The sequence below is a fragment of the Pan troglodytes genome, chromosome 19, assembly GCF_028858775.2.
Source record: "Pan troglodytes isolate AG18354 chromosome 19, NHGRI_mPanTro3-v2.0_pri, whole genome shotgun sequence".
In the NCBI taxonomy this organism is placed as follows: domain Eukaryota; kingdom Metazoa; phylum Chordata; class Mammalia; order Primates; family Hominidae; genus Pan; species Pan troglodytes.
In genome coordinates this window covers 21035102-21176603 of record NC_072417.2, presented here as the reverse complement: position 1 = coordinate 21176603, position 141502 = coordinate 21035102, and the positions used below count along the sequence as shown (strand labels likewise).

Here is a 141502-nt window from a genome sequence, read left to right as displayed (position 1 = left end):
CTGTAAATTCTAAGCAGCAGGAAGTAGGTGTGAGTAGAAGTGGAGGCAGAAAGCAGCCGGTTCTGTTTCCAACTGCATTCTCCTTTCCTGTGCCCCTGTGTCATCACCATGGAACGCCTTTCCCGATGCTACTTCCAACAGGAGGCAGAGGGTGGGAGAATTCAGGTTGGAAGGCTTATCCCTAGGAAAGAGGGTGCCGACAGACAAGGCTCCTTGGAAGCCTGACAAATCAAATTTACCATTTATTGAGCACCTACTACGTGACAGGAACATGACACGCATGGTTTCATTTAATCTTCACAACCAGCCCAAAGAGCAGCTTTCTCCCTATTTACAGTCGGAGAAACGGAGGCTCTGAGAGATTGTAAGGGACTTGCCCACGGTCACCCAGCTAGGAAGGAAAGCCAGAAGGCCAGCCTAGGTATCCTGGCGGTCCAGGATCAGAGACACTGCTGTGAGGCTTCCCGGTGGGAAGAAGGAAAGTCATGCATCAATATTCATCACCGAGTGAGAGTGAGAGTTCAGCCCTGTCCCAGGCACCTCTGGGCGGGAGGGTGGAGAATCCGAAAGAAAGAGGCCCGTCCCTGGTCCTCAAGGTCGTGCGAACAGGCCAACTAAGCCATGTCCCAAATTGAGAGCGGGTTAAGGTGGGGGCGTGGGGACGCCCTGAGGCAACAGGGCTTCGGAGAAGGGAGCGCTGGGGGCTGCAATGCCAGAGGATTCCTTGAGGAGACGGGGCTGGTGGGGCGGGTAGGGGCTGGCCGGGAGCAGGACCGGGAGGAACGGACCCTCTGGACTGGGGAGTGCGGAGTAGGTGAAGGCAGAGGAGATGGAGGTTCTGCAGTGTGAGGCAGGCGGACAGGGAAGCCTGCATCCAGCTGAGAGACGTTGAGCAACCACGTCCTCCTCTGAGCTCCGCGTTTGCCGTGTGCAAAGTGAAGGGGTAGGCCAACCCCGCAGGGCCCTTCTTGCGCTCCTCTGCGGTGTGTGGGGGGTTCTCTGGTCCGCGAGAGGACAGCCCCTGCCGCGCCGAGCGTCCTCCAGCGTCCGCGGCCGCCGCGAGCAGCGCTGACCGGCAGGGGGCGCTCCTGCAGAAGGCTGGCCGCGGTGGCGCCCTCGGCGGGGCCTGGGCTGGCCTGGGGACCCGGGAGGCCTCCCCCTCCATCCCTCCAGGTCCTCTCCCACCACTTGCCTTCTCACACCGCCCCTTCCCACTCTATGCTCTGGGATTAAAGGCTTGGGAAGTTGCTGGTATTTAGGTCCTTGGGCAGGCCACTTCTCCTCTCTGTGCCTCAGTTTCTTCAGGCACAAACTGGGTTGTGTGAGGAAGAGATGAGTTATTGGTCAGGAGAGCCTTCCAGCCACAGGTGAGGTAGATATGCCGCTGCTGCACACCCCAATATCATTCCTAGGGCAGGGGCTGCTGCTCTACAACCTCAGGGTTACAGTTAGCTTTAAATCTTTATTTATTTGTTTGTTTTTTCAGACAGGGTCTCCCTCTGTCGCCCAGGCTGGAGTGCAGTGGCGCGATCACGGCTCACTGCAGCCTCAAACTCCTGGGTTCAAACCATCCTCCTGCCTCAGCCTCCCGAGTAGCTCGAACCACAGGTGCATACCACCATGCCCAGCTATTAATTTTTTTTGTAGAGATGGGATCTTGCTTTGGTGCCCGGAGCTGGTCTCGAACTCCTGGGCTCAAGTGATCCTCCCATCTCAGTCTCCCAAAGTGCTGGGATTACAGGCATGAGCCACCGTACCCTGCTTTAAACTTTTATTCAAAGTCCTTTTGTGCAAAGATAGAAATAATTCCTGGATCCTACAGAGTGCCTGGCATGATGAGTGATGCTCAAAACGTAGCTGTGGAATGATTAGTTTTTTGAAACCATCCAGACAGAAGCTATGAGAAAATCAGACAGTGCACCTCTTCTGAATCACACTGGAAGATGTCCACATTCATCTTCACATTTCTCACCACTGTTCTGTGAGGAAGGTGGACAGGGAGTGTTGTATCCATTTTATGGATGAAGAAACCGAGGTCGCAGAGGAAGCCAGAGACAAGATTTTAAGTTAGGACCCAGGGTTCTCTCCATGCAACCTCAGGTAAATTATCCTGTTGTTGCTAGTGACTCCTATTGGAGACATGTGGTATTGCAACCAGGCCACATTAGACACTGAAGGCACCTCATGAGGAAGAAGGTGGGCACATCCTGGGTGCCAAGCCCAGAGAGGGAGAAACTAGGGTAGATATTAATATCGGAGCTGGGGGAATGAAAATGATATTTCAGAATCAACAACAGATTGGAAAGGCTTAACTATTTAAAAAACATTCCCTATTCTTAAGTCCCCAACACTTTTTCAACCTCCTCTCACTCCAAAGTAGAACTTAATGTAGCAAAGGTATGCTTTGTAGGGTGAACCCTTATAATTATAATGACAACCAGTGGGAAAACTTGGTTTCCTTTCAAACGTTTGTGTGACTAATTAGGAGGGACTATTCCATTCGTTAAAGTGAAGAAAGAAGGACTGAAAAAAAAAATCACTCTGCAAAATCCAGCTCAAACATTGCTGCATCTCAGTTGCCATTGTCTTAGCTACCTCTTCCCTGGAACAATGAATTGATTGTCTTCTTTTCTGGGTTCCTGCCTTATTTGGTACTTTCTTCTCTTTACTGCTGCATAGTCGTTAAATATGTGTCTTTGGTGCCAGCTCCCTGGGTTCTAATCCCGGTCCTAAGCTTACTAGCTGGCCAGTTACTTGACTTCTCTGTGCCCATTTCCTCATTTGTAAAATGTTGTGAGCATTAAATGGGTTAACAGTTTTATAGGACTTAGAACAATACCTGGTGTAATGTAAGTGCTCAATAACTAGTTTACACTTATATAGATATGTCAGAATGCTCTCTGTATTTATTTATGTGTCTTTCCCAACAAACTGTGTGCTCCTCAAGGACAAGAACTGACTTCATCATCTCCTATTCCAGGGTTTAGCACCAGATGCTTATTCAAAGTATGTTAAACTGAATATTATGTATTTATACTTTATTATTATTTTTTCTAAGACAAGGTTCTTGCTCTGTTGCACAGGCTGGAGTGCAGTGGTGGCATCATGGCTCATTGCAATTGCAACTTCCCATGCTCAAGAAATCCTCCCATCTCAGCCTCCAGGGTAGCTGGGACTACAGGCATGTGCCACAATGCCTGGCTAATTTTTTTTTTCTTTTTTGTATTAGCAGGGTCTCACTGTGTTGCTGAGGCTGGTCTTGAACTCCTGGCCTCAAGCAATCCTCCTGCCTCAGTCTCCCAGAATGCTAGGATTATAGGCATGAGCCACTGCATCCAGCCTATACTTTATATAAAATAGAAAATATGCAGTGAGGTGGAGTTAGCCACCTTTTTTTTTTTTTTTTTTTTTTTGACAAGTTAAGCCTCAGCTTACTGCTTCCCAGAGATAAACTAAGGTTCGAGTCTCTCCTTTGTTTAAAGAAAAACATCTGGCTGGGCCACTGCAGTCCTACCATGAGTTCAGGAAAACATGCTGTGGTCCAACTGTCTACCAGTCAGGACACAGTTAATGAGCACTTCCTGTAAACTTATTTGTACCTGCAGTTCTGATAATATGACCTGGAGGAAATGGTGTGGTGGTGGCCGATTCCTAAAACTAACTGCAAAGGATTGCATTCCTCTAGGCACCTATGAACTTCAAGATGGGACCCCTTTCCTCTCGTCCTTCTTTTTAGAGAGTTTAGAGAGCAAGAACTTACTCAGATGAAAACAAACTAAAAGATGTTGAGAATGCCACTGTGCAGACCCAAATCTATAGGATGTTATTTATAGTAAATTATGGCATATTTTTAAACTTCTAGTCCCTAAAAAAGTTGTTTTCTTGCCTCCCTCCTTCCCTTCCTTCCTTCCTTCCTCTTTCTTCTTTCTTTCTTTTTTTTTTTTTTTTTTTGGAGATGGAGTTTTGCTCTTGTTGCCCCAGGGCTGGAGTGCAATGGTGGGATCTCTGCTCACTGCAACCTCTGCCTCCCAGGTGCAAGCAACTCTCCTGCCTCAGCCTTCTAAGTAGCTGGGACTACCGGCATGCACCACCACACCTGGCTAATTTTTTGTATTTTCAGTAGAGAGGGGGTTTCACCATGTTGACCAGTCTGGTCTGGAACTCCTGACCTCAGGTGATCCACTCGCCTCGGCCTCCCAAAGTGCTTGGATTACAGGCGTAAGCCACAGTGCCTGGTCTCCTTCCTCCTTCTTTTGAGCAGTATCCATAGCTATGTCCTGTGTGGAATGCCTTTCTGTTGTAAAACACCCCAACGTAGAGTCTTTCACTAGTGCTTTGCCCATAGGGGACTTCACGGTGGTTGAAGACAGAATGCCCTGCTGCTCCGTGCCACCTGCCCAGCCATCTCCTAGTCTCCAGGTCAGCTCACTGTATTCTATGCTCCTGGAAGTGGCAACCAGGGCTGGGGTGGGGGTTATATTCACGGTGAGCCCAGTGCCCAAACAGAGCTTGGACATATATGTCACCTGACATACATGAGTCGACTTACAGGGACAATGGAGTGAGTTATCTGAATTTTTTTTTTTTTTTTTTTTTTGAGACAGTCTTGCTCTGTCACCCTGGCTAGAGTGCAGTGGCACAATCTCGGCTCACTGCAACCTCTGCCTCCTGGGTTCAAACGATTTTCCTGCCTTAGCCTCCCGAGTAGCTGGGGACTACAGGTGCCCGCCACCACACCCGGCTAACTTTTGTATTTTTAGTAGAGATGGGTTTCACCATCTTGGCCAGGCTGCTCTCAAACTCCTGACCTCGTGATCCAACCACTTCAGCCTCCCAAAATGCAGGGATTACATGCATGAGCCACTGTGCTGGCTTTTTTTTTTTTTTAAGATCAAATCTCGCTCTGTCCTCCAGGCTAGAGTGCAGTGGTGTGGTCTCCTTTCACTGCAAACTCCGCCTCCTGAGTTCAGGCGATTCTCCTGCTTCAGCCCTCTGAGTAGCTGGGATTACAGGCACCTGCCACCAGGCCCAGCTAATTTTTGTATTTTCAGCAGAGATGGGGTTTTGCCATGTTGGCCAGGGTGGTCTTGAACTCCTGATCTCAGGTGCTCCACCCACTTCAGCCTCCCAAAGTTCTGGGATTATAGGCATGAACCACCGCGCCCGGCCATGTTATCTGAAATTGAGAGTTCTCCTCCAGGTCACTACTTACTTACTTACCTATAACTACTAGACAGAACTGGACTGCTCAAAGCACTCCTGCTAGTTTCAACCGTTTCAGTACAGATGGCTCATCCTGTCTCTCATGAACATTATAAAATCAGAGGCAGGGTTTGTAGCCATCAATAAGTCAGGTCTGACCTTCCACAGTCCAATGTTTATTCATTCAGTTATTCATTCATTAATTCAGTTATTTAACAATGTTTTTACTGTGGGCTGAAACTCAGTACCACTATGGGAGGAAGTGTGGGATAGAAAAGAAACAGGGGACAGGGTCTGAGATCTTGAGGTGTCTGCAGTCTACACATAGCAGGGATGCCTAATCTCCCAAACTCAAGGACAGTGTATATCAACATAGGCACTGGCACAAAGTACAGTTGTGCCAATAAAGGTTGTAGAACCAATGTGGTGAGTGAGCAGAGGCAGGAATTGTCAGTCAAGGTGGGGTTCCAGCTGCCCTTGGCCACAGAAGCATGGCTGGGTGGGGGGCCACCAAAGGGCTGCTTCTCTGCATTCAGCCTGCCTTGGCTGAACTCAAAGATGCTGCTGGATAAAGGGCTGGAGAATGGCCTTGAATAGGCAAGGGGCAAGAGAAGGTGGGTCCCACACCGTCCTCACAACACAATTCAAAGTGTTCTGTGAGGAAGAAGAGGGAGGGAGGGAGGAACAGAAGTGAGAAGGCCTCGAACTGGAAGTGCCATGGGGAGTGGTGAGCTCTGCCAGCTCTGGAGTGAGCTTCCCAAGATAGGACAGGGGCCCTTCCCGCAGAAGGACAGATGAGTGAAGGTCACAGAGGACTCCAGTCCAGAAATACTGCCCTGCCCCTCCCAAATACCTTTCCTGCAAATGCTTAAAGTTCCACCATTGGAGATGTATTGTTAAGTATTTTTCTCCTCCCCACTTTCAGTAATTTTTTTCATTATAAATGTCAAACATTCTTGTCATAGAAAACTAGGAAAATGCAAGGAAGATAAAAACATTTCTTACCCCACACTCCCAACCTCCAAGGCAGCCCCTATTAACATTTTGGTGTCCTTCTCTGCCCCCTTTTTTGTCATTTTCAGGCATGGCTGTGAGTTCCCTGGAGGGGATTCTGAAGCCCACTTTCCCCACTTAGCTTCAGTCCTATTTCAGTCTGGTGTTCCAGAAAAATCAAGTCTTCCATCCCCGAGAGCCAGTGAGTTCTATGACCTTGAGGAAGTCATTCATCTTTCTGGACTTTAGTGCCCTCATCTGTATAATGGGGACAATCATGGCCCACATGCTACCTCACAGTGCTCCAGAGTCAATGCTAGTGCAATGTTGCAAGGGCATTGCCAATACAGTTCAAGTATGTGGGGCTAGGACTGATGGGAGTGGTCAGGACTCAGCCAGTCATCATAAGGCTATGACAAGAAGGCCAGGTCACCTGGAGGATGGGGAAGGACAGGGAGAGGGACAGGTGAGCCCACACCCACACCAGTCCTGTCCAGGCTCCCCAGGACCAGCCCTCCTGGGCAGCTGTGTGTCAGGTCAGCATGGGCACCTTCCCTCGGAGCTGCTGGGGCATCATCTGTTCCACTTCCTGTTGGGTCCAGAGTTCATTTCCAGTGCAGTTTGAGGGAGATTAGAGGAGAGAGCCAGCCTGGGAAGCCGCATTTCCACTTGGGAGGCACAGGAGATATGGAGCCAACCAAAGGCGGATGGTTCCTGAGGGTTTGCTTCAGGCAGGGTGGGCTGGCCTGGGGGCAGGTGCCGGGAAGAGGAAGGAGAGGTCTGCAGACATCCTGGAGCAAGATTTGATGTGGCCATAGCAAAGCTTTCAGCCTCATCATGTTTGTGATTTCCAAAGTGTGTGTGTGTGTGTGTGTGTGCATGTGCGTGTGTGCACAAGAGGAGGAGAGGACTCCAGCCCTGAGCGCTGGCTGCCTTGGGCTGGTTAATGGAGACAGGTAGCTGCATGTGGATATCTAAGAATGCTTCTCTTGCATACCTGTGTGAATGTGTGGACCCAGGACCAGCTGTGGGGCTGCCCAGGAATGTAGACACCCATGGGGGAGCAGTGGGGGTCTGTGTGTCACCAAATGCCTGGACTTGGGCTGTAGTGTGTGTGCCCCATGGAGCCCGTGTCCGAGCCCAGGAAGGAGTGCTTCCGTCACCACACATGTGTTTGTATGATACTTTACATGTTTACTGCCATAAAAAGGCCACAAACCAGGGTTATAAGCTGAAAACAACACTTGTTTCCTGAGTACCTACTATGTGCTGGGACCTGTGCCAGGCTCTGGAGACACAGAGAGAAGTGAAACTCAGGCCGGCCCTTCAGGAGCCCACAGGGCAGAGGGAAGGTGGCAGAGCAACAAATCATTTATGGCACAGGCTGTAGGTCCCAAGGGCTGCTCTTCATGTCCTTCCTCAGGGATCCTATAATATCACAATTGCAGGGATGATCTGTTTTCACTGCCGTCTCCCCCTCCAGGCTATAAGCCCCTTGGGGATGGACACTTAGGAGGTACACGATGCTCTGTAAGGATGTATAATGCAAAGGTGTCTGTGAGTCAGGCTGTGCCTGGGCAGTTCTGAGCCAGCCACGGCCAATCATGAGCCACAGCCAGTACTGACAGTACCGCTGGGCTAGGGCTGGGCTCAATTCCTGCCTCCACTACAGCTGGCCCACCTACACCTGCTACGTCAGCTCTCCCAGCCTCTGTTTTTTCATCTGTGCAATGGAGTTATGATTGTCCCAGCCTCCCAGAGGGCTTGAGGCTTTAGTGAGATTGTGAGCCAGGCCCGGCACATGTGTGCACGTGCACACACACAGACACACAGAGCTTGGTACACAGGAGCTGCTGTGGAATTATTATTATTAGCAAGAAGGAGCTATTATCTGGGCAGTTCTATGTAGCCTTATTGGCCAAAAAGACAGAAGCAGAACTCTGAAGCCTCCATGGGCAAGCTGGAAGGCACCCCAGCAGACAGAAACCTGGTACAGTTCTAACATCAGGAGGAGGGAACCCAAGGGTGGGGCCACGCCATTGGCTGGCAAGGATTCAAGAGCATCCATCTAAATATTTTCCTCGTGTTTCTCACTCTCCAGCCACTGATGTCTCCATCGAGTCTTGGGTGCTTCTTCCAGTCTTTGATTCATAGGCTTACCCATCAGACATCAACATGTAACTTTCATGAAATTTTGAAAAGGTGTCACTTTGGGAGAATGTGCCCTGCCTTCTCCATGCACAAGCATGCTTATGTGTGCTTAGGGGCATGAGAACAGGAGGAGCAGCTGGGCAGCCTGAGCTGAACCCACTCCATCCTCACCTGCCTAGGGGGTGTGGCTGGGGCCTGTTGGGGTCTGTCTGCCACCCCAGTCCATGGCTCTTCCTTCTGACTCACACTGGTCCAGCTCAGGCCCCTCATCCTCTAGATTCTGTGATCGTGGTTCAAAATCTTACCAGTGATATGCTGGAGCTGGGTCCAGCTGGCCTGCAGGGCTAGCTGTGCACATCTCTTCCTAACTCCAGTGATCAGAAACGATGCCACATTGGTGGCATGAAGTCAGCCATGATGGGAATATTTAAGGCACAGAGATCAACAGATGATACAAATCAGACCACCACCAACCCTCCTTGAGAACCAGTTGTAAACACCATCACACCCCAGTCCTGCCTGCAGGTATAACGATCACTGATATTAGGTGCCGGCACCTGCTAGGCATTTAACATCTTTTTTTTTTTTTTTTTTTTTTTGAGATGGAGTCCCGTTCTATTGCCCAGGCCAGAGTGCAATGGCGTGATTTCGGCTCACTGCAACCTCCACCTCCCAGGTTCAAGCGATTCTCTTGTCTCAGCCTCCTGAGTAGCTGGGATTACAGGCATGCACTGCCACACCCGGCTAATGTCTTTGTATTTTTAGGAGAGACAGGGTTTTGCCATGTTGGCCAGGCTGGTCTCGAATTCCTGACCTCAGGTGATCCTCTCACCTCAGCCTCCCAAAGTGCTGGGATTACAGGCATGAGCCAACGTGCCTGGCCAGCATTTAACATCTTACCTGCACAAAAATCCTGTTAGATATTTCTCATCATCCATATTTCATATGGGGCTCATAACTTACATGATTTGACTCCAGGTCTCTGCACATTACATTGGGCCATGTGGCCTCAATAAGTAGAACCATGGGATTTGATAGGGCTGGCAGAGCTGTTAGGAATCATCAGATCATCTAATCACTGCGCTCATTTGACAGAGAAACTGAGCTCAAAGAGGCTCAAAGAGGTGGGGGCTTCCTCTGTTAATGCCACCTAACACGGTAGCCACCATCTTCCCAACACCTCTCTCAACACCTCTCTCAGCCCCCTACCATGCTGGTGTCCACTGAAAAGCCAAGGTCGCGGTCACTTGATGTTCCCTATGCATGGCTGATTTTTTGGAAACTTTACATGCAGATCTTGACATTCATTGCAAGTTATATTTTGTTTTGCTTGATTTGACCCAGTGTTCGAGACTCTCAAAAACATTTTAAATCTCACTTGGGTCATTGGTTGTATGTCTCCTTTCTAGACAGGTACCACCCGCCGCTTTGATCTCTGCACCTTCGCAGCAGAAATTGGGGTTAAACTTTACAAAATAATAAGCAAAACAGAACTTTGGGGCCCAACACTTGAAGTTCCCACCCTATCTACCAGAGATTCTGGCATCTACACACCTTGGAAAGTGGGTCCCTCCTCCCGCAGGGCTCTGTCTGCCCCACTGTCCGCTTTGGATTTCTGCGCTGGGGAACATCAGCAGCATTTTGTCAAAAGCCCACGGAGGCCCACGCTGCGCGCCTCGCCGGTGACAGTCACTCTCCCGTTTAAAAACAGGGCGCCCTTTCCTCTCTCCCCTCTGCCCAAGACTCTTTGCCTGGCAACAGGGTCCCCTGAGCCATTGGACATGCATTTCCCCCGCTTCCAGAGAGCGGTTCTGCACCAGGACCCGGCCCTGCCCTGAGTCTGCGGGCTGCGGCGAAGAGACCGCACTTGCCCGGCAGGAGGGCGGACAATGACCCGGGTTTTCCACCGACTCCAGATGCGTCCCTCCTCCTACCCCTCCACCTTCTCTACCTCGGAGAAGCCATTGCGCTTGCCTCCGCCCCATCCCGGAGAGGCAGAATCTCCTCCGTCCCCGCCTCGTACCCTCCTCCCCGCCTCTCCAGGCCCGGGGGGCTTCACGTTCAGCCACCGCGACCTCGGGCGGGCGCGGCGCCAGGTGAGCGCTCACCTGGGGCCGGAGGGCGGGGCAATGGGGGCGGGGCGGGGGCGGGCCAGGGGCGGCTGCCCCACCCGCGACGGGGCGGGGCGAGAGCGGCGGGGCCAATGGGGCGGGGGGCTCGCCGCCCGGGGCTGGGGAGCCTCCCAATCTCCTCCTTTCCCAGCACCGCCTGCCCCGCCCCACCCGGGTTTAAAGTCCCGCGGGCGGGTGGTGGCGGAGCTGCGAGCTTGAGCGGCGCGAGGAAATGCTAGAGGGCGCCGCGCCGCCAGCACCATGCGCCCCCCGCCCGCGCTGGCCCTGGCCGGGCTCTGCCTGCTGGCGCTGCCCGCCGCCGCCGCCTCCTACTTCGGGTCAGTGCCCGCCGCGCCCCCCGCCCGCTCCCCGGCCTGCCTGCCTCTCCCTCCTTCGCTACAGCTGGGCCAATTTTTCCCTCCCGCTGTTCTTGGCCCCGCCGAGGTCTCGAACTCAGACCCTAGCCCGGCGCGACCCAACCCACTTCGCAGTCGGAGTTCGCGCCCTGAGTTCGGTCTCCAGCTTCCCCGGCTCCGAATCCATTGCCCTGTTCAGTGTCCGAATCTCTGGTCCCCCCAGCCGCCGCTCTCCTCATCCCGCCGGGTCTCGGACTCTGCGCACGCCTCGGACCCTGGCCCCGTCCGCCCCGGCCCCGCCCGTTCAGGCGTCAGTCCCGCTCTCTGATGCCCTCTCGGGATCCTCACGCCGGTGCCCTGTCTGCCGCCATCCTGGCCTCCGGCGAGCCGTCCTTGCCTCGGACTCCTTCCCCACCCTCCGCCTTCGCCCTGCGGAGCGGAGACCGAGAGGGCTGGGTGGATGGGTGGGACGGGCTGTTCCCGGTCTCGGGGCAGAGGATCGTGCGCGTCCAGGGAGAATGGGGGAAACCTCGGACGGTGAGAGCGCCAGCTGGAGACGCAGGAAGGAACCGTGCGCTGGGGAAATGCGACCACATCTCAGACCTGGCATGGGGTGATTTCTCAGGAGAACACTGGAAAGAGTGAGAGGGCCCTGTGTGTGTGTGTGTGTGTGTGTGTGTGTGTGTGTGTGTACATGGTTGGAAAAGGAGGATCACAGTGGGGGGTGACACCTGGGGGACAGTGGGGTAGGTGACACTGGGGAGAGAGCCGGACAGGAACTATGTGGGGAATGTTTGGAGCAAAAGTTATAGGGCAATTGTTTCCAAGTCCCTTCTTCTCTGACCCTGAATTGCAGGGATTTGGTGAGGGATGGGGGCGGGTATCATGGGTAGGAAGGCACCTTCCCACCATCCACCCAAAGCCAACTCCAATATGTACAGCCTGTTACTTTAAGCCTTGCCTCCTTTTAAAATCTTCACCCCAAATCAATAGGAGGCTTACAGTCTGAGTATATACAGCAAAGGCAAGAAAACACCAAGCAAGTGACCTGCTAGAGGCTGCTTTGAAGAAGTAGCCAGGGAGAGGTATGTAAAGGTCTGAGAAGTTCTGCACAGGTTGGAGTAAGGGCTGTGGGCTAATTTCCAGGTCATGACCCCTGGTGAAAACATGTCTGGGCTGTGGAGGAGGGTATCATCCCAGACCCTAGCTCTGGGCTTAGCTTGCTAATGACATGGGAAGACCACTCAGTCTCTGGGCCTCGTTTTCTCCTTTTGTACAAAGAAGGGGTTGAACTTGATATGACTGATCCTTTTGCGATCCACCCCAACAGCAGTGCACAACTTGTTTGTTTCCGAAGATTTTAGGCTTGAAGGAATGGTTGTTCCCTTGGCAGGCAGGATGTCATCATCACTAGGGCACAGACTCTGGGGTCAGTCTTGCCACTTGCTATGTGTGCTCTTGGCCAAGTCACTTAACCTCTCTGTCTCTCAGTCTCTCAATCTGTAAAATGAAGATTATACTGCCTATTTTATAAGAAGATTGAGCTAGTACATGTAAAGCACTTAGGACAGTGTCTAGCATGCAGTAAGTGCTCAACTAATGCTAGTGACTTTTTTTTTTTTTTTTTTTTAAGACGGAGTCTCCCTCTGTCACCCAGGCTGGAGTGCAGTGATGTGATCTTGGGTCACTGCAACCTCCATCTCCTGGGTTCAAGCGATTCTCCTGCCTCAGCCTCCTGAATAGCTGGGACTATAGGCGCGTGCCACCATGCCCAGCTAATTTTTGTATTTTTAGTAGAGACAGTGTTTCACCATGTTGGCCAGGCTGGTCTCGAACTCCTGATCTCAATCTGCCCAACTCAGCCTCCCAAAGTGCTGGGATTACAGGCATGAGCCACCAGGCCTGGCTAGTTTTTTTCATTAAGGAAACCAGTTATAGAATCTTGATGTCCTGGCCCTAACAGTTTTCTGAGCTGGAATGGAAAGGGATGGGACAAATGGTACCTATATCCTCTTACACACTGGCTCATTTCCACGATTCATTTGTTTGCTTGGTTTTTATGGTTAGAGATGGGGCAAGAGTCAGGTGAGATGAGAGGAGAGGGGTTCCAGGAGGACCACCCTAGCTGCTGTATTGGAAGGGAAAGGTGTTCGCAGCAGTGCATGGGGTTAGAATTTTGAGGGAACTGAGCATGGAGCAGCCTTGAAAATGACATGTGAGATGGTCAAATAGGCCTGGGTTAGGGCTGAGAGGGATGAGTATCGGAGCCACCTCTTCCAGGTCAGGAGCCCAGCTGGAAAGAGCTGACAAAAGACACAAAAGCCACCACCACCCCAATCTGGGGAGCAGGACAGATGCTCAGAGAATCAGCTAAAACTGGGGCCTCGTGATGTTAAGTGTTTGGTCTCAGGGAACAGACAGGATTCAGCCTGAGCTCTCAGTTAAGAAACCCTCTGGTGACTCAGACCAGGTTTCCCAGCTTCCCATCTGCATTCGCTGTCTGGGAGGAATCTGGTATCAGTCATCTACACTGTAGTGGGAAAGTGAGGCAAAGCGCTTCTTCCTCCGCAGTCATTTGCATTTGATTATAACACAAAGTGCTTTGGCATCCTGATAAGAGAATATGCAAACATCAGGAGGGCAGGTGAGGCCGATCTTCTTGGGCTCTTTGAAATCATAGAATCGTAGACTTCAGAGTTGGAAGTGACCCCAGAAGGATCTCTGATCCAAAACTCACTGCTTCAAGCAGCATGTATTATTATCCCAATTTTTCAGATGAGGCAACCCCCAACCCCAAACCACAGTGAGCCAGCTGTTGGTTCTGCTGCTTTTGAGTGAGCCTAGAGCCTAATTCTGTTAATGGTGATAAAAAAACATAACTAGTATTGCAGTTTACAAATCACTTTTTTTCTTTTTTTGAGATGGAGTCTTGCTGTGTCACCCAGGCTGGGTGCAGTGTCATGATCTCGGCTCACTGCAACTGCCACCTCCTGGGCTCAAGCAATTTTCCTGCCTCAGCTTTCCGAGAGCTAGGATTACTGGTGCCCCCCATCACACCCCACTAATTTTTGTATTTTTAATAGAGATGGGGTTTCACCATGTTGGGCAGGCTGGTCTTGAACTCCTGACCTCAGGTGATCCACTTGCCTGGGCCTCCTAAAGTGCTGGGATTACAGGCATGAGCTACCATGCCCAGCCCATCACTTTCTCATACAGCCGTCTCTCTCATCTGATCCTCAGAGCCATTTCTCCAGAGCCATGTAGGATGGGTGTAAATAGTTCCCACAAGGAATCTGAAGGTCAGAAAGGTTCAGTCAGTCACCCAGTGTCACACAGTGAATCGGTGGGGGAGGTTGAATAGAAACCCTGCTTCCAGTCTGGGCCCTTCAACCTACAGGAACAGCCTCCAGTGCTAAGACAGTATGATTCCCCCAGGGCAGCAGTGGCTGCAGAGAGGCCGAAGGGGGTGAGGGTGGAGGGAGCCTCCCTTCCCTGCTTAATTGACTCTTTTAGACTCTCTTGGCTGTAGTGAGATGGATAAGGCCGCACATTCTTTTCTGTCCTCAGTAGTGAGACGGGATGCACTGACCCCTGCTAGACTGTCAGTTTGGCTCACAGAACAGCATGATGGCAGTGGGACAGGAGGCGGACCAGAGGTGAGGGTCCAAGCTAGTCCTAGCTCTGGGACACTCTCTGTGTTGTCCCTGATCAAGTCACTCATCTCCAAGGTCAGTAGCACCTGGAGGTGCTAAGGTTCCCTAATGCTAACAGGGCTGGTCCTGGCTCTGGAAGTCTAGGATTGCTGAAGAGTTTTTATTTTGGCTTTGAATGCCTAGGAATTCCACAAATGTTAACTTCTGTGATGTTGTATAAATGAAAATGCACTGCATTATGTGATGAGCTGGGCACAAGACAGGCCCAGTTACCCAATCCAGTCTATTTATTTATTTATTTATTTATTTATTTATTTAGAGACGGAGTCTCGCTCTGTCACCCAGGCTGGAGAGCAATGGTGTGATCTCAGCTCATTGCAACCTCCACCTCCCAAGTTCAACAGATTCTCCTGCCTCAGCTTCCCCAGTAGCTGAGATTGCAGGCATGTGCCACCATGCCTGGCTAATTTTTGTATTTTTAGTAGAGACCATGTTGGTCAGGCTGGTCTGGAACTCCTGACCTCAAATGATCCACCCACCTCGGCCTCCCAAAGTGCTGGGCTTATAGGTGTGAGCCACCATGCCCGGCCCCCAGTCCAGTCTGTAAGTTATCCGAATGGCTTTGTAACTAGAAATAGTTTCTGTGGATGCAAGTTTTTAAATCATAATTAACTTTGGTGATGTTTCTTCAGTGTGTGACCTCTGCACTGGTTGAGTTTCTTTCCTCTCTAGGGATAGTACAGAGAAGTTTATGAAAGCCCAAGACAGTGAATCCCAGCTTTGTCTGTTGCTAACTGTGTGACTTCAGACAAATGTCTTAACTTTGCTGAGCTTTGGGTTATGAGAATACCCATCTGAGAGGTGAGGGTGAGGCTTAATTGAAACAATGAATGAAAGGGCTGGATAGGGTGTCTGGCACATACGTGCTAAGTGCTCAGTCCAGGCTCACTCTCAGTGGATGCTAGGGTTCTAAACATCATCCCAGGTGGTGGAAGTGTCATTACTATAATTCCATTGGAGAAACAAAACATAATCTTTATTTTCCCCCCAAATCGTTGTTATATACAATGAAATGCATGCTTTTTCTTTTTTTTTGAGACGGAGTCTCACTATGTCGCCCAGGCTGGAATGCAGTGGTGCAATCTCGGCTCACTGCAGCCTCCGCCTCCCGGTTCAAGTGATTCTCCTGCCTCAGCCTCTCAAGTAGATGGGATGACAAGTGTGCACCACCATGCCCAGCTAATTTTTGTATTTTTGGTGAAGACACGGTTTCACCATGTTGGCCAAGCAGGTCTCAAACTCCTGACCTCAGGTGATCCACCCACCTCAGCCTCCCAAAGTGCTAGAATTATGGGCGTGCACCACCACGGCCAGCCAATGCATGCATTTTAAATTGCACAGTTTGGGTTTTAACAAATTATACACCTGTGTAACACATTTGTGGTGACTCCAATGACTACATAGAACATTTCTACCATCCTAAAGGATCCTTTGTTCCTCTTTGCAATCAACCCTCTCCTACCAGCCCACGGCTACTCTACTTCTCCGCTTTCAGTCACTATGTGTTAGTTTTGCCTATTCTGGAAGTTTATATCATGAAATCATGAGTATATAGCCTCTTTTGCTTGGATTATTTTGCTCAGCATAAAGCTTTTGAGATTCATCCATGTCATTGAATATAGCAATAGCGAATTCCTTTTTATGGCTGAGTATTCCTTTGTATGGCTATACCACAAATTATTTATCCATTCCCCACTTGATAGATATTTGGGTTATTTTGGCTGGGCGTGGTGGCTCATGCCTGTAATCCCAGCACTTTGGGAGGCCGAGACGGGCAGATCACTTGAGGTCTGGAGTTCGAGACCAGCCTGGCCAACGTGGTGAAAACCCATCTCTACTAAAATTACAAGAATCAGCTGAGTGTGATGGTGGTGGTGCATGCCTCTAATCCCAGCTACTCAGGAGGCTGAGGCAGGAATATCACTTGAACCCAGGAGGCAGAGGTTGCAGTGAGCCAAGACTGTGCCACTGCTCTCCGGCCTGGGCAACAGAGCAAGACTCTGTCTCAAAAAAAAAAAAAAAAGATATTTGGGTTATTTGCAGTTTTGGACTATTCCAAATAAAGCTGGTATAAACATCCGTGTACATCTCTTTTTGTGGGTGTATGTTTTCATTTCTCTTGGATAACTGTCTAGGAGTGGATTGTTGGATCAGATGGTTGATATATGCATAACTTATAGAATTGGCATTTTTCAGAGTGGTTTTACCATTTTACACAGTAATGTATGAGAGTTCCAGTTGCTCCATATTCTATGGTCAGCTATCATCAGTTTTAACTTGTGGCTATTTTCATAAGTATGTAGTAGTATCTCATTGTGGTTTTAATTTGTATTTCCCCATTGATGAATGGTGTGTTGAACATTTTCCCGTGTGTATACTGGTCATTTGAATATCATTTCATTGGGTTATTTGTCTTCTTATTGAATTGTAACAGTTCTTTATGTATTTTGTTGTTGTTGTTGTTGTTGCTGTTGTTTGAGATGGAGTCTCACTCTGTATCCCAGGCTGGAGTACAATGGCATGATCTTGGCTAACTGCAACCTCCACCTCCTGGATTCAAGCAATTCTTGTGGCTCAGCCTCCCAAGTAGCTGGGACTACAGGCATGCGCCACCATGCTCGGCTAATTTTTGTATTTGTAGTAGAGATAAGGTTTCATCATGTTGGCCTGGCTGGTCTTGAACTCCTGACCTCAGGTGATCCGCCCACCTCGGCCTCCCAAAGTGCTGGGATTACAGGCGTGAGCCACTTGGCCTAAGAGTTCTTTATATATTTTGGATACAAGTCTTTGTCACAAGTACTGGTAATATTTTATTCCTGCCCGTGACTTGCCGTTTCATTTTCTTATTGGTGTCTTATGAAGAACAGATGTTTTTAATTTTGATGAAGTCCAGTGTATCAACCTTTTCTTGTATGGTTTGTGCTTTGTTGGTGTTCTACCCAAGAAATCTCTGCCTACCCAAAAGTTGCAAAGATTTCTTCCTAAGTTTTCTCCTTTTTATTTTATTTTATTTTATTTTTTTTGGAGAAATGATATCTTTCAGTCCTCCAGGCTAGAGTTGCTTCTGCTGCTTTTGAGTAAGCCTGGAGCCTAATTCTGTTGGTGGTGATAAAAACATAATAACTAGTATTGCAGTTTCCAAATCACTTTCTCATACAGCCCCTTCTCTCACCTGATCCTCAGGGCCATTCCTCCAGAGCCATGTAGGATGGGTGTAAATAGTTCTCACAAGGAAACTAAATGTGTTACACAATCACAGCTCACTACAGCCTCGACCTTCTGGACTCCAGTGATCCTCCTGCCTCAGCCTCCTGAGTAGCTGGGGCCACAGGCATGCGTCATCACGCCCAGCTAATTTTTTATTTTTTTGTAGAGATGGGGTTTTGCTATGTTGCTCAGGCTGGTCTCAAACTCCTGGGCTCAAGTAATTCTCCTGCCTCGGCCTCTCAAACTGCTGGGATTATTGGCATGAGCCACAGCTAGAAACTTATAATTTTAGCTTTTTTTTTTTTTTTTTGACAGAATTTCACTCTTGTTACCCAGGCTGGAGTGCAGTGGCATGATCTCGGCTCACTGCAACCTCCACCTCCTGGGTTCAAGTGATTCTCCTGACTCAGCCTCCTGAGTAGCTGGAAGTACAGATGCCCACCACTGTGCCTAGCTAATTTTGTATTTTTAGTGGAGATGGGGTTTCACCATGTTGCCCAGGCTGGTCTTGAACTCCTGACCTCAGGTGATCCACCTGCCTCGGCCTCCCAAAGTGCTGGGATTACAGGCGTGAGCCACCACACTCAGCCAATCTTAGCTTTTACCCTTAAGTCTATGGTTCATTTTGAGTTAACTAGTGTGTACAGCATGGAGTAAGGGGCAAGCTTATTATTTTGCATATGAATGTCCACGTGTTTCAGTGCCATTTGTTGAAATGATGATGTTTTCTCCACTGTCATCTTTGTTGCTCATCAATTGATTCAATATGTGTGGGCCTATTTCTGGACACTCTACTCTGTTTCATTTATCTATATGCCTATCCTTATGCCAATACTATACAGCCTTGATTACAGTAGCTTTAAAAAAATTTTTTCCCCAATAAGCCTTTTATATTCCTAGATTACTATAGCTTTATGTTAAGTCTTGAAACTAAGTACTATAAGTTCTCTAACTGTGCACTATTTTTTCGAAATTGCATGGGCTATTCAGGGTCACTGTATTTCGGCATAGATTTTAGTAGTATCTCGTCAATATCCACATGAAAGCCTCCTAGGATTTTGACTGGGATTGCATTGAATCTATACATCAGTTCATGGAAGATTGACGTTCTAACAATATTGAGTCTGCTGATTTGCACACAGGCCATATCTTTCTATTTAGAGCTTTTGTAATTTTTCTCAGCAGTGTTTTCTAGTTTTCAGTGTGCAGGCATTGAAAATTTAAAAAAAGAAATTCTTCCAATGTGCTCTATGTATTTAGATAGTATTGTTTTTATTTTTAATAAAAACACATTTTTAGAAATTGAATTGGGGCCTGAGAAAAATATAGTTGGAGGGAAGAAAAGGTAAAAGAAATTTTACTGCTTTGGGGGTGGTAGACTGAAAGCCAAACATCGCTGATAAGAATCATTGTGTTTTGGGAAGGAATTTAGGCCAGCTTGTCTCTGGCTGAGCTGTGACCCCTGAGGAGCTGGGCTCCAGAGTTGGGCTGAGAGTCATCCTAGCCTCTTCAGTGGATGATGGTGGACTTTCTGTGGCTGAGGACGGGAAGGAGGAGAGGAGGGAAGCGGGGCCGGCAGACTCCCGGGCTGGAATCTCCTAAGGAAGAGAGGTCCTGGTGCCTTTGGGATTATGTGCTCAGGTGGAAGTTGGGCTCAGGAGGAGGTGGGCCAGGTGCTGTGAGGGTGACTCCCATCCTGGCATCAGCATGAGTAGGATGGGACATGGCCCAAGGCCCTGTTATAGTGTAAGGGGCACTGGGCTTGGGGTCACACAGATCAGAGTTCAAATCTCCATCTACCACTTACTGACTGACCCAGGGCAAGTCAGATAACCATTCTGACCCCAGTTTTCTCATCTGTAAAATGGGCTAATCTTGATCTCTTAGGCTTGTTGTAAGAGTTAAATGAATGTATATATAAGTATTCAAATGCTATCTCTATATAAGGATTCCAAGAAATCTAGTGATCTGCCTTACAGCGTCCCAAGTTAAGAAGAGTCTTTGGTGGTGACATCTGTTCCTTCTTCTCTGTGCCTGTATCCCAGCCACTGTACAATTCAGAACAAACCCAGCCTTTTCTGTGCTCAGCACTTTATGTGCATTACTTCACCTCACATTGTGGCAACCCAGGAGGTAGGTGCTGATATAATTCTCATTTATTTTAAAATTTCACTTATTTTTTTTATTTTTAGAGAGATAGGTTCCTGCTCTGTCACCCAGACTGGAGTGCAATGGCTTGATCATAGCTCATGGCAGCCTTGAACTCCTGACCTCAAGCAGTCCTCCTGCCTCTGCCTTCTGAGTAGCTGGGATTACAGGCCCAAGGCATCATACCTGGCCAGTTATCCTCATTTATAGGTGTGCGTGTTGGGGGGAAACTGTCAGAATCCAAGCCAACCTCTTCATCTCTGCCATATGCTGGCAGTGGAACCCCAACTGGAGGCCTGTCCCCTTAGGGCAGCTCTGTCCCTCTGAACCCCGACCCTGTGGCCCAGGCCCTGCACTTGGCGCATATCCTGGGCATCTGTTGTCCTGTGTGTCTCAAACTCTTGGCTCATTAGCTAATTTTTCAGGTGCTCAGGTCTTCAATTCACTTGTAGTTTCCTTTAGTAGAGACCTCGGGGCCCTGCTGTTGGCTGAGTCCCACAGTCTCTAGCATTGCTCCCTGGTCTGCAGTGAATATCTTGGTGGGCAGTGCCCTCTCCCTTTCACTGGCCCTTCCTTTCCCCTGGAATCTCCCTCTGTGCCCTGTCCCATTCACTCCTTCATCTTCTGCCTCCATGGGCTCTCTGGGGCACATACTACCTCACCTAGACCTGGCCAACTGGGAGCCATGGCCTGGCTTCTGTCAGGATAGGAACTGGACACAAAGCAGAGAGCAGAGACTTATCCCCATCGGACTCCAGAAATCAGCCACACCCACCACCTCATGGCATGCTGGTAGCAGCAGACATGAGCTGGGGGCATAGGGTGGCCTCTTCTACACCCAAGCCCCTCATTGGAGAGATGAAGGCTGAAGAGGAGGGTGAAGAGTCTTAGAGCCAGAAAGACCAACTACCAAGCTCTGGTCAGTCCTGGAAACTTCCAAGAGGCTGGTTTTAGGGCAAGACCAAAGGGTTTGTTTTTCCTGGTGTTACAATCCCTTTGAGGCCAGATGCTGTCAGAATTCAACATTTCTCTTTGAATTTTAGAAAAGTAGGCCGGGTGCAGTGGCTCACGCCTGTAATCCCAGCACTTTGGGAGGCTGAGGCAGGTGGATCACCTGAGGTCAGGAGTTTGAGAACAGCCTGGCCAACATGGTGAAACCCCATCTCTACTAAAAATACAAAAATAGCTGGGCGTGGTGACAGCCGCTTGTAATCCCAGCTACTTGGGAGGCTGAGGCAAGAGAATTGCTTGAACCTGGGAGGCGGAGTTTGCAGTGAGCCGAGATCGTGCCATTGCACTGAAGCCTGGGCAACAAGAGTGAAACTCCGTCTCAAAAAAAAAAAAAAGAAAAAGAAAAAGAAAAGGGAAAGAAAATTAATATAGGAGGTAGGGGAGGCAAAAAAATAAACTTAAAGAATAAAAATTAAAAAATTAAAAGTACAGAAAGGTAACGTATCGTATATTCCATGGCTAACAGCACCTCTAGCAAGATCTGGGGCAGCACCTGTAATCAGACTCTATTAATTTTGCAGGTAGACATCTACAGGTTGGGATAAACAAAGCCCATAATATTCTCCCTGGTTTGGGTCAGGGCTTGCTACCGTATGAGTTCACCACAATTGTTAAAAAAAACTTGTAGTTTTCTGAGTTTCCTGGAATTTGGAATTGTGGATAAGGGTTTGTGAATCTGTGGCAAACTCTGAGCCCAAGTCACTGCGAGAGGTTGTGCAAGCTGAGTTTTTTTTGTTTGTTTTGTTTTGTTTTTTTGAGACGGAGTCTTGCTCTGTCGCCCAGGCTGGAGTGCAGTGGCAGGATCTTAGCTCACTACAACCTCTGCCTCCCAGGTTCAAGGGATTCTCCTGCCTCAGCCTCCTGAGTAGCTAGGACAACAGGCGTCTACCACCACACCTGGCTAATTTTTTGTGTTTTTAGTAGAGATGGGGTTTTACCATGTTGGCCAGGCTGGTCTCAAACTCCTGATCTCAAGTGATCCGCCCGCCTCGGCCTCCCAGAGTGCTGGGATTACAAGCGTGAGCCACTGTGTACCAGGCCTAAGCTGAGTTTTAAACAAAGACTCAGGCCAGTTGCTTGGCTGGTCCTCGCTGGGTGTCACCAGGCTACCCAAGCACAGATCTTCCCCAGGAACTGAGGTTCAGAGGGAACGGGCCTGGCTCTCAGACCCCAAGGTACAGGGCCCCACAGGGGCTGAGGACCATGGCGGGATGGCCCCGAGATCTGGCACTGGGGAGAGCATACGCCAGCAATCAGTCGTGGGCTAGGGAGGGCGTGGCCACAGGCAGCCTCCTCCAGAGCCACGCCCTCCCAAAGCCCGCCCAGCCCCAGCTTGGGAAGGTTTGGCGGTGGGGTGTTAGGTGGTAGGTAGCCTCTGCAGCCAGAGAGCAAGACCACAGTGAAGCCAGCAGGGTGGGACTGCAGGGAGGCTGAGGGACAGCCCCGAACTGCACTCCTTGCGTGGGGTTAGACACCTAAGGGGCATAATATGCAGCCAGCAGGTGTCCGTAGAGCATCTGCTTGGGAGGAGCAGACATCTGGACTGGGAAAGAATGGATCTCAGGGTATGAAAAACCATGGCCTCTGCCAAGAAGCTTACAGGATACAGCTTTGAAGAGGAAGAAAGGAGTGTCTGCCATGCGGAACTGATGGTACTATATATACAAAAGTGGGAGAAGACAAAGAAAGAGGATGGTTAGAGGGGGATGGGGCTGGCAAGTAAGGAGGGCTTCCTGGAGGAGGCAAACAAACATCACAGCATACTAGAGCTGTCTGGGACCTCAGGGTGATCAAATGTTAAAAAAGGACATGGCTATAAAAGATTCCAGGGGATCCATGAGGGCTTTTGGACTGGGAGAAGGTTACAGCATGGGGGTCAGACCGAGTTAGACATGGCAGAGGACAAGGGAGAGACTAGCCTGGCTGAGGGGAGGGTCCCCTTTCTCCAGCCCTGGCTGGCTCTGGATTTAGGACAGTCCTAGTGGTTCTATTCCCAAGGGAGCCGCTCACAACTACATCCATCCCAGGGGGTGTCCTGGACTACTCTGGGGGTGGATCCTTGATCAGGCAGGGAGGTTCCTGCTGTCCCTACAGCTGGGCGGAGGGTGTGGGCCATCCGTGGGGCCTGCAGGAGAACAAGTGGAATCTGCAGCATGGGACATCTCTGCCTAGAGCCTGTGCAAACAATGGCACTGTCCTCATCACTGAGGGGGTCACGCACAAGGCATTCCCCAGAGGCCTGGCCCTTCCAGGGCCCAAGCCCAGCCTGAGCCTGCCTGTGCGTGTGAAGAGGGTGATCGGAGCCCAGGGTGCATTCAAGAACCTGTCAAGGTAGTTAGCTGGTCAATGCGTCATGGTTAAATAACTTGGCTGCAGTCACCCAGCCAGAGTCACCCAGTACCCTGGTTGGGTAGGAACTTGCCACCAGGAGTGCGGTTTCAGCCATGATTTGCCTTTCCCTGAACTTCCCACCCACTGCCTCCACATCCCCACACCAAGCTCCCCCAACTCCTTCTCTTCACATACCAGGCCCTCTCCTTTGAACTTCCCTCTATCTAGCCAAGTATGTTCTCAAGCACTGGTATTGTATCAGACTCTCACACTTTAGTATGAAGAGGTAGGCCACTTCTGTAAGCCTGATTCCTGACTTTTTGCTGAAGAGACTGAGTTTCAGACCAGGGAAAGTAGCCTTTAAACAGAGGGTCTTTCTCTCCCTTCCTGAGGGAGAGAACCATCAGTTCCACCCTTGGGCCACCCAGGGGGTCAGAGGAGTCCTGACCAGGTTTCCTTCCCTCAAAACCTAGCTGTCTTGCATTTCCACCACCTTAGATGCTTGCTGTGGTGATGGCTGATTTGGCTTCCCTGATGTGCTGGGTCTGCAAGCAGAAACTGCCAGGCTTGGTGGAAGCAATCAAGAGACCTGGGCCACAGACCCAGCCCTGCTACCAAGCCAGTGGGTCGCCTTGGACGACCAATCTTGCATGAATTTGTGGGCCACCGGAGACCTGCACACTTGGCACGCCCTTGCCCTCCTGCTTCCCCACACAGCCTCCAGGACACCTTCCAGGAGCCAGCAGAGCAGAACTTCTGGGCTGGGTGACCTTAAAGGGTTTCTCCAGCTCTAACGTATAATGATTTGAATGGTGTACATTTGGACTCAGCCTAGGAACTGGGGTAGATGTTTATAGTCACAGACTCATAGAGGTGATGGATCCTTCTTTGCAGGAATGACTTTGGGGACCCTCCGCAGCCACTGTGACACTTGATGCATACGTGCCAGGGACAAAGGCTTCCTCTCCTTGGCTTCAGCCCGAGCCTGAGTGGAGAGGGAGAGAGACAGGAGGAAGAAGAAAAAGCATTTCCTTCACAGATGTTGAACTAGCCACACTCTAAATGCCGGGGATTGTTGAGATGCAAAGCATGCTTGCTGTGCGAGCTGCTCACTACCCACTTAGCCCCTGAGCACGTCTCCCTGATGCCATCCCCTGCAGGCAGCCCGGTCTGCGGCTGTGAGACAGGAAGTGGGGCTGTGCTTGGAGAGACAAAGCCTACAGCTGGACCCGGCTCTTTCCTCTCTGAGTCAGGGATGGGTGGGGGACGAGGCTGTGGGGTGGGCTCCAGCGGGGAAGTGTGGCCAGATTCAGTCCTCAGGGTGGGTTCATGGGGATGGAGGGTGAGAGCTGGGGAGGGAAGGAAGGCTGGATCCAGGAGTAGGGGTGGGGGAGCCAGACAGGAGGAACGAGTGTTTTTGAGGTCTGTGGGTGGACTGGGCAAAAAGCTGATGCTTAGAAAAGTCCTTTTTGGTGTGTGTGACAGGGTCTCACTCTGTCACCCAGGCTGGAGTGCGGTGGCGTGATCATGGCCCACTGCAGCCTTGACCTCCTGGGCTCAAGCGATCCTCCTAGCCTGTAGCTGGAACCACAGGCACGTGCCACCATGCCCAGCTAATTTTTTAATTTTTAATTTTGTAGAGACAACGTCTCACTTACGTTGCCCAGGCTGGTTTTGAACTCCTAGGCTCAAGTGATTCACCTGCCTTGACTTCCCAAAGTGCTGGTACTACAGGTGCGTGCCACAACCCCTGACCAAAAAAATCCTTTATAGTTGTACTTTTGTTTATTGATACTCAGTTAATAGAGGTATAAATGAATGAGCGAGTAAGTGAAAAGAGGGGGTGGAGAGAGTTGGGCATAAAGGTAGGAAGGTGGGAAATAGTAGCTTCCGAATTTGCCTGGCTGCAGGACGTCATGGAGGAGGTGCAAGGTGGCATTGGGTGCTGCAGAAGAGAAAGGCACCTGGAAGGTAGAGGGGAGGGCGTGCTCACAGTAGGGGAAATCTGGGGCCTCCCAGTGTAACAGCAGGAGGGGAGAGAAGCCTGGAGTTGGTGTTGAGCAGCCACCCTCAAAAAAGGGCTGCCCAGAGCCATGGTGCCCTCTCTTACTGGGCCAGGCACTGCCCCTCACTGAACTCCCCGCTACTGGGAAGAGGTTGGGAGCGGAGAGCACAGGAGGGGCTAGGGGTGTGTGAGAGTGTGTGTGTGAGTGTGTATGTACGTGAGAATGTGTGTATGTGTGAGAGTGTGCATGAGTGTATGTGCGAGTATAGGTGTGTATGAATGTGGATGTGTGTGTGAGGGAGTGTGAGTGTGTGTGTGTATTTGTGTGTGTAGGGGGATCAGTGAGGGCCAGGAGAGGTAGACTGAGACGTTTGAGATGAAAGCACAAAGGGCGCACTCACCATGCAAATGGCCTTGCAGCGGAAGCCTGTTATCAGGAGCATCTGATGGGGTTTTTCAGGGTGGAAGCCAGCACCCCGGGCAGCACAAGGCCTTCCCGGTTCCCAGGCAGCTGCCTGTAGTTGGCATGGCCCTGGCGTAATGCACTACTCCTGGACCCTCCAGCTAAGAGTCCAGACACACTGGCATTACCTGGCGCCCTAGAAACCACCTGCCTTGTCCTGTGCCACCCACCCACCACATCCTGGGGATAGCCTCTGCTGAAAGCATCAGACCCTCTCAAGCAGAAACTAGGATGGGAGTAGGTGGAAGAACAGGGCTTGGGGTCCTCTTAGGTGATGAGAAAAGCTCTCCACCAACCTGGTCTTCCCCAGCCTGGAGTGCTCCCTGAGAGCTTCCTCTTGCCTCCTCCTCACCCCCAGGCCTCCTACAGGCAGGATGGGACTGGTCAAGATCAAGTTCTCACCTGCATGGTACCAGGAGTTCTGATCTGGGTCCCTAAGCAGCTACTGGTGTTTCCTCAAGGAGGCAGGCCAGTGCAAAGCTTTCTCTTCCTTCCCCTTCTTGGGGCCTTGAGAGAGTCTGGAGGACTCCTGAGTCCAACCAACTTCCTTCCAGACTGTGAGCTTCTTGAGGGCAGGACCGTGTCCCGGCTCAGTACCTGGCACATGGTAGGTGCTCACTAATGACAAATACTTATCTGGAGCTTACTGTGTGCTCACTGCTCTCAGAGCATAGAGAGGTAAAGCACCTTGCCTAAGGTAGCACAACTAGGAAGAGGTGGAGGTGGGATTTGAACCCAGGCAGTCTGGCTCCAGCCATCCCCTCTCATGAGTTAAGGTGTATTTGTTTGATGGAATGAGCTCAGTTGGTGAGGGGACAACCCTGAGGTCACCTCTGAGTGAGTCAGACCTAGGACCAGACTACCTAGGCCAGAACAGCCTTGGGGCATGAGATCCTTGGGCCCCACTCTCCAGGCAGGGGGTGGGTGATTACTGAAGGGTGAGGTCCCTGGGGTCCTGCTGATGGTGGACAGAGCAGTCTCCTGGGAGGCTTTTGCCAAAACCTGGGAGAACCATCTTCTGCTTCCTTCAAGGTCACCCCAGCGGGGCAGCTTTAGCCACAATTGTGGGTGGGGTGTGTGTTGGAGAGTGTGAAAGGAGGTGGGGAAGGAGGTTCCAGGAGGATCAGAAGAGATCTGAGGGTGAGAGTGTGTGAGATGAAGCCCTGAGGGGCACCCTTGACTTCTCCCACTCTAGAGAAAGACAGGCTGGTCTGTCAAGTGGTTGGGGGTGCCCTGGGGTCCAAGCCAGAGGTCATCGCATGTGTGGAGGTGGGGGCTCTGGTTTTATGATGAACCTGACCACCAAGGACCATGGGGTGAAGGTGCAGAGAACAGAAGGGCACAGACTGGGGGCAGCAAGGGGAGGAGGCGGCCGCTGTTCACCTGGGGTCATTGCTTTCTTAATGGGAAAAGAGAGGCTGGAAGTTAGCCTGGGGAGCCTGAGACAGACAGGAATAGTGGAGGTAGCTGGGCCAAAGCAGGTGCAGCCTGATAGAGTGGTGGCCCCAGGAGGCTCAGGAGCACCTGAGTCAGGCAGTAGCCCCCAGCCCAGAAGAGCAATTAGCAAGTTGGCAAACAACCCTTCCTCTGCCCTTTAGTTCAGAACCCTGGTTACTTGTTTAACTGATCTGATAGCATCTGATTGGCCATAAGGCAGCATCTTCATTAAGACCCCCATATTTGGCTGGGCGTGGTGGCTCATGCCTGTAATCCCAGCACTTTGGGAGGCCAAGGTGGGCGGATCACATGAGGTCAGGAGTTCAAGACCAGCCTAGCCAACATGGCGAAACCCCCATCTCTACTAAAAATACGCAAAAAAACTAGCTGGGCGTGGTGGCACATGCCCATAATCCCAGCTACTCGGGAGGCTGAGGTAGGAGAATTGCTTGAACCCGGGAGGCAGAGGTTGCAGTGAGCCGAAATCTCACCACTGCACTCCAGCCTGGGTGATGGAGTGAGACTCGATTAAAAAACAAAACAAAACAAAAACACCAAAATAAACACATTTTTCTGGGTTCATAAGACTAAGGAAGCCCACTTGAATTTCTCCAGTTGTCCATCTTACCCCCTTGGCACTCAGCTAACTGTGGGTAATTGAGATTTCACAGAGGGACCCAGTGAGTGGTGTCTGCAGGGCTGGGATGCCAAACAGTATGACTTCTTCCAGGGGATGACGTTGTTCCTGCTGACCTCTGAGCAGGCTGAAGCCTGCCACACCCAGAATTATTCTGGGGTCTAGGAAGATACCTTCCCAGCAGAAGCCATGGGCTGAGCATGTGTCGGATAATTCACTGTTTAGGAAAATAGATGGTCATTTTCTAAATATGATGTCATGGTACTATTTCTTCAAAGGAAATATGATCCCAAACTGCAACACAGAAAAAAAACAGAGGGAAACTGGGTCTTCGAGGCCTCCCAGGCTGTCTTCATGGGCCCTGTGGGGTTCCCGAGGCAGTGCCAGGGAGCCTTCTTTGAGAGCAGCCCTGGGCAGACCAGGGCCCAGTGTGGCCTGAGGCCTCTGTGCGGTTGGCTGCCTTTCCTGGTCATTAATCGCTACTAAGTGTCATTACCACTAATAAAATTAACCGACTTGATACTGGACTCTCTGAGCCATCAATCTCAGGGTCCATTAGATGAAATTTAAAAAACAGATGCCTCTGGGGTGGGGCCTGAGGATTTGCATTCCACAGAGCTCCAAGGCAACGCTGGCCATGCAGAGCTGGGCACCGTTTGAGACCCATTGCTCCCTCCAGGGTCTCTTCCCCTGGGCATCGCGGACATTGTGGTTGGAGTGGAGCCGTTCTGGGCACTGCAGGGTGCTGGGCAGCGTCCCTGGTCTCCACCCACTCCATGCCAGAAGCACCAAAAACGAAAACAAAAATGAACAAACCAACAAAAACCAGATGCCTGTTGAATGAGTGGAGGGGTTTGCTGGGTCTGGCTCCCAAGTGCAGCCTAGGGAATTCTGGCACTCTTCACATGTCAGAGGTCATAATCAAGGATGATGCATTTAGTTAGACAAACCAACTTTGAGCCTTCGCTCCACAATACATGGGAGTCCCAGACAAGAACACAGCTTGGGCAGGGTGCAGTGGCTCACGTCTGTAATTCCAGCACTCTGGGAGGCTGAGGCGGGCAGGTCACTTGAAGTCAGGAGTTCGAAACCAGCCTGGCTAACATGGTGAAACCCCATCTCTACTAAAAATATGAAAATTAGCCAGGGATGGTGGCGCATACCTGTAGTCCCAGCTACTCGGGAGGCTGAGGCAGGAGAATTGCTTGAACCCGGGAAGTGGAGGTTACAGTGAGCTGAGATCACGCCACTGCACTCCAGCCTGGACCACATAGCAAGACTGTCTCAAAAAAAAAATATGTTATATATCATGTCATATCATATGACATATACTGTAGCTATAATGATATAATAATCATAGCTATTATTCTTAAAATGGCATTTGAGGCAGGTCTTGAAGGATATGCAGCTTCATTGGCCAAAATTTCCATCACTTCCTGCTTGCTCTCCCCTCTGTCAATCAGTTGCTATCAGGGAGGTCCAGTTTCTGAAACACAGGAATTGTGTGAGCAGAAGTCGCCACTCACACCAGCCCTCGGTGTGAGAAGGAGGACATTTGAGGGCAAGGTAGCTGCAGCCCCAAGCTGCCCTCCACACTGGAAGCCAGTCAAGGCGTGGCCTCCTCAGCTGGAGTTGACATCCAGTTCTGCTCTGGACCTGCCAAGGGTCAAACTCTGAGGATTTCCTGCCAGGCTACAGGGAGGGGTTTGGGTGTAGACCTGGTGGACTGGAAAATTACCCATTTGCCCCAGATTAATGATTAACAGGTCCCTGCCCTCACCCTGTCTGGGAGAGGAGCCCAGGGCCAGGCTAGGCCAACAGGAGCCCGATAGCATCTGTCTCTGCTCGGAGGTTTCGGAGATATGCTCCATGATGGGTTGACTGCACCTGAAGGGTGTGGAATCTACAGGTGATTTCTGAGGGCACCTGGGGCCTGGCCAGGCCGCATACCCTCTGGTGAGGCTTCCAACTTCTGGGGCATACAGAGAGGGCATGGCCTCCAGCCAGATGTCCTGGCTAATGCAGGTGGCTCCAAAGAGGAGAGCTGTGCCCTTGGCTCAGAGGAACATGGGCTTCTCTGACCACTCCTGGCTTGACCACAGGACTTACCTTGGCCAGTGGCACATGAGCAACAGTGGCAAGTGCCACATCCAAGCAGGAGCTCTAAGAGCCATTGCCTGCTTCCACCTTTGCTTTTTTTTTTTTTTTTTTGAGATAGGGTCTTGCTCTGTTTCCCAGGCTGGAGTGCAGTGATGCGATCTCAGCTCACTGCAGCCTCCACCTCCCGAGCTCAAGCTATCCTTCCACCTCAGCCTCCCAAGTAGCTGGGACTACAGGTGTGTGCCACCATGCCCACATAATTTTTCTATTTTTAGTAGAGACAGGGTTTTGCTGTCACACAGGCTGCTCTCAAACTCCTGGACTCAAGCGATCCACCTGCTCAGCCTCCCAAAGTGTGGAATTACAGGTGTGAGCCACTTAGCCCAGCCCACCTTTGATCTTTTACCCTGGCTATGAGGCCAGGATATCCCAGAACAGGGTTACTTCTCTTGGGCTGGGTCCTGGAATGATGTATATTCCACCCACACTGGGGGCACCAGGGTATAGGACAGCAAACATTTTGAACCAGCAGAGCCATCTCACAGAGAGCTTCTGGGAAGAGGGAAGACGAACTCTAATTCCAGTTCCCACCCTGCTGCTGATCTGTTGTATGACCAGTCCAGTCACTGCCTCCTTGTAAATCCTTTGTTTCCTCATCTGGACAAAGGGGAGACTCTGCTTAGCTGGAGAGTAAAGCATCTTGCAAAACGAGGGAAGTTTGGGAAGCTCCAGCTAGCAGGAAGGTAGGCCTGCATGTCCCAGGCACTGTGGTTAGTCCATTTCATATAATCCTCCCACCAACCCTAGGAGGTAGAGAAGATCACTCTGCCCAGTTTCCAGAAGGGAAAAAACCAAGGTGTCAAGATTGCATAGCTAGAACATCAGCCTTAGAATTTGGTAGCTTGGCTCCAGAATCGATGAACTTTCAATCTAGGAGAACAAGAAGTCTCGGATTGATGGCCTGATGGGAATTCAGCTCCTTCACCTTCATCTAACCATCCATCAGTCCTTCCTTCCTTCCCTTCTCTTTCCTTCCATCCCCTTCTCTCCCCAGGCATCTATTTGTACCAGGCACCAGGTGGTCAGATGGTTGAAGGTCTATCTGGGAATTATGGAAACATGTTAGATTGGTACAGGATTACTTGGGCAGCAGCATAATGTAAGGGAGAGAGGGATGTCAGGGGACCTTGGCTGGGTGTCCGCTCAATGTCCACATCCCCTCTGCCTGCCCCCTCTCAGGAATGTGGCTCTCTTGGCCAGGCAGCCACCAATACTCTGTGCATTATTTCCCAAACTTCCCGGATCACAAAAGCTGCCTAGGGACTGTGGTAAATGTACAGATTCCCAGGCCCAATTCCAAACCAATAGACCCAGAATTGCCCAGCATGGATCCTGGGAAAGCATATTTTTAATAAGCACCCCAGATGATTTTTCTAACTGGGCCAATAGGGAAATAGGAAAATAGGGTGGATAAGAAGAGCAGAGACCGGAATCTGGAAAACAGGTTTAAGGTCCTGCAGCAACCTTTGTTACATGAACCTTGGTTTCCTAATCTGTAAAATGGGGACGGGACCTCCAGGGGGTCAGCCTACCGCCCAGAAGGGCAGTAAATGAAGCCCCTGAGGAGGCCCCTTCCCTTCATTTGCCCCTCACTACCATCCCCAAGGCTCACCCGTCTCCCTCCTCTCGCTCTCTCTAGCCTGACCGGGCGGGAAGTCCTGACGCCCTTCCCAGGATTGGGCACTGCGGCGGCCCCGGCACAGGGCGGGGCCCACCTGAAGCAGTGTGACCTGCTGAAGCTGTCCCGGCGGCAGAAGCAGCTCTGCCGGAGGGAGCCCGGCCTGGCTGAGACCCTGAGGGATGCTGCGCACCTTGGCCTGCTTGAGTGCCAGTTTCAGTTCCGGCATGAGCGCTGGAACTGTAGCCTGGAGGGCAGGACAGGCCTGCTCAAGAGAGGTGGGGAGGAGGGCTAGGGGAGGAGGAGGGCTGGGGGAAGAAGCCTTCAGGGAGGAGGAGGCTGGGAGAGGCTGCCCTTTCCTTTTTCCTGGCTCCCGTGCCCAGGCCACACTGCCCTTCCTGCCCTAGCACGGTCCCAAATGAGAAGAGTCCCAAGAGTTAATGAGGGGCAGTTGAAGGCCAGCTGTGGCCCAGCCCCAGGTTTGGGGGAGCAGAGGAGCAAGGAAGATCCAAGAGAGGAGGAGACACAAGCCTATTCCTAGAGGAGCTCACAGATAAGATGGGGTCCCCCAGTTGTCTCCCTCTGCCTCTTCACACACACACACACACACACACACACACACGAAACAAGGCACATGAAGATGTGAGGATGGGCGGCAGCTGGTTCCAGGCCCGATGACATGAGCCAGGCGATGCATTTGTTCACTCCTTTATCTGTCCCTTTGTTTGTCACATCCATCGATCCATCAGTCCCTCCTTCCCTTCCACTCCCATTCTACCTCCCTCCCCGCTCCACCCACCCAGTAAGCATCCATGGAGGCCCATAGTGAGCCAGGCAGTGTGCCAGATCCTGGAGGTTCAGAGCTGAACAAGACCCAGCTACCCTCGGGAAGCATGCAGTCTGGAAGGGAGAACACAGGTCACCATGTGACTCCCTTGCCAAGGGGAAAGGGCTTTTGACAGGGAAGGATGAGGGTCTGTGGCTTGAGGACACAGCTCCAGGTGGATCTCCCTGTCAATTGCCCCTTAAACTCTGACTCAAGTTGCCATTTAAATGGAACTTCTAGCCTGGGCGCAGATGACTTGTGCCTCTAATCCCAGCACTTTGGGAGGCCAAGGTCAGGAGTTTGTAACCAGCCTGGTCAAAATGGTGAAACCCCATCTCTACTGAAAATACAAAAATTAGCTGGCATGGTGGCAGGAGCCTGTAATCCCAGCTACTTGGGAGGCTGAGGCAGGAGAATTGCTTGAACCCGGGAGGTGGAGGTTGCAGTGAGCCAAGATTGTGTCACTGCACTCCAGCCTGGGAGACAGAACGAGACTCTGTCTCAAAAAAAAAAAAAAAAAATGCAGTGATGCTGTACAGGGCAGCCAGGCCCCTCCTAGGCCAGCTGCTCTCCACGGTCTGCAGCCAAGCTAATGGCCTCTCTCTGTGTCTCTCTCGGGACATCACCAGCACCCAGATGCACTGGAGGGCAGGCAGGAAGTAGTGAGCTGGTGGGAGGCCAGGTTTGGGCCACACCCAGCGGAGAGGAGTATCGGTGGTTCTGGAGTGGGTGGGATGGTCCGTCTGAGGCAAGTCAGCCAGGAGACTCAAGGTCACTGTATCATTGGGTCTATTCCACAGTGGGTAGCAGAGAATGACATTTGAGAACCATCATGTGTCATAGGAAGCCCATGGGGCTTATCTCAGGGGCCTCAGAAATGGGCCCATCCAAATGGTCATACACCGACCTGGAGTCAAAATGGCAGGTTTAGCCCCAACTGTGCCTACGCCAGGTGTCTGAGTAGCTTCTCTTTGCATCTCAGTGTTCTTCTGTGAGAGGTGAAGGCCGTAGCCCCTGGCCTGCTGCCCTCTGGGAATCTGGGAACATACTCCATAGTGAATTTGTAAATTCCATTTATTTATTTATTTATAAATTTAAAAAATTCTTTTGAAACAGGGTCTCCCTCTGTCACCCAGGCTGGAGTGAAATGGCGCAATCTCAGCTCACTGCAGCCTCCACCTTCCGGGTTCAAGTGATTCTCCTGCCTCAGCCTCCTGAGTAGCTGGGAATATTGGCATGTACAACCATGCCCGGCTAATTTTTGTATTTTTAGTAGAGACAGGGTTTCACCATATTGGCCAGACTGGTCTTGAACTCCTGACCTCAAATGATCCACCCGCCTTGGCCTCCTAAAGTGCTGGGATTAGAGGCACGAGCCACTGTGCCCAGCCTGGAAGTTCCATTTAAATGGTAACTTGCAGTCAGAATTTAAGGGGCAGTTGACAGGGAGACCCACCCGGAGCTGTGTCCTCAAGCCACATTCCCTTGTCCTGCCCATCACAGCGCTGCCACCACCGCCTCTGGCCCTCAGAGGGCGGCAGGCAACCTCTAAGCTTCCTCCTTTCCTCTCTTCCCCCTTTCCTCCCTCCCTATGCCCCTGGGTGCCCGATCCAGGCTTCAAAGAGACAGCTTTCCTGTACGCGGTGTCCTCTGCTGCCCTCACCCACACCCTGGCCCGGGCCTGCAGCGCTGGGCGCATGGAGCGCTGCACCTGTGATGACTCTCCGGGGCTGGAGAGCCGGCAGGCCTGGCAGTGGGGCGTGTGCGGTGACAACCTCAAGTACAGCACCAAGTTTCTGAGCAACTTCCTGGGGTCCAAGAGAGGAAACAAGGACCTGCGGGCACGGGCAGACGCCCACAATACCCACGTGGGCATCAAGGTGAGCATGTCCCTGGCTGCCCGCAGCGCCTTCCCACCAGGGTACACAGCTGGGGAGCATGGCTTGAAGGAGGCCAGCACCCCACTCCCCAAAATACATGAAGAGCCGTGAACTTCATAAAGGCAGGATGAACTTCACGTCTTCAACCAGCATTCCCTTGGCATCTACTCTGGGCCGTGACTGGGTGCCAGGAACACAGCGGAAGCATGGAAGGGTCATGAGTGTCATTGGTGGAAGCAGTGGTCACCAGTGGGAGCCAGGCTTAGGACTAGGTCTGGTGAAGCAGGGACATGTTTGGAGAGGGGTCTCCATTCCAAGGACCAGGCCTTCCTGGAGGTCCTGGAAGCCAACATTGTTTGAAAACCTCCATCTAGAGCAACTGCCCACTTCTCCATTTTATGGGTGGGAAGATGGAAGTGGCCCAGAGAAGGGAAGGGGCTGAGGTTACACAGTAGTGGGAGGTTTGGAGGGTGAAAAGTATCTTGGTCTATTGAGGGGAGGAGGCTGGGAGACGCCAGTGCTCTAGCTGTTTATGAGATTAAGTTCTGAGTTGTCATCACTGAGTTGTGAACCGGGGCTGCTGTGTTCAATCATTGAGTTGGTGTGAACCGGGGCTGCTGTGTTCAGTCACTCAGTTGGTGTGAACTGGGACTGCTGTGTTCAGTCGCGTAAGTTGTCTATTCCACAAGAACTCCAGGCCAAGGGGAGGAGCTGGGGCTGAGACCCTGGGTCTCTTTCCCATTCTCCTGCCTCTGCCCTGCTGGGGTTGGTGCTCTGGGGGCAGGCTCTGGCTGCTGGGCCCAGGCCTCTGACCACACCTCTGTTCTGCCTCCCCCACAGGCTGTGAAGAGTGGCCTCAGGACCACGTGTAAGTGCCATGGCGTATCAGGCTCCTGTGCCGTGCGCACCTGCTGGAAGCAGCTCTCCCCGTTCCGTGAGACGGGCCAGGTGCTGAAACTGCGCTATGACTCGGCTGTCAAGGTGTCCAGTGCCACCAATGAGGCCTTGGGCCGCCTAGAGCTGTGGGCCCCTGCCAGGCAGGGCAGCCTCACCAAAGGCCTGGCCCCAAGGTCTGGGGACCTGGTCTACATGGAGGACTCACCCAGCTTCTGCCGGCCCAGCAAGTACTCACCTGGCACAGCAGGTAGGGTGTGCTCCCGGGAGGCCAGCTGCAGCAGCCTGTGCTGCGGGCGGGGCTATGACACCCAGAGCCGCCTGGTGGCCTTCTCCTGCCACTGCCAGGTGCAGTGGTGCTGCTACGTGGAGTGCCAGCAATGTGTGCAGGAGGAGCTTGTGTACACCTGCAAGCACTAGGCCTACTGCCCAGCAAGCCAGTCTGGTACTGCCAGGACTTCCTGTGGCACCCTTCAAGCTGCCGAGCCGGCCCTCTGGGCAGACAGTCATCACATGCATGCATAAACCAGCATGTGTGCCAATGCACACGAGTGTGCCACTCACCACCATTCCTTGGCCAGCCTTTTGCCTCCCTCGATACTCAACAAAGAGAAGCAAAGCCTCCTCCCTTAACCCAAGCATCCCCAACCTTGTTGAGGACTTGGAGAGGAGGGCAGAGTGAGAAAGACATGGAGGGAAATAAGGGAGACCAAGAGCACAGCAGGACTGAAATTTTGGACGGGAGAGAGGGGCTATTCCATCTTGCTTCCTGGGATGAATGGCTTGGAGCCAGCATGTTCTTGGGAGGTGAACTGCTGGGCTAGGAATGCCAAGGCAGGCAGTGCCAGCTGGAAGTGAAGGCGGGAGCCTGGCTGAGATGGGTCAGTTGGGTCCTGTGGCCCTGCTCAGGTGCAGTGGGCTCCAGGTGTCACACACCTCCACCACTCCCCTGGTTTTGCTGTGCCAGAGATGGGGAGAAAGCCGAGGTGGTAGAAGCCATCCGTTCAGAGAAAGGAGAACTTTCTGTGCTTGAGTGGACCCGAGTGAGATCTCTGCCCTGGAGCCCTGTGTCCTTGATTTGGCTTTTCAAATATGCCTCCGCTGAGGCCTCATTCTTGTCTCGAGAGCTGGGTTATGCACACTCACCCAGCCGTGCTCAAAACTACCACCAGTGCAGGTAAGACAGGTGGGAGAACTAGCCACCAAGGCGGGACTCAGTGCACCTGAGGTTGAACAGGGAGACAATGGCCCCTCCCTGTGTTCCCTGCTGGCCAAAGGAATCTTCACTCCCAGCCCAGAGGAGGAGGGCAACAGCTTCCTGGTGCCTGGCAGTGACGTGGCGAGCTCAGTTTCTCAGCTGGCTCTTGAGTGAGCTTTGGTGACTTCCTGTGGCTGGGGCCTGCCTGGTCTGTGACACCCCCATACCAGCTGAGTTCACAATACTGAAGAACAGCTGGCTCACGAGCTATGACTTGAAGTTACATTTCTATTCTTGTGGCTGCTCATCTAGTTAAGGCTTTTGCCCTGGCTGGGGTTATAGGTGCTTGAGTCCTTCTAAGCCTGGCTCCTGGGTAGCCTCCTTCAGTTCCTAATGGCCTCTCACTTGGCCCTCACTTTGGCTCTTACTTGAGGAGGAGACGTGACTTTGATAATTTCCTCAGATCCTGTGGACATTTTCAGCAGCACCTGCCAAGGCCCTCTGTGAAAGGAGGAGAGACTGGCACCTCCACACAGGCACACATGGATGCACAGCCCCTGGACCAGGCTGGGGGTTCCTGTTGCACATGCCTCTCTTGTTCAGGATGAAGACCTTGCAGGGTCCCCTTGCTGGAGGCATTGTACTTCCCCAGAGTGGGGCCCGATGCCACCCAGGAGGAAGTGACTTCTTTCGGGAAGCCCTTGGCCACTTTGCTGGCCCTGCCACGCCCATCTGTCAGCTTCCTTTCTCCCTAAACGTAGAGTTGCTGACCCTTCACCAACACAGGAAATTTCAGAATCAGCTGAATGCTCAGAAACCTCGCCTGTGCCAGCTCCAGGACAAAGGCCCGCTGACTGTGCCCTGGCCAACTCCCTGAGACCTCCAAGAGCGAGGAGTAGCTGCCCAGTCTCCAGTGGATCAGGGCAGTCTGCTGGATGCTGGAAGGATTTTTGACTGCAGAGGCTCGGCTGAGAAGCCAAACTGACCTGAGCCCCTCTCGTTAAAATGACATTGCTGACCCAAGCACCTGGCCCGCACCTTGGCAGCAGGAGAAAAATGGGGAGAGGGCTGGTTTTCTCCTTTCTTCCACTTCCCCACAGCATGGAGACTTTCTCTGCCTTCCCAATCCATCTTGCTCCTCCGAGACCCCAACTCTGCCTCCACCCAGGCTCAGTGCTGGGCGTAAGGCAGCAGGGACCTCACTGGCAGAGCAGGGGGCCTGGGAGCAACTTGGAGGCCAGAGCACCCTGATCCACCAACATGCCACCTGCATTCTGACTTCATGGCTGGCAGTGCCAGGGTCGTGGGAGGGCAAAGGGCAGGCTCTAAGGCATCTAGGCAGTGGCTGGCTGCTAACATGGACACCCCAAGTCAATGGCACAGTGTAGGTTCTGAGGGCTCCTTGGCTTGTGGGGTCTTCTCTGTCTGTCTCTCTCCCTCTCTTCTCCTTCCTTGCTCTCATCCCTTTCTTTTCCAGTTACCCCTGAAGACCCACCTCGGCCCTCTTGGGGCCCCTGGGGACTAGAGTGACCACTGACCCCTCATTCTACAGCTTTAAGGGAAATGCTCACAGGGTATTTTTGTCTACCTCAAATATATAGTTTTTAGAGCAAAGGAGAATAATTTATATAGCTAAGATATATGAGAAAGTATTTATATTATTTATATAGTTGCTATATTTCACAGACAGCACGGGTGGGGTTTGTGTATTTTCCCGGAAACCCTCTGTTTGGGGAGATACAGCCTGACCTGACCGGGTCCCCCACTGAGCAGGAGGCCGGGTCACTGGGAAGGAGGACAAACCTGTATTCCATGACTGGGTCTGTCTCGGAGCTGGTAAGCACATGTCCCTTCTGTGATGAGCCCTGGTGGGCTCCATCCAGACCCTCCTTGTGATGTTTTTGTAGATTTTCTGCCCTTCTGGGTCCAGGCCCCTTCTTCTGCTCTGGCAAAAGTGTCTTGCTCGTAATAATAATGACAACGAGAATTCCCACACCTGGCATTTGTAAAGCACTTTGCTATTTAGAAACAAAAACTTTTACCCCTTTCATCTCACTTGATTTCTCCGTTATCTCTGTGAGGTAGGTGGGGCCACATTACTGTGGCCATTTTATAGATGAGGCCCAGAGATGGAGAGCTGTGCTCAAAGTCACACCTAAGAGACTTGCTCAATGAATATTTACTGAACATCTCCATAGACCAGGCACTACGGGCTGACCTGCTCTGAGCCCAGGAGCCCCAAAGCCTGGATACCACTGTGAGCCCAAGAACTCAGGGAAGCAGTTCCTTCCCAGGCTGTGATCCCAGCCTTTTGGATCTGGATGGCATGTTGGCACTTCCCCCAAGTGGAGTCCCATGTCTCAGGGGCTGAGGCTACCTGAGAAGGCTGGAGAGACCAGGAACCCACGGAGGCCACTCCAAGGGGTCCTTCTGCCCACATTGCCCAAGAAGCTTGGGCTACACCACCGGGCCCCTCCCAACCTACAGATGAATTTTGATTGCTCTCATTTGTGTTTTGCTTGTAAAAATAAATTGTTTTCCACTGGATTTCTGGCTGCTTTTGCAAAAGTCAGCTGTGCTGGCAGACTGGGCCTGCATGTCCTCCTGCAGGCAGCTAGAGTGAGGGAGTCTAATGGACAGGATGCCCCAAGTGCCCCCGTTGCTCATGGATGCTCCTGCCTGCCTCTCATGAGCACATAGTCCTGTCCCCCGGTCTAGATAAGCCCAGCTTTCCTGGTACCCTTCATCACCTGGCAGACAGACAGCCCCATGCCAACCCTGGACATTACTTGCTTTTGAACCTTTCCTTTCTCAACAACCATGAACTTCAAATGCTTTCTGTCTCAGGACACTTTAGAATAACAATGGAAGCCATCACTTATTGAGCGCCCCTTATGTCCATTTATTCAACCAATGATTATTCAGGGATCTCTTATTGAGCACCAGGCAGCATCCTGGGTGCTTGGTACAGCAAGGAACAGGACCAAGTCTCTGCCTCATGGGGCTGACATCCTAGTGGGTGAGAAAGACAATAAACCAATAAATGACATGCCAGTTATTTGCATTTACTTTGTCTCAATTTATTGCAATAACTTTGCACATTGGACATGGTCCCCGTAATGGATAAGGAAATGGAGGTTGTGAGATGAGAAGCCTCCTCATTGCAACTGGCAGGCAGTGGGGCCAGGATTGGAACACAGATCTCCTGGCCTCCGAAGTATGGGATTTTTTTCCTCTGTACACTAGTATAGGTCGGGCAGGGATGGATCACCCCATTTTATGGATTCTGGGTAAACTAAGGCCTAGAGGAAGGAAGTAATCCATCCTGGATTACACACCAATTCAGACAGGCCAGAGCCTGCATCCTTCCTGGAGGTGATAAGCATTTCTGGAGCCCTCATGCTATGGCAAGCAGCATGGCTCAGGGTGGGGCGGGATGAAGCCAACCAGGGGCCTTCAGGGACCTACAGTCTAATAGGAGAAATGAGAAGCACAGCCATGCAGTGGTTTGGGTCATTTACACACGAACCCTGTGTCCCTTTTCTGGCCACAGTTCCTTCCCAACATGCTTTGGGAGGCCTCGCCCACCAGGATCCTCCTGGGGGTCTGATGGGAGAGGAGGCCTCTTTCTGAGCCAAGCACAGCAGAGAGTGCCTGTCTCCTGGCTCAGGCCTGCCCTGCCCCAGTTCTTCAGCCCTGCTGGGGTCCACATTGCCTTAACTGGGCTCCCCAGGGTGGGAGGCAGAGGTGGGCCCACAGTCCAGCCCTGCAGGGGCCTACATTTCCACCAGCATCCCTGTCGTAACATGCTCCTTCTACCCAGTGTTCCTGGGCCCGGAGACCAGCTGGCTCTGAGTAATGACAGACACGTCCACATGCAGCAGCAGGCTCCAGTTTATCAAGGGATTTCTCATCTATTTTCTCTCTTGAACCTCACAAGGTGGACACCCTTCTTCTTTTTTTTTACAGATAGGGGAATTGAGACACGAAATGGTTAAGTGACTTACCAAAGGCTATATCGCTAGCAAGCGGATCCAGGCCTTTTGCCTCCAAACCCCATATTCTCTCTACCATACACCATCCTCACCTCCTCCTGCCCTCATCTGAGCCTTACCTTGTTCCTGCTCATAATCTAGTTCCCAAACAGGCCCGCAGACCCCTCCACCTCCAGCTGCTCAATGCCACCATCTTCCAGGAGGACCGGGGCTTGTTGAGATAGTCACTAGGTGGGTACCCTACCCGCAATATCCCTCCTCCTTTAAAAACAACCACATGTGCTTTCTGTCTTTGCATTTGCAATATCTATCTTGTTGAATCATTTGTGAGACCTTTGCAGACACCAAGACACTTACATACTTTATCATGTATCTCCTAAGGACAAGAACATTCTCCAACAGAACCACAAGGCCATCACCACATCTAAGAGATGTAACATTGACAAAAATTATCTACTACATAGTCCATATTCAGACTTCCCCAATTGTCCCTCAAAATGTCCTTTATAACATTATTTTCTGGCCAGGCACAGGTTCACACCCATAATCCCAGCGATTGGAGAGGCCGAGGCAGGAAGATCGCTTGAGCCCAGGAGTTCAAGGATATAGTGAGCTGTGATTGCACCACTGCCTTCCAGCCTGAGCGACAGAGTGAGACCCTGTCTCTAAAAAATTAAAATTAAAAAATTTTTAAAACATGTTTTCCTGGCCCAGGATCCACTCAAGAATTAGGCATTGCACGTTGTTTTCATGTCTCTCCAGCTCCCTGTAATCTAGAACAGTCCCCCTCTTTCTTTGCTTTCATAACAGTGATAGTTTGAAGAGTCCAGGCTGCATGTCTCGTGGAATACCTCTCAACTGAGATTTGCCAGATCGTTTCCTTGTACTTGGATTCAGGTTAAACATTTTGGCAATAAGCTGCTTGGGTGATGTGTATCCTATTCTGTGCATGCTGTAAGGAGCCACAGGATGTTTTGCTCTTGTTGCCCAGGCTGGAGTGCAGTGGTGCGATCTCGGCTCACAGCAACCTCCACCTCCTAGGTTCAAGCGATTCTCCTGCCTCAGCCTCTACAGTAGCTGGGATTACAGGCTCACCCATGATGGGGATGGGGACATTCTGGAGGGAGAGGCACTGGCGGGAAGCATCCTATGCCTGCCCCCACCCTTCCCATTTCTTTCCCATTCTTGACTTCGCCCCATCTCTCACCTGGAGTTCCTTCTTGCAACCGATCATGCAGCAAACACGGATTGGTGGCCTATGGTGCACGAGGCACGTGACAGGGTCCTAGATGCCATGGTAATGAGACTAGGTCCAGCCTTCAGGGAGGTCCCAGACAAGGGGAGAGACAAGCAAAGAGATGGCTGGCATGCACGGTGTCCAGCACTCCAATAGGTGGCTCTGTGCAGGCTCCACCCCACACAGGCACTCCTGTGCAGGCCATTTCCTTAAACTCCCCTCTGGGCAACCCCAGGGGTCCATACAACCATGATCCCCATTTTTTTTTTTTTTTTTGAGACAGAGTCTCCCTCTGTCTCCCAGGCTGGAGTGCAGTGGCATGATCTCTGCTCACTGCAAGCTCCGCCTCCCAGGTTCATGCCATTCTCCTGCCTCAGCCTCCCGAGTAGCTGGGACTACAGGTGCCCGCCACCACGCCCGGCTAATTTTGTTTTTGTATTTTTAGTAGAGACGGGGTTTCACCATGTTAGCCAGGATGGTCTTGATCTCCTGACCTCGTGATCCGCCCGCCTCAGCCTCCCAAAGTGCTGGGATTACAGATGTGAGCCACTGCGCCCTGCCTTTTTTTTTTTTTTCTTTGTGAGATGGAGTCTCACTTTTGTCACCCAGGCTGGAGTGCAATGGCGCAATCTTGGCTCACTACAACCTCCGCCTCCCGGGTTCAAGTGAGTCTCCTGCCTCAGCCTATAGAGTAGCTGGGATTACAGGCGCCTACCCCACGCCCAGCCTTATTTTTGTATTTTTAGTAGAGACGGGGTTTCACCATGTTGGCCAGGCTGGTCTTGAACTCCTGACCTCAGGTGATCCACCCATCTTGGCCTTCCAAAGTGCTGGGATTACAGGCGTGAGCCACTGTGCCTGGCCTATGATCCCCATTTTGTAGATGAGGAAACTAAAGCTCAGAGAGGTTCCCTTGCTACACAATAAGTAGCAGGGCTGGAAATGAAACAGCTTCTTCACTGCCTCTGCCCGGGGAGTGCTGGGCACGGCCTGGGGACAGAGAGACGGGGTATGAGGGAGTTGCAAGGATTCAGGGCGACTGGTGGCATCTTCCAATCCTGCCACTTGGTCCTCCTTGTCTTCTCCTCTCTCTCTTTCTCCCCACCCTGCATACCGCAAAGAGGAGGCTAATGCCTCTTGCGCGTCTTATCCCCCCACTCCCATCCCTCCTCAAGTCCCCAGGGGCTGTGGGGCCCATATTCCTCCCTGGCTCTCTTGGGCCCATTAGTGTGTTTACTCTGGAGCCGTCTCAGGGGAGCTGAGCCCCTACCCCTGCCCCACCGTCCTCCCGCCATGGAGAGTGGGCAGTGGAGTGGTGGAGGCCGGGCAGAGGCACGGGAGAACCTGACCCAGCGTCCGAATTCCTGCCCCCACGTCTCAACAAGTCCAGGGTGGCCAGAAGCCTGGAGAGCAACGGTAGCCCCCCGGGACCCCCACCTCTTCCCACACAGCCCCACCAGAGCCTGACAGGCTCTAATCTCAGCTGTCTTCATGCAGCCAGCCCTCCGAGCCTGGGGTCACCTGACGCCGACACATTTTAATTCAGAAGCTGATTTCTGCTTGTTGGCAACATGTCATTTCTGAAATTGCTTTCTCTGCCCAGAGGCGGGAGATGTCAGAGCTGCGCAGGTGTTGCAGTGGTGCCGCCCCCGCCCCACACCCAGCCCCCTCCCCAAGTTCAGGAAGGATTAAGGGGCGTGAGGGGGCACACAGGAGATCCTCAAGCTCTGCTTCTCATGTTTCCCCAAGTGCTGGGGGCCAGGGATGGGGGACTCCTGGAATGGCCTCTGCTTTCCTTTCCAGCCTGATGACAGAGGCCCAGGGTTTGGTAAATGAAGTTGCTGCTCTGCCAGTGCTGACAACAGCCACAGTAGTTGTTTTGCACAGGCTTCATACAGGTACCAAGTGCTCTGCAGAGTGCCTCTCGCGTGCATTGTTGTATTTGAATCTTATGACAACCCTCCAAGTTGGTGTCATCCCTCCTTTGCAGCTGAGAAAACCGGGGCTCAGAGAGGTTAGACCACTTGCCTGAGGTCACACAGCAATTATGAGGCAGGGCCAGCTTTCAGACCCAGTGAGGGCAACAGCTGGACTGGGATTGGGAGGTCTGGGAAGGGAGAGGCCGTGGAGCTGGGGAGGACTATGACCTGGCTTCTCCTATATTTGCTTCCTGACTTGGTTCAAATATCTCCAGTGAAATTTGTGAACTCCCCCAACTTCCCCACTCCTGCAACCCATCAAATAGTTATTTGCTCCCTCTTTTATATTTCCTTAGCTTTTTTTTTAGACGAAGTCTTGTTCTTGTGCAGGCTGGAGTGCAGTGGCAAGATCTCGGCTCATCACAACCTCCACCTCCCGGATTCAAGCGATTCTCCCATCTCAGCTGCCTGAGTAACTGGGATTACAGGCATGCACCACCACGCCTGGCTAATTTTGTATTTTTGGCTAATTTTGTATTTTTAGTAGAGATGGGGTTTCTCCATGTTGGTCAGGCTGGTCTCGAACTCCCGACCTCAGGTGATCCACCCGCCTCGGCCTCCCAAAGTGCTGGGATTACCGGTGTGAGCCACTGCGCCTGGCCAGCATTTTTTTTTTTTTTTTTTGAGACAGAGTCTCGCTCTGTCACCCAGGCTGGAGTGCACTGGCATGATCTCTGCTCACTGCAACCTCCACCTCCCAGGTTCAAGTGACTCTCTTGGCTCAGCCTCCCAAGTAGCTGGGACTACAGGCGTGCACCACCACGCTAAGCTAATTTTTGTATTTTCAGTAGAGATGGACTTTTATCATGTTGGCCAGGCTGGTCTCGAACTCCTGGTCTCAAGTGATCTGCCAGCCTCAGTCTCCCAGGGTGCTGGGATTACAGGTATGAGCCACTATGCCCGGCCGCCTTAGCATTTTGTGTATGTTTTGAGTGACAGCCATCTGTCAATATTGGCATCCTTTGTTTTATTGGATGAATGAATGAACAAATGAATTTATAAATCTTGTTCTCCATACTGTTTACCCATCCTCATTTCCCTCACTGGCAGTGTCTTGCCATAGCAGGCTTCCTGGTGTAGCTGGCACCACATCCCTCCCTGACACACAGCCTCCTTATTGCCCCTGCTACTTGCCTTTTTCTCTCCTCCCTTTCCTTCCCTTCATTCCCCCTGGCTTCCCCTTCCCAACTCTCAGAATCCCTGGCTGCCTCAACCACAAGAACAAAGCTGTGCAGAAGGCTGAACCTGGAGCTTCTGCAAGATGAGTTGGGGAATGAGCTAACCCAGCTGGAAAGCAGCCTGCTGATCCCTGGGAGAGACGGCGCTTGGGCCAACCCACCCTCCCCAAGGTGGTCCCCCCGCCTCAGCTCCACCCGCTTCCCCAGATGAACTTCTTTCTCTCCCTCCAGCGCTTGAGGATGCACAGCTGTGTGTACTTGACCCTGAGCCTGGGCTAGTGCTGGGGACATAGCCAGTCTGGCTGATACCCATATCAGTACAGAAAGCTGTCCTCACCCACTTCATGCACTAGTTGCATTGGTATCAAGCATTAGCTTTATAACTATCCCATTTACTGCAGGCATAAACCTATATCAATTGGTGGGGATGGAGGTTAAACGAGAGAAGACATCAAAGATGCATAGAACTATTGGGCCCCTTTCAATTAATAAATAAAATTTGTAGGAGGCCATTAGTTTGTACTGTGCTCCTGTAATGGACCCAACAGACCAAACAAATATGGAGTCACTCATGCTAAATGCAATTAACTTGGGAGTATACTCCTAAGTTGCAAAAAGTGGTAACAAATAGCTGAGTTTTGGGGCAGTTACAGCAGCTGAGCATCTGTCAATGTAGGTGGCCAGGTGATTCAATTAAGGATGCTATAACCACTTAAGCTGTATCTACACCTCACTTCTGTTTTCTATCTACAAATACTGCGTGATCATGTTGCTGGTTGGAGTTCTTTGAATATGCTGTGGTTCGGAGGGATGCCCAATTCTAGAATCATGAATAAAAGCCTATTAAGATCTTTAAACAAAATTTATTGTCATTTTGTCTTTTGACATTTTACAGATGGGCAAAGTGAGGCCAGGTGAGCAACAGCATCTGTTTTGTTTGTTTGTTTGTTTGTTTTTTGAGACTAAGTCTCACTCTGTCACCCAGGCTGGAGTGCAGTCGTGCGATATCAGCTCACTGCAAACTCCACCTCCTAGGTTCAAGCAATTCTCCTGCCTCAGCCTCCCGAGTAGCTGGGATTACAGGCGTGCACCACTATACCTGGCTAATTTTTGTGTTTTTAGTAGAGACGGGGTTTCACCATGTTGCCCAAGCTGGTCTCGAACTCCTGGGCTCAAGCAATCCACCTGCCTTGGCCTCCCAAAGTGCCGGGATTACAGGCATGAGCCACTGTGCCCGGCCAGCAAGAACATCCTTAACACAAAGTTGGAGTCATGGTAAAATGAGGTCAGGATTGGGCAGGCACCAACAGGACTTTGGAAGTATAGCATTGCTCTATCTCCTGATAATTAATGAGGGATACTGTTTATGTTCCCATTTAAAAATTAAGCCTAAAAAATTGAAATTGGGATCCATTTCACAGAGGATGGTCAAATGTCCAAGAAGAAGGGACAGGTGGTCATTAAAATTCAGATAAACAGAGTTCCCAGTGAGCACTGTCTTGGGAGTAGAACTAAGCAAGCAAAGTCACCTTTCTTCTCTGAGCCTCATTCATTAAAAAAAAATCTCTATATAGATATCTTTCTATAGAAATCTCTCAGAGAGGGCCAGGCGTGGTGGCTCAAGCCTGTAATCCCAGCATTTTGGAAGGCTGAGGTGGGTGGATCATCTGAGGTCAGGAGTTTGAGACCAGCTTGGCCAATATGGTGAAACCCCATCTCTACTAAATACAAGAAATTAGCCGGGCATGGTAGCATATGCCCGTAACACCAGACACTTGGGAGGCTGAGGCAGGAGAATCGCTTGAACCCAGGAGGTGAAGGTTTCAGTGAGCCAAGATCACTCCACTGCACTCCAGCCTGGGCGACATAGCGAGACTCCCTGTCCAAAAAGAAAGAAAGAAAGAAAGAAATCTCTGAGAGAGATAGATAACACATGTAGCACTCCTACTATGTGCCAGCCACTGTGCTGGACCCCAGGGATGAAGCAATTAGTGAGACAGGCGGAGTCCCTGCTCTTAAAACACAGAAGACAGACAAACAAGTCATCACCATTCAATGTGATGAAACTGACAACCCTACTCACCCTGGGCAGCCAAACTCAGTGGCTGGGAGCTAGAGATAGGGAGAGCAGGGAGACTTTTTACTCCATTTCTTGTTGCTTTTGAATTCTGAACCATGTGAATGTATTCCTGATCCAAAATAAATAAAAATAAAATGTGATGAGTTTTCACAAGCGGGAGTGTGCTTATGGGAACATCAGCAGGGAGAAGGGATACCGACCTGGCCTAGAGGATGTCAGAGAAAGCTTCCCAGAGAAGTGAGAGCCCAGCTACAGCCTGAAGCTTAGGGAGGTGTGGGTCAGGTGGGGAGTTGGAGGGAGAGGGATGCAGGTGTCAATGGAAGTTTATGGTGCTGGGTGATAAACACCAACCTTGCAGGGTCACTGGGAGGATTAAAAGTGTCCCCAGAAAGTGCCTGGCACACAGGATGTGCTTACTGTATGGTAGCTATTATTATTCCTCAATTATGGTTGCTGTCATTGGCAGAGGCTAGGGAGAGGGGACCCTAAGGCTGCCACTGACTCTACTGATATATTCCTGGGCCTCTGAAAGGCCTTGGTGACAGGAACTCATAACACTGCTGCGGCATTTTACAGTTTACACTAATCCAATCCTGGGTACAGGAGGGCAGAAAGAAGTTTGAAGCTCAGGGTGGCCCACTAAGGGGGGTTCTTGGCTCTTCTAGAATCAGCTGTCTGTCAAGCACAGGACCAAAACAACCCCACACTGTCTGGTTGCTCATCTTATGTCACAGACCAAGAAATTTCCCTATGCTAGGAAGGGACAGAACTCTCTCCCTGCCCCAGACCCAAGGCAGCAGCATACCGTTCATAGCAGTGAAAACCAGTGTTTCTGAGCACCACCAATGCACCTGGTGCTGTGCAAGATGCTTTACTTGGATTTGATTAAATCCTTGACCTCACAACCACCCTACCAGGAGCAAGCTACTGTAATCACTACCCCCATTTTACAGATGAAGAAACTGAGGCATGCAAAGGTTAAGTAACCTGCATGAGTTCACATTGTCAAGCTTTGACTCCAGGTGCCTCTTAGCCCTTTACTGACCCTAAAGCAGAGCTCTCATGTCTAAAATTTCCTCTGCTTGCCTGCTCAGCTCTTCCCTGCAGCAGGAAGAGAACCATTTCTTCTGACTCTGCAGAGCCTACTAAGTGCAACTCAACCTTTATTCGTATCCTAGACTTAGAACCCATGGTGGCATGAATAAGATTTCGAAAATCTGATTTCCAGGGGGGCCAGATGGTCAGGAGTTGACTATATCTAGATGCAGGATGGGGAGGCAATGAACCACTCACTCAGAGATGTCCCCTTCAGAATCAGGACCTCTGGGTATGACTGCCTTAGCCAGGCAGGAAGTGCCTCCCTGGGCATGGCGGGGGTGGCTCAGCATGTCTGACCCCCGGAGAGCTGTGGGGCCAGCTAGCCACAGGGAAGCAGAGCTGGAGACCAAGTCCCCTCTGTCCTTTCTTGGAAGGACATGGAAGTCACGTCTTAACCCATAGCTTCATCATGGCCTTAGTGGAGACCAGCCAACTGTCAGGGGTCATGGCCATCAGCCCCCAGTTGGCTAAATGGACCTCTGAGTCCTAAAAGGCTAATTAAGACCTCTGACTTCTGTGTTCTTGGTCCCCTGTCATCCATACCTGTGCTGTGATTATTAGAGCATGCCTTTTCTTCCCTCCCAACCCTGGATGGAGGGGGTCCACATAGCCCTCCCTCACCCTCCTTGCCACAGACACCAAGCCCTTGTTTATTCTGAAAGTGTCAGTTGCATTTCATGAACTCCTATGCGGGACCTTGGACTTCTGACTCCTAGAAAACAGAAGGCAGCTTCTACTAGCAACCAGACCCCAGCTTTGCACTCAGGGCTGACATTCTTTATCGATGGACCTCTCTGTGACTTTATTTCTACATCATCTGTAAAATGAGGATCCAGATACTAACACACCTACATCGCAAGGATCATGTTCGTTAAAACAAATGCTTAGAATAATGCCTGGCATATTGTCAGCTCTAAACAAGCATTCTCTGCAATTGCTATTATTACCGTAAGTATCATCCTGAGCAGCTCCTCCCATGCCACCATTTCAGCCCGGCCTGCATCTCCACCCCTGAGGCCCTGCCTCATTCTTGGGTCTGCTCTATGTCTTTTTGTCCCTCGTCCCTCCTCCTCCTCGCTCCTCTTCCCTCCCTGTCAGTCCCCCGCTGCTCCTGCAGTCTTGTGCCGACTAATCATGCTGCTGTCAGTTCAGATTAGAGCCCATTACGTTCCTTCATCTCAGCTTAAAATTTTTGTGGTTTCCCAACTCTGCCTAAAGTGCTCCACGAGGGACAAGGGCCATCCAGCTGGAGGGTGCTTCAGGAGGAAGAATTCGGGTCTGTGAGTCCCCTGGTGGGCTTTCCTCCTTCCTGCCAATTCGATAAGAGGCTGGATGGTGGGGAGTGGGCAAAGGAGAGCAGTCCCTCCTGGACTGCCATCAGGAGCTCAGGCCCCGAGACCAGGGAGTGGGAGGTCTTGGCATCCCAGCATCACTGCCTCGAGGTAGACTCATACTGGTGTCGTGTGACAGCACTGCTCTGGGACCACATTTGGTCACTCCATTTGAGAATTCCCAGGGCTGTGAAATTTTGCAACTGAGAGACTCCTGGAAAAACCACTGTGCTCAGCCCCTGAACTGGGGTCTATCTCCTTCAGCCACAGGCATGGCCTGTCTTTGTGATGGCGTTGTCCATAGTAACCCTTGGACCTTGTCACAAGCCTGCCTTCCAACAGCCCAAGCTCCAAGGATCTCACCAGCCATGGGGTCCCTCAGGAGCCCTGGGCAAAGCTCTCAGGAAGAGACAAAAGCAGAAGCAAGAGGCACGGGCGGGGGTTGGATGCAAGGAAGGAAGGAAGCCAAGAACCACCCGTTTTAATGCTCTTGTTCAGTGGCCCTGGTATTGAGCCAGGACTTTGCCTGCCTCATCCTATTTAATTTCCATTAACAGCCCCTGAGGTAGGTGCTATCACCACTTGACAGTTGAGGAAACTGAGGCACAGAGAAATGAAAAGCCCTTGCCTGAGGCTGGAGAGGGGAAGAGCAGGATTTTGAATTTAGGTTGCAAAGCACCTGATGGGGAGAGACAGGAGGGCGACCCCTGGCAGCCTCAGGGCTGTCTGGCTAGTCTCAGCCTCTAGAAAAGTTGGGTCCAGACCCTGAAATTCTGTGTCTGGGTCTTCCTTGTCCTGTGACTTGGGTATTACGTGTTAATAATCATATTTAACCTTTGTGTAGCGCATTCCTGTTTACAAAGTGTCTTCCATGGCCTTTCTTTTTGAGCCTCGCCATAGCCCACAGGGCAGGCAGGGGTGCCTTATCATCCCTTTTTGCAGATAAGGAAACTGAGGCTCAGAGAGATGAAGCCTCTTGCCAAGGTCACAGATGGAAGATGACCCAACCAGAACCCAAAGCAAGGTCGCCAGGGCCCAGCTGTGCAGTGAGGACACCGCACTCTGACCTCTTTGATGGATGGTCGGCATTCACCCCACCATCTGCAACGTCCTCAGTTGGGCCAAGAGCTGAGAGGCTTCCAAGGGGTACCCAGCCAGGGGCTCTCATCTGGGCCCCTCAAACCTTCTCCCTCCCAAAGCTATCAGTTCAGTTGGGAGGATGTCAGTTTGTCTGTACGGAACACCAGGGAGAAAATTGTCACCGCCATGAAATGCTTCCCGTTCCACACGACCTGACAGCCTTCCAGCCAGAAATGTCCTTGCATGTGGCCCAGTCTCATCCTCTCACTAGGCCTGGTCCTTCTTTATCCCTTGACCAGAGGACTCCCCTCTGCAGGGGCTTCAGGAACCCCAGAGCTTTCTTGGCTCCAAACTAAATGGTCTCTGTTTCTAGTGAAGGTTAATGGCAGTCCTTAGAGTTTCCAAGTTCCTCCTTTTACTCTTTTTTTCTTTTCTTTCCTTTTTCTTTTTTTTTTTGAGATGGAGTCTTGCTCTGTCACCCAGCCTGGAGTGCAGTGGTGTGATCTCAGCTCAGTGCAACCTCCACCTCATGGGTTCAAGTGATTCTCCTGCCTCAGCTCTGGAGTAGCTGGGATTACAGGTGTCCACCACCATGTCCAGCTAATTTTTGTATTTTTAGTAGAGATGGGGTTTCACCACGTTGGCCAGACTGGTCTCGAACTCCTGATCTCAAGTGATCCACCTGCCTCGGCCTCCCAAAGTGCTGGGATTACAGGTGTGAGCCACTGCACAGGCCCCCTCCCTTTATGCTTGGTGGCTGGAAATGTCACACCCCTGCCTAAAAACCCCAGGTAAGTCCCTCAGCTCTTCCCCACCATCCAGCTCACCTTCCCAGACCCATACCTCCAATGCCCCTCAAGGTACACCACAGCCCCATCCCCTGAGCCAAATCACCTGTCTCTGAATGCTGACCACGTGTTCCCAGCTCTGTGCCTTTGTATGTGCCAGTCCTACTGACAATGACTTTCCTGCCTTTGTCCATCCAACTCACTCCGCTCAGCCTTAAAGACTCAGCCGTAGAAAGCACTTCCTCTTCTGAGCTTCCATCAGACTGTTTTTCCCTTTATGCCTGCACTAGCATTGTAGGTGTCTGTCCATCTGTCCATCTCTCTCCCCACACTGGACTGTGAGCTTCTATGAGCAAGAACTGGCTCTCAAGCCACCTCGATTCCTGAAAAAATTCTTCACCTTCTTTCTTTCCTCCCTCCTCTCCTCTCTCCTTCAATAAATATTTAAACAGTCCTGTGATGTGCCAGGCCAGGTACTAGGGGCTCAGGGATGGACAAAAAAAGACATGTTCCTAGTTTTCATGGTTGTTCAATCTAGTGGCTGATGTAGATCATCAAATATACATACAATTGATCACAAGATTCATCACCACTGTGTAAGTGTCTGTTGAAGAACTGCAGAGTGCTGGCTTATGCAGTCCGGGACCACCTGACCTTTCTTTTTCTTTTCTTTTTTTTTGAGATGGAGTCTTGCTCTGTTGCCCAGGCTGGAGTGCAGTGGCGCGATCTTGGCACACTGCAACCTCTGCCTCCTGGTTCAAGAATTCTCATGGCTCAGCCTCCTGGGTAGCCGGGATTACAGAAGCATACCACCATGCCTGGCTAATTTTTGTATTGTTAGTAGAGTTGGGTTTTCACCATGTTGGCGGGACTGGCCTCAAACTTCTGACATCAAGTGATCCACCTGCCTCGGCCTCCCAAAGTGCTAGGATTACAGGCATGAGCCACCGCGCTTGGCTACCTGAACTTTCTTAAGAAGTACCTGGTGCTGAGGAGTAGGTTCCTGTATTCAAATATTTCATAGCAATCCAGCATCATGTTGGCTGCCTTCTTGGACAGTGGCCACTGTAGTTTCAGCTTGGGGTCCTTTATGGACCTCAGACCCTTTTTATCTGTCTTTGCCCAGACTCTTTCATTCTCCTCACCAGGCATTTATGGGTCTCTCCTAGGGTAGTCTAGCCCATATCATCTTGGGTGGAGGGTATCTGCCTGTGGGACAGTGTATATGAGCAGAGTAGGGGAGGGCAGGACCCCCTTGACTTGGGTAGCTACATGTCACCTGTAGAATCTCCTCACTATGGGGAGATGTAAGAACAGCCATCGAGTTCCAAGCTGAGGTTGGAATCCTGAAAAAAACAAACTGGAAGGCTCTGGCTTCTAGAGGAGTCTAGAAAGATTGCTGTAACTGTCGGCAAAAGAAAGAAGCAAAGAGCCCAATTCATTCTCCTGAGCTAGGGCAGAGCCTGGAAAAAGCCAAGGTGACCAGGGGCTGAGGGTCCCTGGCGGGGCCAGAGCGTGGATGTCATGCTTCAAGTGGGCGTGGAGGTGTCTTGGTGGACATTTTCATCAAGACACAAACAATGATGCTGAGCACGGCAGGGTTAGCACAGCTGGCTCACCCATGGCTTGGTTTGTAACTCCAGACCAGGATACTCATCCTCTATTTACAGCCAGTGAATTCGCCCCCAAGATTTGGAGAATGCTTACTGTGACCACTTAGGTGCCGCCCCTGATTGCAGCCAACAAACACCTGTGAAACACCTCGAACATACAAAACACTGTTGGGTTGCGATGGTATAACAAATTCACCCTGGCTTTGTTCTGAGCTAGTCGCCCTGTTCCTTTAATCTCAATACCTTAGGTATAAAGTGCTGAAGATGCAGCCACGTCCTCAATGGACTTGCAACCTCATGGGACTAACTTCACAGCGGGCAATGTGATTGACTGAGTCCCTTTCCTTCTCTGGGCCTTGGGCTCTTGCTCTGTAATAACAAGGGGGGTCAGCCTACCCGACCTTGGGTTTTGCCAGGCCTCATAAGATTCCAATGTAGGTTTACACAGAAGGTCACTGGCTGATGTGCAGGGGTCATTAAGCCCCCCTAAGACAGGTGCCAGGAAACCTACCAATTGGATAATTAGGCTTGCCCCAACCCTACAGCCCTTGAGGGAGCAGACCTGGACTTCAGCTGCCCTCCCCATGGGGCGGAAGTGCCGGCACTGCGGGGGTCCCCTGGTGGAATGTGGCTGTGGTGGGTGCTGGGACAGAGGGTTTGGCCGACAGATCTAAGGCTGCCGCCTGCCACCAGGTCTCCGTGGGGCCGCCTGCCGGCCCCCCTCCTGTGGAATGACGAGCTCACTCCCCCCACCTGGCGTTTAATCTTTAATGCAGTCCCAGCTGCCCTCGGGCAGGACCCATCAACCCACCCGCTCTGATAAAAGCGATAATTAGCTCTTTTTCAACTTTTCACTTCTCCCCCCCTCCACTCTGATGTGTGAGCATTGGGAGGATTCCAGCTAATGGGCCTGCCCACAGCCAATTCCCGGGCCATGCAGGCCGGAATGCATGGGGTCATTAGCGGGGCCTCCCGGGCAGGGGCCTGTGCTGGGGACGGGACGTGCTCGCCTGCCCGCTCTGGGGCATCCCAGCCACTGGAGAGCCGGCCGGATCTCGGCAGAGCAGACCTGCCCAGACAGGCCGGATCCCACCTTCCTTGGTGGTGGCCCCTGCCCGCACCACAGCAGAGACCACAGGAAGGTGGCCTTAGGCCCTCCCAGCGCCCGGCTGAGAGGACACGGGGCCATCAGTCCCCAGGCATCGCCCTGCTCCCAGGGCAGACAGCCCAGCCTGGGTTCAGCCACCGGTCAGTGCGGAGGCTGCTAGCTGGGATCCCCCACCCTAGCCCCACAAGTGACTTATAATAACTAACTTGTACACGGAGCCTTATGAAGTGCTTCCAGTTCTGAGGTAGCCGCAGCCCAAGGCTTAACCATGCAGGCTCAGGAGCTGGGCTGTACGAGTCAAATCCTAACTTCCCCATTTGTGTTATGAGGATGGAACCTCTCTGTGCCACAGCTCTCACCCGTGAGGTGGGGTCAGTGGCCGTGGTGCCTACCATGGAGGCTGATGTGAAGATTGAGATGATGCAGTGAAGTGCTTGACATGGTGCCTGGCCTGTCTGAGCATTCTGTCCCCGCCATTGTCACTATTTGGTTCTCTCAATAGGTCTCTAGATAATTGCTGTTACCTTGCCATGCAGAGGTTCAGAAAGGTTGTGCCTGGGAATTTCCCAAGTTTTATTTTCTTAATGATAATTGATTTAACCAGTCCTCACAGCAACGTTGCATGGCAGGTCCTGTTACTCCCATTTTGCAGAGAAGCAGCTTCCCCACGGCTCTGTGCTGGTACATGGTGGGTGCAGAAATATTTTCTGCTACTCCAAGAATCTTGCCTTGTTTGGAATCATCTGCTGCTGGGCAAGCCCCTGGTCCTACTGCAGGTGTCTGAGGATCCAGGAGATAAGTGGGAGCAGGGCCTGATCTGAGCTTGAGGGGTGGGAGCCTGGTGCTGGGCAGGGTCTTGAAGGGGAAGCTGGTGGGGGCAGAGGGGGTTCCATCTGGGGATTAAGAAAGACCAAGGCCAGGCTGGGCGCGGTGGCTCACGCCTGTAATCCCAGCACTTTGGGAGGCCAAGGCGGGCAGATCATGAGGTCAGGAGATCGAGACCATCCTGGCTAACATGGTGAAACCCCGTGTCTACTAAAAAAACCAAAAAGAAAAAACAAAAAAAATTAGCTGGGCCTGGTGGCAGATGCCTGTAATCCCAGCTACTCGGGAGGCTGAGGCAGCAGAATCACTTGAACCCGGGAGACGGAGGTTGCGGTGAGCCAAGATCACACCATTGCACCGCAGCCTGGGCAAGAGAGTGAGACTCTCTCTCAAAAAAAGAAAAAGAAAGAAAGAAAGAAAGAGAGAGAGACAGAAAGAAAGAAAAAGAAAGAGAGAGAGAGAAAGGAAAGAAAGAAAGAAAGAAAGAAAGAAAGAAAGAAAGAAAGAAAGAAAGAAAGAAAGAAAGAAAGACAGACCAAGGCCAGGTACTGTGTCAGCTCATGCCTGTAATCCCAGAACTTTGGGAGGCTGAGACAGGATGATTGCTTGAGCCCAGGAGTTTGAGATCAGCCTAGGTGACAGAGTGAGACCCTGTTTCAAACAAACACATTAAAAAAAGACCAAGGTTAGCGCACAGGTCATGAACTGGTCAAGCTCCATCATGGTCACTCTCAAGGCAAAGCGACAGCTTGGCCCTGCCTATTTCCCTCCATCTGCAGACTATGTGCTGCTTTCTATGATGTCCGTCCCACCACAAGGCAGTCCTTTCCACTCACTGTCCCCTATTCCTCCTGGATTCCAGCGCCCAAGCAGGAGGGGAGTGTGTGGGGAGAAAGTCACACAGCATGGGCCTGGGACCCTGAGGGCATCTAGGGCTGGACACCCCCCACCAGAGTCCAGGCCAAAAGAAGTCCCCAAATCAACACTATTGGGCCTTACTAGGGCTTTCCAGCTTCAAGTCAAATGCTACAGACCGTGACTCTCCCACGTTCCTGAGGGGACTACAGAAGACCCACAAGCTAATGGGTGTGCCCCTGGAGGAGGTCGCTAGATAAACAGAAAGAGAAGAACTTCAGAAGAGAAAGAATCTGCTGCGACCGCTCGAGTACCAAGAACGCTGGAGCAGCAGCTCAGCAGCACCAGGCAGACTCTGGCTTGGCTCCTCTTCCTTTGTTTCTGACCAGCTGCGGCCAATGCCTACAGGCTTGAGACCTAGTTCCAGAAGGCGGCCAGCACCTGGAACTGTGGAGCCGCCATCAGTAATGCCCAGGATCACCAGCACCCAGATTTCCCAGGGCTACCAAAGTCTAGGGCCACTGTCTCCAATAGTCATTAGCAGGACCACTGATGCCTAGAATCCGAGGCTACCATTAGCCAAGGTCACCTTCCCCTGGGGTTGTTGACATCTGGAACCACTTGGACCACAGGACATAGGACCTAGAACCCTGGAGGAGTCCACCCAGAGCTGCCATAAACTAGAACTCTAGGTTACCATGAGCCAGTATTGGGGGCCATAGAGTCACTGATGTGGAGTCCATCCTTGGACTCACACTGGATTGAGAAGCTTCCTGGGGTGATGGTGCTTGGTGAATGGCTTTTCTTGTGCAGGCTCTGGGTGTACCTTTTTTTATTTCATTTTTTGTTTTTTATTTTTTATTTTTGTAGAGATGGGGTCTCACCGTCATGTTGCCTAGGCTGGTCTCGAATTCCAGGGCTCAAGCAATCCTCCTACGCCAGCTTCCCCAAGTGCTGGGATTGCAGGTGTGAGCCACCACACTGGCTACCTTTCTTTATTGACTCTGCTCCATAGCAAAATATCATGGAGACTCCTGAACCCCTTGCTTCTCTCCTACCTGGGTCCTGGGTTCTGGCTGTGAACTTTCCAAAGAGGAAACAAGAGGTGTCATGTGGGTGGGTCCTGCACACCCAGGACCCAGGTGAGGATTGCTCAAGGAGGGAGGGGGTACATGGCCTCTAATGTGATCTCCTCTTTTTCCAGAAAATACACTGGGAAGTAGGCCAAAGGGTGTCCTGGAGGAGGTTGTATGAATGTTCCGGAGACAGAGCAGAGCATTACTGGCGATGGATCACGGGGCCTGGGCCATCCTAATTGCATCCCCTCCATCCCATTCACCCAAGGGCCAACCTTTCTCCACATGTTTCAGCGTTAGGCACTACCGTGACCTTGCTGAGATACCCCAAGGAAAATGTGGGAAAGAACTTTTCTCTTTCCACCTCCCACCCTCCCCCAGCCAACAAATAGATGGCCTCAGAGCCTCAAAAACATGCACAGAAAAAGTTCCAAACTGTTAACAACTGAAATCTTAGTAGTATCAACAAATAAATGTTGTACATGTAAAATGATTCCCATGGGATGCCTTGGCCTGCTACCCCAAGGGTTTCCATTGCCAAGTTCAAGGTTGCCCCAGGAAGGGGGCTGCTCAGCTGTTCTCTGCCCACCCTGGCCATGGCCTCTTCTTATGAGACCTGGCCTCATCTCTGGACTGACACTGTATGTGAGGAGGGCACAGGTAAGACCTGGAGAAGGAAACTCAACTTGGGAATGAAGGAGCGTTAGAGACTAGGGCCAGGACGAAAGATAGGAAGCAGAGGATGAGGAACGACACCTGAACAGAAAATGGTGATTCTTGCCTTGGGAATCCTTGAGTTTCCAGTGGAATCCTTGCCTAATGGAGCCAGATTCAACAGAGAGTCAGACAATTGCATATTTCAATAGTAATAATAACCAGTCATAATAACAGCACCTAGCCTCCCTCATACATTGAAACATTCGTCCATTGCTGGTGGGAATGTAAATTGGTGTAACTTCTCTGGAAAACGGTCTGGCAGTTCCTCAAAATGTTAAACATAGTGTTACCATATGACCCAGCAATTGCATTCCTAGGTATTTACTCAAGGGAATTGAAACAAATGTCCATGCAAGGACTTCCATGTGAATGTTCATAGCAGCATTATTCATAATAAGGAAAAGGTGGAAACAACCCAAATGTCCATCCACTGGTGAATGGATAAACAAATTGTGGTATATCCATACAATGGAATATTATTTGACCATAAAAAGGAATGAAGTACTGACACACGGCTGGGTGCAGTGGCTCACACTCATAATCGCAGCACTATGGGAGGCTGAGGCTGGCGGATCACTTGAGCTTAGGAGTTGGAGACCAGCCTGGCCAGTGTGGCGAAAACCCTGCCTCTACTAAAAATACAAAATAATAATAATAATAATAATAATAATAGCCAGGTATGGTGTCATGTGCCTGTGGTCCCAGATACTTAGGAGGCTGAGGTGGGAGGATGGCTTGAGCCCAGGGGGGCAGAGGTTGCAGTGAGCCAATATGATGCCACTGCACTCCAGCCTGGGTGACAGAGCGAGACCCTGTCTCAAAACAAACAAACAAACCAACAAACAAAAACAAAGTACTGACATTGACACACAGACAACGTAAATGAGCCTCGAGAACATAATGCTAAGTGAAAGAAGCCAGACACAAAACACTACATATTGTATGATTCCATTTATATGAAATGTCCAGAATAGAAAAATCCATAGACACAGAAAACAGATTAGTGGTTGACTAGGACTAAGGGGAGGAGGGAATGGGAGTGATTGCTAGTAGGTATGGGTTTTGGGAGGAGGTAATGAAAAATGCTCTGGAATTACTGGTGATGGTTGCACAACTCTGTGAATATACATCGAGTATATACAACCCACTGAATTGTATATTTTAATAGGGTGAACTTTATGTGAATTGTATCCCCATAGAACTGTTATTTAGAATATGCTAGGAGATTGTGTTAGGCAGGTTGATTGCTGCTGCATTTCATTCTTACAGTGACCCCACCTGGAATTAAGGAGCTATATAGTGGGGGTAGTTAAGGGCACAGACTCTTCAGTCAAACTATAGGGGTACAACCTCAGCTCATTCCCCTCTAGTTCAGGGACCTTGGACAAGTCACTCAACCCCCGTGAGTCTCAGAGTCCTCATCTGTAGAATGGGCACAAGGATCTGTATCTTATCCACACAGCACAGTGCCTGGGGTACAGGGAGTGCACAGGCATCGGTACTGTTAGATGTAGTAGGAATTCAGCAGTAGTACAATTTCACCACCTCCTCCCATCCTTTTCTATATATATATATATATATATATATATATATACATATATATATACATATATATATATACACACACACACACACACATATATATATATATATACACACACACATATATATATGTATATATATATATTTTTTGAGATGGAATCTCGCTCTGTTGCCCAGGCTGGAGTGCAGTCGCATGATCTTGGCTCACTGCAGCCTTTGCCTCCCGGGTTCAAGAGATTCTCCTGTCTCAGCCTCCCTAGTAGCTGGGAGTAGAGGTGTGTGTCACCACACCCAGCTAATTTTGTATTTTTAGTAGAGATGAGATTTCACCATGTTGGCCAGGCTGGTTTCCAACTCTTGACCTCAGGTGATCCACCCGCCTTGGCCTCCCAAAGTGCTGGGATTGCAGGCGTAAGCCACGGTGCCTGGCCCTTTCTATTTCTTGAGCCCCCTGGAAGTACAATCACCCTTAAAGGATGAGGATGGTGAAGAGTTTGCAGAAGGAGCAGCATTTAGGAAAGAGTGTATACCCGCTTCTCGCATTCAACTCACTGCACTGTGTTCAGCAGTACAGTACAAGGTAGGGTGGGGAGACTATAATACTAGCTAATCTTTATTAGGCACTTTGGCAGCAGTTGTATGTGTTTTTTTTCTTTCCATGTCATCCCAGAAAGGTGGTTTGGCCTGGAGATACCATTAACTTATTCATTACTGAACACCATCTACAAGCCAAGCTCTGTGCTCTGGGCCATAAAACAAAGTGGGGATCAAGACAGCCAGGGTCTGGTGCTCAGAGGCTTACATTCTAGTGGGGAGGGGAGGTGGATAAGAAATAAATAAACGAAAAGCAATGTCTTTCCCAATCAGCTGTAATGCAATGGAAATTAATCAAATAAAGGGGGAAGGACTGCCCTACATAGGCGTTAAAAGAAGATTTATCTGAAAAACTGGTTTCTGAGCTAAGATAGGAGGAAGATGTTTGAGGTAGAGGGAACTGAAGTGAAAATAAGCCCAGCACATTTATTTATTTATTTATTTATTTATTTATATTTTATTATTATTATTTTTTTAGATGGAGTCTCACTCTGTCTCCCAGACTGAAGTGCAGTGGTGCGATCTCAGTTCACTGCAACCTCTGCCTCCTGGGTTCAAGTGATTCTCCTGTCTCAGCCTCCCAAGTAGCTGGGATTACAGACTTGCACCATCACGCCCGGCTAATTTTTCTATTTTTGATAGAGACGGTGTTTCACCATGTTGGCCAGGCCGGTCTTTAACTCCCGACCTCAGGTGATCCGCCTGCCTCAGCCTCCCAAAGTGCTGGGATTACGGCATGAGCCACCACGCCCAGCCCAGCACGTTTAAAGAACAGCAAGAGAGCCAAAGCAGCTGGAGCTGGGGCAGCCAGGGAGAGTGACACAAGCTAAGACACATGAGGGAGCCAGGGCCCTGTTACATAGAGCAAGCAGGTCTGCGTGAGGGACTTGATTTTTGTATTCAGTGTAGTAGGTGGCATAGGAAAGTTCTCCAGCCTTCTAATGGGAAATAAGCTGAAGAGAACATCAGAATCCCAAGCAATAGGTCTAGTCTGATATCTCTTCATGCTTAAGGCAATTGAGTCACCTGCAACAAATCCTTTGGTTTCCCCCACAATGTCAGCTGCCTTGTACTGTCTCTGGGCTAAATGGAGCAAGAATTTTTTTTTTTTTTTTTTTTTTGAGACAGAGTCTCACTCTGTCACCCAGGCTGGAGTGCAATGGCGCAATCTCGGCTCACTGCAACCTCCATCTCCCAGGTTTCAGTGATTCTGCCTGCCTCAGCCTACCGAGTAGCTGGGATTACAGGCGCCCGCCACTATGCCCAGCTAATTTTTGTATTTTTAGTAGAGACAGGGTTTTGCCATGTTGGCCAGGCTGGTCTTAAACTCCTGACCTCAGGTGATCCACCCACCTCGGCCTCCCAAAGTGCTGGGATTACAGGTATGAGCCACGGCACCAGGCTGCAAGATCTTTACCACTGGGATTCCTTCTGGTGCCTGGTGTTGACCCAATGAGGTGAGCAGCCTCCTTCCTCCTCCCTAGATGCTGCCCTCCTGAAGCATCTTCCTTCTGGGAAGTCCGGGTAGTGCACATGAGTTTAGGTGTTATTTTTCCCGTGCTTTAGATCAAGCCCAGTCTTCAGCTGTAAATTGATTGTGAAGAAATGGAGGCTCATAGATCCCTACTTGTGCTAACCTTGTCAGAAATAGATGAGGAATGTCTGTGATGCAGAGGGTGCAATGTGCTGAAACTTACTTTCCCCATAAGATGAGATATTCAGAGTAATTCATTTGAAATCTCGATAAGGGAACAGTGCATGTGTGTGTGTGTGTGTGTGTGTGTGTGTAAGATAGAGACAGAGAGAGAGACAAAATGCTATGGCAGGAAGTTTTCACTCGGCCAAGTTTTAACAACAAACAAGGAGCAGTTTGTGGCCAAGCAGTCAGTCCAGGGGGAAAAACAAACAGGCAGAGTGGGGGCTTGGGTGGGGGTTGCTGAGAAAGCCAGGAATGAGTTTATCATGCTGCTTCTGGGGTGAGGAAGAAACACAAAACATTTAGATCTTTCACCTGGTTGCCCACAGATACCGTGAGTAGCCAACCCTGTGGTCAGTTTCCCCTTCTTCCTGATAGAGAGAGCCCTGGTTTTGATCAGATACCCGTTCTCCCCTGGGGAAGGGATCGCCATCTCCAGCTAAGGGATAAATCATGACTCACCTAAGCCAGGTGTGGTTATTCCTTTTTCCTTTTCAGAGACTAATTTGCACATAGATGCAGTGCTAGCCAATGACAGTTGAAGGGAAGTTCTGCCTGGGACTGTAGAAAGGTCTCCTTTCTCGATAAAGGATTCAAGAAGGGGCCAGGTGTGGTGGCTCATGCCTGTAACCCCAGCACTTTGGGAGGCCAAGGCAGGCGGATCACTTGAGGCCAGGAGTTCAAGACCAGACTGGCCACCATGGTGAAACCCCATCTCTACTAAAAATACAAAATTATCCAGGTATGGTGGTGCATGCCTGTAATCCCAGCTACTTGGGAGGCTAAGGCAGGGGAATCGCTTGAACCCGGGAGGTGGAGGTTGCAGTGAGCCAAGATTGCACTATTGCACTCCAGCCTGGGCAACAAGAGTGAGACTCTGTCTCAAAAAAAAAAAAAATGCAAGAAGAAACTGTTCCTCTTATACTTCAGTTATTACAGGAATGGTCTGCAGTCCCCAGATATGTGGTAGCCCCTTGGCACCATGAGCTGAACTGGCAGGCACTTGGAGGGAGGGTCAAGCAGAAAAACAGAAAAAATCTGAATTTTCAATGATGCCTTTGGGCCCCTGAATTGACCAATCCAGAGGTTCCCTACCTCTGGCCTTCTTATGTGAAATAAATTTTCCTTCTTATTTCAGGTAGGGCTTCCAGGTACTTATATCCTGATTGATGCTGTCACTCTCACTGGAAAACAATTGGAAGGTAAGAACCATGGCTTCCACTTCTCTGGATTCCAGTACCCTACACCAAATCTGGCTTATGATGGGTGCTCAACAGGTGGGCGGATGTATGGGTGGGTGGCTTAATGGATGTATGGGTGGCTTGGGGAGTAGATGGATGGATGAATGGGTGGGTGAGTGGATGGATGGGTGGGGTGGTTGGATGGGTGGGTGGATGGATGGATGGGTGGGGTGGATAGATGGGTGGGTGGGTAGATGAGTGGATGATGGATAGGTGGGTGGATGTAGGGATGAGTGGGTGGGTAGATGGATGAATGGGTGGCTGTATGAATGTATGAATGGGTGGTCGGGTAGATAGGTGGGTAGATGGATGAAAGGGTTGGATGTGTGTGTGGGTCGATGGTGGCTGGCTGGCTAGGTGGATGAGTGGCTGGATAAATGTATGGGTGGGTGGGTGGATGGGGGTTAGATAGATGAGTTGGTGGATGGGTGAGTGACTGGGTAGATGAATGTATGGGTGGCTAGATGGCTGGATGGATGGCTGGGTAGGTGGATGTGTAGGGTGGCTGGGTGGCTGGGCAGATGAATTAGTGGGTAGATGGGTGGATGGGTGGCTGGTTAGCTGGATATATGGGTGGGTGGGAAGGTGGGTAGATGGATGTATGGGTGACTGGATGGGTAGGTGGGTGGATGGATGGGTGGATGAATGGGTGGGTGGGTAAACGAGTGGGTGGATGGATAGGTAGATGGGTGGATGGATGGGGTGGATGGGTGGATGGATGTGGTTGGTGAATGGGTGGGTGGCTGACTGGCTGGCTGGATAAATGGATGGATGGGTTGGTGGGTGCGTGGGTGGCTGGGTGGCTGGCTGACTGGATGGATGGATGGATGGATGGATGGATGGGTGGATGGGTGGCTGGACGGATGATGGATGGATGGATGGATGGATGAACGGGTAGCTGGCTGGCTGGTTGGATGGATAGGTGATGGGAAGATGTGCAGGTGAGTGGGTGGATAGATGGATGAAGGAATGTGTGGATGGAGCTCACCATCTCTCATGGCAACCTTATCACAGCATCTGCTCTTCTAGTTCTCATTGTATTCTCAATTCAGGTTAGAGTGGACTGAAGAGGCATAAAGTTTCAAACTCAGGAGACTTGCATGAAGCCTTCACATGAACACAGGCCTGTTCTCTACTTGGAGATGACAGGAAACTTTCCCAACAAAGGCCTCAGAAACAGTCTCCTTGCCTGGGGTTTCCTGCAGAACTCTGCTTCTCCCTTGAAGATGGGGCACTCCCATCTCTTTGGGGCCCCTCCCGGGTCTCTGCCTCCCAACACACAAAGCAGGAGTTGTCCATCCCCACTGTAAAGAAACCAGCTGTGGGATCTTTGAGCAGGTCTCCACGTGTTCCAAAGCCTCAGTTTCTACATTGGATAAAGGGGAATGGCAGTGGCCCTAGAGAAAAGACCTTTTTTTTCTTTTTTTTTTTTTGAGATGGGGTTTCGCTCTGTTGCCCAGGCTGGAGTGCAATGGCTCCATCTCGGCTCACTGCAACCTCTGCCTCCCGGGTTCAAGTGATTCTCCCTGCCTCAGCCTCTCAAGTAGCTGGGATTAAAGGTGCCTACCACCACACCTGGCTAATTTTTGTATTTTTTAAAGTAGAGACAGGGTTTCATCATGTTGGCCAGGCTGGTCTCGAACTCCTGACCTCAGGTAATCCACCTGCCTCGGCCTCCCAAAGTGCTGGGATTACAGATGTGAGCCACCGTATCCAGCTGGGATGACCTTCTTAGACAGCCTGTGTCACAGAATTTGTAGTTCCCTTTAAAGATGATGCTTGGAATAACCCACTTCCAGCAAGAGTGGACAGCAGCAAGAAGACTTTGTTTCATCCTTCAGCTGAGTCGTAAGTTGTTTCCTTTTGTACATGTCACACATGAAGAAGAGAGCAAGCCCTGGTGCAGGATGGCACCTGTGGCTATGAAACAGAAGAAAATCTATGGCCCTACTAGGGATTGACCCATGACCTTGACCTTTTGGGCAAGGAGCACCGACAGCTAAGCCATCATCCCCAACAGCCCAGTGTGCATCAGATGGTATGGACGTGCAGCCTGGAACAGCCCCCTGGAAGACAAACAGCCAAGTCATTAATCAGTTGCTTTACCCCTGTACTCTGTGTGTGTGTGTGTGTGTGTGTGTGTGTGTGTGTGTGTGTTCGTGTGTGTGTGTGTTTGTTCGGGGATGGGGTAAGGGTATTGTGTGCCTGTGAGTATGTGCCCAGCCCTCCAGACCAGGGTCCTCAAAGGGACCTGCCCCACTGTGAAGGAAAGACCCCGCCCAGCAATGAGGGAGTGGCCAGGACATCTTTCCACAGCATCTGGGAGGAACGGGCAGGGCCGGATATGGGCTGCCGACCTTCTCGCTTCCTCCTGAAGAGGAAGCTCCTCCTGCGCCACCTTTGTGCTGACCGCTGGGTGGTTACGAATGTGTTCCCTGCCTGTCGTTCTCTTCCTGAGCAGTGAGGAGCAGCTCACTCAGCCCAGCCCAGCCCCCACTCCTGAGATCCAGCCCATGAAGGAGCTCTGTGTCCTGGCTTCTGACCAGGCTGATGGGTGGGGTGGGAGGCAAGGACCAGAGGCTGAGTCAAGGCCTTCACCCAGCCTCTTCTGGAGCATGGCTCCCTCACCTCTCCCATAAAAAATAGACATAAGGTCGGAAAGGACTTCCCTGAACTAACAGGACAGGGCCTGCAAAAGGCCTGAACCCTGGCCAGCAGACAGGTAATGAGCATGTCTACACCAGGAAGGTGGGGAATAAACTTTATTTTAAAAATTAAATTAAATTTATTTAAGAGACATGATCTTGCTCTATCACCCAGGCTGGACTGCAGTGGTGAGATCATAGCTCACTGCAGCCTTCAACACCTGGAGTCAAGCCATCATCCTCATGCCTCAGCCTCCTGAGTAGCTGAGACTACAGGTGCATGCCACCATGCCCGGCTAATTTAATTTTATTTAATATAACACTCCAATACCATGTATCATGTGCCCTTTATAATTATGAACTGATATTATATAAGCCTCATAACAACCCTATGAGAAAGGTGCTCTGATTATGCCCACTTCATATAGGAAGAGGCTGAGGCACAGAGAGGTTAAGCAATTTACCCAAGATCACCCATCTAGTAAGCAGCAGAGCCCAGATCTGAATTCAGGCTGCAGAGTTGAGGCTTTTACCTAATATGCAATGCCACCTCCCAGAGGCACAAAAATAAAAGCATTGCTTGAACACCAGATGTGTGCCAGGCACTGTCACAGAGTCCTACCTGGAGCTCACTAACCAGGTACTCTCAAATACATGATTTCATTTAGTCATCACAAAAAACTCATAAGGAAACTGAAGGTCAGACTAGTATAAGTTGTAAAGAGTAAGTTGTATAAAGATGCACAGCCAGTCACTGGCCCAACCCAGGTCTCTCTGATGGCAAGACAAGATGGCTTTCCTCTCCACCGGGAGTACGTATCCTAGAAGCAGTTGCCAATGAAGGGAAGAGGAGCTTAGATCATTCAAGTAGCCTGCCGAGGTCAACAGACAGCAGAGGGCTGAGCCAGGATTCAAACACAGGCCTTTCTGATGCCTCTATGAGCCACTGCCAAGGCTTGGGGCTCTTCCGGGCCCAGCTGTTCCCAGGACTGCAATTCCCCAGGCAGGTCTTCCTTTGGAGGAAGAAGAAGCAGAAATGTCATGCTCTGGACCCACCTGGTAAAGAGAGGTTGACCGTGGCAGTGAGTACTCGGGGCACCTGGGGCCAGCTGACCCTTGTGCTTCAGACACAGGTGTTGGGCTCGGTGGGAAGGTCTGCTGGTCCTCTGCTCTTACCTGAGCATCTCCTCTTTCTCTCCAGCCCCAGCTCTTGGCATAAACAACACTTTGGAGACCCTCAGTGCAATTTAGCTCCCTTAACTTTTTTTTTTTTTTAAAGGGCTCACACCTGTAGCTCCAGCAGACTGGGAGGCTGAGGCAGGAGGATTAGTTGAATTCAGGAGTTCAATACCAGCCTGGGCAACATAGTGAAACCTCCATCTCTACAAAAAAAAAAAAAAACCCAAAATTAAGTAGGCATGGTGGTGTGTGCCTGTGGTCCCAGCTACTCGGGGGGGTGAGGCAGAAGGATCGCTTGAGCCCAGGAGTTTGAGGTTGCAGTGAGCCATGATCGTGACACTGTACTCCAGCTTGGGAGACAGAGTGAGACCCTGTCTTAAAAAAAAAAAGTGTGTGCGCTATTTTCTGAAAAACAGAAGCAGACAAAAAGGCCCCATCAATTTCTATTTTGCCCTGGGCCCCTTAACCACAACTCCATCTGGGAATGGCTGGTAGAAGAGTTCAGTCTCGGCACTGTGGGAGAGCAGGCTGGGGGGCAGCTCAGCCTGGGTTACCGACCCTCTAATCCCCCAATGGTGGAATGTGCTTGATTCCAGGAGGCTAAGGTTTGGAGGGTGGGTGAGCTGCAGAGGCTGCTATGGCCCTGCTGTTTGACGCTTCATGATAGATGAGCCCCCAGTCCTCCTGTCTCTGTGTCCCCCCTCCTCCCCCACCGCCCCCCTCACTCTGTGAGGTCTGGCTTGTGCAAGGAAGCCTGTCAGTGTCAGGACACGTTGGCCTCATGGCCCGCAGCAGGAAGGGGGCCTCTGAGGGATGCCTGCTGTCTGGCCCTCTCCTCAAGAGGGGTCCTCTCACCCTATGCCTCAGGGTCCTGGGCGCTTCCCTTTCAAAGCTGCAAAATGATCGCCATTAATGCAGCTTGTCTCCTGGAGGCGCTGAAAATAGGGTAAGGGAGGAAGGGCCCCTGACTGCCTGGCCTCCGAGAACCGGCATCGGTCTGGCTTAGTTGAGGCTGGATGTGGAAGAGAGAAGGGCACAGGCTAGCTTGGTGGATGTTGAGTGGGGATTTTGCCCGAGGGGGTGGGAGCCATTAGGACCACCCTGGGGACTGCTGTGAGTTCAGCTGTGGACTTCTGCAGAGATGTGGCCGCCATCTGGCTGCCAATGAAAGAACCATATTGAAGCCTGCCATGCTGGGAGCAGGGGAAGACAGGCCACATCCCCAGGGTCAGCACCTGCACCTTCCGGAGACTCAGTGCCTCCCAGGGGCCTCCGTGCCTCACTCTGGCCCTAACCTGAAAGTCCCATTCACCTCCAACAGAAAGCTCACCTGGACTGCCCTCATACCCCACTCTGAGATCCACTCTTTCGATCTGAGGGACCTCAGAGGAGCCCAAATGGAGGAGCTATTCAGTCTGGAAAACTGGGGACCCACTTTGTACATCCGCATGAGGAGGCCCTGGGCTGTCAGGCTGGGAGAGGTGGGTCTGGTGGAAGAAGTACCATCCAAGGCAGCTCTGCCTTCCAGGAGCCTGCAGTCTCATCAGAGGCCAAAGGTTACAATCCAGACCAGCCCTGAGCCATAGAAATGTAGCATGAGTCTCACCCTGTCACCCAGGCTGGAGTACAGTGGCACATACATGGCTCACTGCAGCCTCCAACTCCTGGGCTCCCAAGTAACTGGGACCACAGGTATGCACCACCACCCCTGGCTAATTTTTAAAATTTTTTTTGTAGAGATGAGGTTTCGCTATGTTGCCCAGGCTGGTCTTGAACTCCTGGGCTCAAGCAATCCTCCTGCATTCGCCTCCCAAAGTGCCGGGATTGCAGGAGTGAGCCGCTGTGCCTGGGAAGATGCATGTATTTAATATGAGCCATGTATTTAATTGTAAATTTCTAGATGGCACATTTAAAATGGAAAAAGGAGCAGAGGAAATTAATACATTTTATTTAATCCAATACAGATGAAAAATATTGTTTCAACATAAAACATAAATGTAAGCATATTAATATTTTACCTTTTTACCTTTTTCTGTACTGTCTTCGAAAGCCAGTGTATGCTTTACAGTGACATCACATCTCGATTTGCTCTAGCCACGTTTCAAGTACTCAGGAGCTGCATGTGGCTAACAGCTAGCGTATTGGATGGTACAGCTCTAGACGCTGTGGCTTGGGCCATGGCAACAGCACCTTTATTTTTTGTTTAACTTTTCTTTTAAGTTCAGGGGTACATGTGCAGGTTTGTTATATACGTAAACTTGTGTCAGATATTAAGCCTAGTATTTATTAGTTATTTTTCCTGATCCTCTCCCTCCTCCTCCCACCCAGCACCTTCCTTTCAACAGAAGAAAATTCCAGATGGAATGCACAAGGTACAGTGGGTTTGGAGGCATGGAGAAGCCGGTAGAACTTCCTCCTTGGAGGCTTTCAGTCTGGACTGGGCTGCTCCTCCTCCTGGCAGGCTGAAGGCAATCTAGCTGAGAGTATGGCTCCTGAGCGCTGGTCCCAGGCCTGGGTTCTAGAATGTCTCTGTCTGCAGGGCTCACTTGCTGCTGTGTGTGTCACCCGAGAGGCAGCGTAGAGTAGGAAGGGGGGCACTGGATGGGGGGTCAGGACATTCAGGTTCCAGCTGGGCTCTGAATTCTGCACAATCGGGCAGATCACATCCCTTTCTGGGCCTCAGTTTCCCTGTGGGCAAATGAGCAGGAAGGCAATTACTCAATACCCCCATCTCCCACTCTCCCCTTGAAACCCCAAGGACTCATTGAGTGGCATGGGTTGGGATGATACAGGATCTCCTGCATGCTCAGGGCAAGTCCTGTGGCGCTGTAGAATACAGGACTCCTGGGTTGGCACTCTTTGCCACCTGCCAAAAACAACCTCCGCTTCCACACTGGCCTGCCACAGCTGGAGTCAATTCACTGATGTTTACTCAGCCCTCCAGTGTGCCAGATCCTCCGAGTGCCGCTGCTCTAGTGACTCTCACGGTGGGGTAAGGCATCCTCACCCCACATGGAAATGGAGTAATTCCTGAAGATGTCCTCTTAGCCATCACCTGTCTAGCTTGGAGTAGTTGAGCAGATTCATGGAAAGACAAATGCACCTCTTTGTCCTCAAGAAGCATATGATCCAACCTGGAGACTGATTACATGTGGAAAGTCAATACTCCAGCAAGGTGAATGCCAAGAACAATCAAGGCAAGGGAGTGGAAAGGCTGCCACAGGCTGAGTGGTCGGGAAGGCTGCTGGAGGAGGAGCTGGGATCTGAGCCAGCTTGGAAGCCGGGACAAATCACTTCAGGGAGCCAGCAAAGGCACACAGGTGTGAAAACACACAGTGTATTAGAGCACCCAGCATAGGATCCATGACTTGAGCCCACGGTCAGCTCACGCAGTGCAGGGAAGCAGAGGCTCCAACTTTGGGAGGTAGAGGTGGGTTGGTCTGGGGAAGGCAGGATTCCAAGCTAAGGAAGCAGGAGCAGGGAGCCACTGATGGTTCCTGAGCAGGAGCATGACATGCATATGGCGGTGCCAAGGCAGGTGAATGTGAAGGCAGGATGCTTGGAGAGGAAGGTGGGTGCAGAGGGAAATGGCCAGGAGCACCTGTGACAATCACTGTGACAATAACACTCAAAATGGAAAGTCCTTTCATGTCCCTTCTCATTTAATTCTCTTTCAACTCAGTGAAGTACATAGAATGGGTAGTATTGCTTCCTTCTTAAAGATAAAGAAAATGAGTTTCAGAGGAATTAATTGATTTGTCCAAAGGGACCAGCTTGGAGAATCAGACTCAGGCTTTGTGTCTAAAAATACTGAACTCTTTCTACTATCCCACATCTTAATGGTCCAGGAAAATGGGGTCCCAAAAGGAGATAGAGATAACCAAAGAAGGCTCCCCAGAGGGGTGAAGTACATTGAGAGGAGAGTAGAACTCAGATGATCTGAGCATCCCTCAGAACTCTTCACACTTCAATACTGACCTGGTGTATCTGATCCAACTGGTGCTTACATGCCCAAGGTAGGAGTCAGTGAGGCCTAAATTTAGGTCTCAGCTGGCCATCAGCCTGCTGCATAGCTTTGGATGTTTTACGTAACCCGGCTGAGTCTCAGTGTTGTTTCTCATCTGCAAATTAAGATAGCTGGGCGCTGTGGCTCACGCCTGTAATCTCAGCACTTTGGGAGGCCAAGGTGGGTGGATCACCTGAGGTCAGGGGTTCAAGACCAGTCTGGCCAACATGGTAAAACCCCGTCTCAACTTAAAAATATAAAAATTAGCCGGGCATGGTGGCACACACCTGTAGTCCCAGCTACTCAGGAGGCTGAGGCAGGAGAATCGCTTGAACTGGTAGGCAGAGGTTGCAGTAAGCCGAGATCACGCCACTGCACTCTAGCCTGGGTGACAGAATGAGACTCTGTCTCAAAATAAATAAAATAAATAAATATAAATTAAGATACCTGTATATGAGGAGCTCGTAAGGAATGAATGAGATCATTATTAGTGAGAGCCCAGAGAGACCAATCTCTCAGCCAGCCCCTCAAGTCTACACTAGGCCAACCCCCATCGCTTGATGTGACACACAAGTCTGTTCCACACCCACGATTGACCAGAAGACCACCATCCTCCCCCTGCAGCTTCCCCTAGCCTCATGCCACCTCTGCCTTCCTCACACCTCCTCTCCTGCTGTCCCAAGGATGTGCACACCTACTCCCTGCTCCGTATGGCCCCAAAGAGCAGCGGGTGCAGAAGGCATTTCTCTAGTCTGGGACGGCTTCCTAGAAATGCTGCTGAGCCCTGCGAATGCCTAATGACCATGGGAATCATTTAGCAAGAGAAAAAGCCAGACCTTTGCCCTGGCCCAGCTCACAGGTGATGGGGTTAATCGGGAATTCTTTCCCTCCTCAGGGCTGCTGGTAGGGGTCCAGCTCCCCGATGACCTGGGGACACATTAGTCAGTGATAAGTGGGGCTTTCCAGCCCCTTTTATCCTGTTTACAATACACTGGTTTTCCTTAGACAAAACCCTCCTTCCCTGCCTTGCTCCTGGCTGTTATGGCTACATGAGACAATTTGCTGATGGACTCTCTAGGGAGGACAACTTCCTTGGAGTCCCCTTCCCACCTCCTGCAGCACCCGGGGCAACATCCCCTCTACTTGGTGGGTCCTGGAGGGGGCCACAGATGCTTGTTTTTCTCAGCTCATTGCAGCCTCTGAATTCAGAAGTGCCACCCTGTCTGCTCAGCTTTAACCCAAGGGGGTGAGGAGAAATCCAGAGGTGACAAGATGATGTTTCCCTGGCTTTGGGGTGGGAGTGACTGGGGTCATTGTTGCTGTCCAGAGTTGAAGCCATCAGAGGTGTCCTGTTTATCTGTGTGACTCGGCCCTCTTTGGGTCACAAAGGCCAGATGATCCAGCAGCTACCTGGAGGGTGGTTTATGACAGCAGCCTGGTCCTAGTCCCCTTCTGCCACCAACAAGCTTGGCCAGCTTAGGCAGGTGAGTTAATTTCTCTGAAGTTTAGTGTCCTTGTCTAGAAAACTGGCATGGTGATGCCTGTCCTGCCTCCCATGAGGCAGATGGGAGCACAGAACGAGCCACGGCTGTCCCAGTGCCTAAAGGGGAGGCACTGTATTTGGCACTCTGCACTGATTCCAGGTGACGGCTCTTCCAGCAAGAATGGCTCCACCGCTAAGGGCAGTTTTTAATCGCCTAAAAGCCGACTTCCAAATAATTCTAGATTTCTGAAATGCCAAGCAGGTAGGATACTTAGGCGAATAAGTTAATGAAACGGAGTCCATTTCCAGGCAACAGAAGTTTCACAAGCACCTACCTCACACCGGGCACTGAGCTGGATACCAGGAAATGCAGGGATGTAAGACACATCTTCCACCCTCGGGCTAGTGAATGGACAACTGGGACCCCTGTGATGAGTGCTGAGAGGGAGCACCAGTGCTAAGGAAGCATGGGGAAGGGGTTCTAGCCCAGCCTAGAGGTTGGGGCCATGCCCCAAGGAAGGTGAATTCAGAATGGGACTTGAAGAATGAACAGTAATAGCTTAGGCCTGAGACAGAGGGAAGGGTGTTTGAAGCACAGGGAACAGTGCATACAAAGGCCAGAAGACACAAAGACCTTGTGAGGAGAGCTGCAATTATTCTAGTTAGGATGGTGGAAATGACCAGGATGAGGCCAGTACCGAGGGCTCTGTCTGCCACGATGAGGATATTACTGTGTTCTCTAGACACCAGGGTGCCATCAAAAGGCTTAGCATGGCAAGGCACCAACTGTGTTTCATTTTTTACTTTTTTATTTTTATTTATTTTGACAGAGTCTCACTCTGTCACCCATGCTGGAGTGCAGTGGCACGATCTCGGCTCACTGCAGCCTCTGCCTCTTGGGTTCAAGTGATTCTCCTGCCTCAGCCTCCCGAGTAGTTGGGACTACAGACATGTGCCACCATGCCCGGCTAATTTTTGTATTTTTAGTAGAGATGGGTTTCACCATGTTGGCTAGACTGGTCGCAAACTCCTGACTTTGGGTGATCCGCTTGCCTCGGCCTCCCAAAGTGCTGGGATTACAGGTGTGAGCCACTGCACCCAGCCTACTCTGTGTTTTAGAAAGATCTTTTGGGGAACTTTGAAAAGGATGATTGAAAGTGCAGGGGGTGGCTGAAGAATGATGTGGGCATCTCGATGCACTCTCATATTTTAGTAGGGGAAGTGGGACATAGTCACAGCTGGCCCCAACGGTGCAAGGTGGCATGTGAGCATTGGCACAGGTGGGACACAATAGCGGGGCGGCCAGGAGGAAAAATAATCCAAAAGTGTGCTGGGAAGGGGAGTGACCAGGCCAGGAGAGTAGGGGGGCCACTAATAGTTTAAGAGAAGGGATAATAGAATTATCCTATTTCGGCTGGGCGCAGTGGCTCATGCCTGTAATCCCGGCACTTTGGGAGGCCGAGGCAAGTGGATCACCTGAGGTCAGGAGTTCGAGACCAGCCTGACCAACATGGTGCAACCCTGTCTCTATTAAAAATACAAAAAAATTAGCCAGGTGTAGTGGTGCATGCCTGTAGTCCCAGCTACTCGGGAGGCTGAGGCAGGAAAATCTCTTGAACCCGGAAGGCGGAGGTTGCAGTGAGCTTAGATCATGCCACTGTACTCCAGCCTGGGGGGCAGAGCGAGACTCCACCTCCAAAAAAAAAAAAAAAAAAAAAGGAAAAAGGAAAAGAAAAAGGAAAGAAAAGAAACTCTTTGCCTTAGCCAAGAGAAACCACACAGATTGCCTCCTGGGTCTACCTATACCCATTCCAACTTTATCTCACTGCCTGCCAGGAATGCCCTGTGCCTGCCTTTCCATACATCCTTGTAGTTCAAGGTCCAGCTGAAATCACATCTACTCTAGAAAGTCTTCCTTTGTCATAATAATTCAAAGGGATCTTTCTTTCCTGCATTCTGATAGAACTTAATTGTCCTTACTACTCATTACACACTCGTACACTGTCTTGCACTGTTATATTTTCATAAGCCCTGTACCCTCTCATCCCAACTACATGAGAAACTCTTTGAGGTTGGTTATCTATTGCTGCATAACAAATTAGCCCAAAAGTCAGTGGCTTAAAATTCATCCATTTTACTATATCTCTTGATTTTGTGGGACAGGAATTCAACCAGAGGCTCAGCTGGGCAATTCTATTTCAGATGGAGTCTACAGAGGTCACACAGTAGGATTCAGCTGACAGATAGACACAGAGGGTACGATATGGCTTTGCCCACATGTATGATGCCTTGGTGGGAATGGCTGGAAGACTGGACTCAGCTGGGAATGGTAACGGGAGCCCCTACACGTGGCCTTTCCACCATGGTGGCCTCAGGTTGCTGGGCTTCTTCCATGATGGCTGGGGCTCCCAGAGTAAGTGCTGCAAGAAGCTGAGTGGAAGCTGCAGGGCTTCTTATAACCTGGCCTTGAAAATCCCAGAATTTCACTTCTTTCATATTCTGTTGGTCCAGGAAGTCATTAAGACCAGCTCAGGTTTAGAGGGAATAAAACTAGACTCCACCTCTCAATGGTAGCAGTAGCAAAGAATATGAGATCATCTCTATTTTATTACACAATTTGCCCTAAGACCTAGGCAAGCAGGGTCTCTAGCTCAGGCCCCAGGCCAGATTCTCAGGGGACCCCACACTTGAAATATTCTAAGTTCTCGGCCGGGCGCGGTGGCTCACGCCTGTAATCCCAGCACTTTGGGAGGCCGAGGCGGGCGGATCACGAGGTCAGGAGATCGAGACCATCCTGGCTAACACGGTGAAACCCCGTCTCTACTAAAAATACAAAAAATTAGCCGGGCGTGGTAGCGGGCGCCTGTAGTCCCAGCTACTTGGGAGGCTGAGGCAGGAGAATGGCGTGAACCCGGGAGGCGGAGCTTGCAGTGAGCCGAGATCGCGCCACTGCACTCCAGCCTGGGCGACAGAGCAAGACTCCGTCTCAAAAAAAAAAAAAAAAAAAAAAAGAAATATTCTAAGTTCTCTTCAGTGGCTGGGATCATCCCAGTTGGTTTCTCTTCAGAGTACTCTGTGACCCACCTCTTGATCTGTGTGGTTGGCCAAATGCCCTGAGGCGGTTCAGGGCTCATGCCTATGGGGTTGTCCAGGGCAACCTGACAAGTAGATTGCTTCTGCTGACCAGCACAGTATTTATTTTATGGCATTGAACAATACTGGGCCACTAGAATGGTACTGATTGGCTAATTTGGGGTGATTCACATTGGATATATGAGTTCAGAACTCTGGGCTACTAACAGTTCACCACCAACCCTTGAGGTTGAGCCACCTGTGTGGGTCAATGCCCTGGCTCTCACCACATTTATGACCACAGTGCCACCTCTGACATGACACAATAATGAGAGTGGATGCATCCTTTAACCTGACTGCTGGGGTACCCCACCTCCAGCTGGTACAAGGTGTTCACCCCTCTCCAAGGCTTTGCAACACATGTCAGGCAATCCTCCAGAAGTGGCCATGCCTATCTTCTCCATTCAAGACCATTATGCTGTAAGGCCAACCAGCTTTTACAATCAATGTCCTCTCTTGCCTCTGATCAATATAGTGATCTCATGAGATACTGGGTTGGTTTTAAGCTGTTCCAGGTGAGGGCCAGATGTTCCTTACATGAATGGAACTTCTCTTCTTGCTCCACCCATGGGCCCTGAGCCTATCCACTCCCTCCCCTGACAACTGATTTCAGTGTGTGGAAGGCAGGGGTGCAGTCAACACTGAAAGAGATCACCTTCTAGGAATTCAGTGATTAAGGCCTAAAGAATTCAAGAGAAGATGTGGTTGGATGCTATATTGTTGTAAACATACATATAAAACTCTGATCGGTGAAATTTTATTCACATTTTTCTGCATACTCTAAGCAAAACTTGCCATTGGTGTCATCACTAAAGAAGCACAGGAACAAACTTTGAGTTATGAAGCCAGTATTTGTAGGTAGAGTGAAGAATTGTGCAGCATCATGAGTAATGATGTAACCAGCATTAAATAAATGGCATTATCAACACAACCAGCTGTCTTAGTCTATTTTCTGCTGCCATAATAGAATACCACACACTGGGTAATGTTTAAAGAAAAGACGTTTATTCACCTCACAGTTCTGGAGGTTGGTAAGTCCAAGAGCATGGCACCGTCATCTGGTGAAGTTCATCCCACGATGGAAAAGTGAAAGGCAGAAGTTAGTACATGAAACAGACAGACAATGGCAGCCAAACTTATCCTTTTATCAGGAGTCCACTCCTGTAGTAACAACATCAATCCATTCGTGAAGGCTCTGTCCTTGTGACCCAATTGCCTCCCAAAGGCCCCACCTTTCAGTACTGCCACAATGGCAGCCAAGTTTCCAACATATGAATTTGGGGGGACACATTCAAAGCATAAAATTCTCCCCCTGGCCCCCCGCCAAATTTATGTCCTTCTCACTTGCAAAATGTATTCATTCCATCCCAATAGTCCCAAAAGTCTTAACTCAATCCAGCAACAACCCAAAAGCCCGAAGTCCAAAGTCTCATCTAAATCAGATATAGGTGAGACTCAAGGCATGATTCATCCCAAGGCAAATTCCTCCAGCTGTGAGCCTGTGAAATCAAAACAAGTTATCTTTTTCCAAACTACAATGGTGGTACAGGCATAGGATAGACATTCCCATTCCAAAAGTGAGAACTAGGCAAGAAAAGAAGGGTAACTGGTCCCAAGTAAGTCCAAAACCCAACAGGGAAAACAACATTAAGTCTTAAAGCTAGAGAATAATCTCTGATTCATGTCCCACTCCTGGACATGCTGGGAGGCTGGGCCCCCAAAGCTTTGGGCAGTCCCACCTCTACAGCCTTTCTAGGCTTGGTCCATGCAGCAGCTCTGATGGATTGAGTCTCCTGCCTACAGTTCCCAGGCTGGAGTTGCATACTGGTAGGACTACAGTTTTGTGGTCTTGGAGATGGCTCCATTCCCGCTGCTTCACTAGGCACTGCCCTACTGCAGACTATGTGGTGGCTCCAATCCCACATTTCCGCTTGGCGTTGCCCTAGTGGGGACTCTCTGCAGTACCAGCTTTAAATAAATGGCATTAGGAACTGGAGGGGCAAAGAAAGCTACATAGGCCAATACAAACAGGTTCTGAAGAGTCATGGTATTGTGAATAACAACGTTGTTCCCCTTTTCTCATGTAGCCAGAAACTAGTGAGAAATAGCACATTTGACAATAACATAAAGAGATAGTTCCTGGACCCAGACAGAAAGCGATGGTGCCTGAACACTGTAAAGAATATTCACATGCACTTATTAGACAATAAACAAATATCTAAGTACTTTTCTCTACTAATTATTCTAAATCTTTGTTGTTAAATCACTATTCCTCACGAGTCCATGAATTTTATAACACAGTTTTGTTTGTTTGTTTGTTTTTTGATACGGAATCTCGCTCTGTCACCCAGGCTAGAGTGCAGCGGCGTGATCTCAGCTCACCGCAACCTCCGCCTCCCGGGTTCAAGCAATTCTCCTGCCTCAGCCTCCCGAGTAGCTGGGACTACAGGCACGTGCCACCATGCCCAGCTAGTTTTTGTATTTTTAGTAGAGAAGAGGTTTCACCATGTTGGCCAGGAAGGTCTTGATCTCTTGACCTCGTCATCCGCCCACCTTGGCCTCACTAAGTGCTGGGATTACAGGCGTGAACCACCGCCCCCAGCCTATAACACAGTTTTTAATCAAATTGCATATACAGACTGGGCCCACAGAAACATTTGCTTGGGGCTCCACAAAACCTAGATACAGTCCTGTCAACGTGATAGATAAATAGATAGGTATGTAGGTATTAGGTTGGTGCAAAAGTAATTATGGTTTGCCATTAAAAGTAATTGCAAAACCACAATTATTTTTGCACCAACCTGATAGAGATATAGCAGGCACACACACACACACACACACACACACACACACACACACACACACAAAATTTCCCAGAGCACTACTCACCAATGAAGTACTAATGAAATAGCTCCCCCTGAACCACAAGGGTCATTGGACTGCAGCTCCCTCCCTCCTACAGAATGAAGTCCAAGCTCCTTAGACTGACTTGGCCACAGGCTACCTTTCTGGCCTTGTCCTTTGTCTTTTTGTGCATTATGTTCTAGTAACTTCAAACTGCTTGTAGTTTCCCCTGCACATCATATATCTTTGCTTTTGTGTACGCTGTTTCCTCCTCCTGGGATGTTTTCCCCACTGGCCTTATCTTCCAAGATTCAGTTTAGGTATCATCTCCTCTTTGAATCTCTCTTGAGTCACTAAACTGGGCTAAGTGTTCCCTCCTTGTCATCCCACAGTTCCCAATTACTGTACCCCACACTCACCACATAGGATTCTAATTATCTATTATCTGTATAGATGTTTACCTCCCAGTATATTAAAGAGCTTCTATGGTAAGGTGGTGTCTTACTCATCTTTGTATATCAGCCCTTGCATTGTGCTTGACACACAGTTATCAGCTCAATGAATCTATAATGTAGGATGATTTATGGAAGGAGACCAATGGACTAAGTCAAGTGGACTCTGGTGAGCCTAGAAAACGTTCTAGTAAAATGAAGGAGAGGCTGGAGGGTAAGTCATGCCAAGAGAATATCAGCAGTATATATCAATTATCCAAGTGGTTTAGCCATACAAGAAAAAGAAAAAATGGGATATAAGTTAAAAATGCAGTAAGCTGGAGAGTGGAATTTTCTTCTATTTAGAGGAAGGCCTAAATACGTATAAAGACTTAAGAGACTGAGAGGCAGAAGGGAGATCTTCTGGACTTCAATTTCCTTATCTGCCTTATCCACCTCCCAGGGATGCCATGAGACCCAAAGGAAAACAAGACATAGGCATGAAAATTATTTGAGAAATTTTTTACATTACTATCCTCTGATAGATTTTTCTGATAGCTTCCAACTACCTGCAGAATAAAAATCTATAAATAAAAACCCAATGCTGACATTTAAGATTTCCTGGCCAGGCGCAGTGGCTCACGCCTGTAACCCCAGCACTTTGGGAGGCCAAAGTGGGTGGATCATCTGAGGTCGGGAGTTCGAGACCAGCCTGACCAACATGGTGAAACCCTGTCTCTACTAAAAATACAAAAATTAGCTGGGCGTGGTGGTGGGTGCCTGTAATCCTAGCTACTTGGGAGGCTGAGGCAGGAGAATTGCTTGAACCCAGGAGGCGGAGGTTGCAGTGAACCAAGATTGCACCATTGCATTCCAGCCTGAGCAACAGAGCGAGACTCCATCTCAAAAAAAAAAAAAAAAAAAAGGAAAAAAAAAGAAAAAAAAGAAAAAAAAATTCCTATGATCTCGTTCTAACCTTTCTTCGACTACTATTATTGCCCCAAACACCCTGAATCCAGCCAGAGGAGATTCATGTTCTTTCCTTCTGTTTGCCTTTGCTCAAGCTATTCCCTCAGCCTCAAATGCCCTCCTCTTCATCCCTACCAGGCAGACACAATAAACATTTTCAGAGTGGTTAGTATACACAAGACACTGTTAAAATTCTATTGATTCTTGAAGGTCCTATTCATATGCTATTTTGTCCGTGAACCGTTCTTGCCCTTCCCACGGAAATGGTACTTTGTATCAATTGTAGCATGTATTCTACTTAATAATGTAGCTTGAGGGTATGATTAGTTCTCCCAACAGACCGTGAGAGATATGGGAGGTTTTAGGGCTGTGTCTTGCTTGTGTTCCTATCTCCAGTATCTGTGCGTGGTACATTGCAGATGCTCAATTATAGAAAAAGTGAAAAAAATAATTTTAGGAAAAGAATGTACATGGGTGGACAGTCTCTTGGGACACAAAACTGGGTGGGATCCAGGATCCAGGAAAAGAGAAGTATCAACTTGTCCAAGAAAAGAACATCTCCTGCCTTGGGAGGAATAGCAGATAAGCTTGGAGAATGGAAACGGGATAGCCTATGTGGAGACAGAGAAGTGTCCAAACCCAGTCCCAGCTCAAATGCCACCCCTTCATTAAGTCTCTCCTAAATCTCCTCCTAGAGACGACCCCCAGCTCAGCTCAATCTCTTTGGATTTTCTACCTTCTAGAATGTTTGTCTTGATAAATAAAATTCATAGAAAGCCATTGGTTTGGACTGAGCTCCTGCACTAGGCGCAACAGGCCAAACCAAAATAGAGTCACTCATGCTAAAGTTCCAAGCCACAAAGCCAAAATTAAGCTGTTCATCTGACCTTAGGAGAAATCAGAAGAGAGGGAAAATAGCCATATCCCCATGATAAAGGAAGTCCCTTCTGCCTTAACCAATACAAGTAAAATAACTTTGAAACTTGTTCTTTGTTTCTGCTTTTTTTTTTCAGCCCTTTTCTGTCTATAAAGATAATCTCCTCTGCTCAGCTCATCAGAATACTCATTCTATTTTATAGAATAAGGTGTTGCCTGGTGCTAGAATCGCAAATAGCCAGTTAAGATCTGTAACTGTGTTGTATGAAAGGAGAGAAGGTTAGCACTCCCTTTGACAAGGATGGAAGAGGCCCTTGGGTCTAACAACACGCATACGGTTAAGGCATTACCACCTACTTCGTGGGATCTAACCATCGTTTTTGAAATGGTGCTGGGAAAACTAGCTAGCCATATGTAGAAAGCTGAAACTGGATCCCTTCCTTACACCTTATACAAAAATTAATTCAAGATGGATTAAAGACTTACATGTTAGACCTAAAACCATAAAAACCCTAGAAGAAAACCTAGGCAATACCATTCAGGACATAGGCATGGGCAAGGACTTCATGTCTAAAACACCAAAAGCAATGACAACGAAAGCCAAAATTGACAAATGGGATCTAATTAAACTAAAGAGCTTCTGCACAGCAAAAGAAACTACCATCAGAGTGAACAGGCAACCTACAGAATGGGAGAAAATTTTTGCAATCTACTCATCTGACAAAGAGCTGATATCCAGAATCTACAATGAACTCAAACAAATTTACAAGAAAAAAACAAACAACCCCATCAACAAGTGGGTGAAGGATATGAACAGACACTTCTCAAAAGAAGACATTTATGCAGCCAACAGACACATGAAAAAATGCTCATCATCACTGGCCATCAGAGAAATGCAAATCAAAACCACAATGAGATACCATCTCACACCAGTTAGAATGGCGATCATTAAAAAGTCAGGAAACAACAGCTGCTGGAGAGGATGTGAAGAAATAAGAACACTTTTACACTGTTGGTGGGACTGTAAACTGGTTCAACCATTGTGGAAGACAGTGTGGAGATTTCTCAGGGATCTAGAACTAGAAATACCATTTGACCCAGCCATCCCATTACTGGGTATATACCCAAAGGATTATAAATCATGCTGCTATAAAGACACATTTACACGTATGTTTATTGCAGCACTATTCACAATAGCAAAGACCTGGAACCAACCCAAATGTCCAACAATGATAGACTGGATTAAGAAAATGTGGCATATATACACCATGGAATACTATGCAGCCATAAAAAATGATGAGTTCATGTCCTTTGTAGGGACATGGATGAAGCTGGAAACCATCATTCTCAGCAAACTATCGCAAGGACAAAAAAACAAACATTACATGTTCTCACTCATAGGTGGGAACTGAACAATGAGAACACTTGGACACAGGAAGGGGGACATCACACTTCGGGGCCTGTTGTGGGGTGGGGAGAGGGGGAAGGGATAGCATTAGGAGATATACCTAATGTAAATGACGAGTTAATGGGTGCAGCACACCAACATGGCACATGTATACATATGTAACAACCCTGCACGTTGTGCACATGTACCCTAGAACTTAAAGTATAATAATAAAAAATAATAAAAGAAAAAAATCTATAACTACATTTCTTGTAATTTTGTCTTTTGAGAGTACACATATCTTATTTCCTTTCCCAGACCAGAACCTCTTTGAGGGCAGGAGGAACCCGGTTTTCCCTACTTTACACATGACACATAATAACCACTCATTCAATGTAGGTTTACTGGATGGATAAATAGGAATGGGGGGTAGATAGGCGGGAGAGTGAGTAGACAAATGCGAAACAGGAAAAGCTTGCGCCAGGAAAAACAGTGAAGAGCGAAATCTCCAGACCCCCGATTAAATGGTTTAAAGAGAAGCCAAGCAAGAACCTCCCGTCCTCTCTGCGGCAGAGAACAGCAGATAATCGCGGCTCGCCTTCAACTTTGCTCTGAGGACCTCTCGTTAGTATCCCGCGATTGTCCTTCCTAACGCCTGACTGAATCCTGAGGCTAGCCTTCAGCGAACATGTACACCGCCTTGCCCTTCACGTGAAGCCGAGCCTGTGACTACACTTATCCTTCCGTCGCCGGCCTCATTTCTCCTTCCCCTTCTCCGATCTCGCAACCACTGCTAGTAAGGCGCGCGTGCGGGCAGCCCTGGCCGGCAGGGGAGGGAGGGTCCTGCGACCGGAAGCCGGAAACCGGAAGGGGGGCTGTGAGGACGTGTTCCGAGGAAGCCAGAGCCGGAGCCGTGGCCTGCCGGGCCGGCGACATGGAGCCCCTGTACCAGCAAACGCACAAGTGAGGGCCGGTCGGGGAACGGGCAGGGGCTAGACGAGGCGAGGCTAGGTGAGCCTGGCTTCTGGGGCTGAGGCCTCGGACGTCAGCCAGGGTAGAGGCCGAGTTTTTCCGCCAGGGCACTGCTGGGGATGCCTCCGAAGTGCTTAATCCTTGGCGGGACTCCCAGGTCAGCCACAGACAGTGGGTTCAGGCTGGGGCCTGGAGACGTGGGGCAGATGACTCCTGGGGTCTGCAAGTTCGTGACTACCTGCTGGGTAGACTGGGTGACGGGAAACTGGCACCTGCAGGTTATAAAACTTTGTCCAGCACTTGTCAACTCGGTGCTCCTGGTTGGTAGACCTCGAGAGGAGACACGGAGTAGGAGACACGGCCCCTGGCCGTAGGAGTGTACTGTTTAATTGGAGAGTCAAGGCACGTACGGGAAAGTATTTGTATTCTTATTCGATTTATACTAAAGACCACATTTTTATGGTACAAAGAAATTGCTGTCCACGTAGCATTCACTATTATTACTTGTTAATCGTATCTGGTTACAGGTTATCGCTAAGAAAATCAAATTGTAATTTAGTTTCTCATAACTTAAATTCCTTGGTAGTGTCCTTTATTCGCATCGTCCTGCACTTTTGGAATTGCTGAGATACGTAGTTGAGTATTAATGGGGCCATACTTACCCTATTTTTGGGGGCGGGGGGCAGAATTATGATTTTTACCCTGTTTTGGAGGGACGGAATTTTATGATTTTTATTTTTTATTGTAAAATATACACAACATAAGATTTACTGTTTTAACAATTTTTAAGTGTACAATTCAGTGACATTGAGTACATTCACAACTTACATCACTACGATCCATTTCCAGAACTTTTTCGTCATCCCAGTGTGCCTGTTAATCAGTAGCACTTCATTTCTTCCTTCCAGAACACCTAGTAACCTCTGTTTTACTTCTCTCTATGAATTTACCTATTCTAGATACTTAATATAAGTGGAGTCATACAGAATTTGTCCTTTTGTATCTGGCTTATTTCACTTAATGTTTTCAGGGTTCATCTATATTGTAGCCTGTTACCAGAATTTCATTCTGTTTTATGACTGAATAATATTCCGTTGTATGTGTCTACCACATTTTGTTATCCATTCATCTGTTGATGGGCACTTGAGTTGTTTCCACCATTGGGCTGTTGAGAATAATACTGCTATGAACTCTGGTGTAGAAGTATCTGTTTTAGTTTCTCTTTTCAATTTTTTGAGGTATATACCTATCCTATTGAGAACTTTCAAACTTATACTGTAGTTTTGTTGATTAAAACACTTAAAATCACACTCCCAAGGCCTGGAAATGAAATGCCCTGAAGCATGAGGAATAAGAGGGTGATGATCCTCTTTCTCTTTCATTTTCTAAGTTTATGGGTTTCTTTTATTTTGGCGATGAGGTGTTTCATTTGGACAGGCGAAAATACAGAACCTACTTTGTAATGACAGAATTTTCTTTTACACTGGGGAGCCCTATTCTCACATAAACATTATAGGAAGGGACTTAAAACTAGTCTGTGAGTAATTTAGAGAAAGAATGAAACGAAATTATGTTCATGTTACTAAGAAAGGGCCTATCTTTCACAATAGCAGGGCACAATGGGCATAGTAGTGCCTTGAAGTTAATCTGTTATGTATGGTCTTATCTAGTTAATTTAGTTAAAGGATGTTGCCAAGAAGGCCATGACCCATTTTATATTCAAGAATAACTTTATTTAGAGAGTCTTAGACTACCTGTTTTCAGTGCAGCTAATCACAGAGAAAACTGCATGGCTCAGAAGAGGAATTCTAAATGGTACCCCAAACAAGGTGTGTGGAGTGTAGATGCTCTGTAGGCCTCCAACAATGCACCCTTGGACTCTAGCAGCTTGCCAGTTTTTTCTATTAAGGGCCAGGTAGTAAATATTTTAGGCTCTGTGGGCTATACGGTCTCTGTAGTTACTACTCTGCTGTTATATTGGGAAAACAGCCATAGACAATATGTAAACTAATTGATGTACCTGTGTTCCAGTAAAATTTTATTTATCAAAACAAGCAGTGGGCCAGCTTTGCCCCACAACTATTAGGCCCTCTGCTACCCCGACACTCATTAATTCATTGAATATTTATTGAGCACCTGCTATGTGCTGTGCACCATTCTCAGTGCTGGCAGCACAGCCCTGCCCTCGAGGAGTTTACCTTGTTTTATGCTGCAGTATCTTGTCTATCTTTCCTCTCCAGTGCTGAACCAGGAGTGGGAGTTCTGGTTCTAGACCTCCTTACTTTATTTTTCCTCATCTGTAGAATGATATTATAATTTGGGCTGGTTAAACTGTAAGGCTCCTTTCAGTTCCATGATAACAGAACTGATGACTGAATGACTTTCACAGGAAACACGTGGAGTCCAGTGAGCACCAGCAATGAACTTTCGCAACTGCAGAAATTAGTGATTGTAGCTGAGTTGACACAACAGTAGCTGAACTTATTAATTTTACTGGAACTTTGAACCCAGTTTGTGATTATCTCTTGCCGTGTCACTGAATACATTGAGTACATTGGAATTAGATTGACATATTAAAGTTACTTGAAAACTCCTGAACCTACCTGAACAATGAATGAATGAAAATAAAGGATGAAAAACAATAAACATTTTACACTTAAATGTTTAATTTAGGTGAACTTTATAGAGGAGCTAATAGCCAGGCTTCTATTTTTGAGATCCCAATGGTTGTAAAGGTGACCACATTTGTCCCCTATGTAGTCCAAGATCAGTCTCCTGTCCTGGACCTTATCGTATGTCCAGGACACAAGAAGCACTACATTTAACAAGCTCCCCAGGTGGTTTTGATGAGCAGGTAGGCTTAAGAACTGTTACCTTATCTCAAGACCATTTTTTTTCCTGAACAGCGGAGCTTAAGAACTATTACCTTATCTCAAGATCATGTTTTTCCTTTATAGATTTTGCCCTTTAATGAGCGAAATGTGAAGGCAAAGTGAGTGAAATGAAAATGACCAGATTGTTGCCACTACTTTTAAGTAAAGTTAACAACAAACTTAAATGATGCTGTGTAGGTTACACAGCGTTTTCATGTTCATCATGGTCAGAGGCAGCCTGGATGCAAAGTGGATGTTATGGGGTGGTGGGGGGTGGTGAGTAGTTTCATGAACTTTTAAAAAGCACTTCCGTTAAAAAATTCTTCCTAGATCTTCTGTAAACCTTTTTTAAAGACAGCTACAATGACCCTGGCTTATTTGCTACTATTTCTCTGCTTTGTTATATTATCACCCAAGCCCACCATGTACCCCATGCTAGAGAGGGCTAAGACTTCTTTTTCCTCATGTCCACGCTCCCAAGTCATGCTTGTGTATCACCTGTTTCTTATGGACTTCCAGTGTGTTGTGTTGTGTTAGAATTCCCAGTTCAGTTTGAGACAGATTTTGCACTTGGCATATTAGTAGTTCCCACCTTGCCATTCATACTTGCTTTGTTGTTTCATATTTATGTTTTCTTAGCATGAAATGTAGCCGCTGGAATTGTATTATTGGCCACATCGTCTCTGATTGGTTCAAAGCAAATAGAGATTTGATGGGAAAAGTCAGTGGATTATGGGCCTGTACAAAAGTGCTTTGATGAACGTCCTGCCATGTACATCTCCTCAGGGTATGCCAGAACCTCTCTAGGACACATTCCTCAAACTTCTGGGTCATAGCATGGACACATGCTTTATTCTACTAGTTATTGTCAGAAAGCATTTAAAGTGTTTTACCAATTTATAATCCTACCAGCTGGGTATGAGAGTTCTAGTTTCCCTATTTCCTTATTAATGCATATGTCCCCAAACTTTAAAATATTTGTCAGTTTGATGGGCTGAAGAAATGTGATCTCATTGCTTTTCATTTGTGTTTTCCTAGTTGAGTGTCATTTTGTATATTGATTGACCATTTGGGTTTTCTTTTCTGTCATTTGCCCTTTTTTCATTTAAAAAAAATGCCTTGTTTGACTTTTTGTATTGATTTGTAACAATTCTTTATATATTTTCTGCACGTCAATCCTTTGTTATCTGCTGCAGATACCCTCCAGTCTGTGCCATTCATTTGTTTATTTTGTGGCTTTGGTGTACAGAAGTTTTTTGTTTTCATGTTGTCAGATGTATCCATTTTTTTCTTTGTGGTTTGTGGGTTTTGTGGGGGTGGGTAGTTTTTGGATTTTGTCTTATTTAAGAAATCTTCTGTAACCCGAGGTCATTTATGCACACCTGTATTTTCTTCAGAAAGTTTGAAAGCTGCTTTGCTTTTTCCATTTGGGTTTTAAGTGAGCTTGAGTTTATTTTTATGTGTTACCTGAGGTGGCCTTTTTCTGTACGGGTAACAAACCGGAGCTGTTGGCATTTATTGTAGTCCCTTCTTTCAAAAGCTCCCAAATAACGTGGGGCTGTGTCTAGGCTGTTTCTTTCCTCTTGGGCCAGCTGTAGGGTTTGCCTTTCCTTGTCTGTCTGCACCTGCACTGCTGCCATATTGTTTCCATTGTTACTGCTTTGTAAGTCATAATGGCAGGTGGGACAAGTCATTCCTCCCCCTCCTTCAGAGTGGTCTTGGCTATTCTTTACCTCCCCCCTTTTTATTATGTCACTGTTCGTGTTGATCATATTACCAACTTACAGATTTTTCTGTTAAATCAGCATTGAAAATTTACCTCACAGCCTGCGTCAGGACTTCCTTAGAGTCCTAATTCTCCTTTCTGTCCCCGTTACCCTCCGGTCCCCTGTACCTGTTCCCTTGGTTGCCCTGCTTCAGGTGTCGGCTACCTCAGGCTGCATTCCTACATCAGCCCCCATACCTCCACACCCCCGCATCATCCCACAATATCCCAGACTTACTTTCCGGAAGCAATGGCCTGGTCTCGGACTCTAGCAGTGATTTCTAGTTGCTTCTCAGGGCCACAGGTCTTGCCTAGGAGCACCCTGGGGAGTCATTTGACAGCTCACCCAGCTTCTTTTGGTGCCCGAGGGCATATCTGGAGGCCATAGGGAAGCCCTGGAAAAGACTGGGCACAAGCTGAAGCCAAAGTTGGGTGCCTGGCTGGCATTGGTAAATTTGGGGTCCTGGTTTGCATTGCTCACGATGCAGAATGGTTGCTGACCTTTCCTCCAGCGTTGGGGATGATGTGAGAGTCCAGCAGGCCCCCTTCATGTGGGCCCTAACTTGGGGAAACCTCCACCGTGAGCACCAGGAAGTGGATGGTGGGGCCAGCATAAGCAGTATCCCGAGGACTGATCATGGAGGACCATTAGGAAGGGGGTCTTGAGGATGACCTTGGCCAGACCGTGGGAAGTCTCCAGAGAGTGTTACCCAGATCCAGGGTACAGTGTTGCATTTCCAAATGAGATGGCAGTTCCTTCGTTCCTTGATATTGTCGGAGAAAGATGTTTACCAAACAGGAGGTCCCTGTCTCAGGGTCTTCCTCTGAATGGTTTCCTCCAGTGAGTCACTTCAGCATCCTCTCCCCCGACCCGATTCCCTTTCAAGCAGCCCACCCTACTTGTAATCCACATGTCTTGAATGAATTTTTGCATATCATTTTCTTCTATCTTCCTTCACCAAATGATGTCTCCCTTCTTCACAGCGATGCTCAGAACTCTTTCCATCCACATAACTTACCTGGTTTCTCTTTCTCAGCCCCACCCCTCTGTCTGCTTGCCTGTGACACCGCTGTGCAGAGCTGCCCCTCTTTCTGTTTGTTTATACTTATGTGTATTGCTTTTCTGGTGAATCTTCCCAGGGCTTGTTCATGTCTGTTTAGCCTGTCATTCCTCATTATGTTGTTTCCCAAGGACAAGGATTATATCTCCCTTGCCCTTTGACTCTTCCTAGTACAGGCCAGTGCTTAGCACATTAGGTCGTAGAACAGAAAGTAGGATTGGCCGGGTTCAGTTTGAGGTTTATCACTTGCTGTGTGATCTTGAACAAGTTACATAACCTTTCTGGGCTTCAGTTTTTATAAAATGAGGATGTAATGGTACTTTCCTCATAGGGTTATTGATTTGGCAGAGTATCTTGGATATGGTAAGCACCCATAATCTGCCTATCAGTGTTATTGTTAGTAGTTAAGATATTAGAAACCATGCCAAAACGTGGGACCTAAAGTGCCACATACAAATTTTACAGTTCAGTGATGCTGTCGATTTAAATCAGTTACATGTTGGCATCAGAAAAATTGTCTTTCCTGACTGAAGCGCTGTTGATTACTCCTGTCTCACTCATTTCCTCCCTCTTCCTTTGATAGGCAGGTCCACGAGATCCAGTCTTGCATGGGACGCCTGGAGACGGCAGACAAGCAGTCTGTGCACAGTGAGTAATTAACTGTGGAGACCAGAGTCCTTTCTCTGATGACAGGGTGCTAATGGGCTGGGCTTCCTGACTGCACTCTGCCTCGGGGGCTTAATGATTCAGCGTGGAATGAGTTTTGTTGTTAGGGTGGACAGAAAAACCCTATGGCAAAGTCACTGATTTCCCTGAGTGTGCCCTTTGGAATCCCACAAGTCTTATCCCCCATTACCCCTCCACTCAACCTGACATGGCCCTATGGGAATGGAAGCGCTTGCCTCCATCTGTCTTAATCTAATTACCTAGTCCTTAGAGGAATGTACTCCATAAAAATTCAGAGATGTTTAACTGGAATTGGCCATTTCTTCTGAGCTGAGAACTGTGGCTTTTTAGGAGGATTATTCAGAAACGAACAGCAATATTAATTAGTTTAGTTCCCACAGCATGGTTTCTTTTGAGAAGCATGCTGGTTTTTTGGGTTTTTTTTTCATTTTTTTTTTTTTTTCTATTCTGAGGAAAGGTCCTTTTTCTGAGTTGGTCATATGGACACCACCTGCGGGGGCTGCCTACCCACCCCACTGCTGGGCTCCCTCAGGACCCATTCCTCCTGTTCTCTCATGTCTCCTTTCGCAGCTTCAAAAGCAGCTCTGTTCTTGGTTCTGTGCCCCACCTTGTTCTAATCTCAACTGTCTTTGTTCACTGTGGGCGCAAAGGGCTAGGAAGGGGCAGTGTCACTGCTGTCACTTCTTTATGGGGCAAGAAGCAGTCTGGATGCTTTCTTTTGTGCACAGTTTAGCTTCTTTGTTCATCGGACTTTGTTTGCCTTCTCAGCAATCTCATTGTTACATGATTAGAAATGGAAAGAGGTCATTTTGACTGTCTTATCGAAAGGGATAAGGAAAATGACCGTATTTGTCGTATCTCTTTACCTCTGTGGATTCTTTCCTGGGCCTTTCCTATTGATATTTGGTTTATTTTGGGGACGTCAACATTGCTCAGCCCGCTCATTCTTACAGAAAGCTTTAAGGGAAGAAAGCCTTAAGGGAACTCTTCTCTGTATGTTTCACATACTAATCTTCCCCTTCCTTTATGCTTTTTTTTTTTTTAAATAAAAAAAAAAAACTCATTACTATAGGGAATTCAATTGGCAGCCTTTTTCTAGGTATTTATAATCCACGTCTGAGAATCCCAAAGGAAAAGAGACCTATATCAGAAAATTTAGCTTAAAGTATTTATTTGGACAACCTTTGCATGTTTATTTTCTAAAGGTAGGAAATTTATTTCTACAGATTTACCTTCAGCTTTTTTAAAAAATTGGCATTGTTATGTCATTAACAGCTATATACATGTACTTTTTTCAAAACAACATTTACGGCCTAACTTGAATTTTTTCTGTTATTCATTAGTGTATACATTTTTCTCCTTTTGAAATATGTAGTTCTAGTTTATTGGATATTGAAAAAAAAATCTGTGATTTATCATTGTAATTTAAGTTCACTATCTCTTTTCCAGCAATTATTCTTTTTTCTTTTTTGTACAGTAGTAGAAAACGAAATCCAAGCAAGCATAGACCAGATATTCAGCCGTCTAGAACGTCTGGAGATTTTGTCCAGCAAGGAGCCCCCTAACAAAAGGCAAAATGCCAAACTGTAAGTGCTGACCTCTGACATGGCTCTGATACTCCAGGCCCATCAAGACAGGCTTTTCTCCCCGGGGGAGGTGATAGAATATTCTGAAAACCAACGTACATGTTGAAAAACTATGACTATGCAAAGAAAAAGCCCCCTCAAAGGGCACAATTCTGTCTGAGTGATGCCCCTCAAAATAAATAGCCTGTGAGGTTTGTGACTCAGAAACCTTGTGACCCCTTACCTCTTTGGTGTCATTTTGAAATTTTGCCTCCAGTTCTGTTTTTTGACTAGATCCATAGCCACCTGAAGCCTAATGTTGCCATGGAGTTTTGTTCTGCTCTTTGGTTCCTGCTGGGTTCTTCTTGGGTTGAAATGAAAAATCACTTCAATCAGTCCACCCATAATGAAATGCTGATCTAATGTTTGATACTCCAGCATGAAATTAAAATGAAACCACCCTTGCCACCTCCACCCCCAGCGCCTGTTTCCAAAAGTTTTATGAAACTTTGTGGATGCTTTACCTCAAAGATGCCCTTGGGCTTCTTCCAGGAGAGCCATATAATCCATAGAAGGTCAAGAAGAGGTCAGTGAGCCTGCTTCCTGTCCCCTGTTCTCTGTCATGCATCCAGAATCAGAGAGCAACAGATTCTGAAGTCAGGCTGCCAGAATCTTATGTGCTACCATCTCACTTTAACCACAAGTTTCTTCTTGACTTTCAACATCGTTGATCAAAATTAGATCTTGTGGTGAGGGGGTATAGTGTGGGGTGGTGTAGGGAGAAGTAAGGAAACGCCGTCTTTCCTCAGTACAAAGCCTGGCCCCCTCAGATTCTGCTGCCCTGAGTTCCTGGAATTTAATCTCTCTCTCCATCAATTCCAGTCGGGTTGACCAGTTAAAGTATGATGTCCAGCACCTGCAGACTGCGCTCAGAAACTTCCAGCATCGGCGCCATGCAAGGGAGCAGCAGGAGAGACAGCGAGAAGAGCTTCTGTCTCGAACCTTCACCACTAACGTAAGCCAGGCCCGCGGTGAGGGTCGGCCTGCACTTGACAGATCGTGGGGGCTGGAGTTCAGATCTCTGAGCGCCATCTGTTTTGGGGGTGTCTGAAGAAGACTGATGATGAGGAAACCAACTGGAAATGACAGGAACTTTGTGCATTGCCACAGAGACTAGACCTAGACAGAGAATCCCTTTTTCTAAGACAAAAACCTGAAGAGGAAGCAGTTAAATTGAAGGGGAATAGGCAGAGGTGAAAATTACCTGGTTGGGCTGGTCTGAGACAGAAAGGTGGAAGTTCACATGGTGGAAACGTTTTTCTGATCAGATAGAGACAGATGATTAGAACTTAGGCCATTTGTAGAGAAGGCAGCATTTCAAAGCTGCCTGCGGGCAGTTGCCATTGTGCCGAGTATGTGTGTGGCTCCAGTGTCAGGTGCATTAAGATGTTTTTGCCCCTAGTCTGAGCAGCAATTTGGAGGAATTTGTTAACAGATGTTTAGGGTTAGATGGACTGCTTGCCTGAGTCTGTCTGAAAGTGTGTTGGTTTGCATGTTTGATTTTTCAGAACCCATTGTCCCTGCCCTTTAGTCTTAACCAGATCATTTCCTGCACATGGCTGTAGAACATACTGGCCTTTTCTGTGTCCTGCATAATATATTCCACTAAATGAAGTGTGCTTTGGCTTTTTGTATTTTGTTTTTTTACAGAGGATTATTTTCTCAAGAGATGTTAGCTTTCTAAGCCAGTTGTTAAAGTTCACATCATTTCCTGCTTTGTAGCTATTTAACCCTCAATGCTGCATCCTTGCTTTGCAATAAATTTTCCCAAGTGTTTCAGGCTGTGCCAACATAGTTTTTGCTTCCCCAGACTAAGCAGTCAAGTCACAGTGTTTAACAGTTCAAAAATTTAATGAACTGTAAGACACACTAAAAGATGTTTGGATTTTAGATCGTTATAATGTAGTATTCAGGCCTTTTTTAGGCCAAGGATGATCGCTTAGGATTATTTTGTTTTTTGCCAGCCTGGCGTGATGCTGTGCACACCGTCAGTTCTTAATAAACATTGACTTGCCAGATGAAACTTCTTCCTGGTCATTCTACCATATGGAGCTATAATACATTTTTCTGAGAGATAATGGCCCATCAGCCATACTGTTTTAGATGGGAGGGTAAGAAAGATTTGTATGTGAATGGCATTTCATAAGTGCTTGTCAAATTACTGAAGAGAAGTCTCTGAGTCTTTCAAACGCCAGCATCTTCTGACACACTGGGCATTAGCTGCATGCAGAAAACTAGTTAATTCAGGCACTAGGAGTAAAGCACATGATGAAATTAAAAGACCTGACGCCTATCTGTGAGGAGCTCCCCTGTTAGCAGGGGCAGTTGAAAACACGTATGTGCAAAATGATTCCAAATCTGAGCAGCAAAGAAACAGTGGCATAACCTTTTTTTTGTTTGTTTGTTTTTTTTTGGACAATTGAAACTGGAATTTAGGTGGTAAAAACAGCACTAGTGGAGCAGGGCACAATGACACACGCCTGTGATCCCAGCACTTTGGGAGACCAAGGCAGCGGATTGTTCAGGAGTTCACCATCCTGGGTGACATGGTGAGACATTGTCTCTACAAAAAAATATAAAAATTAGCCGGGCGTGGTGGCGTGAGCCTGTGGTCCCAACTACTCTCTGGAGCCTGAGGTGAGAAGATCACTTAAGCCTGGTAGGTCAAGGCTGCTCTCTATCCTGGGTGACAGAGTGAGAGCCTGTCTCAAAAAAGAAAAACACGAAACAAACCCCAGCACTACTTGGCAGGAGAGCTTGTGATTGGCAGAAAAGAGAAGGGAACGCTCTCACAGCTGGCGAGGACTTGGCTCCTGCCTATAGTCCACTTTCAGAGCAAAAGTAGAGCCACCAGGATGGGCGTTGGTGTTTCCCTCTACAGTGTGTTTCCCTCTACCTGCGCTCAGTACCCACATTCCCAGCTCCACTGGACTTCCAGCTCTGTGATCACTGGACACACTTCCAGCTGTGTGATCTTGGACAAGTTATTCTACCTCTCTGGGCATTTTTTCATCATAAAATGGGGAGGCCTGTGGACAGATTCCTTGAGCACAGGAGTTGGAGACCAGCCTGAGCAACATGGTGAAACCCTGTCTCTACCAAAAATACAAAAAAGAGAAAGAAAGAAAGAAAGAAAAAAGCTGGGCATGGTAGCATGCACCTATGGTCCCAGCTACTCAGAAGGCTGAGGTGGGAGAATTGTTTGAGTCCAGGAAGCTAAGGTTGCAGTGAGCTGAGATCGCGCCACTGCACTCCACCCTGGGTGACAGAGGGAAACCCTGTCTCAAAAAAAAAGAAAATGCAGAAGCACAGCCTCCTCTATCCTTAGTTAACTCTCAGTCTACTTGGAGAGGTAAACTATAGATAAAATAGCTAAAGGACACGAGCAAACATTTAACACTGCATTAAGGGGAAGCCATGGAAAGGAACATTTGGAACAAGCTAGGTTAGTGAGTAGTCAGAGAAAGCCTTTAGGAGACACCCAATGAGGTCTTGAAGGAATAGCTTTTCCTAAGAGGAGATCATGATACAGAGACAAGTATCGTTGGAATGAACGATACTTGTGGAGTGGAACTCATTTGGAGAGTGACAGATCTGAGGAAGTTCCTCTTCTGTGTGGACAGAGGCCACCCCAGGCCTTTGCTTGGCTTTTTCTTATCCATTAGGGTCCGCTGATTCTTTCACCAGCCCCTCCGGCTGTTCTGGCTTGGCCTTGGCCAAAAGACAGAGCAGTCAGACCCCAGGAACTGACTGATAAGCAAAGTTAATCAAGTACCTGTGTTTCTTTCACAGGACTCTGACACCACCATACCAATGGACGAATCACTGCAGTTTAACTCCTCCCTCCAGAAAGTTCACAACGGCATGGATGACCTCATTTTAGATGGGCACAATATTTTAGATGGACTGAGGACCCAGAGACTGACCTTGAAGGTGGGGTCCCTGCTGGGGGACAGAGAGAAGGCCTCTTGTTTTAGCCTCATCCAACAGTTTAGTAACTGTGTTTATATTTTGATTACGTGTCCTCAAATTGTGATATTTTGATGACAAGACAGAGCCCTTGAGTTTGGGATCCTTTCTGTTGGAGTTGAGTTATTGTGAGCCTGAAAGTACCCAGTTCCTTTGCCAGTGCTTGAAACAAACCATGAAGTGGCCTCTCTTAGGATCCAGGTCTTTTCCCATTTACTGAACTTATCATGAAAGTGAGTGCTACTACGAGGGGTCCAATCACAGGCTGAGAAATTGTGTTACAGAATCTACTCTTGGAAGAATGAAGACGTGGCTGTCCTTTGGTACCTCGCTTTAAGGTGGCTTTCCCTTAGGACCCCTACTGTGGACTGCCTTATAACTAAAACCTTTTGTGTTTCAGTAACTGAATCCCCACTGTGCAGTGTTAGGGCTGCCTGGTTGTTTGCAGTAGATTAGAGCTTTAGAAGCTTCTAGAGCTTCTAAAGCCCGTGCTGGTGATCCCAGCGACTCTTCACTCCCTAGCCTTAGGTATTCCTAGAAGCCCTGACCAGTTGGCACTGCTGAGACTCCAGCCCCTGGGAGTGATTTACAGAAACATTACACAGACTCTGATGTCAGTCATGATGTTTCAGCCTCTGCCCTTTTCCTGTATCAACCCTGATGGATAATAGGGCGTGGGTTCTGTCTGTTATCAGGGTGTGGTCCCCTGTGAATGAAGCACTCCCAGCCACTGAGCTGTGAGAAACAGTCACTCGGAAGTGTGAGCTTTATCTTAGTTTTTGTTGGATCATGTTGAGTCTGTCAGCTCCACAGGACTTCAGTACATTTCTGAACAGTCCCTGCCATCTCTACGGGGGAGAGGGTCAGGCAAGCTGCAAGTGACACTCACCTCCTGCTGACAGTTGCAGTGTCTCAGATGGCCTGGAAGGGTGGTCTCCAGCAGCCTGCTGGGCGCTCCCCTTTCATGAGAGCCACCTGCGGTGACCTGAACTGATACATGTTGATTAGTCTGCCCTTTCTTTAGAAAACTGCTACTCTCCTTTTCATATCTCAGAAAAACAGTAGAGGCCTTTTAGGACCAAACTCCATGTCACACTGATGAAGAGCCAGTGGGGGTTAGAGCGTCCTGTTAAGGCACATGCTAGCTTCCCACTCAAGTCTGGCAGCGCTGGGGCATCAGCACACCTCTTGCCACCCACACTGATACCAGAGGGGAAGACTGTGAGGTGGCTGGGGGTTGAGACTTGAGGTTTCTAACTTTCCTCTGCACACCTGTGGCTACCTGGTGTTTGTCTCTTGATTCCCTCCACCTGCCTCACACCCTGCCTCCGTCAGGGGATTTTCCACCTACACCATTCAAAAGGAACATAGGAGAGGGCATGAAGGGGCTAGGCTGAAGCACTCTGATGACTGGGGCCAATTTGTGGCTGAAAATGAATACATTTTTTGAAATTTATGGTCATTTTCAAGTGATTTAGAAGGTTGATCCTTAGCCTCATACAGTGATGAAATAATCTGTGTGTTCAGAGCTAAGCAGGACTTTAGCAAGAGTCTGTATTGTCACTATCTTGGGGAAAAAAAAATACAAATACATTTCTCTGATCTCTGATGGCAATGAAGTTTGACTTGTAATTTCTCTGGCTGAGGCTTCTTAATTGCTTTCTGGGCAGAATGTAGATTTTGGATTCCTGTCCATGATGCCTAATGTTGATCTCACTTTCCTTGTTTCTCTCAGTTGCTCATTAATGTGTATTTATTTAAAAAAAAAAAAAAAAGGATATGGGGCATGAGGTTAGATGCCATGCATACAAGTTGCAGTGGGTGATATGTGCTGAGCGACTTGGGGTCTGCCCCGGCATTCACTTATACTTGTTTCTTACTAAGAAATTGAATGTGCTTTAAGCTGAAAATTAGAAAGCAGTAGGGAAGGACAGGCTGGATGGTTTGGGTTGTTGGTTTAGGAATAAAATGCCCTTTTGTTTTGGTGGTGGGTGATGCCATCTATAGAAGGGTTTTAGGTCATTGTGTTGGTGTCTTTCCGTCTTTCCCACTTGAGACCCTCTTGTAAATATGGACTTGACCCACCCATTGTACTCAGAAGAAACCTCAAAGATTGTACTCTACAAAGTAAATAGGTTGGTATCAATGATTATTGGAACTAGAGAGCCGAGGACAAGTTTTTTGATGTTGCCTTCTTTTTATAGTGTAAAATATTCTAATTTTAAGTATTTTTGTTGAGATATAATTTACAGACAGTAAGGTATACAGATCATATTTTTACAATTCAGTGAATTTGGGCAATTGTATCAGCCTTTGTAACTCACACTCCCATCAAGGCCCGGACCATTTCACCTCTGAAAGATCCCTCGTACCCCTTCCCAGTCAGTTGACCCCTCTGCCCCAGGCAGCCACTGTTGTGATTTATTTCACCATAGATGAGGTTTTCTTGTTACTGAACTTCATATAAAGGTATTCATGCTACTCTTTTCTATGTGGCTTCTTCCTCCCAGTATGTTTCCAAGGTTCATTCATATTGTTACCTATTTAATTCCATGTTGGTAGTCAGGTACTTTTTATTGCAAAGCAGTATTCCATTGGTACAGGTTTACCATAGTTTGTTCATTCATCTTGTGATTAGTGACACCAGTGTTTTCAGTATGTATTTATTTATGTATTTTTTGAGACAGGGCCTCCCTCTGCCACCCAGGCTGGAGTGCAGTGGTGTGATCTTGGCTTACTGCAGCCTCGAACTCCTGGGCTCAAGTGGTTCTGTCACCTTAGCCTCGCAAGTAGCTAGAACCACAGGTGCACACCACCACACCTGGCTAATTTTTTTTTGTAGAGAAGGGGTCTTCACTACGTGCCCAGGCTGATCTCGAAATCCTGGCCTCAAGTAATCCTCCCACCCACCCCTCCCAGAGTGCTGGGATTACAGGGATGAGTCCCTGCGCCTGGCCTGTTTGCAGTTTTTAGATATTCTCCTGTGTTTTTTTCTAGAAGCTTTAATTGTGGCTTTAGCTTTTATGTTTAATTCTATGACCCATCTCAAATTAATTTTTATGTATAATGTGAATTGAGGTTCAATTTTTACGCACATATCTGTAAGAGAGATACATATATATAAAATACATATCTGTGATATTATATAGCCAGTCGTTCCAGCACCATTTGTGGAAAAGACTTTTCTTTCCACTTAGCATTGCTCTGGTACCTTGATCAAAAATCAGTCGACGACATGAGAGTGGCTCTATTTCTGGCTGATATTGCTTTCTGTGTATTCTGGGCATGACCAAGAGAATGTCTGTTGGCAAAGCTCCATCTCCTGATGCCATTCACCCACTCTTGGTAAAGCGACTTGATGTTTGTTTTTTTTTTTTCTGTTCTCTTCTGCCCCAGGGGACTCAGAAGAAGATCCTTGACATTGCCAACATGCTGGGCTTGTCCAACACAGTGATGCGGCTCATCGAGAAGCGGGCTTTCCAGGACAAGTACTTTATGATAGGTGGGATGCTGCTGACCTGTGTGGTCATGTTCCTCGTGGTGCAGTACCTGACATGAGCCAGCCACGCTCAGTGGCTGAACAGCATTCCCACAGCCTGCAAGTGTGTGTGTGTGTGAAAGAGAGAGGGGGGCCCAGAGGCCGCCTTTTGAAATGTTTGCCTGTCTGAACTGTGAAGACACTTGGGAGGGATTGTGGTCTAATTTCCAACCTGCTCTGTTTTCTGTGACATCTTGGAGGGGGAGCTAGTGCCACCACCATGCGCGGTGCTTAGGAAATGAAAGAAGTCCCGGGTCTGTCTCTCTCACTCTCGCTCTCACTGGGGGAGGGAAAGAATGGCTTTGGTGGCTTTGTTCACACAGCTGATGCGTGCCCTGGGAAGGTGTCCACAGTGAGCCCTGTGTGCAGGACTGTCCACACGGTTCACACCTTGTCACCATCAGGCCTTTCTGGCTCCTGATAGGGTGAAGCAAAAGTGGAAAGGAAAGGAAAGAAGCCTTTTCTCACAGCCATTATATTAAATAGTAGGTCGATTCACATCCTCGTGCTCCTGGCCACCCTCCCCCGTGCCCCAGTGACATGTAGATGACTGACTGCCAATACTTGTCACCATTCCCTGGAAGCAGCTACCTAGGGGAAACAAGATGTAGTGCTATTGCCAATAACAAGTAAGATTTTCCACACTACAGCTGGGTGTTTCTCTTTTCTAAAGTGAGGCCAGTGTTATTTCCCGGGAGTGTTCAGTCTTGACCCTAGTCACTGATTTTTTCTAGTTGTTAATAGAGTGGTTGGCTTTTAAGGTTCAGAGACTGTGGCTTGGCACCTGCGCCCAGGCTTTGTGGGCCTTTGCCCCTTAGAAAGTAGCTGTAGGCAAAGATTTGTGATTTTCCAATTACAGTCTCAGCTCTAGTTTTAGTATCTCTAATTCTTTGGTTCCCTTCTCTTCCCTGAAATATATTAGCACCTGCCAGCCAGGCCCTCATTGCCCAGCCAGTGTGGGCAGATCCCACCGTGGAGACATCTGTAGTGTGTATGTCCTTGTAACACTCTGTTTTCAGGGACTACAACCTTTTTCCTTCTGTGACCAGCCCTGGATTCAGGCTGTACTAATACCAGGTATATTGTGGAATTTAGTATAAAGGCCAATCTGTCCTGAAGTCCATCTAATGTGATGAATCACTGAAAGTCTCAGAAAGACCTGGTTAGTGTATGTTCTCATTTACCACAGGCCTACCAGCCCTGGGCACAGCAGCTTCATGGCAAGACATAAAATGACACTCAAAATCCTTCAGATCTGGAAACCGGCTCAGTATTAACCCCACCTTTGGTTGTCCTGCCCTACCTGCTCTGTTAGTTTCTTGTTGCTTGAACTGTCTTCTGTCTTATTTCCCTTCCTTTCTGTGTTCCTCTTCACCTCCCTTGTTCCCCTCCCCGCTGCTCTGTAGTCATGTTGGTCCTTTCAGGCACCTCCGTGGCATAGCTCCCCTTTGGTAAGTTTTCTTAATTGTCACAGATTAACTGAGTTCCTGGATGCTAATTTCACACTTTCGGTTGGAGGAGATCTCCATTGTTCCTACCCCTCCGGGCCAAATGGGCCCTAGGTTTCCAAGGAAGGAGCGATCTGTGACTCCTAAAATGGGTTGGGGCCCTGCCAGAGTTAAAGCAGTGACTGGAGGGTGGACTGGGGGGTTGCGGCATCTTTAGACCTAGATCTGTCTAACTCTGGGGAGGCACATTGACATTTCCATTACACCCAGCACTGCTGCGGTGCCAGGGACCTAGCGCGGGGCTTTTGGTAATCCATAAAATGGATTCTGAGACTGCGACGGCAAGGCTGTCCTGTCCCCCAGGCACCCAAGGATCCTGCCAGACAGCACACTTTGGAGGAAGGTCTGCAGGGAGCAGCTGAGCCATTTGTTCTTGAACTCTGGGAGGCAGAAGTCCCCGCACCCATCATGCGTGGACTGATAGGACATCTTTTCGTGGTGTGCACCAGTGCTTTCCACACTTGACAGTGGTTGGCTTTGATGAACCCTCATGCTGCACCTTCAGAGCCAGTCCTCTAGTTTGGAATAAAAATTGCAGAGGTGGTTTTTGGGTCTTTACCACCTGCGGCTGGTGGACAGCAGCCAGTGTGTCTGGACACCCAGGGGCATTGAGACTGCATGTTGTCACATGACCACTTCTCTTCACACATCTGCTTTCAGTGCCTGGTGAAAAATAGACCTTGGCCTAACAGTGTGACTCTCTCCACCGCCTCAGTGTAGGGAAGGGTCCAGGCCAGGGAAGGAGCACCCTCTAGTGGAGGCGGGGGTGAATTCTTAGGTCGAGCTGATGCAAGAAACTCCGGTAGCCAGCCTCTGTGACCTTGTACATGAGTTTGGTGTGCCTATTGTGATTTAAAACAGGTGGGTTATCAAGAGGAACTTGAGATCTCTTTATTACATGGACATTTACTTCAGGGGGACCACTGTAAGAAAAGCCAAACTCCAAGACCAAGTAAGTTAGAGGAGTCTTGATTTTTTAGACTTCACTGCGGAGTTCTGTACACCCTTTGCCCTGATGAATTTGAATGGGTTTGATTTGCAAATTTGGATTTACACCCATTGTTTTGGAAGCACATCAGCTGAATAAAGTTGAGGTTTATTTTGTTTAGAAAATCACATTTTGTAAAGGAATTCGATATTCATTTTTGTAACTAATGGCCCCCTTTTTTTTATGTTTCTAGGCCAGAGATTCTCAAACACTGCTCCATGGCCAGGGGCTGGGCTGGCTGCTTCAGAAGCAGTGGGGAAGCTTTTTAAAATTACATATTCCTGGGGCCTACCCCAGATCTGAATTAGAACCTTTTTTAAATCTCTAAGGTGATTTTATTTTATTTTTTATTTTTGAGACAGTCTCGCTCTGTCACCCAGGCTGGAGTGCAGTGGTGCAATCTTGGCTCACTGTATCCTCTGCCTCCTGGTTTCAGGTGATCCTCGTACCTCAGCCTCCTGAGTAGCTGGAACTACAAGTGTGCGCCACCATGTCTGGCTAATTTTTTTTTTTTTTTTTTTTTTTTTTGTATTTTTTAGTAGAGACGGGGTTTTACTATGTTGACCAGATTGGTCTTAAACTCCTGGCCTCAAGTGATCTGCCTGCTTCGGCCTCCCAAAGTTCTAGGGTTACAGGTGTTAGCCACTGTACCTGGCCTCTAAGGTGATTCTGATGTCTGTATTTTGGAACCACTGTCTCCTAGACAGAAAGCTTCTGTCTCAAAGATGATCACATTGGTGTAAAGAGCAAAACTTGTTAAGTCCAAAATAAATTCTTACTGTTTATATCCTACCTTAATCCAAAAAAGATTTGAGGAGACTTTGAGGAAATAACTGAAACAGATACAAAGAAGTGAGGCACAAGAACAAATCAAGTCAGTGTAGAGTGTCGACATCAGGACAAGGAACTCAAACGTTGTAACACCCTAAGAAATGTTTGGGGAACCCTAATTTGACTTTCAGCTCCAGTAGCCAAAGCAAAGAAAGAAACGTCATCTGTTACTGTCTCAACCGGGGGGTGACATTTTCTCAAGGGAAAGCCAAGGCCCTTCATAAACAGCTTGCCTGTAGGCCTCACGGAGGTCAGACAGGGATTTTCCTGGCTCCATCCCTGCCAATCTGAAACCCTCTCACTTATGTTCTCCATCATTTATCCTCATTATGCAGACAAGGGGCTGAGCTGTGGTGACTCTGAAGGCCTCACAGGAGTCCGAGAGGAGCTGGCCCCTCATCCAGCTTGGAACCATGGGCCCACTTAATCTCCCACACTTCTCGTGGGGTGCTCTGCTGGGGTCTGGGGGGATTGAGAGGTGTGCAGGGGACTGAGACGGTGCAGCCTGCTGGCATGGAGTATAGAGCTATAAGGTGTTTGCTGCAGACCCTTCAGATAGTATAGGGCAAGTTCCCTGTTGGGAAATAATTTCCTAACTGGAAGGAGAGGGAATCTGAAGTGAAAGCTGTCCTTGGGCCTTGCCCCTAGGGGGCGGCATAGCCCTATCTGTGGCTAGTGGGCCCTGAACACACTGCCTTAGGCCTGCTGTACTTAGAAGCTGAGAAAGGAAAGTGTCATTCCTTCCCCATTTTCTGTGTCCTTTTCATTTCATATGGAAGGCACATGGGAGAGGAGTGTTCAGGGGTGCTGGGCTCCCAAGTGCTGTTGGTAAGTTCCCCACCATGGAGCCTCTGTGAGCCATCCCTCCCCGCCTCATCCCCATGTCCCTCTAGCACAGGGTTCCCAACCTTGGCTCTGCATTGGAATTCCCTCGGGAGCTTTAAAAACCCATGTGTGGGTCTTCCATTCACCCTCTTATTAATTGGCCTGGAGTGCAGCCGGGGCATTGGGAGTTGCCCAAGGCGATTGTAATGCCCAGGGGTAGGGAGCCGATGGCTCTAATACAAGAATGTCAACCCAAGGATAGCCCGTCCCCCATGCACTTCCCCTGGCCGCACCGCGGGAACCACTTGCAGAGACCAACTAGGGGCAGGGATGGAAGCCTGATTCTCCCTCTGGATCGGAAGGAGCCAGATCCCTTGGGGCCATTGGGTGCCCCTCATTAACTGACACCTCTCTGCTGAGTAAAGCACCTTGATGTGACAGGCCAGCTCTTCGCTGCCCCTGCAGTGCAGCCCCCAGCCCTCCCCACCACCCCTGCCTGGTGCTCCGTCTTCCCTGGACTGCTTGGTCTTCTCAGAACATGCCACACACTCAGTACAGCTGCACCTTTGCACAAGATGTTTCCTCTCAGATGTGCCACAGACACCCCCACAATCCCATGACACCTCCAAGAAGCCTGCCCCTCCCCTCCAAACAACCTCTCATACTGCACGCTTCCTGCGGAATGGGAGTTGCTCCTCACCGCAGGGGCCTTTGTGCATCCCGGGCACGTAGTAGGCACAGGCACCATCGGGTAAGCGGCTGCAGGAGAGCACTTGAGCCCACCCCCCATGCAGGGCCAGCAAAGCTGTTGCAGCCAGGCCAGGAGGAAGCCAGAAGGTTCAAGGCCACTGATGCTACGAGCCATGTGCTCACAGGGCCTCAACAACAGCAATGACTGCAGTAGAAGAGGAGAGGCATGGGGCCCCGTGAGGGAAACTGTCACTCAGGACTGGGGAGAGAGAAGTAGAGTGACCAACTTGTCTGGGTTTTAAAGCTGAAAGTCCTGAATCCTGGCGATCCCTCGGTCTGATGGTCACCCTAGATAAGCTAAAGGCTAGGACAGGCGTGACTAATGCAGGGTATCTAGGAAGAGGGGGCTCTCGGAGGCTGACTCCTGGCTTAGCAATTCCATTAGTGTGGTTCCACTGGCCCTTCCTTCCAGGCATCTGTGACATGGTGGCTCCTGGAGAGCTGGCAGAGGCTGGGCCAGGCCCAGGAGGGAAGTATTCCAACCTCCTCAGAAGACAGTGGCTGACAGTACAAGAGGGGACATTCATCTTTATTCCGTCTTCCAGAGCCCTGGCATGTGTCCAGTGCCAATGTTAGCTGTTTCAGGGCAGAGGGAAGGAGTTGGAGACAAGCAGCCCTCCGCAGTTTGCAGTGGTTACAGCAGCCGGAGGCTGTGGTAAGAGCGCTGAGCCCAGGATGCAGAGCCTGGCTTCAAGTCCCAGCCCTGCTGGAAGCAACCACGGGCCACACACCTCTCAGCCTCAGCTTTCTAAGAATGGGGGTAACACCTGTCCCACGTCCCTTCCTGGGGTGGACATGAGACCCGAGTCCCGTAGTGCTTTTGGCAGATTCCAGAGGTCTGAAGCAGTGACCCTCAGCCTGGGCTGCTTCCTGGAGTCCCCCAGAGAGTTTGGAAGTCCTGATTCTGGGCCTCGCTCCCCAGAGATGCCGAGCTGCCTGGTCTACAGTGGGGCCTGGGCTTCAGAATTTTTAATTTTTAACTTTCTTTTTTTTTCTCTCTCATTCTGTTGCCCAGGCTGGGGTGCAATGGTGCAATCTCGGCTCACTGCAGCCTCTGCCTCCCGGGTTCAAGCGATTCTCCTGTTTCAGCCTCCGGAGTGGCTAGGATTACAGGCATCCACTACCACGCCCGGCTAATTTTTGTATTTTTAGTAGAAACGGGGTTTCTCCATGTTGGGCAGGCTGGTCTCCAACTCCTGACTTCAGGCGATCCACCCACCTTGGCCTCCCAGAGTGCTGGGATTACTGGCATAAGCCACCGCAGCCGGCCTTAATTTTTAACTTTCTAAGGAGTCTCCTGTGAGGTCGAGATTGAGAACCACGGCTGTCAGTGCATCCCAGGTGCAATGGAGTATCATTCCTGTTCAGCTGGAAAGACAAGATCTACTCGTGAAACAACCGAGGTTGAGGGGTGATAGTTTAGTGCGGCCATTGTGGGGGCATTAACCAGGAAGAGCTTTCTGTGAGAGGGCGAGGTGATGGGTGTGTGAAGGACAGGAGATGATGTGGGAGCAGTCGAGGGGCAGGAGTGGCCTGGGGGAGGGAGGAAGCTCTAACCAGCCCTGGCTGCTGTGGGCTCTGAGGCCTGATGTGCTGTCTTCTGCACGACATCCTCCACGCACTGTCCTCCGTGTTCCAGCTGGGAAACTTGCTGCTCAGAGGCCTGAGTTCATGCTGCTGAGATGCTGAGAGCTGGAGAAGCTGTCGGGCTGGTGTGGGTGTAGACAAGCCCTACTGTCCTAGGAAGACCTGCCCATGATCTTTTGAGGTGCAACGTAGTGTGATGGGGGTGGTGGTATAGTGTTTGAGATGGGGTTGGCAGACATGGCGTAGAATCCTGACTTTGCTGTTTATTAGCAGCCTAACCTTGGGCTTAATCACCCCAGCCTCAGTTTCCTGTCTGTATTCAGCTCAAAACAGAGTTGCATCTTTGCTGGGTGGTAACTCATCAGAGAGGAACAGGCGTGGGCTATGCAGAAGGGAAGCAGTTCTCCTCCCTTCTTTCCAGCCCGAGCAACAGGATCCACATTCTTTCAACCAAGACCACTTGGCCCTGCTCACCTCCTGGCAACTTCTGGCCTCCTCTAAGAGTTTCTTGTGCCCCAGGCATGTGCAGGGACTGAGGCAGAAGCTCAGGGAGTGGGGACCTCTGTAGGAGGGGAGAATAATCACTGCTGCCCCCAGGACCTCACCAGGTGGTTGTGAATGTCAAAAGGTAAAACCCTGGAGATAAACCCCTGATCGCTGCCGGGTGCTGTCCAAATTATTGTTGCTATGTGCATGGAGTGGGTATAAATTCCGTGTCCATGGTGATTTCTTCCAGGAAACCATTTCTTTTTTCCCCCTGTGGCAAAGGGCAGCCTCTCTTACCTCAATCCAGGGGCCCTGGGAGACCCTTGGAAGGCGGGGCCTCCAGGGCTGAATTCCAGAACAGCAGCTGTGGCCACCTCCTTAGGCCACCTGGGAATCAATTCTCTGTCGTCACTCACTTGGAGGGAACCACATTTAAATTAAAAATGTAGGCTGGGCGCGGTGTCTCATGCCTGTAATCCCAGCACTTTGGGAGGCCGAGGTGGGCAGATCTCCTGAGGTCAGGAGTTGGAGACCAGCCTGACCAACATGGAGAAACCCCGTCTCTACTAAAAATACCAAAAAAAAAAAAAAAAAAATGCCAGGAGTGGTGGCGCATGCCTGTAATCCCAGCTGCTCGGGAGGCTGAGGCAGGAGAATTGCTTGAACCTGGGAGGCGGAGGTTGCAGTGAGCCGAGATCACGCCATTGCACTCCAGCCTAGGCAAGAAGAGCAAAACTCCGTCTCAAAAAAAAAAAAGTAGGTGGCCTGGGATATTCCCTTTGTGGAAAAAAAAAAAAAGAAATAGCTCAAGCTCAGTATTGCACCCCTTAAACAGAAAAGCAATTAATAATTATGAGAGGCCGGGCATGGTGGCTCCCACCTTTAATCCCAGCACTTTGGGAGGCCAAAGCAGGTGGATTATCTGAGGCCAGGAGTTCGAGACCAGCCTGGCCAACATGGTGAAACCCCGTCTCTGCTAAATATACAAAAACTAGCCAGGCAAGTTGGTGTGCGCCTGTAGTCCCAGCTACTTGGGAGGCTGAGACATAAGAATTGTTTGAACCCAGGAGGCAGAGGTTGCAGTGAGCCGACATTGTGCCACTGCACTCCAGCCTGGGTGACGAAATGAGACTCTGTTTCAATTTTAAAAAAACAAAAATAATGAGATGTCGCGGGGCAGCAGTCAAGTGCCAAGCAAGTGGGGTAGATATCAGAGGGTGGAGAGCCCACCCAGCAGTGAGAGGAGGCTGCAACTGACCGCTGCCCCTGGGGAAGGTGGGACGGGGGACAGATCCACAGGGGAGCCATGTGAGCTTGGTTCTCAGCAGGCTGGGTTTGGAGTGGATTGTGGAAAGAGTAGGGACGTATTAGGGTGAAGCTGGAGGTGGGTGTGGAGGAAGGCCAGGGGACCCTGACATGAATGTGGATGCAGGAACCCTCAGCTGTCTCTGAAACCAGGAGGGCTGGGGAAGGACCCTGTGCATGTCCTAGATTCTGTGGCCCCAGGAGTTACTGCTCAGGAAGCAGGGCAGCCTCCTCTTTGGTGTATGTGTGCAGGAGAGAGGTCGTGGTGGGCTGTGGGTTGTTAGTCTCTCTCCCAGGAGCACCTGGCAACCTGAACTACCCCTGCTCCCTCCCCACCCTGCCCCAGATCTGGTGAAACCACCAACCAGGCGGAGGCAGGGCAGAGGCTGTCACTGCCACACACCTTCAGAGCTCCCTACAACTTACGTTCATGCTGCTGAGATACTGATGAGAGCTGGAGAAGCTGTCAGGCTGGTGTGGGTGTGGACAAGCCCCACTGTCCTAGGAAGACCTGGACATGATCTTTTTAGGTGCAGTGTAATGTGATGGGGGTGGTGGGATGATGTTTGAGATGGGGATGGCAGACATGGCTTAGAATCCTGACTTTGCCGTTTATTAGCAGCCTGACCTTGGGCTAATCACCCAAACCTCAGCGTCCTGTCTGTATAGTGAGAATAATAATAACTACCTCAAGTGGTAGCAGAAGTGCCTGTATTTGAGAGCTTGTCCGTCACTAGAAATAGTTTTTTTTTCTTTTTGAGATGGAGTTTCACTCTTGTTGCCCAGGCTGGAGTGCAATGGCACAATCTCGGCTCACCGTAACCTCCGCCTCCCGGGTTCAAGCAATTCTCCTGCCTCAGCCTCCTGAGTAGCTGGGATTACAGGCATGTGCCACCACGCCTGGCTAATTTTTCGTGTTTTTACTAGAGACAGAGTTTCACCATGTTGGCCAGGCTGGTGTCGATCTCCTGACCTCAGGTGATCCACCTGCCTTGGCCTTCCCAAAGTGCTGGGATTACAGACGTGAGCCACCGCGCCCAGCCTAGAAGTGATTTTTGTCAGGAGACAGAAGACCTTTAGTGATTGGAGTCAAGCAGGTGGAGTGTGAAGATCAGCTCTGCCCTTTAGCTGTGGAACCTTGCGCAAGCCACCTCACCTCTCCACGCCTCTGTTCTGTCACCTTTTGGAGATGAATAATGCCCATCTCACAGGGCAGCTGTGGCCAGTGCATACTGCCATGCCTGTAAAGTGCCTACTGCACAGCCCAGGACATAGAAAGATGGTAACTGAGGTTTTGTTGTGGTTGTTCACTAGCATTGCATAGGACCCAGGTCTGATCCCTTCATTCAGCTGGTGTGATTGTGAGTCAAGGATCTGATATCCCCAAAGAAAGGACTGCAAGTATTTGCCAGTCAGATTTTATTTGTTACAAGATACGATATTGCACATGTATTCCTGTGTTCGGCATCAGAAGACCTGAATTCAAATCTCCAGTTCATTACCCATTAGGACTTGCTCACTCCCTCTTTCTCTCCCAGCCTCAGTGTCCTCGTAGGGGAAATGGGAATGCTAATAATGGCCTACTTCACAGAACTGTGGTGAAGACAAAGCCAATCAAGCATGTGGATCAGTGAGTATGCACAGGGCTGCAAGGGCCAGAAATCCCAGGATCTTACTGCTGGGGTTAGATACTGATCTAAGGAGCTTAAGTAGTAAGAACTTGTGGATGTGGGGCAGCCTGCAGAGCTGGTTGATTTAGGGCTCGGTGACATCATCAAGGCTGGGCTTGGGACTGCCTGGGTTCCCTGAGAGGCGTGGAACCATGGTGGGAAGATGTAGGAAAGATGAGGATGATGATTGACAGATCAGTCTGGAATTGTTGCCTGCTAAAGTTCATTCATCCATTCTTTCGATAGCTACGAACTGAGCACCCACCAGGTACCAGTCACGGGACTGGGCCTTGGAGAACAGACATGACCCACCTGCATTGTGATCCACTGCTGTGTAACAAATCACCACAAAACATAGGGGCTGACGGCAATAGCTCTCAGTTGCTACACCTCACAGCCTCTGAGCATAAGAACTGGGGACCAGGCGTGGCTGGGATAGCTGTCTCTGCTCAGCGATGTCTGGGGCCTCAGATGGAAGATTTGAAGGCTGGGAGGAGAATCATCTGAAGGTTCACTGATGTGGCTGGCACACAGTGTCGCTGGGCACACAATGTCGCTGAGCCCTGGACTGGGGCTATCCTCTGGAACACCTGCACACGGCTTCTCCATGGGACCAGGGCTTCCTCAGGGCATGGTGACTGAGTTCCAAGAGTGAGTATCCCAAGGGAGAGAGCAGGTGGGATCTGTGTACTTTCTATGACCAAGCCTCGGAAGTCATAGGGCCTCTGTTCTGCCATACTCCTTTGGCCGTGGTGATCACAAGCCATATGGTCACAAGCCCCCAGCTGCCTCTCAGTGGGAAGAATGTGGGTCACATTCTAAGAAGAGCAGGTGGGATGGAATTGACACGGTGGGTGGCCATCTTTGGAGAGTACAATCTGCCACACTCCCCTTGAATGATGCTCACGTCTAGCTGGGAAGACATACATGAGCATGCAGCAATAAAGTGCACAAACCGTCACACAGGTACAAGGTGCTTAGGGCCATGGCAGAAGTAGTATCTACTTACCCTGGAACCCTGGAGGAGGCTTTTGAGCTGGATCTCAGATGAGTCAGACTGGAGCAGGTGGAGCCTGGGCGGAAGGTCTCAGCAGAGGGAGTCATCTAGCAAAGGGGTGTGCTCTGGGAAGGGCAGGAGGATTCTGTGGCTGGAGCTCAGGCTTCAGGTTCAGTGTGGAGGAGGGAAGAAAGGCTGCAGAGGTAAGTTGAGGCCAGACGCGGGGTGCCTAAGAGCAGACTCATTAGTCCCTGCCCTCCTCCAGTCCCTGGTCCTCTGCACACAGTAGGCACTTCATAAATATTGATTGAAATTGGAGTGAGCAGTGTGTGTTGAAGAGGAAACGAAATCCCAAAGAGAGGCCGTGGGGCCTCCTGGAGGCAGCATGGGATAAAGACAGGGAGAACCCACTTTCATATCATAGGAACTTGAGATTCTCTTTCTCAGTTGTTGCCTTTCCAGTATTTTTCAATGTCTCTGCAAGAGTTCACGGGGGCTGAGAGCAGCCCCTGAGTCACTTCTCGTTCCTATCCCTCACCCCCAGCTGGATTCTCGGGTCTTCTTCCCTCCATACTGATCCCCAGAGAGTGTGGACTCTCTGCCTCTTGTAGGTGAGGAGGAGGCGGCTGGCTGAGGAGGTGGCAGAGGCAAGTGAAAGGGCCAGGAGGGTGAGGATGGAGAGAAGGGGAGGGAAAAGAAGGAGATGGAGGGGGAGAAGATGAAATTGCTAAGTGTATGATCAGTGCCAGAGCCAAAAGCCCATACTACAAATTGCTTTTTCCTTCACACTTGTCCCAGGGAAAGGCCCAATTAAAATAGCACCTATTGGAAATGGAAGGGTAATTGGACCAGGCAGCTTATTAGGCCCCATCTCCAAGAGCATTCAGGGGCAGCCATGAGCTTCAGGAATTTCCACCATGTGAACTTAGCGGGGGAGATGACCCCGAGCAGCAAGGGCCGACAGGATGGGGCTGCCCCACCATCCTGCCTGCCCGGGGCCCTGCTCAGTGGCTTGAGAGGGCAGGGACTGGTCTGTGTAGGGGCACTCTTCTGTGGTGGGGTAGTTCAGTGGGCTGAGACATGGGGCTGATGAGATCAAAACTGTCCAGTTCCAAATCCCAGAACAGAGGAAAAGCGGGGCCAGAAGTGGTCTTGGGGACCACCAAGCCGGACTTTCTGGGGGAGAATGACTTGCCAAGGGTGACCCAGTCAGTTGGTGATGAGAGATCTGGAGTCAGAGGGGGAAGTCACCGACTCCCAATCCAGTGCTGCTGCCCAGGGACAGTCTCACCATGCCACGCTGTCCTAAACTAGCCTGTGGCCCTCGCCCCAACTACACGCCCATGGCCTGTCACTGTACCATGTTCATGCCAGGCACAGCTAAGTCAGGGTGGCAGGAGCCACGCCAAAGGCTTTTCCGGCTTGAGGGCATCATCTCTCCACACCCCTCAGTTATTGACAGAAACTGGCACACACACTGCCAGACCACGCTGTCCCTAGGAGGAGGCAGACAGAGGTGGACGCAGCCCACAGGCTTGGCTGGAATAGCGGGTTCCAGAGGTGCCCGCTGGCCGCCCACAGTGAAGTCTGGTAGGGGTGGCACTCTCCCCACAGGTTACCCATTGGACCAGAGCTCATCCACCCAGAGCCCATTTCCATGACAACAGCAAGCTCCTTACCCATCAATTTCATCCTTAAAGATTCCCACCCCAGCTTTCTGAGCCTGGGCTCCTCGCCCAGCTGCTGCGCCAGCCCACGTCTCCAGATCACAGGTTTAGCAGTGACTTGTCAAGCTGCCAGAGAGAGCCTCCTGGGAGGTGCCTTGTAACTGGCGTAGCCCTTGAAAACGGCCATATAATCACCTGCTAATTGGATTAGGAACTTGTTCCCAGGGACTTTCTTTTGCCCCCATGTTGAGGCCACCCTACTCCATTCTTCCGGAACTTAGCATTGGAGAGCTTTCCCGTTCCCCTCTGCACAACCTCCCAGGCCAGGGTAATGCTGACAGGGTTGCCCCAAAGTCAGATACTGACACAAGGGGAAAAGGAAACCTCTAATTTTCTGGGGCCCAGGTACACTCAGAGAGGAAAAATGGCCCAGGGTGGGAGAACACAGAGGGCCCTCTCTTCCCCCACTCTGCCCGCCTTTCAGCCTTGCAAGAAAATCTGGCTTTTCCCTCGGGGTGTTTGCCTCACTGCTTCTCCCCCCTAGACATCACCTCCCTCACAGCCCAGCTCCACGTTCACCCCCACCAGGAAGTCTTCCTTTCTAAACCGTTTTTCTCTGCATCCTCTCAGAGTGGCTATATTTGGTTCCTGCAATATAACTTCATATATATTGCATCAGGGAGAGGGGGAGACTCCTGAAGCTGGGTTGTTATTTTTTGTGAAGGTATTTTTTTGGTGCATTTTCTTTCTATTCCAGAAAATTCTTATAGTGGGTGGATGTCATTTATCTACCCAGCATCTCCTCTTTGGACTACAAATCCTTATCCCCTTCTGCTGGGCCATTGTCTCTCCTTCCTGTGGAAAACCTGTGCCACGGGACTCAGCGAGGGCTGCCTCCTCCAGCAGGGTCAGCGCCTGAAGCAGGCCTGGTCCATGCAGGACTGGGTCAGCAGCCCAAAGCAGTCGGTTTGGGGTGACCACATGACTGCACGGTGAGCCGATCAGAATCTTCCCTGGAATTCCCATAGACACTGCTGGTTTCCTGACCAACATCCATTCCTCCCCTGTTCTCACTAGCTACGCGCCACTTTTGTTGATCTAGCAAGAAGTCCAGTTGAAGATATTTGTGCCTCTAGACTTTCTTGCAGGTAGGGGTCAGGTCACCCAGTTCTGGTCAATAAGATATGGGCAGAAGTTGCTGGGAGAGACTTCTGGGAAAGGGTTTCAAAAGGAACATGGCTCCTTTAGTCCACTCTTAACTGATGGCTGAGATGGAGACATCTTAACCTGAAGGCTTTTATTCCAGCTATGTGAGAGGCCACCTGAGAATAAAGTGATCCGAGAAGAAAGCAAAACAGAGAGAGAGACAGAGAAAGAGATGGCAATATCAGTTAAGTCCCTGGATTGAGCCATGCCTGAAGCCTCAGAACTTCCCAATTTGGAGAGCCAATCAATAAATCCTTTTCCTACTTAAGCTGGTTTGCACTGGATCTCCATCTCTTTCAGTGAAAGACCCCTCAGTGCAAACCTCCATAAAACCAAACCCATGTCTTTCCCTGCCTCTGTTCTCTCCTCCCAAGATACCCCACATAAGATGCTCGATGCAAAGCTGGCACACAATATTCATTCAAATGACTCTGAGCCCCCCAAATTCTTTTTGTTTTTAAATTTTATTATTTTTTATTTTTTTATTTTATTATTATTTTACTTTAAGTTTTAGGGTACATGTACACAATGTGCAGGTTTGTTACATATGTATACATGTGCCATGTTGGTGTGCTGCACCCATTAACTCGTCATTTAGCATTAGGTATATCTCCTAATGCTATCCCTCCCCACTCCCCCCACCCCACAACAGTCTCCAGTGTGTGATGTTCCCCTTCCTGTGTCCATGTGTTCTCATTGTTCAATTCCCACCTATGAGTGAGAACATGCGGTGTTTGGTTTTTTGTCCTTGCAATAGTTTGCTGAGAATGATGGTTTCCAGCTTCATCCATGTCCCTACAAAGGACATGAACTCATCATTTTTTATGGCTGCATAGTATTCCATGGTGTATATGTGCCACATTTTCCTAATCCAGTCTATCATTGTTGGACATTTGGGTTGGTTCCAGGTCTTTGCTATTGTGAATAGTGCCGCAATAAACATACGTGTGCATGTGTCTTTATAGCAGCATGATTTATAATCCTTTGGGTATATACCCAGTAATGGGATGGCTGGGTCAAATGGTATTTCTAGTTCTAGATCCCTGAGGAATCGCCACACTGACTTCCACAATGGTTGAACTAGTTTACAGTCCCACCAACAGCGTAAAAGTGTTCCTATTTCTCTCCAGCAGCTGTTGTTTCCTGACTTTTTAATGATCACCATTCTAACTGGTGTGAGATGGTATCTCGTGGTTTTGATTTGCATTTCTCTGATGGCCAGTGATGATGAGCATTTTTTCATGTGTTTCTTGGCTGCATAAATGTCTTCTTTTGAGAAGTGTATGTTCATATCCTTCGCCCACTTGTTGATGGGGTTGTTTTTTTCTTGTAAATTTGTTTGAGTTCATTGTAGATTCTTGATATTAGCCCTTTGTCAGATGAGTATATTGCAAAAATTTTCTCTCATTCTGTAGGTTGCCTGTTCACGCTGATGGTGGTTTCTTTTGCTCTGCAGAAGCTCTTTAGTTTGATTAGATCCCATTTGTCAATTTTGGCTTTTGTTGCCATCGCTTTTGGTGTTTTAGACATGAAGTTCTTGCCCATGCCTATGTCCTGAATGGTATTGCCTAGGTTTTCTTCTAGGGTTTTTATGGTTTTAGGTCTAACATGTAAGTCTTTAATCCATCTTGAATTAACTTTTGTATAAGGTGTAAGGAAGGGATCCAGTTTCAGCTTTCTACATATGGCTAGCCAGTTTTCTCAGCACCATTTATTAAATAGGGAATCCTTTCCCCATTTCTTGTTTTTGTCAGGTTTGTCAAAGATCAGATAGTTGTAGATAAGTGGCATTGTTTCTGAGGGCTCTGTTCTGTTCCATTGGTCTATATCTCTGTGTTGGTACCAGTACCATGCTGTTTTAGTTACTGTAGCGTTGTAGTATAGTTTGAAATCAGGTAGCGTGATGCCTCCAGCTTTGTTCTTTTGGCTTAGGATTGACTTGGCAATGCAGGCTCTTTTTTGGTTCCATATGAACTTTAAAGTAGTTTTTTCCAATTCTGTGAAGAAAGTCATTGGTAGCTTGATGGGGATGGCATTGAATCTATAAATTACCTTGGTCAGTATGGCCAGTTTCATGATATTGATTGTTCCTACCCATGAGCATGGAATGTTCTTCCATTTGTTTGTGTCCTGTTTTATTTCATTGAGCAGTGGTTTGTAGTTCTCCTTGAAGACGTCCTTCACATCCCTTGTAAATTGGATTCCTAGGTATTTTATTCTCTTTGAAGCAATTGTGAATGGGAGTTCACTCATGATTTGGCTCTCTGTTTGTCTGTTATTGGTGTATAAGAATGCTTGTGATTTTTGCACATTGATTTTGTATCCTGAGACTTTGCTGAAGTTGCTTATCAGCTTAAAGAGATTTTGGGCTGAGACAATGGGGTTTTCTAGATATACAATCATGTCATCTGCAAACAGGGACAATTTGACTTCCTCTTTTCCTAATTGAATACCCTTTATTTCCTTCTGCCTGATTGCCCTGGCCAGAACTTCCAACACTATGTTGAATAGGAGTGGTGAGAGCGGGCATCCCTGTCTTGTGCCAGTCTTCAAAGGGAATGCTTCCAGTTTTTGTCCATTCAGTATGATATTGGCTGTGGGTTTGTCATAGATAGCTCTTATTATTTTGAGATACGTCCCATCAATACCTAATTTATTGAGAGTTTTTAGCATGAAGAGTTGTTGAATTTTGTCAAAGGCCTTTTCTGCATCTATTGAGATAATCATGTGGTTTTTGTCTTTGGTTCTGTTTACATGCTGGATTAAGTTTATTGATTTTCGTATGTTGAACCAGCCTTGCATCCCAGGGATGAAGCCCACTTAATCATGGTGGATAAGCTTTTTGATGTGCTGCTGGATTCGGTTTGCCAGTATTTTATTGAGGATTTTTGCATCAATGTTCATCAAGGATATTGGTCTAAAATTCTCTTTTTTTGTTTTGTCTCTGCCAGAGCCCCCCAAATTCTTATCTCAACAAGAGTCAAATAAAGACTTGAAAAGACTTGACATCTAAACTACACTTATTAAGGAAAAACTCATTAATTCCCTTTGGAGATCTGAGGCCAAGCACACCTCTGAAGCAGTGCATGGCTTGGAATCCCGTCTGCTCTTCACCGAACCATTCCTTCTGCACTCACCTCCTCCAGGAAGCCTTCCAAACCAGGTCTTAACTCCGTCATCCTAACTACCTTGTCAACACTCACTTTTGTTAACACTTTGATTCAGCAGTACTTGGGTTCCATGAGTATTTGAGCATAGTTGTGTGTGTGTCTCATCTCTCTCACCCCAAACCCACTCCACCCCACCCTACCCTACCAACTGACTCTTCCGAACTCTCTAGAGCAAGAGCTGTGTCTCCATCAGACTAGCAACTTCCTGAGGGCGAAGACTCTAATTCCTTATCCCATTGGGATCCAGATGCTGTCTCTCCTCACATCAGACTGGGAATGGAAAATCTTTCCATGCCCCATGGAGCCTCCTTGGCAAGACAGGAAGATACGGAGTCTGAACCCCATAGAGATGGAGAGTGGGAGGAAGAAGGTAGCCGGGAGCAGTTAGCAGGAGGGTCTATCTTAACCTTCAGGGAAAAACCGATTCACAGCACATAAGGCTAGTTCTGGATCAGAATCTGTTATTCAACAACACTTGCAAGGGTTTAACTCAGATCCTGTCCCCTCTGGGGTAGAAATCTCTACCCACCTAAGGCCAGGATTCTGCCTTGCCAGTCCTTTTTTTTTTTTTTTTTTTTTGAGACAGAGTTTCGCTTTTGTTGCCCAGGCTGGAGTGCAATGCCGCCATCTTAGCTCACTGCAACCTCCACCTCCCGGGTTCAAGCGATTCTCCTGCCTCAGCCTCCCGAGTAGCTGGGATTACAGGCATGCACCACCATGCCTGGCTAAATTTTTTTGTAGTTTTTTAGTAGAGGCAGGGTTTCTGTCTCTACTGGTTGGCCAGGCTAGTCTCAAAACTCCTGACCTCAGGTGATCCACCCACCTTGGCCTATCAAAGTGCCGGGATTACAGGCGTGAGCCACCGCACCCAGCCCTTGCCAGTGTTTCTTATTTCTCTTGTCCCTTGACGATTGTGTAATGATGAATCCCTTCGTTAGGAAGCTTGTCAAATGCAAGTAGACGCTGAGGGGGCGGCCATGTGTCTACTGTCTCATGGCTCCTGTTGGATGGGAGTAGCCTGCGTGGCTGCCAGTGCTAGCTGGAGAGGATACCACCATCTGCTCTCGTCAGCATGCTGCCCTGCCTTTGAGTCCCCTCACTCCCGCCCCAAGACTAAATCCTTGAAAGAGCAGCTCCACAGCGAGCATGTGGCAAGAAAGGATGCTAATGGAGGGAAGAAAGTGATGAATCCCCAAAAGAGTCAGGGAAAGCCACGCAAGAAGGAAAAATAGCTGCATAAAGGTTGCGGGGGCGAGCTGGGCGAGGCTGCCCGCTGACAGCTGAATCAAGACTCCAGAGAGCTGGGTACGGTGGCTCACACTTGTAGTCCCAGCACTTTGGGAGGCCCAGGCGGGTGGATCGTGTGAACCCAGGAGTTCAAAACCATCCTGGGTGACATGGTGAAACCCCGTCTCTACAAAAAATACAAAAATTAGGCACAGTGGCATGTGCCTGTAGTCTCAGCTACTTTGGAGGCTGAGGTGGGAGGACTGCTTGAGCCCAGGAGGTGGAGGTTGCAGTGAGCTGAGTTTACATCACTGTACACCAGCCTGGGCAACAGAGTGCGACCCTGCCTCAAAAAGAAAACAAAAAAAGAAACCCAGGCTAAGCGCTGTGGCTCACGCCTGTATTCCCAGCAATTTGGGAGGCTGAGGCAGGTGGATCACTTGAGGTCAGGAGTCTGAGACCAGCCTGGCCAACATGGTGAAACCCCATCTCTACTAAAAATACAAAAACTAGCCAAGTGTGGTGGTGGGTGCCTGTAGTCCCAGCTACACAGGAGGCTGAGGCAGGAGAATTGCTTGAACCTGGGAGGCAGAGGTTGCAGTGAGCTGAGATCATGCCACTGCACTCCAGCCTAGGTGACAGAGTGAGACTTGGTCTCAAAACAAACAAACAAACAAACAAAACCCAGACAGCAGGAAGCCCAGGTGAGGAGAAGGGGAGAGGCAAAGAGGACATGAAGGAAGATTTGTTTGGTAGAGAGAAGGGAATTGATGGCAGCCCCTGGATGCAGTTTGAACCTGTATTTGGTAGAAGAAGCGATGGGGAAATGGGCCAGATATCGGACAGGAGAGAGACATGATACAATCAGTGCTAATGATCCAGACATCTCCATGGAGGAGGATGAGCACTCAGGGGAAACGGAGGCAAGGCACTCACCCAGGACGCTGCAGCAGGGATCAGTGTGCCTAGCATGGCAATGGAAGTGAGAGGGAGTCGGAGATCTGACTGAGCGACTCCTAACTTTGAGAGTTGGTGGCTCATTCTCACCAAGGGGCTTATGGCTGCTGCTTTGGGAGTCTTTGCTGCCAAATGTCACTGGCCTGGGGTCACCTCACCCGTAACCCATGGAGAGTGGGTCTCCTCTCCCCATTTGTGCAGGACTTTCTTTCCATTGGCAGCAACTGGCCAGGGGGCCTCAGAGGAGCTGGGAATGGGGAGCAGGCTGCCAAGAAGGTTTGGTCAGGCTAACCAACTTGGAGGGCAGGGAAAGAAGTGGAGCCGTCAACCTTCACATTTTACAGGCATACAAATCACACACCAAATAAGGAGAAATATGGGACACATTTGCACAATAATTCAAGACAGGATCTCCATGGCAACAATTACCCAAAAATCCACTCCTGACAGTTGCAACAGCGGGAGCTAGCAAAGAAGACTGGGGGTGGGAAACGTGTGTGGGGGCTCAGAGAATGGCTTCCTTTTATTCTCGAACTGAAGGAAGTGCTGACGGCAGGAAGCAAGGTGTCTCACAGCCTGACTAAGCCAAGAGCCACTGGAAGTAGGATCTGGAAGAAGCCTTAGAGACGTCTGTGTGAGCTCCTTTTGAGCTGCTTAGAGGCCTGGGTGTGGGATACCACAGTGAGATGTGCCAGTGGGATGTGCCAGCTCAGGGGAGGGGGCCATCAGGGCATCGCCCTCCCACCACTCCCTCTGATGGACAAGAGTTCTCCCTAGCCTCCAGAGGTCCTCACAGGGGCACAGTGAGAGATGGAGCCAACTTCCGGCGAAGTCAAAGGTTCTAGGACATTTAAGTCTGCCTGAAAACTGAGTCCAGTCCATAGAAAGCTGACACATGACATAGGTTAGGAGAACGGAGCTCTAGCCTACTCTGCTCCCCTCCCAGACTTGCTGTGTGGCCCCTCAGTTTCCTCTACAGTGAAATGTACAACCTACCTCCAAGAACTATTACAAGGCTGAGTGAATAGCATGAGATGGGAAATGCTTTTACCAAAATCACTGCCAATGCAAAAATAAGAGGTTTCTGTGCAGCCATGAAGAGTGGCCTGAGAAAGATAGCTGCATGCAAGGCTGTCCTTAACAGGCAGAGGAGTTTCCTAGGTCAGGTGAGAGTCAGTACAAAGACTGTGGTGGGAATCTAGAATGTGGCTAGGCAGCGATACTGATGAGATGGTGGGAAGTAGGAGGTTGGGCGTAGTGGCAGAAGTGTCACCTGTGTCCTACCACCAGACAGATGGACAGACTGACTGTGAGCTCAGAGCAGGCAGTAGAGTGTGTAACCTCCAATTTACAAACATTTTAAATCACACACCAAAAAGGAAAAGCATTCTGCTTTCTTTTTGGAGTAACATAAATCCAACCCCGTTCCCCACCCACATCCTTTTAAGTGTATTTTTTTTGTCTGGTAGTCCTCAAAAGCCATTGGCTATTTTTCAGATCCTAGAGCTCAGATTGCCTTAAATCGCTTGAGAAAGGAGAGTTTTTTCATCTTTCTTTTTGGAACTAAGACTTTATCTCTAGAGCAAAGGAAAAGGTTCTTCTGGGTTTCATTTGCATTTGGAAGCCCAGGTTTTTGGGAAAAAAACACTCTCAAGAACTTATTACTATTATAAATGTTTAGCCATGTGATTTTTCCTCAAGAGGGCACCCAAAACTTTTCATACCAACTCCCATGGATAGCAGTCCCCTTATGCTGAATTATGGTGGGAAAGGATTAAGGTAGGACATTTCTTGAGCATTTTTTTCCTATTCTGGGCTCTCTCCTTTGCCATCCCACTCTCCACTACAAAACTTTTCCCTTCCCTTTTGTCTCACTAACCATGGAAAGTCCTCCAATCCTTGGAGGTCCTCAGAAGCCATTCTTCCCACCACTGGAGCTGACTTTCTTCCCTCTCCTGGACTGAGCAGGAAGACCGATTCATGAGAGAGCTCCTCTAAAGGAATTCAGGCTGGGCCCTGAGACAGGACATCATGGAGTGGACTTTGGAGTGGCCACAGTAGTTCAGATCTGGTCCTCAGCAGTAGAGTCCAGAAACTTGGTTGGGCCAGGACATCCAAAAGTTGTCAGCCTCTCAGGACTGATTCAGGCTAACCAAATTCATTGATGGGCAACCAGAATGCCATTTCCCTAATAATATATCTACCAAAAGACTGGTATCCAAAATATATAAAGAGCTCTCAAAGCTCAACAATAAGAAAACAAGCAACCCAACTTTTAAAAAGCAAAAGACACTTTACTAAAGAAGATATACAGATGGCACTTAAGAACATGAAAAGATGCTCAACATCATCATTCGATAGGAGAAGACAAATTAGACACACAATGAGGTGTCACTACACACTTGGCATACATACAAACAAACAAAACACAAAATCTGACAATATCAAGTGCTGACGAGGACATAGAGCACCTAGAATGCTCACACATTGCTGGTGGAAATGCAAAATGGAACAGCCACTATGAAAAACAGTTTGGCAGTGTCTTACAGAGCTAAGCATGTGCTTCCTATATGACCCAGCAATCTCATTTCTAGGTATTTACCCAAGTGAAAGGAAAACTTTTGTTCACACATACATAAAAAAACTCTACATGAGGATTTATTTGCAATCACCAAAACAGGATACAACCCAAATATCCTTCAACTGAAGACAGATAAAAATTTAAATTTAAAAACCTGTGATACATCCATCCAATGGAATATTACTACTAAGCAAGAAAAAGGAACGAACTACTGAAGTGTGAAACGATATGGATGCATGAAGATAAGTGTGAGAAGCCAGATGGAAAAGGCAGCTTATTGGGTGATTCCATTTATTTGAAATTCAGGAAAAGAAAAACCACAGGGACAAAGAACAGATCAGTAGTTGTCTGCATTAAGGGAAGAAGAGTTTGTGGATTTGGCTACAAAGTGGCAGCATGAAGGAGTATCTCGATTGTGTTCATGATGACACAACTCTTAAGTATTTGTCAAAATATATAGTGCTCTACATCAAAAAAGTAAATTTTACCCTAAATTTGAAATAAAAATAAAAGGCATTTCTAATGACTACTTTGGGGAGAGTTTAAAAAAAACAAGGTGGGAATAAAATACTAGACAAAAATAACTTGGTAGATGAGAGAGATAATTAGAATGTAAACATTTAAAGTCCTGATTTTGCCGAGGATAAAGGTAAAGATATTGATTAATTTCAGACTTTTGGAGCAAGGATGCTTTTAAAAATGGAAGGGTAACCACTAAAAAAACAGAAATAATATGTATAATTTTCAAACTAGTAGAGAGTATGAAAGAAGTAAGAGAAGAAACAAATATCTGTAATTTTAGCACTTTGAGAGGCTGAGGCAGGAGGATCTCTTGAGGCCTAGAGTTCGGGACTAGCCTTGGCAACATAGCGAGACCCCATCTCTACAAAAAACAAAATAACTGGAACATGGTGGTGTGCATCTATCGTCCCAGCTATTTGGAAGGCTGAGGTGAGAGGATTGCTTAAGCTCAGGAGTTCAAGGCTGCAGTGAGCTATGATCACGCCATTGCACTCCAGCCTGGGTAACAAATTAAGACTCTGCCTCTGTTAAAAAAAAGAAGCAAATGAAAAGTGTAGTAACAACAAATCAGTAGGTAAGATGATAGAAATAATCCAAATATATTAGTGATCACAATAAATGAAAAGATGAAATACGTCCGTAAAAAGATTATATTTTTTAAAAAAGGTCCAGCTATATGATGTGTACCTAAAATATAACGACATAGAAAATTTGCAAGCAATGAGTTGAAGAAGAGATACACAAAGAAACTAACCAAAAATAAAGCTAGTATACAAATATTAATATCCAACAAAATGTACACCCTTTATCTAATGCCTACTGTATGCAGAGCCCTGTCTGAAGCCTGTGAGATGACACAGGAGAAACAGAAACATGACTGCTACCCTAGGGGATTATAGTTAGGGGCTGACCAATGATTCCAAATCATTTTATTTAATCAACAAATACTTGTTCAAAAACTGTGCAAATCCAAAAACATGATATTTCTAAAATGAGGATAAGGGAGTGGGGCATAGTTGGAATTCCAAAAATAAAAATAGGGGCCAGGCACAGTGGCTCATGCCTGTAATCTCAGCATTTTGGCCGAGGCGGGCAGATCATGAGGTCAGAAGCTCGAGACCAGTCTGGCCAACATGGTGAAACCCCGTCTCTACTAAAAATACATAAAAAATTAGCCGGGCGTGATGGCATGCGCCTGTAATCCTAGCTACTCAGGAGGCTGAGGCAGGAGAATAATTTGAACCTGGGAGGTGGAGGTTGCAGTGAGCCGAGATTGCGCCACTGCACTCCAACCTGGGCAATAGAGTGAGACTCCATCTCAAAAAAAAAATATTGATCAGTGTAGTAGTTGGTTTTCAAAGATACCCCCAATGAACCATGCCTCCCAGTGTTCATGCCCTTGTTTAGTCTCCTCACACATCAAATCTGGACTGGCCCTGTGACTCATTTTAATAAACAGGATGTGGCAGAAGAGAAAGTATGCTGATTCTGGGCCAATTATTGAGGTCTGGAAACTGCTTTTGCACTTTTGGGAAGAAAGCTGCCATACATCAAGTGTAGCTATGCTGCTGTCTAGACTGTGTGGAGAAGCCACATGGAGGAAATGCCATGAGTTGATAAGGAGAGGAAAGAGGTCCAGCCATCTCAGCAGAGTCCAGCCTTCCAGCTGTCCCTGCCAAGGTGCCAGACACTCTAGCCAGCCAAGTCCTTGAAGGCTGCAGTTCCTGTCAGTATCACATGCAGCAGGACTGAGCAGTTGAACCCAGTCAACCTGCAGGATCATGAGAGATAATGAAGTGGCTACCATAAAACCAGAAATTTCTGGGAGTAGTTATGCAGTTATAGATAACCAAAAGAATCTCTTTCAATGTGTGCTAGACCCTCTGCTAACTCATCATTTTCATCAATGATGTGATTTAATCCCTTCAAACATACTTAGAGGTATGTATAACTAACTCCCATTTTATAAATGAAGAAACTGAGGCTTGGAAAGAATGCCACATGGCTAATAAAGAATAGAAGCAGGGCTTGAATCAAGGAAGTCTTGATAAGGGACTTCACACTCTCAACCACTGCATTATGTGGCCAAGTGGGAGAGCTGAGGGATGAAAAACACAAGACATTTCACAATAAATCATGATGTCTATATGAGCACCCTTTAAGCTTTCTCTTCCTTGTCTTTCTTCATCCTGTGCTACTGACCAGGAAAGTGGATTCTATAAAGATGATCAGTTAAGTAGGCAGATGACAGCCAGGTGCAGTGGCTCACGCCTATAATCCCAGCACTTTGGGAGGCCGAGGCGGGTGGATCACTTGAGGTCAAGAGTTTGAGACCAGCCTGAACAACATGGTAAAATCCCGTCTCTACTAAAAATAAAAAAATTAGCTGGGTGTGGTGGCAGGTGTCTGTAATCCCAGCTACTTGGGAGGCTGAGTTACAAGAATTGCTTGAACCTGGGAGGTGGAGGTTACAGTGAGCCAAGATCACACCATGCACTCCAGCCTGGGCGACAGAGTGAGGCTCGGTCTCAAAAAAAAAAAAAAAAATAGGCAGATGATATAGTTGGAGATTTTATTATAGTTTGGACACACTTCATAACAAGCACTAATCATCCTCAGTGTTCAGTTGTCACTTGAGAAAATGTAAATGCTACATCTGCTCACTGCCTGTCTTTTCTTCCAGACAAAGAACATATGTTCTTGACAAGGGAGTGTGCCTTGTTCCCCACCCACAGTCACCACTGGAGAAGCTTGAGTTTTGGAGAGGTGGGGACTGGCTGAATCTCTTTTTTTCTCTTTTTCTCCTTTTTGTTTTTAAAGAGAATAGCATCTTGCTCTGTTGCCCAGGCTGGAGTGCAATAGCACAATAAGAGCTCACTGCAGTCTCGAACTCCTGGGCTCAAGTGATCCTCCTGCCTCAGCCTCCCAAGTAGCTGAGACTACAGGAGCGTGCCGTCACACCTGTGTAATTGACTTATTTTTTGTAGAGGGTCTCACTTTGTTGCCCAGGCTGATCTCAAACTCCTGACCTCAAGTGATTCTCCCACCTCAGCCTCCCAAAGTGCCGGGATGACAAGTGTGGCTGAGTTGGTATGGGCTCTCCTTTCCCCATATCCAAGGCAAGCTTCCAGGATTCTTCTGGGACCATCAGGTGTTAGGGACCATCTTAGTCCCTACCTCAGTTTCACACATGAGAAAACTGAAGTCCACAGAGGAGGTGTGGCTTCATCAAAAACCCACTGAGAACGAGTGTTAGAATCAGGCTAGGACACATTGGACTCCTCCTCCAGGGCTCTCTGACATCCAAGGCCCTTTGAAATCTCTCTCCAGCTGCAAACAGATTTCTAGACTTCTGATGGAGGTGATCTGAGATGAGCAGCCTCTAAAAGCAGCCTCTGCGAGCCTCTAAGAGCAGCCGGGACCTGCTGGAGAACAGAACATGGCCTAGGAGCGCAACAGCCAAGTGTTCAGCACCACGGACAGCTTCGCTGGCCTATTGCTGGGGAGGCCAGAGGTGGGGAGGCTGGTTGTCCAGCAAGACAGAGTGCCATGGGAGAGAGAAAAAAACATGGGAAAGATCTCAGAGACCATCTAGTCCAGCCTCCTCGATTTGCATGGGAGGAGACCCAGGACAAGAGAGAAGTGACTTGTCCAAGGTCACACAACAAGTCAGTAGAGAGCCAGAGATGGGAGCTGACAGCCTACTTCCTCACACCTCTTCAAGGCCCTCAGATACCTGGTGTCCATGACTTATTAGTGGCACAGCCAGACCTTGATTAAGGGCTCCAAAATTAAAATTACCTGTCCTTGGAAATGACAAGAAAAGAAAAAAGGAGAAATCAAAGAAATGGAAAGAGCACCCGGCCCTGATGGGAAGGTCTGTGATTTGGCCTCTAACTGCAAGGCTTTGACAGGAGCTTCCTACTTTCCAAGGTGATGTGGCCTTTCAGAAACAATTTAGTTACCATGGCAACCTCATTCCAGGTTTCATCTCCATGGCAATTCACTGGAGTTTTTCACCCTCCGGTAAGTACATGTGTGATGGCCCAGACATGTATCCCAGAAACATTAATATAAAATCACATTTTTAGAAGTGGAGTATCTCATTATCCAAGTCTGCAGCCAGAGGAATAACAAGGCATGTTCTCGGGTGGGCAGGGCCCAGGGCATAGTGGAAGGATGTCTCTGGGGGCAGCTCTGCCTTCTCACTGCAATTGCAAACCTGTCCCAGTCTTTACAGCTAGTGCATCTCAACCTCCCATGGGTACAAATGATTTCTCCTTTTCTGCATCCTCCCTGGTGCCCTGCTCATGACAAAGCCTGAGTGTTGCCTGTGCTGACAAGAAGTGCTGGGACAAGGAGAGAGAAAGCTGGTCCTTCTGACTATGACTTCTGTGGCACCCCAGGGCTCCTGCTTCCCTGTCCACTGTGCCCCAGATTGGGGCACCCTGGAGCAGTTCCCAGCTTTTGTGTTGGACCTTGCTTGTCTGATCTGTGGACTGTGGGCTTCCCCCTCAACGTGACCTATCTGCCATCCAATTTCCAGGAAATCCTCGTGGTTTCTGGTCCACCCAGGGCACCCCTTCTGTTTTCCAGCAATGCTATGCCTTCTCTTTGTTCTTTGTTCTTTTTGTTCTGAGACACAGTCTCACTTTGTCACCTAGGCTGGAGTGCACTGGTGTGATCACGGCACGCTGCAGCCTCGACCTCGTGGGCTCAATTGATCCTCCCACCTTAGCCTCCTGAGTAAATGGGACTACCGGCACACAGCACCATGCCCAGCTAATTTTTGTATTTTTTTTTTTTGTAGAGGCGAGGTCTCATTATGTTGCCCAGGTTGGTCTTGAACTCCTGGTCTCAAGTGATCCTCTTGCCTTGGCCTCCCAAAGTGCTGGGATTACAGACGTGAGCCACTGTGCCTGGCTGCTATGACTTTTCTTTAATATGTCCTGCTGTTTATAATGATGCAGGGCTGGAGTATTTAGCCCACCATCTTGACCTAACCTTCTCTTTCTTTCTCCACTTTTAATGTCTATAAATAACCATCTACTAATCTACTTATAATATGTCTAACGATGGATCATTTCTCTCCTCCTCATCTTCTTCATCATCGTCACCAGTAGCAGTAGTACTATTTCGTGATTGAGGGATCACCACAGAGTAAGAAGTGCTCACAAAAATGTTCCATCAACATCTCAAATAATGAGACAGAAAAATCAAGGCATGGCTTCATTTAAAAAATGTAATTGAGAGTATGAAATGTACTAGCTATGTACCTTCTCAGACCACTTTTTTTGAGACAGGGTCTTGCTGTGTTGCCCAGGGTGCAGTGCAGTGGCACGATCATGGCCCATTGTGTGACCTCCTCACACCTCTTCAAGGCCCTCAGATACCTGGTCCTTGTGACTTATTTAGTGGCACAGCCTTGACCTGCTGGGCTTAAGCAATCCTCCCATCTCAGCCTCCAGGGTAGTTGGAACTACAGGTGCACCCCACCACACCCAATTAATTTTTTGTATTTTTTGCAGAGACAAGGTCTCACCATGTTGCCCAGAATGGACTCGAACTCCTGAGCTCAAGAGATCCTCCTGCATCAGCCTCCTGAAGTGCTGGGATTATAGGTATGAGCCACCACCCTGACCTCCAAATACCTTTTGAACTCAGGCTTGGATTTGAACTCTGGTTCTATCTACTATTAGCTGTGATTTCAGATCAGTGACTTGAGCAATTTGTGCCTTGTTTCATTAAGTGGAGATGACAATAGCATCTGCCTTGCAAGAATTATTTGATGTGGCCGATGAGAAAAATCAGAATTATGAAAAGTGCTTCACACCATTCCTGGCATGTGAAGAGCCCTCTCTAAATGGCCATTATGCTAATTAGCACCTTAAAGGGAAATCATTTTCATGAAATGTTATTTGAATCTGGCTAGAGAAAGTGCTCACCTTCTTCCTTGTGTTTTGCTTATTTGATTAAATGTCTTTGATTTCTGTGATGTGTGAAGTCCCTTGAAAGCAGGGCTGTGTGTCCAACAAAGGTTTGTGGCCTTCCCGCAGTGAATTGTGTGGGAAATACAAACACAGGGAAGACAGTTCTGGTCCTCAGGGGAAGTGTAGTGGGGAAGACGGACATGAGAACCTAACCGTAACAGGATGCAGAGCGAGGCATGTGCCATGCACTGTGGCCGTGTTACCTCCTGATTTGGAGTGTGAGCTCAGACACCAGTCTGCCTGGGTTTGGATCCCAGCTCTGCCACTTATTGGCTGCACAACCTCAAACAAGTCTCTTACCCTTGCTGGGCTTCAGTTTCCTCAAATGTAAAGTAAAAATGGTAACAGGAGAGTTAATACATGAACAGAGGCTAACACATAGAAGGGCTCAATCAACATTAGCTGTCATTACCAAGATATACGAAGATAGTATGGAGGGGATATGTGAGAAGTGATTATAATTCTGTTTCTTGGGTGAGGTTGTACTTGAGCTTGGTCTTGGAGGATAAGTAGTTCTCAAAGGGCAGAAGAGAAGGAGAGAGGCATTTTGGGGGAAGCAGAGCAGCAGGAACAGAGGCATGGAGTGTGAACTCTGCAGTGTTCTCTGGGTACAGCATGGGGGCTGGATCACAGGTGCATGGAGAGAAATACTGGGAAATGGGCCGGTGCAGAGGGTTTAGGACAGCCCCTAGGATGTCTTGAAAACTGGCTCAAGCATTCAGACAGTTCTGTAGACAACAGAGACTGACTACAGGCTACTGGAGAGAAGCAACATGGTGCCACCTGTGTTCTGGGCAAATCACCTTGGTGGCAGTGAAGGAAAGATAAAGAGGGGGGTAGGGGGCCCAGAGACCATTTGGGGGCTATAGCACAGCCCAGGCAAAAACGTCAAGAGCTTAAGCAGGGAGGTGGCCAAGAGGGAGAGCCACTGTGAACACAGAATCCGACAGGCTTGGTGAAGGAGTGGGCAGAGTCAGACAGGGTTTCCTGCTAGGTGGCTGGGAAGATGACAGTGGCGATGCTCTTACAGAATCAGGGCCCTGGGAAGAGGACCAGCCTGGGATGGGGGCCTTCTTCAGCCTGGGGCATACAGCATGGCCCAGTGCAGACCCTTGTATGTCCCTCACTGCTGTTCCTTCTCTTCAGCTCCAACAAGCCCCATAGAGCACCCTGCACCAGTCAGGCACTCAGTGAATACCTCTGAGTAAGGAACCACAGGGAAGGAGGCGTCCAGAGACCTCCCTGCTCCAACTTCCTCCATTCCAGACCCAGCCTCTTCCTCTCCCTCCGCACTGTGGACACCCCTGAACATCTCCTCCTGTTTCTGAATCTTTAGGGAAAAAATGTTCCAACTCTGTCTCTCAGCACTGCCTCCGTTCTCTGCCCCAACCCACTGAATGTGTGACTCATTCCCACGCTTACATCCTAAAGCCCTGCCTGGGGTGTCCCTCCATGCGGGGACCGCTGGAGCAGAGACCATCACCATCATAACACCCTCCACCAGCCACCCAGCCCCTGCCATGGGAAGAGCACCGTGCCAAGCTCATCAATCACCATCAGATCCTCTCGACAAACACAGAGGATGGGCTTTCTGATTCCCATTTTAGTGTGTGACTCAGAGAACTTAGTTGGCTTGCTCTTGCACACACAGCTGGTTCTGTGTAATCATACAGCTTGAACAGGTCCCCTGCCCTCTGCCTGCCTTCCCCACCAGCACCTCTACAATGGCCATGCAGATCTTCAGGACACAAACAGAAAGCAGGGGCTACCTGAGACTGGAACATCAGGGCATCTCTTGGGATCAGCACCACCTGCAGTCATTGAATGCAGAAGGGCCTTCTAATCCCGGGACCTGTCCAGACCCCCAAGGATTCTGATGTAATTGGTCTGGGGTGCAACCCCAAAAGCAGGACTTTTAAAAGCTCCTCCAGGTAATTCTCATGAGGTTGAAAAATGATTGTTCTAATGGGTCCTACCCTGAAAGCATCCCTGCCGACACCTGCCCCCCACCACAGTCACCGTGGACCTGCTCTGCTGCCTCCGTACTGAGCTTCTCATGCTGGATGCAGCCGGGCCATGGCACAGGTCCTCACAGCCACCGGCCTCCCAGGAGAAGCGGAAGCCGATCTTGCTCTGGCTCCCCTCCACTCTGGCTCCCTTTTCTGACTCCAGATACTTCTCTCCATCCACCTTCCCAGGTTTCCAGAGCCTTCTTATGGTCCAAAGCTCCCCCTCTCCACAAGGGAACACTCTAGCTGCCCTTCTGGAGAGGACTGAAGACCCCAAGTTGACTCCCTGGTCCTTGTGCCCCCTGGGGGGCCACTGAGAGCCGGGCAGGGAGGCTGGCTGGTGTCAGCAGGAAGGAGGGTGGTGGGCCAGGTGGCAGAGTGGCCAGAAAGGAGGCAGCCTTCAAATGCTGGTTCTGCCACCTCCTCCCACTGGGCTGTTTCCCCTATGTCACAGTGAGAGAGCTGCACAGGACCCCAGCCCCACCCTGCAGAGGGGCCAGAGTTGCTTTCTTATGCCTGGAGACCCTAAACAACCGTGGAACGATCAGGCTTCCCTGCTCCGGGCTGGGACCAGCCTCTGTCCTGATGGCCAGAAGCTCTGATGAGCAGGTGTAGACAGCAGACAGTTTCCTTATTCAGCAATAAGGACAGTGTGCTTGGTGGATAAATGCCTTAAACACGGAAGAGTTCACGGGAATCAAAACAATGAAAGAGGCTTGGCAAATAACTTCAAACCAGTGAGATGGGTCCCCCTCTGTGGGGACTCCCAGGCCTGGCCTGAAGATTTGAGTGTATAGGAAGGCATGAGGTCCCCCAACTCTCCCATTGCAAGAGAGGTGCTTGTTACCTTTCGCGATCCCCTTGCCCCCTCTCTGGTGCCCACTTTCTCACTCTGCATCCCTCAACTCCCACCTCTGCCCCAGCTGCCCTGGTGATGTGCGGGGTGGTGGAACAAAAAACACAGGCTGTGCAAGCAGACACTGGGGGTCAAATCTCCTGGCTCTAGCTGGCTACAGCTAACCTCTCTGAGCTTCCAGTTTCTCATCTGTAAAATGACGATCATCCCCAGCATAGAGTGGTGCTGGAGGATTAAGTAATGAGATAATATCTGTAAAGCACTGTGCTTAGTGATGGAGATCAGTAAATGTGGTTCCATCCCACGGCTGTCCTGCCTCATCTCCCCCATCATCTCAAAACAGGTACAGCTTCCATCCTAAAGCATTAAGATGCTTCCTGCAAAAAGATCTCAAGAAAGACCAGCCGCGGTGGGTCACGCCTGTAATCCCAGCACTTTGGGAGGCCGAGGTGGGTGGATCACCTGAGGTCAGGAGTTCAAGACCAGCCTAGCCACAATGGTGAAACCCTGTCTCTACTAAAAATGCAAAAATTAGCTGGGAGTGGTGGTGGACACCTGTTATCCCAGCTACTTGTGAGCTGAAGTAGGAGAATTGCTTGAACCTGGGAGGCACAGGTTGCAGCAAGCCGAGATCAAGCCACAGCACTCTAGCCCAGGCGACACAGACTCCATCTCAAAAAAAAAAAAAAAAAAACTCAAGACAGCAGAGGAGAGACGCTGCGACATGAGGACTCCAGCCACAATCAGTCGTCAGCTGAGCTTTTGCATCAAAGCCTGTCTGCGAGGCAGGGGTGTGCACTGGAGCCGCTCCACTCACCTGGACGGGGGTTCAGAGACCCGGAAACAGCATTATGCCCCATAATAGGGGATCAGTGAAATAAAGTGTGATGTTTGCATAAAAGAGAACCAGGTACAAGCCTGAGAAGGATGGCTTATGTGGATATTAGTTACTGACATGAACCTTTGTCATCATACACTGATAAGTGAAAAACAGTATCACGGTATACGTTCAAAATGGTGCATATGCTAGAATAACATTTCCTGGAGAAAATCTCAAACCTAATTCTATCGATCCCTCAAAATATGAAAGGCTACATGCCAAAGGATTAATAGTGATTTCTTCTAGGTTGCAGGAATGTGGCTACTGTTTGCCAACATTTTTCTTTTTTTTTGTTGCTATAAATGTTAATTACTTGTATCATCGCTTTAAAACACAGGCCGGTGCGGTGGCTCATGCCTGTAATCCCAGCACTTACAGTGGATCATTTGAGGTCAGGAGTTTGAGACCAGCGTGGCCAACATGGTGAAAACTCATCTCTACTAACATATAAAAATTAGCCAGTCATGGTGGTGGGTGCCTGTAATCTCAGCTACTTGGGAGGCTGAGGGAGGAGAATCACTTGAACTTGGGAGGTAGAGGTTGCGGTGAGCTGAGATCGCACTACTGCACTCCAGCCTGGGCAACAGAGCGAGACTCCTTCTCAAAATTAATTAATTAATTAATTAAAAAGAAGAAATATAATAAGGACACACTCCATGGCTTCTGCAGTCTCTTCTGAGCTGATAGTCAAGGTCCTGGCATGGCTTGGCTCTCCTCCAGTGCTGGGTTAGGGGCTCTGTGACCCAGCGCCCCACCCTGGCCTGGCCTAACTATATCCTTTGCTGACCTTGAACCCCACACAGATCCTGGCAAAGCTGCATGGCTCCATGAATACATATATGTACATGTAGGAGCTTTTCATGCACTTTCTCACTTAAACTTTCCAACCACCTAGAGAGCTCAGCTAGAGTACCTCACTTTACAGATGAAGAAACAGGCCTTGGAAGGTGAAGCGACTTTCTCTGATGACTGGAAAGTGTGGAGGGAAGTCCTGCACCCGGACCTGCCTGTATCAAAGACTTGTCTCTCACGCCTCAAGCTCTGTGGTTCTGTGCACACCTCACCAGGCCCCCACTCACCCATCTAACATGTGTTTGTTCTGTGTGCATGTTTTTCTTCTGTGTTCTGGGCCACACCTGTTGGGCACCTCTCCCTCCCCGGCAAGGGGGAAGCTTTAGAAAGTAGAGAGAAAGGCAGGGCACAGGGCCTGGCTCTGAGGAAGGGTCACACTTACAGCCAGGCCTGGGGCTGGTGGGGTAGACAGAGGGCACAGGGCACGTGGGGGAGAGGGGGGACCGTCCCAAGACAGGGAACTGTCTCAACCATAATCACCCTCAGGGTTGCTGCTTCCCCGCTTTATGTTCCTATAGAGACACCTGGAGGGGACAGCCTGCTGTGGTGGGCACTGTGCTGGGCCCAGGCTGTGTGCTGACAGAACCCTGGGGCTGGGCTGGGGCAGGAGGCGAGACCCTGGCTTCCTGCTTTGCTTCTCCCGCCACCCGCTTCTTCCTCCTCTCTTCCCTTCTCCCTCCATCCCATCTTCTCCCTGCTCTCCTTTCATATGCTTCCTCTTCCCCCTTCTTTCTCCTCCTCCTCCTCTCCCTTCTTCCTTCCTTTCTAGTCCAGCTATAGTGGGAAGAAGTCCCTGCAAGGAGCTCTGGCTCTTGGCCAAGAGGGAAGGAGAACCTGGGACAGGAAAGGATCCCAGCAAAGGGTTGCACACTGGGCACCCCGAGCCCTTGCTGAACCTCAGCTTTGGAGCACAAGGTGGAATCCAGGTCTGTCAGCCTCCCACAGCCTGGCCCAGCTCAGCAGGGAAACAGCAGTCTGCACAATGTGACCGTTGGTGACGGATGTTGGCCTCTGCCCATCTGGCTGCATTGCTGTCAACATGCAGGTTCCATGTCCCGGGCTTTCTGCCCAGGCACTCCCCTGCAAAGTGAGCCCCAGGAGAAACCCGGGTTTACAGCTGCTCTGTAGCCCCAAACCCTGTACCCCACTGGCTGACGCTGGCTACCCAAAAAGAAATTATTGAGGCACAGAGGATGGCAGCACTCAATCTCCCGTGTGGACGAGCGTCTCTGCAGTCAATTAGCATCTCGAGGGCAGAGCCTGAGTTGCCTTCACCTCTGCAACTTCCTTAGCACCCAGCATTAGGAGAGCGACATAAGACACACCTAAAAAATACTGGCACTGACATGCAAACCTAGGTCTTGTACGTCAAGTTTATGAGGAGTGTAAAACTTCTTGTAGTGTTCCCTCTAACTTAGCCAGGTGGGAAAGTGTCAAATAAAAAGGACTTCAGTGGGATTTCTGAGTAGCGTCCTTGGAATCTGCACTCAAGGGATGCTACTCGGAAATCCCACTGAAGTCCTTTTAATTAAATATGTGTGCATGTGTGCAACCCACATGTGTACACATACACCTTGCCCCCAAAGCTGGAACGCCAGATGAGGGCCATTTCTGCTGTACCCACTGCCTCTGCCACTCATTAGCTGAGTGTGACCTTGAGCCCATTATCTAACCACACAACCAGATGACAATCTTATATGACAGCTGGCTTGCTCACTCTCACTCTGCTGCTGCTTTTTTCTTTTTCTTTTCTTTTCTTTTCTTTTTTCTTTTTTTTTTGCCATATAGATGGGGGTCCCACTGTGTTGCCCAGGCTGGTCTCGAACTCCTGGGCTCAAGTGATTCGCCCACCTTAGCCTCCCAAATTACTGGGATTACAGGGATGAGCCACCACACCTAGCCTCTGTTGCTTCGTTGTTGAAAATTGTTGAGATCTAGTGTTCCCCATGGGTTAAACTCTCCTTATCCATGGACTGGAGTGCACTTATCATGGGATCTCAAGTCTAAGTAATAGAACTATGACTGCAAGGGTGAGCAGGCGCTGCCTCAGAACACCCCGCAATGCTGCCATCTCAGAGGCTTGGACACCTGCCCCGTCTGCCGAGCTGGGGTTTGCTGTCCTGGACAGCCCGTGTATGTGCTGTGATCTTTATTGACAAGAAAGAATCTTGCTTTCTTGACAAGAATCTGCACTCAAGAGATGCTACTCGGAAATCCCACTTAAGTCCTTTTTATTAAATGTGTGTGCATGTGTGCAACACATGTGTACACGTATACCTTTCCCCCAAACTGGAATGCTGGATGGGGGCCATTTCTGCTGTACCCGCCACCTCGCATGCTCCATTCTTGGCCTCTGAAGCCACCCCCAATGCTCAAGGCTTCTTTCCATCTACTACTGAGTTGGGGTCTGGGGAGGGTGACCCCCAGCAGCCACAGCCGTGCACCCCTCTATGTGAACTTGGCTTAGACAAGCAAGTAAGAAAGTAAGTGGATGTGGTGATGTAAGCCCTCCCTACTTCCCCCGTTCTAGGGGACATCTTGCTAGTGAAGGCAAGCTGACCTCAGAAGTACTATCCCCGACTCAGAGGACAGGATGTGGGGGATTTGACCTAGGCCCTGAGACGCATGGAACCAGCTACCTGGGGAGCAAAGCAAGTGCCAGGGTTTCTGGGGCGCTGGCCAGGGCCAGACGCTAGGTCTGCCATCCGTTGCTCCCCCAGTGCCTGGCACAGTGCCTAGCCCACAGGAGATTTACAGTAGACACCGGTGGAATGAATGAGCTTGGACAAGATCAGTAAACAGAATCTTAATTTCCTCTCCTATAAACAGGAAATTAGAGGAGCATCTGCTCCTCTTACCAATGTGTTGTGGGGAGCAAAGGAGGTCATCTCCACCGGGCGCGGTGGCTCACGCCTGTAATCCCAGCACTTTGGGAGCTGAGGCGGGTGGATCACAAGGTCAGGAGATCGAGAGCATCCTGGTTAACACGGTGAAACCCCGTCTCTACTAAAAATACAAAAAATTAGCTGGGCGTGGTGGCGGGCGCCTGTAGTCCCAGCTACTTGGGAGGCTGAGGCAGGAGGATGGCGTGAACCCGGGAGGCAGAGCTTGCAGTGAGCCCAGATCGCACCACTGCACTCCAGCCCGGGGGACAGAGCAAGACTCTGTCTCAAAAAAAAAAAAAAAGGAGGTCATCTCAAGTGAAACTGATTTGAATCCCAGCTCTGCCCCTTTCTAGCTGCGCTACCTCAGGCAACCTCTTGGAGCCTCAGTTTCCTCATCTGTACAATGGGAGCAGCTACAAAACCTTCTTCACGGGGGTGGAAGCTCAGTGTTTGGCATATTAGGCATTCGCTACTATTTTCGTCATGCTTATGAAAGTACTTTGAAAACTGCAAATGCTTTTCAAATATGAATTACTATTTTCTTTTTTTTTGGTCCAGGGAATCCATTTCAGAGAACCAAATGTACTTTAGGGAAAGAGTTCATACGATAAACAAAACTAACAATAACCCTCATTGTCCTTATTGAGCGTCTATTAAATGCCAGGCATTGTGCCGGCTTCTTCAAACACATCATGTCGTGAAAGCTATGGGTCCCCTATCGCTCCTATTTTGTAGGTGAGGAAACCGAGGCACAGAGAGGTTGAGCTACTTCTCCAAAGTTACAGAGCCAGGAAGCAGGGCAGCCAGGATTTTGAAGACCAGGATCCCAGGCCTTCTCTCTTGTGAACCCAAGGCCCTCTGAGATTTATCGGTGCATCCTGGGAAGAGCTCTCAATGGACAGCAGTTGTGGGTGAGTGGGGCTTTCTAGAACCATCCTCCACTCGGATGGCTCAGGATTCTGCTCTGTCTGGCTCTGCCCTGGAGCACTGTTCCTCATTCACTCTTACCTTATGTAACTCAGTGTTCCCGCCCCCTGCCCCAAGGATTATATAAGGCAGCCCAGTAAACACCCTGCAGGCCTCAGGACTCCTGGGGAGAACTAAGACGGTCTACAAATGTGACCTCTCGCCCTCACCCCTTCTCAGGACCCCACTCTTGCTGGCTGTTTTCCTCCTGAGGCACAAGCCTGCCTGTGCCTGTGTGTGTGCCTGCATGTGTGAGCATACACTCACACCATGTGCCCACGTGTGCAGACTTGTACACCACAGGGGACCCAAACACACGTTAGTACATACGCGTCTTCACTATTTTTTTAAACAGTGGGAGAATCCTGCAAAGTGTCCCCACTAAGGCTTTCCTTTTCAGCAAATTCAGAACAGTTAACTTTGCTTTGACAAGGAGCTATGAAAGAAAGAAAGAAGAAAGATAAAGAAAGGAAGGAAGGAAAGAAAATGATAAAAGTTGTTGTTGTTGTTGTTTTGGAGACGGAGTCTAGCACTGTCGCCCAGGCTGGAGTGCAGTAGCGTAATCTCGGCTCACTGCAAGCTCCGCCTCCCGGGTTCACGCCATTCTCCCGCCTCAGCCTCCCAAGTAGCTGGGACTACAGGTGCTCATCGCCACGCCCGGCTAATTTTTTGTATTTTTAGTAGAGACCGGGTTTCACTGTGTTAGCCAGGATGGTCTCGATCTCCTGATCTCGTGATCTGCCCGCCTCGGCCTCCCAAAGTGCTGGGATTACAGGCGTGAGCCACCACGCCTGGCGATAAAAGTTTTTAAAAAAGAAATTTGGCTGGGCGCAGTGGCTGACACCTGTAATCCCAGCACCTTGGGAGGCCGAGGCAGGTGGATCACCTGAGGTCAGGAGTTCAACACCAGCCTGGCCAACATGGTGAAACCCGGTCTCTACTAAAAATAATAAATAAATAAATAAATAAATAAATAATTAGCCAGGCATGGTGGCACGCGCCCATAATCCCAGCTATTCCGGAGGCTGAGGCAGGAGAATCGCTTGAACCTGGGAGGCAGGGGTTTCAGCGAGCCAAGATTGCGCCACTGCACTCCAGCCTGGGCGACAGAGTGAGATTCCATCTCAAACAAACAAACAAAAAACCAAAAAAACAAATTTAACTCTTGACTCATTCTCTTCTCGCCCCAGTCACATTTAGTAGCAGATCCATTTTATTAGAGCAGAGTTCTCGTAGTGTTCGCTCTAACTTGGCCCGGTGGAAAAGTGTGTAAGCCTGTGTTCTTCCTGAAACCATTTTCTGGTCATTTGGGATTTTACGCAAATGCCTGTAGCTGTCTGAGCTGCATTCCCCAAGCCACTGGGGGCAGCCCAGACTCCAGATAACTGCACCACCTACATGACGAAGCCACTTATCCAGGTTGCCTGAGTCACTGAAGGCTGCTGTCCCCAGATCAGGCTGGACTTCTGCAAGTCACACCAAACCATCAACAGAACATTCTCCACATTCGGGGTTTTCCCCCCAGAGACACTTTACAAGGAGTGTCAGTTCCTACCCTCACTGGCCTGGCCTGAATTCTCCCAGGTCTGAGATTGGGACGACCAGGGTTGGGGGATGGGGCACATCCTGATCATGATAATTCTGACCACACAGGAGCACTTGGGAGCCAGGACGACTCTGGATCCTTCATAGCCAGGGACCATCTGTGCCTTCGAGAAACTCCCCCACCCCACCTGTGCCAAGCCTCTCCCTAATGAAACTAGTGCCAAATACACGAGATCGCATTCCCTTCGCTTCTCTTAGCTAAAAGCAGCTAAGACTTCAGTCACCTTCCTCGTTATTCTTCACTCCCACCCACAGCAAAAGAGAGAAGAAAGGGAGAAATCCAGTCTCTCCCCGACCAAGTCTTCCAAGAACCGCTTGAGCGGGGTTGGCACTAAGACTAAGTGTAGTGGGGGATACATAGGCCAGAAAGCCCAGCCTTCTCTCCTCCAGTGTCCCCAGGTCCCCCTGTCCCCCACTTCCAGAGAGCAGAGCTGTCCTCTCGCTGTCCGCTAGGGAGTAGCCAGTTCTTGCTGCTCCACACTGCTGCAAAGGAAGTTAGCACCTGCAGGAGGCGTGGGTTTCTGGGTAGCTGGGGCATCCTGTAATGGGAGGCTCCAAGTCCCCTGCAGGCAACTGCGTTTGGAGGCCATTTTCTCTATTGTATAATAAACATCCTGGGAATTCCTCACCACAAAGCCGCCAACCCCCACCCCTATGGGATGCAACAAGGGGGTTTCTTCCGTCTACTCATCTGTCCGCTATAAGGGTAGGGACAAAGCAAGCCCTTAGAAGGGGCTTTGGCCTTATAATTAAACTTTTAACTAGATCTAGTTTTCCCCTCTGCCAAATTGAATTTTCCTTGTTCACATTTTCTTCGTTTTGGACACAGCTGACTGATTTTGTTTCATCTCATATTAGACTCATATATCCAGTGATTTAATTAATCTCACCAGCTGTCTGGCTGTCCCACAGGACCTGCCTTCTCCGCTGTTGGCGTTAGAAAACGATTCCCTTTGCCTTTCCTCGCTCTGGCCTCCGCGTGGAGCCCCAGGATCCCTGACCTGCCCTGTGGGCTCCCCAGCCAGGCGTCCACGCAGGGGCTAGATGTCTCCCACGGGGCTCAAAGTGTCCGCCAGGAGGGTACATGCCCTCCGCCCCGCAACACACACACACACCTCACAGGCGCGGGTGGGAAGCTGCCCGAAGCCCTACGGCTGCAGTTTTATTACAAGATTTCTTTCCAAACGCAAAATCAGGCCAACAAGCTCAGCGACTCTGACGCTTCACATCTTCACCCACTCGCACCGTGTTCCGAACCCACCCGCACCAAGGTACACACAAAACTCCCACGCGAGCGACCGCAGTCCCAAATTGCATCTCCATACGCACTCCCACCCTGCCCCGAACGTCTTAAAAAACAAACAAACAAAAAAACTGGTAAGAACCCTCACCCCACATTCTCCCACCCCGCAACGCTGCAGCGCACACAGGACAGAGCCGGGCGTCCAAGTCCCTTCCCGCGCCCCCGCCGACAGTCTCGCCGCGTCCCCGCCCGGGCGCCCCAGGCACGTAGCTGCCCGCCCGGAGGCGGCGGCAGAGCGCAGAGAGCGGGGCGAGGGTCCGGGTCTCCGGGGTCCTTCTTGCAGCAGCGCTGGCGAGGGCGGACCCAGATGGCGCTCAGTACAGCCCCAGGATGGCTGCGCCCACGTCCTTGGAGGGCCGGCGCTCCTGCACCAGAAAGTTGATCATGCTCTCGGACTTGATGAGCAGGTTGCAGCCCAGGAAGAAGACGCCGAAGACCACGGTAAGCGACAGCACGCAGAGCACGGCGATCTGCGCCACCCGCGACACCCACAGGCTGCGCTCGTCGGGCGCCAGCCCCGCGGGGACCCCGTCGCTGGCGGCCAGCGGTGCGCCCCCGGGACAGCAGCCCAGCCACGTGCCCAGCCCGTGGGTGCGGTTTCCCAGGGCGGTCCCGGCGCCGCCGCCCACGCCGTCCACCTCCTCCAAGCCGCTGTGGTTCAGGAAGGTCGCGTTCATCGCCGCGCGGCGCCGGGGGTCTCGGCGCGCAGTCCCGGGCGCACTGGGCTGCTCGCCGGGGTCCGCGCTCTCAGGGACGCTCGGGACCCCTCGGACCGGCTCCTGCGGTGCGGGGAGGGGACGAAGGCGGGAGGCTGGCTGCCTGCGCGCTCTCGGGCCGCCTACCCCTGGGCACCGGGCGGGAAGCGACCGCCCGGAGGAGCGAGCAACAGGCGGCGCAGGAGCTGGAGCCGGAGAACCTAGTGTGCTTAGCGGTCGCCCGCTGGGTTCCTCGCGCGCCTGGCCGCCCCTCCCCTAGCAACGGCCCGGCCCCGCCCCGCCGGTCCCCGCGGCATCTCCGAGGGGCGGGAATCCCGCCGCGGGCGCAGCCTCCCCGGAGTCCCGGTGCTGGAGGGGGTCGGGAGATCCGGCAGCCTCTGTCCGCGGGCCGGCGAAACTCCACCCCCTCCTGGCACCCGCTGTCCGTTCTTGGCTAGAAAACCTCTCCAAGGTGCCTATTCCAGGATGTGATACCCTTAGCAGTGAAGTTATTCCGGAATCTGCCCTGACTCTCTTCGCTTATTATTTAAGCCCTCGTAAGCCTTGCTAGACATCAGATGAGTCGCCGGGACCCCTGGCGCTGCCCACCCCACTGGCCCCGGGTCTCCTGGGCGGTCCTGCCTCACAGCTTTCCCGGGGTGAAAGCTGTCGCGGCGAGGCGGGCTCTCTGCCTCCTTCCCTACACCCTCCTCTCAACTTGGTCCCATTTAACTTTTTTTTTTTATTAAAAAATAAATTACTGTTTTTTTCTTTCTTTTTTACACAAACATAGTCATTGTAGACTAGTTTAGAAAACATGAATTACCAAAATTACTCTAAAACTTTATAATCCTGCCTCCTAGAGAGTGTCGATGTTATCACCTGGGTATAAACTCCTCCCAGACTTTTTCTATTTGTGCCTTTCTCTAGATAACAGATATGGGGATGCACTGTTCCTGCTTACTGCCTCCCAACCTTTCCTCACTTAACAGCGTAACTTTCCCTAGCGATGGTCGTCTACAGCTATGGCTCTGAATTGCCTTGGAGGGTTTATTAAAACCCAGATTGCTTCCATCTCCCGCCCCCAATCCCCCCACCCCAACCAACCCCAAGAGTTTCTGAATCAGATGTGGGATGGGGCCCCAGAATGTGCATTTCTAACAGTTCCCACGTGATGCACAAACTACTGAGCTACAACATCATTTTTAGTGAAGGAATGGCATTTTAAGATATGGACTACTACAGTTTATTTAACCAAGCTTCCTGCTGGATGCCTGAGTTTTTCTTTCCTTCTTCTTCCTTCTCTCCTTCCTTCTCTCCTTCCTTCCTTCTTCTTTCTCTTCTTCTTTCTCTTCTTTCTTTCTCTTCTTTCTTTCTGTCTTCTTTTTTCTTTCATCAGGAACAATATTACCATAAGGAGCCTTGTAACAAAGTATTTGTGCCAAAACTGATTTTTCTTTAGATTGTATTTTGAAAAATGGACCTGTAGAATCAAAAAGTAGGCCGGGCGTGGTGGCTCACGCCTGTAATCCCAGCACTTTGAGAGGCCGAGGCGGGTGGATCACGAGGTCAGGAGATCGAGACCATCCTGGCTAACACCGTGAAACCCTGTCTCTACTAAAAATACAAAAAAAAAAAAAAAATTAGCCGGGCGTGGTGGCGGGCGCCTGTAGTCCCAGCTACTCGGGAGGCTGAGGCAGGAGAATGGCGTGAACCCGGGAGGTGAAGCTTGCAGTGAGCCGAGATCACGCCACTGCACTCCAGCCTGGGTGACAGAGCGAGACTCCGTCTCAAAAAAAAAATAAAAGAAAATAAAATAAAATAATAAAAAAAAATCAAAAAGTACTTCCTACTAAATTGCTTTCCAGAAATATACCAGTGTACAATCATGCCCTGTGGGGAAAGGGGGCTCTCCACCCCCAACATTGTTATCATTATTTTAAAAGTCTTTGCCTGAGTAGCGAAGGGGGGTGGGGGCAGGGGTGGTTTCTCACCCGTATGTTAATTTGCATGCTTTGATTGTTGCAGGAGAGTAAGGAAAGCACTTCGTTATTGCAATAATGCAGGCAAAAGATGCTGCCTGGAGACTTGAATTCCAGTGGTGACAGTGAAGTGGGAGACAAGGGGATGGAAAGGGCATGGCAAATTGGAGTGAAGGGATTCGGGATGCCCCAACACACAGGCATCACAGAGCCTCTGCTCCCTGTTACGGTTTGAATATGTCTCCCCAAGTTCATCTGTTGAAAACTTGATCCCCAATGTGGAGGTGTTGGGAGGTGGGGTGAGATGCTGCCATTGTTTGGGTCAGGGGCACCACCCTCATGAATAGATTAGTGCCATTGTCTCAGGAGTGGGTTCTTTATAAAAGGATGAGTTCCACCCCTCTTTCTCTTTCTCTCTCTTCTCTTTCTGGCATGTGATGTCTTCTGCCATGTTTTAATGCAGAAAGAAGGCACTCACCAGATAGATGCTGGCCACTCGATCTTGGACTTCCCAGCTCCTAGACTGTGAGAAATTAATTTCTATTTATAAATTGCCCTCTTTATAACAAGCATCCTGTTATAGCAGCATAAAGCAGACTAAGACACCCATACCCATCCTGATACTCATTATTAGAACATTAAGCATGTGTGTATATCCTGGTAAGTTATTAAAATTATTATTTTATTTATTTATTTTTATTTTGAGACAGGATCTCGCTCTGTTGCCCAGGCTGGAGTGCAGTGGTACAATCACAACTCACTACAGCCCTGATCACCTGGCTCAAGTGATCCCCTTACCTCAACTTTCTGAGTAGCTGAGCCCACAGGCATGTGCCACCATAATTTTTTATTTTATTTTTTGTTCAGACAGGGTCTCACTATGTTGCCCAGGATGGTCTCGAACTCCTGGGCTCAGGTGATCTACCACCTCAGTCTCCCAAAGTGTTCGGATTACAGGTGTGAGCCACTGTGCCTGGCAAAATTATCACTTTAAAGATGAAGAAACTGAGGCACACATAGGCACCCCAGATTGGGAAACAACCTGGCTCAAGCTCCTCAGTCCTGGGAAAGCTGGCCTGGCGCAAAGGCATGCAGTTTTCAGGGCAAGAGTCTCCCCTGCCCTGATCACCCCTCGGAGCCAGGATAGAACAGGGAGTCCAGCAGGTGTCTGGCCCGAACATTCTGTCCTCTGCTTTGGCCCAATTGGATTTCTGTAGAGAAATGCTCAGTTATATCCTTTGTCTGAAACCAACCCCTGGCTTTTGCTATACCCTGGACTTGGAGTCCGTACCTTGATTGCATCCAGCTGAAGTCAGACTGCCTGATGTAAAGGAAAGGGGTGGGGTGAGTGAGGATGCAGAATGGGGCCCTGCCCACTCCAGCGAG

General features: G+C 49.3%; 3 protein-coding genes, 1 long non-coding RNA gene and 1 other non-coding gene across 21 annotated transcripts; 3 read left to right on the top strand and 2 right to left on the bottom strand.

Moving 5' to 3' along the window:
* The first annotated feature begins 10576 nt into the window (after nt 1-10576).
* WNT9B (Wnt family member 9B) lies at nt 10577-43968 on the top strand. 3 transcript variants are annotated; one of them, XM_003315382.4, is made up of 4 exons: nt 10577-10795; nt 31565-31821; nt 33984-34249; nt 35090-39399. In XM_003315382.4, exons 1-4 carry the CDS (start codon nt 10719-10721, stop codon nt 35561-35563), a joined length of 1074 nt encoding a protein of 357 aa, XP_003315430.2. In that variant the 5' UTR covers nt 10577-10718; the 3' UTR covers nt 35564-39399. The 3 variants fall into 3 exon arrangements, with proteins under 3 accessions (XP_003315430.2, XP_054527291.1, XP_009430175.1); XM_054671316.1 differs by lacking the exon at nt 10577-10795 and adding an exon at nt 43883-43968 and having other exon boundaries at nt 29069-31821; nt 35090-35393; XM_009431900.4 differs by lacking the exon at nt 10577-10795 and having other exon boundaries at nt 29069-31821.
* Nucleotides 43969-68165: 24197 nt separating this feature from the next.
* Nucleotides 68166-71670, bottom strand: LOC107968986 (uncharacterized). Of its 2 annotated transcripts, XR_010153218.1 has the most exons (5): nt 71315-71670; nt 70492-70608; nt 70177-70319; nt 69206-69339; nt 68166-68886 (listed from the first exon to the last, which is right to left on the bottom strand). It is a non-coding gene; the product is annotated as an uncharacterized LOC107968986 (long non-coding RNA). The 2 variants fall into 2 exon arrangements; XR_001710572.2 differs by lacking the exon at nt 69206-69339.
* Nucleotides 71671-80196: 8526 nt separating this feature from the next.
* Nucleotides 80197-80322, top strand: LOC112206181 (U6atac minor spliceosomal RNA). The gene has a single exon (XR_002940380.1). It is a non-coding gene; the product is annotated as a U6atac minor spliceosomal RNA (small nuclear RNA).
* Nucleotides 80323-82152: 1830 nt separating this feature from the next.
* GOSR2 (golgi SNAP receptor complex member 2) lies at nt 82153-134972 on the top strand. 14 transcript variants are annotated; one of them, XM_054671306.2, is made up of 8 exons: nt 82182-82289; nt 88581-88645; nt 90162-90270; nt 91132-91264; nt 94102-94242; nt 97675-97780; nt 125622-125714; nt 134301-134972. In XM_054671306.2, exons 1-7 carry the CDS (start codon nt 82261-82263, stop codon nt 125696-125698), a joined length of 660 nt encoding a protein of 219 aa, XP_054527281.1. In that variant the 5' UTR covers nt 82182-82260; the 3' UTR covers nt 125699-125714; nt 134301-134972. The 14 variants fall into 14 exon arrangements, with proteins under 14 accessions (XP_054527283.1, XP_016802296.1, XP_001135065.1 ...); XM_054671307.2 differs by lacking the exon at nt 134301-134972 and adding an exon at nt 127798-129622; XM_054671308.1 differs by lacking the exon at nt 134301-134972 and having other exon boundaries at nt 82153-82289; nt 88585-88645; nt 125622-126088.
* A 2290-nt stretch (nt 134973-137262) lies between these two features.
* On the bottom strand, nt 137263-138409 carry RPRML (reprimo like). Its single transcript, XM_016946814.4, has one exon. The coding sequence runs from the start codon at nt 138114-138116 to the stop codon at nt 137754-137756; it is 363 nt and encodes a 120-aa protein (XP_016802303.1). The 5' UTR covers nt 138117-138409; the 3' UTR covers nt 137263-137753.
* Between the last annotated feature and the right edge of the window lie 3093 nt (nt 138410-141502).

What these genes read in the sequence shown, in the direction of transcription:
- WNT9B (XM_009431900.4), top strand. Translation starts at nt 31,476, where the DNA reads ATGAAGCCCCTGAGGAGGCCCCTTCCCTTCATTTGCCCCTCACTACCA. An exon ending in GACAGGCCTGCTCAAGAGAG is followed by an intron (nt 31,822 to 33,983) that starts GTGGGGAGGAGG and finishes TGCCCGATCCAG; the next exon opens with GCTTCAAAGAGACAGCTTTC. An exon ending in ATACCCACGTGGGCATCAAG is followed by an intron (nt 34,250 to 35,089) that starts GTGAGCATGTCC and finishes CCTCCCCCACAG; the next exon opens with GCTGTGAAGAGTGGCCTCAG.
- GOSR2 (XM_054671306.2), top strand. Translation starts at nt 82,261, where the DNA reads ATGGAGCCCCTGTACCAGCAAACGCACAA. An exon ending in AGACAAGCAGTCTGTGCACA is followed by an intron (nt 88,646 to 90,161) that starts GTGAGTAATTAA and finishes TTTTTTGTACAG; the next exon opens with TAGTAGAAAACGAAATCCAA. An exon ending in AAAAGGCAAAATGCCAAACT is followed by an intron (nt 90,271 to 91,131) that starts GTAAGTGCTGAC and finishes CATCAATTCCAG; the next exon opens with TCGGGTTGACCAGTTAAAGT.
- RPRML (XM_016946814.4), bottom strand. Translation starts at nt 138,116, where the DNA reads ATGAACGCGACCTTCCTGAACCACAGCGGCTTGGAGGAGGTGGACGGC.